A 130644-nucleotide genomic window follows, 5' to 3' on the forward strand; every position below is an offset into this window, starting at 1 on the left:
TAGAAGTAGAAGTAGAAGTAGGGCTTGCACTTATCTGACTCTTATGACATATCCTGTAGGTATGCCATAACATTCTGAGATGGGACAACCCCATCAACAGAATAATCCAGCATATTTGAAGACCAAGTGACAACTACCACTTTCCAGACTGAAAGGATGATATGGTACACCCACAGATTTCTGCTGCAAAATCTGTATGGTCTATCCGCGAGGTGAAAAATGGGTCGACTTCCCTGTGGATTCTAAGCTTTTTTTTCTTTCCCTGCCTCGTGTGGTTAAGATTTGGTAGTTTTATCTGCCCCATGTGCACATGGAGGCTATCTTTGAAATGGGCCATCAATGTATTGTTGGAGTCCAACCTGTGGGAACCCCACTAATGAGTAGAATGTGGAACCTTCAACCCAGTAACTGACATGATGACCATATCAGTCTGTTCACTAGAAGGACTTCAACTGCAGTACAGGGGACAGCCATGCACATGTGGACATATGGAGTGTTAGTGTATAGTATTTATCCTTGACATTGCTAGTGGTAGTGCACATATTATGTAAAAGTTTGAGCACATGTGAATAAGCATATAGCTGAACTTGGATGCGGTGGTCATTGTATTAGTAGTATTGGGCTTATACCTATTGACACTTATGGTAACTGAAGAAAGATCTGGCAAAAAATGTGATGTCAATAGAACTTTGAATGCTTGTAAAGTGAATCTGCACACAGAACATGACCTGCAGCAGCCTTGGCCTTAAAGTTCACAGCCAATAGCAGTGCAGTCAAGCAAAGAAGTCAAGTAGGATGCTCTGCTGTATAGCTAGAGGTATAACTAGTGGAAATAGAGTGTGATTCTGCCGTATAGAGCTCTGGTGCGACCACATTGCAACACTGTTCAGTTTTGGAGACCTCACCTACAGAAAGACATTAGTAAACTGGAACTATCAAAGACTGGCTACAAAAGTGGGGGAAAGCTTTGTTCTAGAGACCTATCAGATAAGTCTTGAATGTAAGCTGTATAGTGTGAATGAAAGAATGGAGAGGGGATGTAATCAAGACCTTTTTTGTTAACCTTTTAAGGACCACCTGCTGCAAATTAACTTTTGCAGCAAAAAACTACTAATTCTAGATGCTTTATTTTTTTTTGACAAACTCTGGATGCAGTTACTTCTCAGGCAGATATGCCAATGATTAGTTATATCACCACCGTCCCTAAAAGGGGTTGCAACCTTGCCTTCTAAAAAGGCTCAGGGGCTACTTATGTGTAGTAGACCTCCATTTCCACTTGTGTAGAGCTTGTCAACCACTAGAAGGCTCTACAAAGCAATCATAAGGCTGGTGTGTCCCTCTGGTGAAAATGAGTTTGACAGCCCTGGTCTAGCTCTTGTAGGCTGTCAAAGTTGGCATGCCACACGGTCTATTGTCAACAAACTGGGCGGTCACGGAAGCGTGACAATGTTGTGTAGCCATTCCTGTGACCCCCTTGTGTGTGCAGCCGAGCATTATCCTGCTGCCTCTTGGAAGCCACCATGAGAGGAACACACATGGCTGCAGGAGGTCCTGAACATATCGCTGAGCTGTCATTGCCCTTCATACTAGGGGTGACCGACTGTTGTAGGTGATAGCCCCCAGCGGAGGCGGGGGGGTAGTGTGCTGCTTTTGAAAAACTGGCTAATTATCGAGGACTGTCACTGTTTAATTGACTGGGCCCATGGATTTTCTTTTACGCCTGGCTTCAGTAGCGACGGCACTCAAACTAGGATTGCATCTGCTTTGTTATAAGCGATCAGTGTGTCTCTCAGCATCCGGGCCCCCAGCGATCAAAGCTTTTGATATGTCCATATGACATGTCAAAAGTTTTTTGAAAGCGCAGTTACACGGGTAACTGAAAAGCAATGTTCATAAATGCGTTTGATAGCGTTCAACGCACCCTCAGTGCAATGGGTGTTGTGGTGTGTTAAAAATAGCTGTACCTCACTAAAATAGAGCAGACAGAGGCTAACAATTGTGGTGTTAGACGAGCATTTGAGAGCAGAGTTTCTAAGTACCAAAAAACAGCACTATTGTGCGCTTTTATTTTTCCGATTTCACTTTTTTTCAAGTACATTATGTGGTACATAATAAATAGTACTTTAAAAAAATTAAGCTAGTCTTGCAGAAAACAAATGGCCAGCTGCATACGGCCGTGACGGGCTCCGCCGCGGAATTCCGCAGCGGAGCCCGTCACGACGCCCCCCCAGGGACCCCAATACTTACCTGCGGATCCGGCGTCTTCCGCCCCGCATGACGCTTCGGCGCGCATGCTCAATAGAGCGTGTGACGTGCTGGCCGCGGGCGGGGAAGTGGTTTCACGCTAGCTTCCGCTGTGCTACAGCGGAAGATAGCGTGACGGACGGCCTCCATTGACTCCAATGGAAGCCGTCCGCGCATACATCCGCGGCAAATAGAGAATGCTGCGGGTGAGGTCGGGTGATTTCACGGTGCGGAATTCCGCTATGGAATTCCGCACCGTGAGCATTGAGCTATTCGGTTCAATAGAACCTAATAGCTGCGGGCAACGCAGTGGAAATCCGTCTGTGGGAAGGAGCCCTAAAGCTATGAAGACAAAAAACTTTAAAAATGGGGATAAAAAATAAAAATTTCAAGAAGTTGCTGGTTAAAGGAATAAATGTTTGTTTGTTTATTTATAAAATGTTTCATTTTTGAAAAATGTAATAAAACTTTGTCAAGCAAAAAAAAAAAAGATAGATCAGCCAATCCTTGATCAGCGGCCTTTGCATATAACTTTGTTTCCACTCACTGACATGAAGGAGAGATCTTGGACAGAGTGGCGTCATCTACATCACTGGTCCCCATTTATCACAGGGACCGTGCCGCAGCGCTGGACATGTTGCGCCGCCGGGCCCTGCCCGAACTGCACACTTACTAGACTTTGGAGCCTTTGGCACCAATCCGACACCTTCCAGATGAGATAGTACAGTGTGCTGCTTTGTCCGGCATGCTGGAAGCTCAGTAGAGCGCATCAGGGCTCGTTCACACAAGCACATTTGCGCAGTGTACTACATGAGCTAATTCTGCATGCGTAATATGCAGTGAATAGAACCCATTGATGGGAGCACAGGCAGATGAATATAATGCCGCTGGAAGAACACATCTGGCACTCATTAGATTAAGTAAGCATTTCAGTTTTACTGTCAAATGCGCAAATAACCATGCCTGGCATACGCGTGCAAAAAAGCCTCATCCAATACGCCATATGGGGGGGGGGGGGGGCGCGGCACGTGAAACTGTGCAGACGCTCGTGTGAACGCAGCTTAGCGGTAGCACCTTTTGTAAATTAAGTATCAAAGCCCGCACGGTCCTCGCTGTCCGGTTCCGCTGCCAGAACCAAACAACGGAGAAGCCAAGTGCAGATGTGAACGGGGGCTGCGGGATGCCACCATTTTGACCGTCTGCACAGCTCTGCCTGCGGCTGGCTGACCTCCCCGCAGATAGAACCACAGCTTTAGAAAGTTCCAGAACTTTTGATGACTGGTTTATATTTATAGTAACACGGCCATTCCCCCGGAGCAGCGGTGTGTGGAGCCGCTCAGCAGCCTCCCCGCCGGGCCGGGGCTTCCGCAGTGACCTGCTGGCGGCCCTCACACTTCCGCTGGATGCCGCATACAATGTGACTTTGAGGGAGGGGGTGATGGCGCCGCAGCCTGTGAGGTGATGAGTGACCTGCGGCGCACACGGACATGGAGGACGCTTCTCCTCCGCGGCTTGTAGGGGAGCAGCCGTCATCTGTAGCCAGCCAGCTGCCGCAATGTCGCCGGGAACATGGCTGCTAGGACGAGTGTGTGAGGGCAGCCGCAGCCTCCTCCATTGCTCCACAGCGCGTTGAGGAGAGAGAAGAGCGGAGCATGAGGCCGGCGACGGACCGGCAGACCACGGCGCCGCAGCCCTCCATCACAGCACAGACGCCCCAGGTAATGTCTAGACTGCTGCCCTCACCTGTGCTGTGTGGTGGGAGTGCGGGCACTGCTCCATTACTGCCTGCTCCTACATGCATTGCTGCCTGCCCCTACTTATACTGCTGTATTGCTGCCTGCCATTATATGTACGGCTGCATTGCTGCCTGCCCTTGCACCTGCTGCTGCATTGCTGCCTGCCATTATATGTGCTGCTCCATTGCTGCCTGCCCTCACGCGCACCGCTGCGCCTCTGCCTGCCCTCACGCGCACCGCTGCGCCTCTGCCTGCCCTCACGCGCACCGCTGCGCCTCTGCCTGCCCTCACGCGCACCGCTGCGCCTCTGCCTGCCCCTACGCGCACCGCTGCGCCTCTGCCTGCCCTCACGCGCACCGCTGCGCCTCTGCCTGCCCCTACGCGCACCGCTGCGCCTCTGCCTGCCCCTACGCGCACCGCTGCGCCTCTGCCTGCCCCTACGCGCACCGCTGCGCCTCTGCCTGCCCCTACGCGCACCGCTGCGCCTCTGCCTGCCCCTACGCGCACCGCTGCGCCTCTGCCTGCCCCTACGCGCACTGCTGATCTGGATTATGATTTCTCCAGCAGGCTTTGGGGTATTTTGTCGCTTTCCGAATTGAGTGTCGTGTGCACACATCGACCAGAATCAGACACAAATGCTGGTCTAAAACCGGGAGAGAGTCTCTACCATGTGTAGAGGCTCAGGCTTTTTATTATAACACATGACAACCGCCCTTCAATGGGCGTGCAACAGATTACATCAGTAACATATAAGATTCTCATTTGTCGGATCATACAGAATCCCCCACCTCTCTGCCCACCCCCTCCAAGTGTTGAGGTGGTATGGACTTCGTCCTCTAGCTGAAGTCATCTCCGTGTAGTGATGACTCATTGTTTACCTAGCTTCAGGATGAGGAGTGGAAGGGGGCTAGACAAACACTCAGTATTAAACACAGGATATAAGGATATACACGACACTATGGCCCTTAACTCTTAGAAGCTGGTTGTGCAACTTGTGTAACTTCTATGTACTTAACTAACATTAGATCAGACATCCATTGTCTAGCAAATACTATGATTAGATTGTGTGTGTGTCCTTTAAACTCCTGAGCTAAAAGTCATTACAATAGCAAAATACATTTGGGTTATATTAAACGATAGACATTTTATAAATAATCATCATGTCTATCACAATCCCCCCTTAAAATGTCTATCCTCTAATTTTCTATCTAATTTTCACAGTTTTCTGCCCATGAGCCTATAACTGGAGCGCGTTGAAGGTTCGTTTTAGGGTCTTCAAGGGGGTGTAGGACTTGTCCACTCCTTCTGGGGATGCATCCAGCAAACTCATGGTGGGAGCGGCTTTTCCAGCATCAGTTTCACAGGTCTCTCTGACACAGGGGATAACACAGCAGACTAGAACAGAAAAGATAATCAGTTCACATACAACAGCGACGCCCGTCTGTGCCAGGATCCTTTACCACCCGCTCAGGGCTGGTCCCAAAAGTTAGCTCTTTTTAGTTAGTGCGGTCAGCTTCTTAATAGCAACTGCGTCTTTACCCGTGGGTCACGTGTCGTCTAGGATGTAGGTACAACAAGTCTCCCCTATCACCTTACAGACACTCCCCTTTTTAGCTAAAGTCATATCTAAGGTCACTCTATTTAAAAAAAAGTCATAGTCGAGGTAGGTCCTATTGGTCGACTAGTCCCTATAAGGCGTCTCTAGTATAATTTATAAACCACTGCTAATTATAATAAACATAATTAATCCAGTCAACGTTTATTTACCATAATGATCAGGAAAATGGACTCGAATCTAGTTTTAACTTGGTCTCTAATTTTTAAAACTTGTCAGGTACCCCCCTTGGCTATCCTATGACGTCAATGTACACGTGTAGATCAAAACTACCACCAGGGGTCTCTCTTCTCGCTCTAGCATAATGTTACAATACTAGTAGCGTGCACAGGTACGCACGGTGTGGGACTCCCTAATCTTCACCCACACCAATGTCCCTCCTGGAGATAGTCCTAATGGTGAACACGTCCAAGTCGCCTCACCCTTGCGTCAGGGTTTTCCCACTGCCCATAAGTCCCTACTCCTAGGAGGGGGGGGATCCCTACCTCACCTCAGAGGGAGGCCATGGATTCCCTGGGCTCATTTCCGGGCATCCATACCCTCTATCTGTACAAGTTAACACCCCACAGGGTGTGCCCTCGCCGGAACCTAAGGTCTTCTGCACTATCCCTAGGCAAATGGGAATTCCACTGACAATCCATCTTAGGAGATCGGGGCAGGCGCAGTACTAGTACATTTCTCCTTTTCTTTGGTAGCGTACGTGGTTGGCATTATCAGAACTGGCTCTTCATCTTTTTCAAACAAGGGAAACGTTAGTGTCTGACAGGATGTGGAGGAGCATAAGGGCTTTACTAAGGCACACTCCCCTGTCCAATTACCCTCCAGGCGGGTCCTCTACCTCATGTCTCCACAAAGCCAGTAAACGTCTCCTAAGGACTGGACCTGATTCTGCATCTATTCCCCTCCTATCATACTGTAGGAGGAGCAATACCCGTTGGCGAGTTCCCCAAAAATCTCCCTCCACCCTGCCTATTTGCCTGGCAGGTGTAGTTTCCAGGGTAGTCAGTAATACTCTCTCCGGTGCAAAACACTTAAGTAGTTATAGAGTATTCCTTCTTCCATTTCTCACGGACAGTGTAATTAGCGGAAATGTTCGTGAAGAGACTAATAAACCACTCTTCAGCATCTACAGGGAGATTTAGGGGGACCATCCCCGAGTGTGGTCGGGCACTACCGCACACGCAACAGTTAGACTTGTTGCTCCTGTTAGCATTGTACCTCATCAACTCCAACCAGAGATACTGGTCAGAGTAGCCAGTTGCTACTGTCAAGGTGTCCTCAAAGGTAGGGTCGGCTATGATCATCATGTTCGTCAAGGTCTTTATCTTACGGCGGAGGGGGTTAATTATGGGCACGGGACTAAGTGAAGGCTTCCATTCGGCTGCATCTACCATACCCCTTATTTTAAACTTCCCTAAGGGATCTGTCCTCCCGTACCGGTATGTCCCCAGACTATAAGTCTCCCCGTCCCCCGGGCTTGGATCTCCCATGGTTAGTGTAACAACCGCATTAAAACCAAGCAGCATACTAAGTTCAGCCTTCCAATACCTGCTGTCCTTATTATTCTCAAGGAGGGTTATACGACTAATTAGGGATTTCCCGCTCTTATTTTTCTTATTTAAGGCACTTCGCGGTTTATAGGACTAGTCTGTTCCTGCGTTCCATCCCACTAATCCCCAATAACGGCAGTCTTCTCCCCAGACGTTATCAGTGGCGCAAACATATATTGTATTCCCCGGGTATATAAGTCATATAACCAGCTGGACTGAGCTAAATCTGGCCTGCGGTGGGATCTTGCGCCTAGACACGGGACCACAGTACAATAGTCGAAGGAATATGCAGCTACTTGAGCATTGGACGAGTTATACTAGAAGGTAACCATACCCCCATATTCTTCCGACTAAGGATTCCAGTTGCCACCCTCCTCTCTCACTAGCCTTAACCAGAGTAATGTCTTTGGCACAACTAAGACTGGTCTCCCGGATCTGAAGCTTTCTTACAGTATGAAGCATGGATCCATGTAAGTCTTTCGGCTAGTTTCACAGCTGTGGCAGTAGTCAGAAGCACCTGGTAGGGGCCATCAAATCGGGGCTCAAGAGGGTGTTTCCTGAGGAACTTCTTGACGCACACCCAATCCCCAGGCTGCAAGATATGTGTCCCAGTGTCTGCCTCTGAGTCTGGAAGAGAACACCTGTGCATAGGCTTTGGTTAGTTCTTTAACAACGGAAATCACATACTCAGTCAACACATCAGATTGTAATTGTAACCACTGAGGATAGTAACGACCTAGCCTTGGGGCTAGCCCAAACAATCTCATAGGGAGATAATGTATAATCCCCCCTGGGTTCATATCTAACACTGTATAAGGCTATTAGATGACAGTCTTTCCAAAGTGGCGTCATTTTTAAGTATCTTACTTTTTAGCGTGCCACTACGTCTCTCCACCTTTCCACTACACTAAAGGTGGTACAGTATGTAAAAGGCCTGGGATACACCCAGAGCAGACATGACATGTTACATTCACCTGCGAAGTTTATACCTCTGTCTGACTCTGAATCACTTCTGGTACCCCATATTCACAGTTTACCTCGTTCATGAGCTTCTTTGCGGTTACCTACTTGTTTACCTTGGTAACAGGGTCGGCCTCCAACCTGCAAAGACATCAACAACAACAAGCACGTAGTCATACTTCCCAACAAGTGGGAGCTGAACGTAGTCAATTTGCAATCCCTGAAATGGGTAGAGTGGTCCCGGCAAGTGTGGTGTGGCAAATTTACTTCTGCCCTGACTTACCCATGGCATAGATCATGCTAAACCGGACAAATGATGCAGCAGCTACAGAGAACCCAGAAGTCGCCCAACCTCTTTCAAGCGTCGTCGTCATTACTGCTTTACTAGGTGGGTCTTTGCGTCCATCAGCTGGGCCATCATGGGATACAGGAACTGTGGTGGGCAAGTGCTGTTGACTGTTCACCACACGCTGTCCTGTTTCTGCTGCTCCCATATTAGTCCATTTATTCTTTCCTTCCTTGCTGGCTGGTAACTGTAAAAGTCTTTAGCATATCAAAGTCCAAATTTTTGTCAATGTCCAAAGTTTTTTTTACCACTGACTCATGCTGTCAGTACCTTTCTTCTTTCTTCCACGGCTTGAGGGCCGCTGCCTTTGCTGCGCTGTCAGCGAGGGTGTCGTCTCTCGCCTCTCCAGTGTAGGAATCGGTGCGAACTCTCAACTTTGTCAGGTAGAAGTAGGGCCTCCATGCGACTCTGTACCGTTGCACCATTCTCAATTGGTTGTCCTGCTAAGGTAAAAAACTGTCTGGCCTTCCATATTGGGCCGTAATCATGAGCTATGCCAAATGCATACCAGGAGTCAGTGTAAAGGATTGCCGGTCTTACCTCTCGCCACTCTACACGCCTCAGTGAGGGCCTTCCATTCCGCTTATTGTACTGTGACATGCGGAGGCAGAGCTTCTGCTTCTAGGACATCTTGTTGTGTGACCACTGCATATCCGATGTGGAGTCATCAATCCTCACCCTGGTACCATCTGCAAAAAGCTCAACATATGCATTATCAACAGGGGTTCTGGTAACTGTTTGCATACCTGCAGTTTCTTACTGAATTAGTACTAAATAATAGTGCTGATGTTCTATTTCACATGGCTCAGAATCTTGTAGCACAAAATCATTTATTTATTTTTTTCAAACCCAATAGCTGATCTACAACACCTAGATCATCTATGACCCAGATCACCTATGCCTCCCCCCTTTTGAACCGCAATACTCAATGGAAAAAGAGTCATTGCGTTCAAACTAGTAAACCAAGAGGCACAAAAACAAGCACTTTGTAGGTCAAGGTGACATTGTATGCAGCGAAGTCTGAGCGAAAATCTCCTTAAAAAAAAAAAAAAATTTTTTTATTTCAGGTCGCAGTTAGCATTTTTTAACACAAGGGGGCGCAACACAAGTAAAATTTTACGTCACCCAGTGTAATAGTATTTCAGGGTATGGCCAGCGTTTAGCTTTTACTCTCCTGTCGGAATATAATTATAGCTTCAGTGTAGACTGACACTAGAATATACAAAAGACTTAAAGAAAAAACTAAAGAATACGGATGAATTAACATCCTACTCTGGGCAATTCAGTCCCTCTTTCTTCACATAAAAAGTAAAATTACTTCAGCAAATTGCATGAAAAAGTTTGCTGGGTGACTATAGTGAAATTATTCCATCTGTAGGAGCCTTCCATAACATCATCTGTCTGAGCATCCATTGGAGAAGCGGGCAGTGGAAAACAGAGCCCCTGGGAACATGAGAGAGCGTCCCCTGTCATGTATTCCCGGCCTCTGCCCCCCATGCATCAACTCCAATCTTCCATGCACTATAAACCAGCTTAGTCATCTACTATGTCCCAAGCTGCATCTCCACAAAGGTTTGTTTCCCTGAACTTATCACACATCCAAAGTGGCCACATCTTGGAGCGTAACAAAGTCTGGTCAAACAAAACCTTTGTTCAGACAATCATGATGTTAGCACTGGATACAGTGGCATTGGGAAATATAGGCCTCCCAAATGCAGCAAAATGGCCGCCAGAGGCAGAAAGGGGCGGGGCTACAAATCTCCCAAGTGAGGCAAAATGGCTGCCGGAGGAACGGGCGGGGCCAGGGGCAGCAGCACTTCCAGGTGAGGCAAGATGGCCGCTGGAGGAGGAAGGGGCGGGGCCAGGTCCTGTCCCGGATGGGGAGGGACCGGAAGTAACATCACACACCCTGAAAGTGAGCACATGGGGGGAAGTAACTTCAGGGTGGGGGCAGGCCTTACTACATTTTCTGCAGAGTCACACTATGTTGGATTGTAAACATTGCAAGCACGGCCGCCATTACAGGGAGGGGCTGTAGTCAACACAAAGACATTACATTGTTCATAAGCAATACACATACCCCCCTACATGCTTTCTCCTCTTCAATCTCTTAACTACATTATACCTCCTCCTAGCAATCTAAAAAACACCTTTCTTTCTGCTAGGCTTCCTGCTCATCTTCTGTAAACTTTCTACAGTCTATCTTATCTGTCCATGACCTAACATTTCTTTCTGCAACTTTTCCTGGTCCTTCTCTTTGTATAACATTTCTACATGTTTAGTAAACTCTGCTGCTTTCAGCAACCAGATCACAAGCTCTATGACCTTTGTCCTTGCTCACTTTGCTCAACTCTATGCTACCTGCTTATTCTATTCTATTCAAAGTTTCTGCACACAGTACTGTTTCTCTTGTAAAATCTGCTTTCTTCAAATCCTTTCCATATAACCTCTTTCCCACTCAGAATTATAATGCACATTAATTCTACAAAACACAGGGAACGACAAAGTAAACAGAAAGGGTTAATTGGAAAAAGCTTTCAGCTCACTCTTATCAGCAGCCCTCCCCCCAACAATAAACACTGCACATTCTTTCTATAATACCAGACAGACGGGATTACTGGAGAATACCCACAACGGCTCAAGGTATATATATATCTCATCCACCTTTATATCAACCCAAGGTATATATCTCATCTACCTTTATATCAACCCAAGGTCTACTAGCAATCCCGAAGAGCACTTCCTGTACACGTCCTAGACAGGACATTTTAGCTATACACAGAGACTGACGATTATTTTCAATGACCAAAACCTCAATAATATTCTGGAGAAATCAGCCGTCACAAAGCACGACTATACTTCATACGTATATACCTTTCCACATATGAGAACATAACACACTCAATCATAAAGTTAAGTATACGTATCATAAATCTTCCTAACCTCACACTAGTTTTACCTAGGAGCACGTGTCACTGGCGTGTTCCCTCAGACTTAAACAGCCGAGTCCGCCCTCCCGACACATTAACCCTCACAGAATTTATCTCTTGGTCTTGTATACACAATTTTTAACCGTCTCAGACATAACAGACACAGCATACAAAATACCCCTTAAGCAGGTTAAAACGGTGGTCTTTTCCGAGTAAGAAAGAACTATATTACCTGCCTTTCATTGATTTATCACTCTGGATCAGGAACAGGCAGAAAAGCAGTCAGAACCCAGATCACATCGGTAGATTTACATAAAGCAATCTTACCGTGTTCTGTAGATTTTCGGGCCCCTGAGTTCTGCGTGCCATCCGCCGATCTCTGTATTTTTCCAGAATGAAAGAAATCAAAATCTCTTAACTCGGTCCACCCAGAGACGCCACTGATCTGGATTATGATTTCTCCAGCAGGCTTTGGGGTATTTTGTCGCTTTCCGAATTGAGTGTCGTGTGCACACATCGACCAGAATCAGACACAAATGCTGGTCTAAAACCGGGAGAGAGTCTCTACCATGTGTAGAGGCTCAGGCTTTTTATTATAACACATGACAACCGCCCTTCAATGGGCGTGCAACAGATTACATCAGTAACATATAAGATTCTCATTTGTCGGATCATACAGAATCCCCCACCTCTCTGCCCACCCCCTCCAAGTGTTGAGGTGGTATGGACTTCGTCCTCTAGCTGAAGTCATCTCCGTGTAGTGATGACTCATTGTTTACCTAGCTTCAGGATGAGGAGTGGAAGGGGGCTAGACAAACACTCAGTATTAAACACAGGATATAAGGATATACACGACACTATGGCCCTTAACTCTTAGAAGCTGGTTGTGCAACCTGTGTAACTTCTATGTACTTAACTAACATTAGATCAGACATCCATTGTCTAGCAAATACTATGATTAGATTGTGTGTGTGTCCTTTAAACTCCTGAGCTAAAAGTCATTACAATAGCAAAATACATTTGGGTTATATTAAACGATAGACATTTTATAAATAATCATCATGTCTATCACACTGCTGCGCCTCTGCCTGCCCCTACGCGCACCGCTGCGCCTCTGCCTGCCCTTACGCGCACCGCTGCTTCTCTGCCTGCCCTTACGCGCACCGCTGCCTACATGCACTACTGCATTGTTTCCTCATGCCCTTACATACACAGCTGCCTGCCCCCTCACATGCCCTGTTGCACAGCTGCCTGCCCCTATGTGCACTCCTGCATTATTGTCTGCCTGGCCTTACATGCATTGCTGTCTGCTCCTACACACACTGCTGCCTGCGCCTACATGCACTGCTGCATTGCTGCCTCGTGCCCTCACGCGCGCTGCTGCCTTGTAATCAGTATTTGGATTTGAATAAAAAAAGATGATCAGAAATATATATATATATATATATATATATATATATATATATATATATATACACACCCCAGAATGATGCCAATGAAAACTACAAGCCACATTGATGGAAAAATAAGAATGTTATGGGTCTCAGAATGTGGTGATTGAAAGCAATTTAAAACTAAAAAAGATTTAAAGTGTTTTTTGTTGTTTTTGTATTTGGTATTGTCACATTTGTACAGACATGCAAACTAAATTAAATGTACTTTCTGCTGTTCTATGAACGCTGTAAAAGCAATATAAAAAAAAAAACGCAGTTGTGGGTTTCTCTTCTATTTCACCCCACTTTTTAAAAATAAGTTTTTCAATGCACTACATGGTACATTAAAGGGGATATCCAGTTGTAAGCTATTGATGGCCTAGCCTTACGATAGGTCATAATTAATAGATTGTCAGGGCCCATTAGCAAGGACGCCCACTGATCAGTTGATAACTGGACTGATGTGGCCAGGCTTGGTATTACAGCACATTCCTATTCATTTCACTGTAACCTGTAATACCAAACCTGGCCACTGCAGTGGGAACAGAGCTGTCTGCTTCCTGCAGGAATCGGCTCAGTGCAGGAGTGCACTACCCCAGAGAACAGCTGATCATTAGCTTTCTCAGGTGGTAGATCCCCACCAATTTCCTATTGATGCTCTAACCTAAAATAGGTAATTAATAGTTTACAACTACAATAGGTTTCCATAGGAGTTGTAGGCACAAAATGATAAAGCTTTTTAACCCCTTCCCTCCATATGACGTAAGGGTACGTCACGCCTGCGGGGTACTTCCTGCAACTGGACGTTCCCCTACGTCATAGGGATAGCGCAAGATCATAAGAGATTTTGCCTCCCAAAAAACGCAATAAAAGTGATCAAAAAAGCCGTATGTCCCCCAAAATGGTACCAATAAAAACTACAGCTCTTCTCGCTAAATAAGCCCTCATAGAGCTCCGTCCATGAATAAATAAAAACATTTCTAGGACTTTGAATGCAGCGATTTAAAAAAAAAACCAAGATTTCCAAAAGAAGGGGTTTTATTGCAGAAAAGTGGAAAAACCTAAAAAAAATCTAAGAATTTTGGTATCGTTGTAATCGTACCGGCCTGCAGAAAAAATGTATTGTCATTTATGCTGCATAATTAACGCTTTTAACCCCTTAATGTTGCAGCCCCTTTTTTTCCCGCCCCCCCCCCCCATTTTTGTTCCCCTCCCCCTTTAAAAAAATCATAACTCCTTTATTTATCCATCGACGTCGCTGTTTGAGGGCTTGCTTTTTGCGGGACGAGTTGTATTTTTCAATGGTGCTATTTAAAGTATCATAAAAGGTACTGAAAAACGTAAAAAATTCTAAGTGGAGTAAAATAAAAACAAAAACAACATTCCGCCATCTTTCAGTGCGTCTTGTTTCTACGGCGCACAAACTGCAACAAAACCGACATGATATCTTTATTCTATGGGTCAGTGCAATTACTACCATAGCAAACTTGTAGTTTTTTTTTTTGTTTTTTTTTTTTACTGTACAACTTTTTTTTTTCAAAGACATTTCATTTTTTTCAATTATTTTCTGCCATCTTGCGCGCGCAATAACTTTTATTTTTCCGTTGACGTAGTTGTGCGAAGGCTCATTTTTTTGCGGGATGTCCTGTAGTTTACGTTCATACTAATTTAGAATACATACGACTTGATCGCTTTTTATTGCGGTTTTTTTTCTGGGAGACAGGGTGACTGAAAAAGTGTATTTCTGGCGTTCGTTTTTTTTTTAAAATTTTTTGGATGACGTTTACCGGTGTGGGGTAAATAACGTGCTACTTTGATAGATCAGACTTTTACGGATGCGGCGATACCAAATATGTATTTTTCTTTTATGATTTAGATTTTTTTTATCATAGATATGGCAAAAGGGGGGGGGGATTTAAACTTTTATTCCTTTTTTTTTTTTTTTTACAATTAATAAAACTTTATTAATTTATTAAACTTTTTTTAAGCCCCCCTGGGGGACTACAACCAGCAATGCTTTGATCGCTCCTGCAGTATGATGTAATGCTATTGCATTCTGACAGGCAGCCTATCAAGCCACCCCTCGGGGATGGCTTGATAGGCAGTCTCCCAAGGTAGCCCTGGGGCCTTTTAAAAGCTATTGCCCGCGGGTGTCAGCTGTAATAAACAGCTAACGCCGGCCCTGCATGAAGAGAGGTCAAAATGGCACAGATGAACACTACAGTTCGCAACGCAAAAACCAAGCCCTTAGACATCCGCGTCGACTAAAAAATAAAAAAGGTAGGGCTTTAGAAAAATGGAGATGAAAATCCGCCAAAAGTCGTTGTGTCCTTAAGCCCTAAATAGGCCATGTCCTTAAGGGGTTAATTAAAGGGGTTGTCCCGCGCCGAAACGGTTTGTTGTTTTTTTTTAACCCCCCCCCCCGTTCGGCGCGAGACAACCCCGATGCAGGGGTTAAAAAAACAAACCGCTCAGCGCTTACCTGAATCCCGGCGGTCCGGCGTCTTCATACTTACCTGCTGAAGATGGCCGCCGGGGTCTGCTTCCCGTGGACCGCAGCTCTTCTGTGCGGTCCATTGCCGATTCCAGCCTCCTGATTGGCTGGAATCGGCACGTGACGGGGCGGAGCTACACGGAGCCGGCATTCTGCACGAGCGGCTCCATTGAAGAGAGCAGAAGACCCGGACTGCGCAAGCGCGGCTAATTTGGCCATCGGAGGGCGAAAATTAGTCGGCTCCATGGGAACGAGGACGCTAGCAACGGAGCAGGTAAGTAAAAAACTTTTTATAACTTCTGTATGGCTCATAATTAATGCACAATGTACATTACAAAGTGCATTAATATGGCCATACAGAAGTGTATAGACCCACTTGCTGCCGCGGGACAACCCCTTTAAGACTGTTTGCCAAGTTGCTTCATTATTTTACATTATTACTATTTGATGTTCTGTCTTTAGGCACAACATATAAGAAGTTCCCTGCTCTCTCTGTACGAGGACCATACTAGCGATTAGGGTGGACAAGATACGCGGACCTCGTGACTTTTGATCCTACAAAGAGTTTGAAAATCATGTCCTGATCAGCTGATTCCCGGTGTTTGTATGACGGTACAGTGAGTGGATTATATTTGGTCCTATTAATGTTGCTATTATGTTACAGTTGCTTCATATGATAACATTATGCCGCTTGTGACATTTGACAACTGTTTCCCAGTCAGTAGGGCAGAAGCCAAGAGCAGGGCCTCCAGTGTGTGGTGTTGGGACGTTGCACTGATCCCTCTGATACACACATTGCATCTGTCTGGATGATCACGAATGTCTCATTCCAAATTTGAATAACAAAATTCTCAGGTTTATGTCTGGTAACTGCATTTTAGGATTAATGTGAATATTTTGTGTGATTGATCAAATCTAGAGGAGCTTCTAAAATATTGCTTATATCTTTAAGGCCAATGCTAACCCCCCTCCTCTTACCTTTGCTGGCAGCTCCCATAGAAGCCAATAGCAGGCACCAGCTGATCACTGCAAAAGATAGGGCAAGACCTATCTTTTCCGGCCGCGTCAAAACATCGTCTGGCGTATTCGGCCGCAATGTTTTGACATGGCTAAAAAGCTGCCATCTGAATGAATACATTGGAATCCAATGCTTCAGATTGTTGCGATTTTTGGCCTACGTTTTATTGCGGCAAAATATCCGCAATAAAACACGTGTTAATAAGGCCTTAGACTGTCCAAGTAGCATTGCTGGTGTCTTTCTTTCCCCTACCAGTCCATATAGACCAATTGTCTCCTGCTGTATGACACTACAGCTCTCAACAAAGTTACTACTGGCTGTGATAGGAGTCAGATCACACAGTACATCACGGCTTGCCATGTATGCGGCTGCATAGCTGTAGACCGGTTAGAGTGCCCCACCACCACTGTGCTGTTAAAACAAGTTCAGTTCATTGAGGACTCACCTTGCAACTTGCATAACATGAAGATAATCTGTCAGCTCCTATGAGCCCCATAAACTAAACTTATGGCATTATAGGAGCTGACATGAGGAGTCTGTGAGTATTATACTTGCTTCTCCACTGTGCACTGTTAAAGCTACAGCTGGATTTATCTGCGGACTACTTGTCAAGTGCATAGAATAAGAGGAGTAGTTCTGGTATTCTGTGCATGCACCATAAAGTCCACAAAATGCATTGCAGCTGCAGCTTTGACAGCGGGGGAATGGCAAGGAAGGAAAGCCTGTCTCCGAACCCAACATGTCTCCTCCTGAGAGCCCATAAGTTGAGTTTATTGGCCTTACAGGAGCTGACGGATTCCCTTTAAAGGATCTGCTGCTATTGTATTGATGCCAGATACTACAAGACACCTTCAGAGGTCTTGTGGAGTCCTTTCTTCCATGGTGGCACAAGGGGGATGTACACAATATTAGGCAGGTAGTTTAGATGTGTGTGTATATAGAAGCTTGGCATGTGAGGACATGGGGCTGGAATGGATTTTGAGTTAATGCCTTATGTACAAGACTGCAGTAAATCCTGAATAGGGTGACTGCACTTGGATGTACACATAGTGGCAATTTTTTTCATACAGTAGTACAAAGCAGACGCAAACTGAAAACTTGTCTGTTTTTAAAAATACCATTGAAAGCAACGGTGGAAAAATGGGTACGTTTAATGCAGAATAAGTTGGCGCTATACAAATAAAGATTATTATATTAATTCTGTCTCTCTACTCCAAAAACAGAACAGAGAGATAGAAAGACAAAATGGAGATTAAACGCTAGTATGAATTCACTCTATAATACCTGGTATATACGGGTATTTCCTTTGGGATCCCTGTTTATCATGCTAATAGGGATCCAGTTTGATCTTCTGAACCCAATGTGAATGTAGACTTAATACCAACTGCTGAAGTTAGTTGATGACTATGCTTGCGTAATCCTTCAGAATGACTAGCATTTCTATATGGGTACACGATACATTTGGCTTTTATGGGGTTTTTTTGTTCCCTCTCTTTAGGTTTACCTGGCAAGAACTCCCCAATAAAGATGGACGTTTCCCCACCAACGGAAGAAGTGTCATCTTATGAGCATTTAAACATATTGATAAATTCTCTTCAGTGCAGCATTCGTTAGGCATGTCAAAGAGGACGTATCGTAAGTGTTTACCATGGGAGACAATAGGATGAACGTTTACCTTCATTTGGCGCAGAGCTTCCACGTTACTAGTTGCCCAGTCATCATTAAGTAGAATGCTCCATGTAAGTTTAGGTAACTGCTGGGAACAGTGCTAATGAATCATCCGTTCTGCCAGATTTAGTTTTCACATCAATCCTCAGTCTTCTAAGGATGGTTCGCCTACAGATCTACGTTACTAATCTTCATAATAAAGTCGGAGAATAATGAAGAGAATCATTGTATCTCAGGCCTTGGATCGCCCGTTTCTCTGGAGGTTTTGTAACAAGTTATTTGAATAATGTTTGTGATTCTATATGTATACAGCTCGGCAATTATGGCATCCTCTCCCTCCGATGACTCCAGTACCACATTGAAGATATGTAGCTAATCTCCACAATACCATGAAGTAAGGTAATGAGTCCGATTCGTCGCATGGATATGAATTGTTTACAATGTACACCTTTCCTGTGGATCGGACTGACACATCCAGAGCTGTACATATAAGACCAAAGCTGAATTATTGGGTGTATGTCTTTATTATAGGACATTTGTGGCTTCTCACATCCACTTAGCAGTGAAGATCTTAAGTTGCACCACAATGTTAATCATTCACTGCTTTGTCACTATTATATGCTTCCTTTATTTCTGTAGCAATTCACAAATAGCAATGGTTTTGTAGGAAAATGCAAATGCTTTACATGTACAGGCAAAGGAAGTCCATAGTTTACCTCAAACTTTGTGCCAGGTAAGCCAAGCTGGTAACTGATTTGCATACGCTGCAGATATTGTGCGTATGTTTGCAATAAATGCAATAATGTTGATTTTACTTAATTCTCAGGTTTTCCACCGGTTGTTTTTTTTTAAATTAACTGGTGGGGTCTGACCCGTTACTGTTTAGAAAATCTGCTAAACAGAGCACTGATTCTGATTTAGCTTGTAGTACATTGTCTACGGTGAGAGGCAAAAACATGTTTCTACTCGCAAGGTAACTTTACTTTAGGACTATGGATTATATCACTACATGTGCTTGCTTCATCTGCTGGAAAATGTAACTTTCATCAGAATGCAGTAGCTATTGGTGTCAAATAATACGTTTGAGATGATATTATAAACCTAATGTTTTTACCATAGGATACCCTCTAAACTGGTCTGTGGGCCCATAAGACGTTGCCATCTTCTTTAATGAGATGAGATTGTTCTGATACTCCATGAAGTAAGTATAAGTTGTCTGCACATCAGAGTCCGTACAAGACTAGTCATTTTATAGTTGGCACAAATCCTTCTGCTAATCCCATGGGCGGACACTACGTTCACATTTTAACTCCTCATGCAAGCATATTTTAAAGCAGAATTCCAGTTTGTATGGTGCCTGCACATGGAGTAGATTTGCTGCAGATTTTTCAATATACCTGCAGCAAAATCCACCTATAAAGCCTGTTTTGTTGCAGATTTCACCCATTGCAATCGCAAAGGATGAAATCTGCAGTGAAACTCCAGCAAAAGTATTTACATCTGAGAAATATCTTCAGCATGTAGATGTGTAAAAATCGTATCTACTTTGCTGGCACTGCAGATGTCCCGCATGTAATACATGATGTGTGCGGGTACTCGGAATGGGAATGTAAATATTCCTAATCTTACAGTCTTCACAGAGATCCGCATTTCTCCAAACCATTATGAAATGTTCTAGTTTTGAGGCAACACTCTTGTTGTAGGTGTAAACTGTAGAAGATGCCTGTATTATTAATACTGTCTGCAATAAAGAACCAATGTCTGCAGGGACAGCTCCATATGCTTATGAACAACTATGCCAAAACATCAAAGGGGTTGTCTGCTTCAGAAAAGTAACTTTTTACATACTCCTTAGGAATTCTGAATTAATAGAGGGGTTTCTGCTGTTTTTTGGAAAGTGAAGAGCGACTTTGTAGTCTCTCTCTTTGGAGGATCCAGCATGTCTATACTCAGAAAGGCCATTCATTTTTAGGTGAACTGTGTAATACTTCTGTAGTGATGCTACAGGGAAGTTGAGCTTTTGCCACTGGATCCCCCCAAACATTACTGCTAATCTCAGGCCGCCCCACCAATGGGCACCTGGCGATAAGCTTATCAACAAGGAACCCTGCTAATACGACATTGTCCAAAACAGACAATCCCTTCGTGTATAAATATGGTTGTTAATGGCCAGAAGGATTTAATTTTTAACACCTATGAAGTTGTTACTACTCAATTCCAACCCAGAAACTATTAAGTGTCACAGTTTAAACATTTTGCACATCTTTTTTTTATTTTGCTTTGTTGTTACTGTGTTTAGTAACAAGTTGTAATGAAATAATGGGAAAAGTGCAATATTAGTGTATGTACTATATATTTTACTACTTGTGGACAAAATGATGTTACAAGTTGTCTGAGAACAACAAAATCACCAATGTCTTCCATTTTTTGATATGTGTATAGTTCCATGAAAACATTAGTGTTATGTAGCTAATTGTAGTGCCACTGTAGGGCCAGTGCATGATATGTTAATGTTTTACTATGTAACTGAAGTATAGAGGTATAAACTGCAACTATTCTTTCACAAAGATGCAGAAGTCCATTTACAGCATGATTATTGGCTTTCACTACACTAGATAAGTATTTCACATCTTCTCCCGGAGGTCTTCAGGATGATGGCACTGCCTTTCTGTAATCTGGTCCTGCATTAAATGCATCCGGGGTCTTAGTCATGACTAGTACATAATTGTATTGATTATTACATGCTTGGGAGTCTTTGCGGTTCCCCTTTAGTGTATTGCGCATGCTGTTACACTTTAGCTTGCCTTCCAGTCTGTGTGACCATCTTTTTCTTACATGCGCTGGAAAGTTTGCAGGTAGTTCTGTTTGCCATAACTGTACAATGCAGCCAGCAGGAATGATACAGAGGCACGGTAGCTGCAGAATAAAGGCGAAAATCCATCTTGCCCCTGTACTTTTCTAGTAAGATATGTGCCATCTGTTTTGCTTCAATATGTAACATGCAGAAGCACACTTTATTAATGATAAAACTTTTATTTAGTTTTTTTTCAAGTACCACACACTTCTGGGACATGTTAGGGGCCATCCACACTCACATTTGTTCATCCGTAAAAATCACCAAAGAAAAAAAAGATGAAAATGTAGCATTTCACATATCCACAGGCTAAAATGGATTAAACTATACATAATTTAACTACATTTACCCGGCACATGTTTCTGTGCTTGTTTTTTATTTAATTGTTACATCATTTTTTTATTTTTTTTTTTGTGGGATTGAAAACATAGCCTACTACACTTTTCTGTCCCACAGAAAAATATCGAAATGAAACGGATATTTTTATTTTTTATTTTTTTTAAGCAGTCAATAAAAAACGTATGGAAATTTGTGGTTCGTGTGTCCATGGGCATGGATAACTAAATATGTTTTTATGATCAAAGTGAAAAAAAAGTGGTGAGCTACAAAATTTTATTAAAGGGGTTCTGACATGAAAAAAATAAATAAATTTACTCACCTTCCCTGGCCAGGACCGATCACCAGGCATGTCCCCTCCATCCGGCATCATCTTCTTTGGCTTCTAGAAGCAGAGCAGGAGCGGTCAAAATGACCACTTCCTGCTCTGCTCTGTCTGTCAGCCACTTCCGAGGTGAATGGACGGGCGCCACGTCACAAGCAGTGCTTGCTATGGGCGGCCCGTCCGTCCTGGCTGAACGCCAAGATTCTGCACGTGCGCAGTGGAGACACGGCCTGTCCTGACTCCTGTCAGAGGGCGCCTGTGCGCAATCCCGGAGCGGCCCGTCCTTGGCTCGTCGGAGGAAGAAGACTGCCTGCTGGGAGATGACCCCCTGATGTCAACAACAACAGAACACAAGGTAAATATTATGTTTTTATGCTTTAACGGCCAACAATCGTGGGTTCCCTGTCTCCATTAGGCAGACCAGGGAATAATGGCTGTTAAAGCCTAAAAACATTATTCGTAACAGAACCCCTTTAACGAAAAGAGTTTACAATGAAAGCCTATACGTTCTTCATATTGAAAAGGATCAAAATATATACTGCATATACGAGTTTATAAAACTTAAACATGCTTAGAATGCATGCATTTTTACACTTTTTCATGTACGTTTCTCGCAAATGTCAAACGTATGGGAAAATGCTAGTGTGGATGGCCGCTTGCACTGCTTTGTAGGGGGATAGAAGGAAAGGACTTTGGTTGTGTAATGGAGGATTGTAAAAATAACATGTTCGTTTCTGGTACCTTTCTATATATTGCATTAGAGAATAGCTAGAAAGAATATATAATGCACAATCACGTATTATATAGTCAGCCGTTTAGTTTAGTAGGCCTCGCATAATGCATCTGTTTTCCTGTGGTCGCGCTGTAAGCAAATTAAATATTTGCTGCTGGATCTCCCTATAAATTTCAGCTGACAGTCTGGAGGGGTTTCAGTAACAGAATACCTTGCGGTCAGATCACTATTAGGAGTTGTTCCCAGCAGTTGCACTAATTAGTATTTTGGGAACACACTTTTTGGATAATTGCAGTTGTGTGCATTGTATACTGTTGAATTTCACTAAATATTGCATGCAAACATTTGAACGAACGTCAGAAAATTTGGGAAATTCTTGAAATATTGAGGTCAAATAGACTCTTCATACACAATGAGAAGGATGGGGGAAGATGGGACCCCCATTTTCAGAATCGATGTTAGTCTCAGTAGTAAGACCCCCCAATCATCAGACATGTATCACCTTTGTGGTAATTATTTTGGTAAAGTCCAACTTGGCAGGTTTCTCCCTGATACCTTCTGACGTGCCCATACACAGTAGATAATCGGCAGCTTCAGGCAGGCGGTGGCCAGTATCACTACAGAAATTTTCGGACAGCCTCAACGTAAATGTTTGGGTGACATGGATAACTAATGGCTGATCATCCTAAATTCAAAGCATGTATATTTAGCGATGTTACCCGTTTCCATGCCCAACCATATACTTCATGAGAACTTCTCATCTTTGGGAAAACCAGTGTGCGGTGTTGGATTCTTCCTGCACCGTCGAGCGCTTCCAGTAGTGCAGTTTATACTCTTACAATCTCTGCTGCATATCTCCTTGCATGGTTAGGGATATGTGTTAGTAATACAAACCTGCATGTCAATGATTCCTTAATGTGAATTCATAAAAATAATGGAATGCACTTAGAATAATGTCTCAGCGTTAACCAGAGGGACTAGGTTACTGCAGCATGTGAAGGAACGTAATACCTTGCAATGGAAGCTAGTAATATATATTCCAATATATACATAACACTGAGTTTATTTTTACAGCAATGTTGAAATGCATGCTTATACTGTAAGATAACTGATGTATATAATATGACGGCTTAGCGTACTGTGAGGCAGGCTTCCAGCCGTCTCCCGCTTGCTAACAGATATAAGGATGTGTAAATGTAAAACCTCAAGATGGACATGGCGTAAAGTGTATGTAGTAGTATCCTCCAGGTATTCATGTCATTTATAATCTACTCCAATGGAGGAAGCAATAAGAACTGAACTTTGCTTGCAGTAGCGTACAATATGAAATACCTCTGAAACTGAAATGCAAAATAGCACAGTATGTACCTGTTGACGCAGACAAAGCCATACAATGCGTTAGGTGTTTTGCAGCAATAACTGTCTTGCATGGTACAGTACGGGACTGCCAAATCGGTTCCCTGTAGCGGTGCGCATGTATCTTACGTTTTTTTTCTTTTTGTTTTAAATTGCTTTTTTTTTTAATGGGAATGGTTCTAACTGGACAGATGACTCAGTTTAGTTTTTCATATATGTAATTAGGTTGCTTCCTTTTTTTATGTTTTAATTGTCTTCTTTTGTGTTAATGGTCATAGAATTGAATAAAGTTGAGGTATTGCTACTATTTTCAGTCTTCTGTCAATACTTTTGTTTCACTATAATTGTATCTCGATGAAGTCTGAAGTTTATGAATTGAACATTTGTGAAGCTAGGTCTACGAGGGGAGTCATGGTAAAATAGCAGCATTACAATAAAGCAACTTCTGTTTCCCAACCTGAAACTAGGTTGTAGGCCATCCCAGTGTCAGATTGCATGTGATCTTATTTCATATAAAGAAACATTTGACATTTTTTTCTTGGTAGCGATGTTGTGGTTTTAATGCATGATCAACCAAAAATTGCTGTGTAGCTATTGCTTCATGGCTTCTGCCTTGGATTTTAAAGAAGAGTTAATTGGTAACCAGCAACCGTTTTAACACCAGTCACAATAATCCATTAGTTATGCCTGCCTTTAAAGGAGTTCTGTCATTACTACAACAACAACAACAAAAAAAATCTATAAAAACCTATTCCTCCCCAGGCAGTATTTTTACCGCATCTTAGCCTCGCCGATCATCTCCTGGCTCCTCTGGTCCCCCCGGGTCATGTCACCTCAATGCTGTCCAGATTCTTTTTCCTGTAATGTAGCGTACATTCTCGGCATTCTGCTTCCTACAGGTCAATATACGCTACGTCACTAGTGATGGAGTCTTGGTGCTGGTGTGCATTTAGTATATGAACACTCGCGGCGAGGCACATACACAATCGTGGCAATAGCCTGCACTAAAGCAGGCTGCCAAGGATTCGGCATTCTCTGCTAGGCACTGACCTGCAGGAAGCAGAATGCCAAGAATGTACGCTACATCACAGGAAGAAAAAAAATTCAGCCAGCTGGAGGTAACGTGACCCGAAGATCTGGTAAGAAGACTACCTGGGGAGGAATAGGCTAGTATAGATTTTTTTTCTTCTAATGACAGAACCTCTTTTAAAGGGGTGTTCCAGGCAAATACCATTGATGACCTATTCTCAGGATCAGTTCATCACTGGGGATCCTCCGTTTGGGATTCTCAGTGATAAACTGATTGTCCGGCCAACTGTCAGTGCAGTGGGGTTACAGTAGGAAGTCTTAGAGGGGGGCTTCACTACCACAGAAAAAGCCACCTATTACACTTCCAACTCTGCATTGGGGTTGAAGCAGAAAATCTCAAAGGTGGCTTTGCTCATTGATTTCAATTGGATTAAAGCCACGGGATGGTAGATCATCAGTAGAATTTGCTCAGAAAACCCCTTTACTGGACAAGTTGGCCTAACTGCAGCTACTAAATAACCCCAACTAGTGCTACTCAATGGATTATATAAATGCTAATAGTTCATAATAATATGAGATTAGCATCTCGTACAACAACTTGATTCTTCAAGAATTGCAAGAAACTAAAAACTAGTCTCAATTGGAACATAACGTTATACCATAGCACTATGTTATCACATACTATGGTGAGAAAACCCCTGTAGCTGGCTAGCGCACAGTGTAAGAAGGGGAGCTCCCACCTCTCTGCCTTAAGAATGGTGCTCTAGCTGAAAGATAACATCATGCAGTTATTCGTCTAAGACCAAGCACCATGCCAACTTAAAGTGGCCCTCCAGTTACAAGAGGGCATACTGTCCTGGGACACGAGGGGTTGTATATCTCCTGCAGTTTTTTTTCCTCCTGCCCGCTAGTTCTGGGCACCTTTTGTGGCCGTTTGGGATGACTCCAGCAATTTTTTAACTATGCTTCCTCGGGCTGAAACAGGGGGAAGACTTGCTGATTGGTGGGGCTTTCACCGCTGAGACTCCCACCGATCTCTAGATCAGCGCTCTGGTGCGATCAGTGCTGCATTCAGTCTCCTCACTGTGGGGGGGTGCATTAAGATTGCAGTGCACGGGGGAACATGGGACCCTTGTTCTTGTGATCAGATAACTTATGATCCTGAAACAATGCCTTTAAGCAAACTAATTTGTAATGCTTCCATGATGGCAAGCTTCAGTTTCCTAATTAACAAGGATACAATTACTTTTACATTGGACTCTCCAGTTAATGATTAACATAACTGCTACATTTTTTATAGAGAAAAAAATCCTTTTATCACAATCATTAACCATTTGTCACATCCATGATGGTAACTGCTTGAGGCACAGAAGCTGTGCCACTGATCACCTGCTGGACGGTGGCTGTGATGGACATCTGGCCTTCAGCACCAACAGTTGAAATCAACTCCCATTTCTGACTGTTTTAACCTCTTTCGCACCACAACTAATGCTGACAAAAGGCAGAGGGCTTCATTTGGCATCTCTGTGCTAGCCTGGCACTATAACTGATAGGACTGACTTTTAGGGCTCATGCTCACGGACGGAGTGGAATACACCTAATAGCTGCGTTATTCCCCTGCAGGAAAACACGTCAGATACCCGTCCGTGGGCATTAGCCCTTAGGGCTCCCACACACTTTTTATCACAATTGTCTACAAGTAATACGGGAACAGCACTCCTCCACAGAACCAATAAGGTAGGACCCACAGATACAGAGCTGCCAGCTACAGCAGGAGTCTGGATCAATAGACTCCACAAAAATGTCATCCAAATTGTAGATATGCTGTAGCAGCAATAATGATGCAGGAGTTATGCCAAAATAGTCTTTATTCCTCTGTGCAACGTTTTGATCATTCAGTGATCTTTGTCAAGCTTGACAAAGATCACTGAATGATCGAAACGTTGCACAGAGGAATAAAGACTATTTTGGCATAACTCCTGCATCATTATTGCTGCTACAGCATATCTACAATTTTATCACAATTGTCGATGGGACTTTCTAATGTTAAAAACATATCGCACAAAGATCGCAAAGCACAAACTTGCAGTGCGTTTTTAACATTAGAAAGTCCCATTGACATTCGCATTAAAAAAACGCAAGTGTGTGGGAGCCCTTATACTGTCAGCCTGGGGCTTAACAAAAGGTACTTTGCACTGTCTTTACCATCTCCTGTTATGGCATGTCTTAGGCATACCCTAAGGCCTCATGTCCACTTGCACGCACGGATTCCACTGCTGAATCCCGCAGTGAAAATCCATGTGTGCCTGCGGCCAAGGAGAGGGAAAAGACATTCTTCTTACTTCTCCGCATGATGCGGGACTCTCCAACGTGCAGGCCGGATCTTTTTTCTTCTGGCCGGCTGAGGTGCTCGGCCCGCCAGCACCATGCATAGCTTTTTTTTTTTTTTTAAACTCCTGCTCTCCCGCGTATCTGCGGCACTGCACAAAAACAGCTGCGGCTGTGCCACGGATACGGACGGCTTCCATAGGCTTCAACGGGAGCCGCCCATACGGGAGCCCCGCAGGGAAATGGAGCATGCTGCGATTTCTTCCAGTGCGTACGACGCGCACGCCGGGAAGAAATCCCATCCGCATGCTTTTAGCTGCCCTACGGATGCTAATGCATTCCTATGGGCAGCAAGACACACAGGGGCCACACGTGTGGAAGGCCACGTGCGGATTTTATGAATAAAATCCGCACGTGGACATTGGACCTAACAGATGCTTGTGCACTGTACACGCACAGGCTCTAATGTAATATTATATAAATCTATGACACTACATTTACATTAGAAAAAAAATTAAGTGAAAACGTCCCCTAAATATTCAAAAACATTTTCTCCCTATTTTAATTGTAAACAACAAACACAAATGAGATACCAGCAAACTCATAATGATATGAACAATAAAATTACAGTCTTTTATGAATTATAGTGGTGTAGAAAACAAAAATCTGCAGAATTGCATTTTTCCTGCATTCATGAGCTAAGAAAAAAAAAACAATCCTACAAGTTAATATTAACTTGTATGTAAATACTCGCTAAATGCAACATGTCCTTCAAAAATAAGGCTCTGAATAGTTATGTAGACGTAAAAATTAACTTTTTTAAATGGCTACTAGCATGTGAGGCGAAAACAAAAACAATTGCTCTAGTCCTTAGAAAATTACGGCCTGCCTTCGCACAGGTAAATATATATCGCACAAATCTAAACCTGCACATACAACTGCACTGAAAAGCATTGGCAATTGGAGTAATTGAGTTGTGAGTACAACCCCCATGCGGTTTTACCGTATCCGAGTTCATCCTAATGGTCCTTTTATGGTCAATACTCGGCTAATTGACTGCATGAGTGCTGACATCACCGCTAAGGCACTTATCTAGAGCGTTTAGACAGACAGAATTTGTCGCTAGAGCCTTGGCTTCTCACCTAGGTGAAGCGCTGAGCGGGCAGCGTTTACACAGAATGAGAAGCCAGCAATAGTTTTTATTCTCGAATGAATAGTGAGCGGTTTTTGGTATTTTTTACATTTACACTGCACGATCATTGTTAAAATTTGTTCATTTGAACGAACTCTGAGCACTAATCATTATGTGTAAATGAGCCATTAGATCAAAATTGGTTTGTTCCCTAAAGCTTTTCAGTAAACAAAAACAAACAAAAAAGCTAAACCTTGCTGCCAATTAGGATCTGTAATCCGGAGGATGGAGATTGTGGACCCGAGGCTCCCAGAAAAAGCTTTTAAGTTTGCTTCATTATGGATCTTGTAAGCCCCAGGGAGGGTTTCCTTTTTTCTGGTAAGTTCCTCCCTGCCCCTCCAGAGAGTGTGTTTTACTGTATACTGTTATTTACTCCTCATGACTCGCACTTGAGCGTCCCCTTTCATTTTTCAGTATATATTTTGGCTGTTAGCCTAATAATTTATATAATATTACATTGATGCAGAATTGAGACAACAGATCATTTACAAAATTAAGCCTTGCAAGTCAGAAAATCTGACCAGAGTTTTCCCTGGAGCCTTGGAATAGCATGTTTACTGTTTGTATTACATCCATCTATATGTAATGTTTTATTAAAACTTAAAGAAAGTGCAGAATAACAGCAAGTGACAAGCTTTCCATGCATCGTTTCATGGAGAATCCACATTAGAATGTGAAAATCCAGCGATCTGAGCAACTTCCAATGAGGCCTGGTCATTAGGGCAAGACTTCATACACTAGCACCCTTGAGGAGTATTCTTGTGCAGTTACGTCTAGAGGTATACAGAGCACAATGTGATTGAGGATAACCAGCCAGTGAAAGGGGATCGTGTGGATGAAAACAACTTGTCAACAAAAAGGGGTCAGAGGAAGATGTCAAGAATCATGCTGATGAGCAGGCAGTGCACAGCCAGGCAAATTTCATCCAAATACAATGCTTGTACATGCAGCAAATAGATTTCAGCACCAATCAAAAATAAAAGCCAATCCTTTTTGGAAAATGCATTAAAAAAAATCAAATATGCACATGAATGAAAATTAATTGCTTATGCATTTCACCCACTTGGAGCCTTACTTATAGTATACTGAAAGGGCATGGTTATTTGAATTTCTATCACACGCCGATATGGAGGATATTTTCAGCTATGCACGCCTTAAAGGGATTTTGTCATTAAAAAAAAAATTCTATACTTTCCTAATACTCCCTTCGTCAGTCTCCTTAGAACATCTTCTGGCTGAGCTTCTGCAGTTCCCTGGGGTCACTTCACCGCACACCAGCTGGCTTGTTATAAAGGCTGCACTCCTCATATTCCTTTCGGCCGGGTCAGTGAAGGTCAGGTCCCTGTTCTGTAGCGTTCACTGCCTAGGAAGGAATTCTAATCTATTGCCGAGACAGCCCGCATCAGCAATCACTGAAGCAGATAGGCAGTCCCCCTGCTGGCCTGTGACGTAACGTACATTGGTTGGCAAGAAGAAGACTGCTAGCCAATGTGCACAACCTCACAAGGAAGAGAAGAATCAGGCAGCTGAAGGTGAAGTGACCCCCCCTGGACTGCAGGAGACAGGATAAAATGGGTGAGGTGAAGATCTGGTAAGGAGACTTGACGGGGGAGGCATATGTAAGTATAGAATTTCTTTTTTAATAACAGAACCCCTTTAAGCCTCCGTGATGTGCAACCCACATATTGTAATCGACAGTCAGTGCAAACAAATAAACAATGTAACGAGTTACAATTGATAAATGACTGAATATGAAACCATGTAGCACTATTACTGAGCTGGATTATGGTTTTCTCCAGCAGGCTTCAGGGTATTATGTAGCTTCCTAATTGTGTAGAAGCAGTATGCGCACACTGACCAGGTCAAACACGAGGTATCAGTCTCATGTCCAAAATGGCTCTTCTGGGAGAAACATCCAGACAGGCCCTTTTATTAAAAGACATAACACCTGCCCTTTATGGGCGTTTAACAGATTACATCAGTAACATATATATATTCTTATTCGCTGGGTTATATAGAATTCCCCGCCTCCCCCTCTCCCCACCTCTCTCAAGTAGGAGCCTTTGTCTCAATAACATGTGGCCAAACCTGAAACTGAAAGTAGATATCTCTTTGTTGAAGAAGATTCTGTGTGGGGGATGGGGAGGGACTGAGAAAACACTCAATATTGAATACAGGTATATATATAACACTATGACCTTTAACGCTTAGAGGCTGCTTGTGCAACTTATATATACTCAGCTAACATTACATCACACATCTTTCACCATGCCATTGTCCGGCAAATACCATGATGAGATTGTGTGGCCATCAACCCCCCACAGAGCTAAAAGTCATTACAATAGCATAATACATTTGGTTTATACAAATCAATAGACATTTTATACTAACTAATTATCATGTCTACTACATTACAGGATTGAAAATCTTTGGTTTGTATAATTCTTGAACATAAATGATATCTATCTATGATAGAAATTGAAATATACGCACCCTTTCGAGTGCTGCCTGCCATTTTTTACTGCAGACATATCATTCCTTAAAGGGGTTGTCCCGCGGCAGCAAGTGGGTCTATACACTTCTGTATGGCCATATTAATGCACTTTGTAATATACATTGTGCATTAATTATGAGCCATACAGAAGTTATAAAAAGTTTTATACTTACCTGCTCCGTTGCTGGCGTCCTCGTCTCCATGGTTTCGGACTAATTTTCGGCCTCTGATGGCCAAATTAGCCGTGCTTGCGCAGTCCGGGTCTTCTGCTTTCTTCTATGGAGCCTCTCGTGCAGGATGCCGGCTCCGTGTAGCTCCGCCCCGTCACGTGCCGATTCCAGCCAATCAGGAGGCTGGAATCGGCAATGGACCGCACAGAAGAGCTGCGGTCCACGGAGGAAGAGGATCCCGGCGGCCATCTTCACCGGTAAGTATAGAAGTCACCGGAGCGCGGGGATTCAGGTAAGCGCTCCGGTAAGCTTTCTTTAGGTCCCTGCATCGGGGTTGTCTCGCGCCGAACGGGGGGGGAGTTGAAAAAAAAAAAAAACCGTTTCGGCGCGGGACAACCCCTTTAAGGTTGTTGGTATTGAGAAAGGGTCACAGCTTGTCCGCGGATGGGATTGGTTCCATAAGCTTCTGGCAAGAGAGGCTTCCTGGATTTTAAAATTAAACATGGGGTTTCCTGGAGGTTATATAGAGCGGATCTTCTATATTTCCATTGATTTATTGGATGAGGTATGATCTGATGTGTGTCTACCACTACTAGCCCATTTGCATATTTTGGGAAGTTGACTACTCTTAAGCCTACAGAGAAGTCACAGCAGCACTAACACGCTTTACCACTTCAGTGGGAGGTCACAGTGTGTTGCAGAGCTTCCAGCCTCCAATGATTCCAGTTAGTCCATGTACGCAAATTAAGGAACCAGTGAGCAGCAACGAGAGCGTTTTCAATAAAAGTGCATCCGCCTGATGTCTGTGTGCTATGGAGTAAATAAAGAGGCACTGTTTCAACCCACGCAGGGGTCTTTCTCAAGTGACTCTTTATTTACTCCATAGCACACAGACAACATTTCAACCCACGCAGGGGTCTTTCTCAAGTGACTAGTCACTTGAGAAAGACCCTTGCGTGGGTTAAAACGTCTGTGTGCTATGGAGTAAATAAAGAGGCACCAGGCGGATGCACTTTTATTGAAAACGCTGTCATTGCTGCTCACTGGTTTCTTAATTTGCGTACATACTCTTAAGCCTACGTCATATCCACCTGCCTGATAGATCAGTGTGGACAATTGATGGTTATTCCATTCTTCTGCGGACAGTGAGCTGTACCTGTTTTTTCTTTTATTGCATTACAACGCTGGTACGCCTTCTAACGTGCCCAAACGCACAATATATTGTTCCTTACTGGAGATGGGCTATAACAACAGATAATCCGTTCCAGTGTTGCTACTGTCTAAGAGAAACAGAAACGCCAATGGCCAAAAGTTAACACAAATTGCATCACAGCGCAGTGCATAAAGATCGCCTGGTCAGATGGATCCAGATTTTTGTTGCACCGTGCTGATGGGAGAGTCAGAATTTGGCACAAGCAGCATGAACTGATAAACCCTTCCTGTCAAGTGTCAACAGTTCATGCTGGTGAAAGGAGAATTAATGGTGTTGGAAATGTTTTTTGACACACACTGGATCCTCTGATACCTTTAGATGGATGCTATGATGAACTTCTGCAGTTCTGAAAGTCATAGGAGGTTGTTCATATATGAACGATTGCCTGTTTATTGTGAATGGAGGCAGAAGTGTTCTCCATCCTGCTTCGCCTCCATTCACTGAGCGATCATCGCTCCTGTGTGAAAACACAGGATAGATATTGCTGGGGCGACTGTCAGGTGTTTAAAGGATTTTTCAGGCAAAAACTATTGATGACCTATACTCAAGACAGTTCTTCAAAAGTTCATCATCGGGGGACCCTCTGCTCAGAATCCCTGGTGCTGAGCTGCTGGCCTGGCCCGCTGTCAGCGCAGCGGACCAGACGTGCATCATAAGGGACAGGAGAGGAAATGCTAGCTTCACTCACATTGCAATGAATGGAGCTGATGCAGCTGTTCTACGACCTCCTTTCTCGTTGTTGGAGGCCGAAGTGCCAAAAGTGTAATAGCTGGCTTCAGTTCTCATTGATTTCAATAGGAATGACGCTACCTAGGGCACTTCAGTTCTCATTCCCTATGATCAGGTGATCGCGGGGGAGCCCGAGTGGCAGCTTCCCAACAATTAGCTATTCTATAGTATTTGCCTTTAAACACCCGACAATTGTCCTGTGTGAAAGGACCCTATGGCAGAAAAGGCAAAAAACAAGTATACATGGGAACAGTAAGCTAGAGAATGGGTGAGTACCTTGTCAAGACAGTTAAACCAACTAATCCACACATACAGAAAAACCAGCACATTTACTGGCACATCAATGCTATCCTCACCCCCAACGCCTGCACTAGCTGGCAAGCCATATACAATTAACAGACAATGGGAAGCTACCTGTATCGACTAAAACAGTGTTACATAATCATTTCCATTAATTTTTAACTAATTAGTCAACACTTTCCTCATATTTTTGCAAGCACTGTATAAAGGAAAGTAGTGTGAGGGTATATATATATTGCCATATGTGTTTTTTATGGTTTTATACCTATATGCAAGTTTTATTCAATTCCAAATGAGAAAAAACTTTAATACTTCGCCTTACATCAGATATGCCAAGGTTTTGCAAGAGATGTCCTAGAAGTTCAGAGAAGATACCGAACCAGACGCAAGGACGCATGTACTTGGCCAATTTCCCAGAAGCGCTGGAACAAGATATCAAGATGTTCAAATGTACATGACTGTTATATGATTTTCACTGTCTCAGTCCGCAAATCCGGACTGCCCATATATGGTTATAAGCCCATCACCCCTTAGTGGTGAGAGGGCAGAGGGTATAAGATCTCATGTAATCTGTAATAAAGTGCGCAGTTTTTTCTCCCGTGTGAGGAGCTAGACCAGACTCCTGTGTGTGGTGTCTCTTCTTACGGCCGGCAACGGGGCAAGTGGGGTGGGCAGGATTGGTGCTGCACTTAGAATTTTAACCCTCATAAATGGCGCCCAACGTGGGGCGGTAAAATCGGAGCTTACAGCGCAATTCACCCGGATCCACGCTACTGAGAAACCGTCCTGCTGCAAACCGAGCCTGATCAACTCACAAGAACTCCAGGTAAGACAAACATATATTTATGTTGTGTTTTACGCTGAGAGTCTTGCAGCAGGACTGACTATCTGTGGTTTGTGACCGGACGGGTTGGGTTAAGAGTTCTACACGGTAACTCGTGTGGGCTCCGGGTTTGCCGTCATGGACCACTGACCGTGATATGCGCACCAATGGCTCACCCAGAAATTAGTCTGTAGTTTATTTGTTGTTGAAGTCCGTAGCGTTTTAGCGATAGTGGAGATTGTTAGATTGTTTGTTGTATCTGCAGAATTTTTTTCTCTTACTTTTTATTTTGTCTCATAGAAGAAGGGACCCTCGGGTTTAGTTTAGTTAGTTAATGGTTTAGCTGAGGAGGAGACGCACTCTATGAGAAGTCTCATAGAAATAGGGACTCTCGGTCGGTTTGCCTTATATATGGGGCTAGCGATTTGATTTCAGAGAGATGCATTTTTATGGGACTGGTTCCATGGAAGAAGATGTCCTCGGTTGTTTTGCCGGTATATAAGGGGCTGACAATTTGGAATTAAGAGGGATGCACTCTATGGAGCGTGTTATTTTTGTTGTTGTAATATGCGTAAAATCTTATTAAAGAAGATAGAGCCCCTCAAGGGCTGCCGCGGTGTGGATGAATCTGTAGAATGTAAGAAAACTTGTATGAAAATGTGTGACACCGACCCGCACGGTAGATTACAAAATGGTGTCTGGGAGGAGGTCTTTAGGACCCAGAGGTGCCTTGGAAGACCAAGGTTTGCTAGGAGCAGAGAGAGAGACAGTCAGAGAAAGTTACGTATGTACACATTATTTGTTTAAGAAAGTATCCGTAAGTGAAATGCTGAAAAGTACAGTAAGTGATCAACAGGGCGTCAGGAGAGTGTCTATTGAAGGTTATATTGGCAGTTAGGTAGGGGAGAGAAGTACAATGCACGTGATTTGTTGGCAAAGAAGGAAGAAAATGTGTATAATACAAGATAGATAATAGATAATATGTATAATCCATACTAGGTGGATATATGTGTATATATATATATACTGTATGTGCAAATAGTTAACAGCTTGCTTGTAGGGGAGAAGAGTCTGTTGACATATAGCTGCAAAGTCTGTGTAGCCTTCCAAGGTCTCGAAGATAACAGCGAGAGAGAAAATGTAATAACATCCTTGGTTAATATCGTTGCTTGCTTGCAATGAATTGAAATGAATTTAATTAGTTATACTGTCTTAGTAGGCAGGGAAATATAGTAATTTCTAATGTATATTCTTACTTATACAGGGGTTGAAAATGAATGTTGCAAGGTCCCAGGATATGTGTTAATTATGATTTCAAAATGTTTTTTTCAATAGTTTAAGCTAAAACTTATTTCAGTCTGTGTTTCATAGTCGCGGAGAGATAAGAGATTTGTTTTAAAAAAGGGTGGGGGCTTTCAGAATTCACTCCAAATTCAGGGTCAGAGATTCTAAAACACTTCAGCGTTTAATACAGCATATAATAGCTTCAGTAGATAAGAAATATAGAATATTTCAGTCACTCAGCAAACTTTTTCACATAATTTGTCAAAGATAGCGCTCATTCACAATCTCATCTCAATAGAATTATGTACTTTATAAAATTAAAAGCACTCACCTCAAGGTTTTTCAACTGATGTATGTATGTTTGTCAAACTTTTTTTTTTTTTTGTCTGTGCATCTGTATGTACTGGTATGCCTTCAATAGGGGGGTGACGGAGCAGACTTGAGAGCATGGATGGATGTGAGTTAGTGACCCGTGTTCGAGCTGTGGTGGAATGTGTGATGTGGATAAATGACTGGGGATAAAAGTCCTACCCCATGCATGGGACTTTGCTTGGTTGAGATGTGGACGTGTGGACGGTTAAGCTGAAATTAAGTTGAGAAGACGGACGCAATGTGCCAATATCGAAGGGGTGGAGCTAGATGATGTAATAGTACGTAATAATGTTTCATCCCTCCTGCACAAGGGAGGGGGGAGAATTTTGAGCAGCTAGTTTTCTTGTTTTGTTTTTTTTTCTCCTGTCTGAGATTTGATAAGAAATTGCAGGCAGGAACAGACTAATAATGAATTCACTTAAAGGGATATCACATTTCCAATATTAATAGATGGTTTGTAGGTTATTCTTCCCCGATGTAACTCATGTTTCTGTTATAGGTGCTAACATTTTACAGGCCTTATCTGCATCCATCAAATCTTTTTACAATGTGGTACTAACTTAAACCCGGCTACTATTGTTCCAATTGAGTACCCTGGTTTAAAGGGGGGGAGGAGAAGGCATAGGTGATCTAGGTATTGCAAGTCAGCCATTTTAGGTATTGCAAATCAGCCATTTTAAAATTTTTTTGCAAGTCATTTTTACATTTTTTATTTTTTGCAACAAGATTCTGATCTATTTGAAATAGAATATCAGCCTGATTGTCTAGCAGTGATGCAACAAGAAAATTTAAGTTTTAAAAAAGTTACTGAAAGCCCTTGTTAATAATGCATATTTTGAGTTGTTTTTTATAGATGGTACCCAGGGTGATTGACGACTCCACACTGGATATACGGTGGTTACACAACAAGATGTCCTAAAAAGCAGAATGTCTCCGCATGTCGCAGTACAAGAAGCGGAATTAAAAGCACTCACTGAGGCGTGTGGAGTGGCCACAGGTAAGACGGCAAACATTTACACTGACTCCCGGTATGCATTTGGCATAGCTCATGATTACGGCCCAACATGGAAGGCCAGACAGTTTTTTACCTCAGCAGGACAGCCAATTAAAAATGTTGCAGCGGTGCAGTCTCATGGAGACCCTACTTCTACCTGTCAAGGTGGAAAGCTCACACCAATTCCTACACCGGAGAAGCAAGAGGCAACGCCATCACAGACCACACAGCAAAAGCAGCGGCCCTCAAGCCGTGGAAGAAAGAAGAAAAGAAGAATTTGACTAAACTTGGACTTTGATAAAAATCTTGGACTTTGATAAAAATCTTGGACTTTGATAAAAATCTTGGACTTTGATATGAACTTGGACTTTGATTATAGCTTTGGACTTTGACTAAAACTACAAATGGACTAAAAAGGGACGGCGTATGGTGAACAGTCAACAGCACTTGCTTACCATAGTCCCTGTGCCTCATAATGGCCCAGCTGACGCACGGAAAGACGCACCTCTCAAAGCAACAATGATCTCGACGCTTGAACGAGGACGGGTGGCTCCTTGGTTTGCTGTAGCTGCTGCATCATTTGTCCAGTTTTGCATGATCTTTGCCGTAAAGCAACAGGGCAGAAGTAAATTTGCCACATCACACTTGCCTAGGCCACTCTACCCATTTCAGGGATTGCAAATTGGCTACACTCAGCTCCTACTTGTTGGGAAGCATGAATATGTGCTTGTTGTTGATTTCTTTTCAGGTTGGAGACCTACCCTGTTACCAAAGTAAATAAGCAGGTAACCGCACAGAAGCTCATGAATGAGGTAATCCGCAGATATGGGGTACCGGAAGTGATTGAGTCAAACAAAGGTACACACTTCACAGGTGAAATAATGCAACACATCATGTCTGTTTTGGGTATTTTCCAGGCTTTTCACACACCCTACCATCCGCGGAGTAGGGGGAAAGTAGATACAAAAGGCAATGAGGAAAATGGTAAAATCTTGAATTGAGTGTCTTTCATTAGTTTTTCTTTTTCTCCGGAGGGTACATGTCACAGTAGCAGAATTTGGGGAATGATTTTCTTGTTAATTTTGTCATAGGTCTCTCCAAGGAATTGTTAGTAATGTATTCTGTAGTCTCTGCTTTTCTCTCAGGTCCTACAGATGAGTGTCACAATCTAAAATCAGGTGACAGGGTCTATGTGAAAAAGTTTGAGAGAGAAACCCGGTTTGAATGTCCTTACCAGATGTTGTTCACCATCCCAACTGCAGTAAAGCTCGAAGGAAAGCCCACTTGGATCCACACTTCGCACTGAAAAAACTAATGATCCTGCATATCCTTTACATGCTATAATGTGGTACAATTCCTCTAACACACACCTTTGACTACTGTACACTAGCCCCCTGTTTCAGAACAAATTAATATAATCAAATGTGCAATATGAATCCTACACTGAGGGTGAGAATCCAACACCGCATCGTGCTAAGAGAGAAGTTAACGTTCAAGATGGTAACTTTGACCCACATGTATCAATAGAAGTGCCAAGGGGGGTGCGAGATTAATTTAATTCTAGACATCAGGTTAAAGCAGGTTTTGAGTCCTTATTTGCTATTGTCACTGTTAATAATAATGTAGATTGGATGAATTATATCTATTACAATCAGCAGAGGTTTGTAAACTACACCAGAGATGCTTTACAAGGGTTAGCTGACCAGTTAGGGCCCACTGCATCCATGGCCCTAGAGTGGCCGTGGATATGATTTTAGCAGAAAGAGATGGGGTATGTAATTTCCTGTTTGTGTATTATCCCTTTAATGTGACCAAAATTTCCCTTGTTTGAAAAAGATGAAGAGCCAGTTCCGATAATGGCAACCACGTATGTTACCAGAAGAATGGAAAGATGGACTAGTACTGTGTCTGCCTCAGTCTCATAAGATGGACTGTCAGTGGACTTCCCATTTGCCTAGGGAAAGTGCAGAAGACCTTAGGTTCCGGCGAGGGCACACCCTGTGGGGTGTTAACTTGTACAGATAGAGGGTATGGAGGCCCGGAAATAAGCCCAGGGAATCCATGGCCTCCTTCTGAGGTTAGGTAGGGATCCCTCCCTTTTAGGAATAGGGACTTACGGGCAGTGGAGAAACCCTGACGCAAGGGAGAGACGACCGAGGAAAAGTGCAAAGTCTGATGCTTGATCTCCATATTAAGTTTTTTAGGGGGGTTTGTGAGGGTATATATATATTGCCATATGTGTTTTTTATGGTTTTATACCTATATGCAAGTTTTATTCAATTCCAAATGAGAAAAAACTTTAATACTTCGCCTTACATCAGATATGCCAAGGTTTTGCAAGAGATGTCCTAGAAGTTCAGAGAAGATACCGAACCAGACGCAAGGACGCATGTACTTGGCCAATTTCCCAGAAGCGCTGGAACAAGATATCAAGATGTTCAAATGTACATGACTGTTATATGATTTTCACTGTCTCAGTCCGCAAATCCGGACTGCCCATATATGGTTATAAGCCCATCACCCCTTAGTGGTGAGAGGGCAGAGGGTATAAGATCTCATGTAATCTGTAATAAAGTGCGCAGTTTTTTCTCCCGTGTGAGGAGCTAGACCAGACTCCTGTGTGTGGTGTCTCTTCTTACGGCCGGCAACGGGGCAAGTGGGGTGGGCCGGATTGGTGCTGCACTTAGAATTTTAACCCTCATAGTAGGAGTTCACTAAACATATCCAATCGGCCAATACTGAGATGTTCTTTACATAACTCAGACAACCCCTCTTAGGACATGACCAGACTGAGTGGATGAATGAGCCAACTTCGGAGTGGCACCTAAAACAGAAGAGGAGGAGGCGCCAATGTGCTTCAGCATCTTGTGGAATATTCTATGTTAGAATTTTATTTGAATCAAAAGATCCTGACTAGAGATGAGCGAGCGTACTCGGATAAGCACTACTCGCTCAAGTAATTGGCTTTATCCGAGTATCGCTGTGCTCGGGTCTAAAGATTCGGGTGCCGGCACGGAGCGGGGAGCTGCAGGGGAGAGCGGGGAGGAACGGAGGGGAGATCTTTCTCTCCTTCTCTCCCGCCCGCTCTCCCCTGCTCCCCGCTGCGACTCACCTGTCAGCCGCAGCGGCACCCGAATCTTTAGACCCGAGCACAGCGATACTCGGATAAAGCCAATTACTCGAGCGAGTAGTGCTTATCCGAGTACGCTCGCTCATCTCTAATCCTGACCAATCACTATAAAGAAGAAAATGGATCTTCCACCCTCCCCCTAATTATCTTCTGAAAAATCAGCAGGGCCCGTCCTCCACTTTACACAGGACTATAAGTATTATTTATAGTACCAGTGTTTAGTGAATTACACCATCACATGTAACTCACAGAAGGACCTGTGAAGTTGGTTAAAAATATTGAAGGACCTGTGATGACGTCACCGTCATATGATCATCAGGGACGGAGCTAAGAGCCCGTGAGTGATCACATAACGGTGACATCATCAAAGGTCCTGTGCGCACAGGGCTGCTGTCAGGCTCTACTTCTTTTATGCTTTAGCACCTGCAATGATGTCACCATGATGTGATTAGGGGTGGAGCATGTAACACACATGGACTCACAGACAAGTGATCGCACTATCAGTAATCCCCATATAGTTATAGTGTGCCGCTCAGTGGTCCCCATATAGTTATAGTATGCCGCTCAGTGGTCCCCATATAGTTATAGTATGCCGCTCAGTGGTCCCCATATAGTTATAGTATGCCGCTCAGTGGTCCCCATATAGTTATCGTACGTATTAGTTATGGTACGTCTCTCAGTGGTCCCCATATAGCTACAGTACTCCCCTCAGTGGTCCCCATATAGTCATAGTACTCCCCTCAGTGGTCCCCATATAGTCATAGTATTCCCCTCAGTGGTCCCCATATAGTTATAGTACTCCCCTCAGTGGTCCCCATACGGTTATAGTACTCCCCTCAGGGGTCCCCATACCGTTATAGTACTCCCCTCAGGGGTCCCCATATAGTTATGGTATGCCCTTCAGTGGTCCCTAAACAGTTATATTACTCCCCTCATATAGTTAAAGTCCCCATATAGTTATAGTACTCCCCTCAGTGGTTCCCATATAGTTATAGTACTCCCCTCAGTGGTCCCCATATAGTTATAGTACTCCCCTCAGTGGTCCCCATATAGTTATAGTACTCCCCTCAGTGGTCCCCATATGGTTATAGTACGCCCCTCAGTGGTCCCCAAACAGTTATATTACTCCCCTCAGTGGTCCCCATAGAGTTATAGTATACCCCCCAGAGGTGCCAAAATAGTTATAGCATATAGTTATAGTACATCCCTCAGTGGTCCCTATATAGTTATAGTATGCCCTTCAGTGGTCCCCATACAGTTATATTACTCCCCTCAGTGGTCCCCATATAGTTACAGTACCCCCTTAGCGTTCCCCACACAGTTATAGTATGCCCCTCAGTGGTGCCCATATAGTTACAGTATCCCCTCAGCAGTCGCCACACAGTTATAGTACGCCCCTCAGTGGTCCCCATATAGTTATAGTACGCCCCTCAATGGTCCCCATATAGTTATAGTACGCCCCTCAGTGGTTCCAATATATTTATAGTACTCCTCTCAGTGGTCCCCATACAGTTATAGTATGCCCTTCAGTGGTGCCCATATAGTTATAGCACGCCCTTCAGTGGTTCCCCATACAGTTATAGTACTCCCCTCAGTGGTCCCCATATAGTTATAGCAAGTCCCTCAGTGATCCCAATATAGTTATAGTATGCCCCTCAGTGGTCCCCATATAGTTATATTATGCCCCTCAATGGTCCCAATACAGCTGACGTATGCCCCTCAGTGGTCCCCATTTAGTTATAGTACTCCCCTCCGTGTTCCCCATATAGCTATAGTACGCCCCTCAGTGGTCCCCATATAGTTATAGTACCTCCACAGTGGTCCCCATATAGTTATAGTACACCCTTCAGTGGTCCCCAGTTATAGTGCGCCTCTCAGTAGTCCCTATATAGTTATAGTATCCCCTGAGCAGTGCCCATATAGCTATAGTATGCCCCTCAGTGGTCCCAATACAGTTATAGTACCCCGTCAGCGGTCTCCATATAATTATAGTACTCCCCTCAGCGGTCCCTATATAGTTATAGTACTCCCCTCAGTGGCCCTCATAGTTACTGTGTGCCCTCGTATGCTTATACTGCGTCTATCAGCTGTTCATTTGCACAGACAGACAGCCAGTATTTTCGCTCACGCAGGCGTCTTCTCTGTCCCTCTAGCGGCTGCTGCTGTCTGAACCTCCGGTCTCCCTGGTTCGCATATTTATATCTTCATCAGCACTTCGGCCCTATTCACCAATCAGGTTGCTGGAATTGTGAAACAGACAACCCAAACAACCAATGAGGTTGCTGGAATTGTGAATCAGAACCTATCGGGCAGCATATTAACACTAACCGCTTAGGTTAAGCAGCGCTGCTGATTAGAGCCACCTGATTGGCTCTTCGGCACCACGTGACTACACAGCGTGCACGCGCATTGCCTTCAGCAGCCGTGCACTACACAATACAGTTAAGCAGACGTGCACTACACACTACACTTAAAGGGGTTGTCCCGCGCCGAAACGGGTTTTGTTTTTTTTCAATAGCCCCCCCCGTTCGGCGCGAGACAAACCCGATGCAGGGAAAAAAAAACAAAAACCGGGTAGTACTTACCCGAATCCCCGCGCTCCGGTGACTTCTTACTTACCTTGTGAAGATGGCCCCCGGGATCTTCACCCTCGGTGGACCGCAGGTCTTCTGTGCGGTCCATTGCCGATTCCAGCCTCCTGATTGGCTGGAATCGGCACACGTGACGGGGTGGAGCTACGAGGAGCCGCTCTCCGGCACGAGCGGCCCCATTCAGAAGGGAGAAGACCAGACTGTGCAAGCGCGTCTAATCGGGCGATTCGACGCTGAAGATTAGACGGCACCATGGAGACGAGGACGCCAGCAACGGAACAGGTAAGTGAATAACTTCTGTATGGCTCATAATTAATGCACGATGTACATTACAAAGTGCATTAATATGGCCATACAGAAGTGTATACCCCCACTTTGTTTCGCGGGACAACCCCTTTAAGCAGCACAGGGTTAGGTTTAGGGTTACGGTTTAGGATTAGGCTTTAGGGTTAGGTTTAGGGTTAGGTGTAGGGTTAGTTTGAGGGTTTAGGGTTAGGTTAAGGGTTAGGTTTAGGGTTGGGGTTTAGGTTTAGCTAACCCTAACCCTAAACCGTAACCCTAAACCTAACCCCGTGCTGCTTAAAGGGGTTGTCCCGCGCCGAAACGTTTTTTGTTTTTTTTTCAACCCCCCCCCCCCCCCCCCCCCCCCCGTTCGGCGCGAGACAACCCCGATGCAGGGGTTAAAAAAGAACACCGGACAGCGCTTACCTGAATCCCCGCGCTCCGGTGACTTCTTACTTACCCGGTGAAGATGGCCGCCGGCATCTTCTCCCTCCGTGGACCGCAGGGCTTCTGTGCGGTCCATTGCCGATTCCAGCCTCCTGATTGGCTGGAATCGGCACGTGACGGGGCGGAGCTACACGGAGCTACACGGAGCCCCATTGAGAAGATAAGAAGACCCGGACTGCGCAAGCGCGTCTAATTTGGCCATTAGACGGCGAAAATTAGACGGCAACCATGGAGACGAGGACGCCAGCAACGGAACAGGTAAGTGAATAACTTTTGATAACTTCTATATGGCTCATAATTAATGCACAATGTACATTACAAAGTGCATTAATATGGCCATACAGAAGTGTATAGACCCACTTGCTGCCGCGGGACAACCCCTTTAAGTGTAGTGTGTAGTGCACGTCTGCTTAACTGTATTGTGTAGTGCACGGCTGCTGAAGGCAATGCGCGTGCACGCTGTGTAGTCACGTGGTGCCGAAGAGCCAATCAGGTGGCTCTAATCAGCAGCGCTGCTTAACCTAAGCGGTTAGTGTTAATATGCTATCGGGCAGGCATATTAACTTATTCCACAAGACTTCTGCTCGATTCACAAACTGATTGGTTGTTTGGCTTGGCTCACCATTCCAGCAACCTGATTGGTTGTTTGGGTTGGCTGATTCGCAGTGATTGGTTGCTTGGGTTGGAACAACCAATCAGGTTGCGAATCGAGCAGGAGGCTTGTGGAATAAGTTAATATGCGAGCGGCAGCCAGCCTACACCGTGTGGAGCGGAAGTCACAACTACAGCTCCAGGCTCTGACGACTGATGTCATATAACAGAGATGGCACAAAGGAGCCAATGAAATCGCCCCATCGTGATCACGTGACCGCGCCAACCAATCATTTTTTGTTTTGATTCAAAGTCTGTTATTACCACTACGAGGCGCGCAGTTTCAAACGTTGCAGTGTGTACAGTCCGTCCTGGCAGCGGCAGTGATTATGGAGGCGCCGTCTGTGGCAGAGCTTAATACCCTGAAATATGCCGAGCTACGGAAGCTGGCAAAGGCGGCAGGACTGAAGGCTAATCAAAAGGTAAGCCGGTCACGTGATGGGACGCCGTAACTGACACACGGTACTGTGTTGTACAGCTCTGTGTGTTATCGGCGGGGTGATAGCAATGGCGCAGACACAATTACTGCCTGCTGCCCTTAGCAGCCAATTACAGCGCAGCTTTCCTGTCATATTCTGCTTTTGACGAATGAAAGCTGCGCACTGATTGGTTACTGAAGAAATGGTTCAGTTGTGCCTAAAAATCCATGGGAGATATATAAACAGAATTTGATCACCCTTAGGGCGGCTTCATGGAAGTGTAATTCGCTGTGTGCCGCGCACATGTGACAGGCAGGCAACAGTTAGGGCTCCTTCCCACGGACGGATTTCCGCCGCGTAATACGCAGGTTCTACTGAACCTAATAGCTGCGGGCAACGCAGAGAATTTCCGCTATTGAGCTATTAGCTCAATGCTCACGGTGCGGAATTCCGCACCGTGAAATCTCCCGTCCTCACCCGCGGCATGCTCTATTTCCCGCGGGTGTACGCAGTCAATGGAAGCCGTCCGTCACGCTATCTTCCGCTTCCCCGCCTACCGCCGGCGCGTCATATGACACGGCCGGCCACGTCATGTGACACTGTGGGCGTGTCATGTGACGTGGCCGGCGCATCACGCCGAAGCGTCATGCGGGACGTAGGACGCCGGATCCGCAGGTAAGTATTGGGGTCCCTGGGGGACGCCGTGACGGCGGAATTCCGCGGTGGAGCCCGTCACGTACGTGTGCAGCCGGGCTTATGCTATGACATTGCGTTATATCTCGATGTGCATAATACGTGCCAGTGTAGTGCATGCTGTTTTTTTTTTTTCCCGCATGAGTAATGCACGGACGAAAAAACCAGCATGAGCGGCCCTAGAGAAATCAGTGGGCCATTGTCCTAGCGTGTTCGCACGGAATGTACTGACAGTACGCTACATGAGAACAAACAATAGGTAGTGAGCAGCACAAACCTCGTACAGGGATCAGGTCCAGGAGAAGGATCCCAGCTCTGGATCCAAGTAGACATCAAATATGGTGCAACTTTATTACTACTCAACACAGAACAGCGACGCTTCAACCTTCTGCAAAAGGCCTTTCTGAAGCCTCCAGATTCCGCAGTAAATACCTGCCATAGCATGCAATGTAACAAATGGGTTTCCCTAGCACCGAGCGGAAATCAATTGTGATTTCCCGTGGGACAAGATGAGCAGGCTCAGGATATTTACTGATTTTCCCAGTGTATGCATGTTGAGTGTTTGGAATGGATGTGATCTTGTTATGTTTGTCAGTGAGTGTGATGCCTGGTCTGTTGTGGTAGATCGTTTATTATTATTATTGTTTATATATTGTGTTCTTAATTCTAGGCTGATCGCCTACTCAGAACTTTGAAGAAGCACTTCCATCCAGCTGTTATCGCAGAGGGCAGCAGCAGTGTAAGTCTTTCTTTGGGTAGTTTTTTTTTATTTTAATTTGTCTCATTTAAAGGGGTTGTCAGAGACTATGATAGGTCATCAGTATTACTCAGGAAGACCCCCCACGATCAGCGGTTTGCTGCGCTGCTTCACTGCATATATCGGGCACAGTGCTGTATATTGTATAGCAGCCCATTCACTTGGATTTCTGTCTTTTATTTTTGCTTGTTTTTAGTTTTTTTTATGGCACTCCCTGTACGCTATAAAATAATTGCATTTCCATTGCCTTATTCCAGGGCCCATAACCCTTTAATATTTGTGCTAATGAAGCTTTGTGAGCGTGTAAGGTCTTGGTTGTTGCGGTATGACTTGTAGTTTTCATTGGTACTATTTTGGAGTAATTGACTTTTTGATCAAATTTTTTTCGTGAGGCAAACATGAAAAATAGCATTTTATGGCATTTTCGCTTCATTTTTTTTTTTTTTTTTAGTGCCATTCACTCTGTGGGATAATGGACTTCTTCTTATAGTATGGGTTATTACCAATGTGACTATACCTAATTCTTTTAAATTGATTTATTTTTGCCCACTTAAAAGGCGGATCTGTAAGAAAAAACATGTGTGCATGGGTTTTTTTGTCTCTAAAGTGGACTTGAAAATGTGATTTATCGGTCGTTGGCAAACTTGAAAGCTCTTCTATTAGACCCAGAGAGAGCGTCTAATAGGCTGACTTGCATGGCAGACCCAGACACCTACATGGGAAGCCTTCGGAGTGTACCCACCAATTGCATCGCAGGCTGCCAACAGGTGACTGATTAGACTGCTGGAATGTTTCCCTGTTCTCGCCTGTTAGAGCGGTAGCCCGGCTGTTTTTAGACATTCATTCTGGCCTTAAAATAGGCCGCCTAGCCTAAGGCCCTTTAAAAACTCGTATAGCGGCGTCTAAGCCGTTAACCTAGCCGCCGAGTCAACAGCAGTCTCTCCTGATTCCCCCATAGGCCGGCTATCCACGGGTGATCGCTGCAGGAGCCGCCGCCCGGGAGCAGGAGCCGCCAGCGAATCTCCGCCGGTCAGGCCTATCTAATAGGCTGACCGTGGAGAATCGGGGCAATTCGCAGCGAGCGGAGAATCGCAATGATTCTCTGCTCGTGGAAGGTGCCGGCGCTTTCCATAGCAATGCTATGGGAAGCGTTGGCCAGCGTGATTCGCCAACGGCTTACCGCCGGCGAATACACTACCGTGGACAGGGGGCCTTATGCATGCATGCATGCTTGGTTGACTAAACATGCATGAGTTGTGAATTGGGGACAAGAGAAATACCGCTGCCAAACCCATCTTATGGTGGGAGACAGTTGGTATGCCCCCCACACACGTTAGATGTTTGGCTGATATACATCTTATATGTGTGGCCAGCTTTATGCCTATAACAGACCACATAGTGAAGCAATGTAAGGTAATACTCTGTCATTCTTCTATTTTCTGATTCCAGGATTCAGATGGTAACTCGACCCTAACTGATGACTCACAAGTCAGACCAGAGGAAGAAGAGCAGATTTCTTTATGCCATGTTACTCACAGACGTGGTCGGGGAAAAAAGCCAATCCAAGCCGATTTTAGTCCAGAGAAGGAAATCGTAATAAAACCCATTCAGGTACTGAGTACTGTGAGATTTATTAAGAATGGATATTCATACGGCAGACTTAATCTGAACTGCTTTGGGATGAAATGCCTCTTAGTAAATGTGGCACATATTGGGCTATCCCAGAGGGAGCTTTCGGTTACATGAGCACTTATAGAAGCATTCTAGGACTTAAGTTAGGCCATCAATATTTCATTGGTTTCAGCAGAATGAAGGGATGGCAGGAGCTCTTGGACTCCTTCATTTTGCTAATCGATGGCAATCAGACCCTCAAAATAGGGTATTACTATTAACCCCCTAGAAAACCTCTATAACTTGGTAGCCTAATGCTAGGTATTTACACATTTTCAGCCTTTGGGTATGAACAAATGCTACCATTCACTCACTGCATGCAGTGATGGTGACAAATTTGGCACCACAAAGATGCCATTAATTTTATCTATACAAGAATCAGCGTCTCTCTCGATGTGCGGTAAAGTCTTCTACAGGGGTCCAGTATCACTATCTGTAGAACTACTTCCATATTGCAGTTCAACTGTTGGCCGTGGTGTCTCTTGACCAATGGTTTTTGCCTCTACTCTTAGGAGAACTTGGCACAATTGTGTATTACGCCAGTTTCACAACTGCGTCAGAACTTCTGCCTGCAGATTCCATCACGATGCTGGCACAAAATACCAGATGAAAAAGTGCTGTTGCATCCAAAAACTTGGTGGAAAGCAGACGGACCCCATTATAGTCAGGGGGTTCCATCCAGTGCTGTTCACTTCCATCCAGAGACAGAACCGTTTGGCTGCGGGGATTCCCCTTTTCTGCTCCCTGAATGGAGCAGGAAAGCGGAACCCCGAGCGTAGAAGTGAAGCCTCCCTTATATGTTTTCCCATTGACTTCAATGTACTACAGTGGCACTGTGTGGTAAAGCTCTGCCTCAGAAACGGTGCTTGTCCTGGTGTGCATGTAGGAGGGCTGCAGATGCTATGTGCAGAATAAAAGGCTCTGTTCCTGAGACGACCTGTCACTACCTGCTTATACTATAAAGCTTCTAATGTTTTGTTATAAAGGTACTTGCCAAGACAAATCTTTATTAATCTCTAGGGAGACGCTACTGAGAATACTGCAGAGGAAACTTCTATTCCTGTTTCTACAAGTAGTGTGCTGCAGAGCCAAGTGATCGCTGAAAATGAGACTCCTGAGAATACAGTAGAGACTGTGGAGAAAACTACAAGGAGACGAAGTACGTAGCTATAAAATAACATTTACTATTTATGGGTGCATTTACAGTCTTTCATGCAGATTCTGTACTTCACCTCCCATTGTTTGCAATAGGAGTCTGCTGTAGTTCATACAACATGGATTTTTCATCTGTGGATTTGGAAAAAAATCCACATTGGATAGCTGTACGCAGATAATCCTCATAAAATGGGGTTAACCCCTTAACGACCAGCCCATAGTGTTTTTACGTCCTCCCGAAGTGGGCTTTATTCTCTGAGGACGTAAAAACGTGTCCTGCAGAGAATAAAGCCCCTCGGGCTGTGGACGTGACAGCTCCATGCTGTCGGTGTCCGCAGATAGCCGACAGCATGGAGCTGTCATCCCGGGCTGTTCGGACCCCCCCCCCCCCCCCCCCCCCCCGGCATTGCGATTAGCGCCGATTGCAAAAAAAGTAAATAAAACTGCAAAAAAAGTAACATATTCAGCTGCCCTGATGGATCGGATCCATCAGAGCAGCTGAAATTACTTACCGAGGTCCGCCGCACTTCTCCCCGCTGTCCTGATGCTCCAGGCCCCGTAGCCGTCCTTCTGCGGATGCGCGCCAGGCGGCATTACGTCAGCCGCATGCGCAGAAGGCCCGGCGGCACGGGAAATTTAAAATCTCCTGGCTCCCGACTCCTGTAGGTAGCCGGGAGGCAGGAGATGTCAGCGGGGACCGCGGATAATGACAATGGATAATGGCGATCGCGAAAAAGTTTTAAAAAAGTAAATGTTTCAGCTGCCCTCATGGATCGGATCCATGAGGGCAGCTGAAAATACTCACCTCCATCCTCCACGATGTCTCCGGTGATCTGGAGCCGCCACGGGCTTCTGCACATGCGCGCCATGGGGAAAATGGCGGCGCCGAAGCGCTGCAAAATTTCAAAGTCCCGTCTCCCGGCTACCTTCAGTAGCCGGGAGACAGGAGATGTCACCATGGTGTGCGGTTCCCGGGCACGCGATCGCCGGTATCCAACAGATACCGGCGATCAAAAAAAAGTTTAAAAAAGTTGTAGTTTCATCTCCCCTCATGGATCCGATCCATGGGGGTAGATGAAAATGCTCCCCCAAGGTCCCCAAAAGCCCCCCCAAAACACAGGGCATTACCCTCTACTGCGCATGCGCCAAACAAAATGGTGGTGCATGCGCAGTAGAGCCTAAGGCAAAAGTTGCCTTAGGCATAGTAACTTGCAGGGACCAAAGTAATTGGTCCCTGCTGACATAGGTGGCTGTGATAAACCTATCACAGCCACCCATGTCATTTGTTTAATAAATATGGCACACGATGAGACCTCGTATCTCTCCCCTGTCACTCAGAGCGATTTTGTGACAGGAGAGAGATAGCTGAGAAAAATCGTGTGCCATATAGCGAGTTAAAAAAAGAAAAAAAAACCCGTTATTACCCGCCTTCACCTTCCCTTATACCCCAATTACCCTATTTTATCCCTGTCCACTTTTTGAGGGGCAATTTTTTTTTTATTTTTTTTTATTTTTTATTTTTTACCCCCATTAAAAATTTTTTTTAATAAAATGGAGCGTAGGCGCTACACCGCCGAGCAAGTGTATGCGCTGCTCTTTGCGTCAAGCTCCGGTAGCGATGCTACCAGCGAGTCGGAGGAGGTTTTTTTTGAGAGTGACGACTCTGCCTCCAGCGCTATGGAGGTAGAGGAAGTCGTTGGGGCAGTCGTTTTTAGCGGCTCCAGGCGTTAATCTGGATGTCACAAATTTCACCCCATTTAATTTTTTTCATTTATTCATTACCGACGATGTGCTGCAGTTAATTGTCCAGCAGACAAATATATACGCTGGACAATACGTGAGCACGCACCCCACGTCGGTTTATTCCGTGATGTGGACCGCCGTAGATGTCCCTGAGCTAAAAAAAATTTTGGGGACTTATTTTACTAATGGGACTCGTAAAAAAGTCATCAATACGGTCCTATTGGTCCACGAGCACCATTCACGCGATGCCCATATTTGCGTTGATAATGGCCCGACGCAGATCCGAAAACATTCTGCGTTTTCTTCATTTTGCGAATAATACGCAAATCCCCCCCGAGAAGTGACCCAGCGTACGATAGACTGGGCAAATTAAGGCCCTTTACATCGTTATTAAGGGACGCCTTTAAAAACATTTATACCCCCCCCAAAAAAATCTGGCGGTGGATGAATCGCTGATGAGTTTCAAGGGGCGTTTATCTTTCCGCCAGTTTATTCCCTCAAAGCGCGCAAGATACGGCGTAAAGCTGTACAAAATCTGTGAGAGCGCCACAGGTTATACTTGCGACTTTTTTATTTATGAGGGCAGGGATCGCCAATTAAACACCCCCCCCCCCCCCCCCCAACTGTCCTGAAGACATTGGCGTCAACGGGAAAATTGTGTGGGAGCTCGTGGGCCCTTTTTTAAATAAGGGGTACCACATATATACTGACAACTATTATACGAGTGTCCCCCTTTTTAAAGCGTTACACGCCGCAGGTACAGGGGCCTGCGGAACTATCCGTAAAAATAGGGTAGGATTCCCACAACCCCTTGTTTCCAGGCGTGTCGACAAAGGCGCGTCTTACGCACTGGCCTATGACCCCTTGCTGGCAGTTAAATGGCGTGACAGAAGGGACGTCTTTATGTTGTCCACTGTGCACGCAGACACCTCCGTTAGTTAGGGAGAGGGGGGCTGCAGCGGAGAAAATTAAACCGGTCTGCGTCACAGAATATAATAAATTCATGGGGGGGCGTCGATCTGTCAGACCAGGCGCTACAGCCATATCTCGTAAAACGCAAAACGAGAGCTTGGTACAAGAAGGTAGCCATCTACCTTATACCGTTTCAGGAGGCGCTTGTAGAAAATCTTTTATTTGGGACCACCGCACCACAAGACGCATTGCAATCGGAGGAGGTGTGGAGGCTAACGGAGCGTCATTTTATGAATCCCATCCCTGAGACTGCGAGCAAAAAATACCCCCCAAAAAAGTGTCGCGCATGCACTAAACAAGGGAGGAGGAGAGATACGCGTTTTTATTGTCCCACGTGCCCATCCCACCCTGGCCTTTGTAATTACCCCTGCTTTGAAATTTACCATACAGTTTTACGTTATTAATTTTATTTCACATATAAAAAACGCCAAAAGGGGGTGGGGTCTTTTTAGGGAATCAATTTTACTTTTATTAGTCCGTCTCCCCAGTTTTTCCTGCTTGAAACAAAAAAAAAACTTTCCTAAAAGTGTCAAATTTGGGGAAGAAAATGAAATCACATTTATATTTCACTCACATTATAATTATTTTAAAAAATGTAGCGTCAGAATGCCCAGTACACCCCTAGATAAATTAGCTAAGGGGTCTTAATGTCAAAATTGGGTCACTTGTGAGGGGCATTTTATTATTTTGGCAGTTTATTATCTCTACTAGTGTGCAATGCGGCCTGTAAATTATTTAGTTGCGCCGTAAAATCAAACGGGTGCTCCATACACTATAGGCCTAGCCATGCGCCCTCTAAGAAGATTGGGGCTACAACGGGGGTATTGCTGAAGACAGAAAAACTAGTGCTATAATATTTGGGGTGCATCTCCCCAGTTTTTCCTGCTTGAAACCAAAAAAATGGCCCTAAAAGTGTCAAATTTGGTGAAAAAAATTAAATCACATTTATATTTCACTCACATTATAATTATTTAAAAAAAAAAAAATGTAGTGTTAGAATGCCCAGTACACCCCTAGATAAATTAGCTAAGGGGTCTTGATGTCAAAATTGGGTCACTTGTGAGGGGCATTTTATTATTTTGGCAGTTTATTATCTCTACTAGTGTGCAATGGGGCCTGTAAATTATTCAGTTCGCCCTAAAATCAAACGGGTGCTCCATACACTATAGGCCTAGCCATGCGCCCTCTAAGAAGATTGGGGCTACAATGGGTATGTTTCTGAGCAAAGGACAAACAGGGGTATCCATTTTGGGGTGCAGGTCTTTATTCATATATGTGCTGTACAAAAAAACGCTTTTAAAATGACAGAATTACCAAAAAAATGAAAATCGAAATTTTTTCCTTCTGCTTGGCTTAGATTCATTCAAAAACCGTGAAGTCAAAAAGACATTGTACCCCTAGATAAATTCGTTAAGGGGTCTAGTTTTCAAAATGGGGTCACTTGTGGGGGTTCTAAATCGTTTTGGTCACTCAAGGGCTCTACAAGTGTACAATAGGGCCCAAGTCTCCTTAAAGGGGTTGTCCTGCGGCAGCAAGTGGGGTTATGCACTTCTGTATGGCCATATTAATGCACTTTGTAATATACATCGTGCATTAAATATGAGCCATGTCACTTGCTGCCGCGGGACAACCCCTTTAAAGCAAAATTTCTGTTCCAAAAGTCACCGGTTGCTCTTTTCATTTTGGGCTCCATTGTGCATTCAGACATATGATTAGGGCCACAATGGGTATGTTTCTAAGCACGGGACAAACAGGGGTATCCATTCTGGGGTGCAAATCCTCATTTTCATGTGTATTATAGAAAAAAGTCCTGTCTTTAAAATGACATATTTGCAAAAATATGAAATTTTAGTTTTGCTCTTCTAAATTGCATTGACTCCTGAAAAAAACTGTGGGGTTAAAATACTCATGGCACCCCTCAGTGAATACGTTAAGGGGTGTAGTTTTTAAAATGGGGTCACTTGTGGGGGTATCTATCATTTTGACTCCTATGAGCCTTTCCAATCTTGGATTGGTGTAGGAAAACAAAGTGTTCCTCAAAATGCTGAAAAGTAATGTTACATTTGTACGTCTCCTAAATGGTTAAAAAAAACGAAAGTTTTTCTAATGTGCGCCCAAAATAAAGTAAACGGGTGGAAATATATATCTTAGCCAAAATTTCTATATTATGTTTGCACATTTTTGAGATATTGCAGTTGGAAATGTAAAAAAATGACGCTTTTTTTCAAAATTTTCCCAATTTTGGCGCTTTTAATAAACACAAATTCTATCGGTCATTTTTTTCTGCCTAAATGAAGTACAACATGTGGCGAAAAAATAATGTCAGAATCGCTTGGATATGCAAAACTTTTCTGGTGTTTTTCCATGTTAAAGTGACACGTCAGATTTGCAAAATTTGGCCTGGTCATTAAGGCGCAAACAGGCTTGGTCACTAAGGGGTTAATCCACAGCAGTGCAAACTGCTTATCTGCGACAGAAATCCAGGGATTACACTGCAAATATATGTCCACATATCTTTTTTTTTTTTTTTTTTTTTTTGTTATAACAATTTTTATTCAAAGTTTTCACTTTTACAGAGAACAATAACAATATCAGAATAAAAGTCATAGCTGGACCCTGGACATAATCGGGCCTTACATAGGACACCTTTTAAGTACTAATAAAGCTTTAGCGTATAATCATAATGACTGCGCATCTTTAATTCTAGTGTCCTCGAATTCACTTGGGTCCTACTATATGTAATAGTCTAACGCACGGCTATCCTGTACACAAAATATCTGAAACATATACCAAAAGATATAACATTGGAGGTGGGGTAGGGTAGGGTAAGGTGGGGAAGGGTCTGGGGGGGGGGGGGGGGGATGTTATAGCGGGTATATATATTGCTCTTCCGAATTTACCTGTCTCTTGAATGGAAGGGGGCGCTTGCCAAAACCGCCTTCCCTCTAGTGTCTCCCTGGTCATCCGCCTCAGGCTTCCATTGTGAGGGCTTCCAGTGGAAAGCCCTTTGCTAAGATCTCCCTCAACGTCCGGGGCGTCCTCCCAACAAGGTTGGGCAACCGCAGCTTGAATGTAGAGGTTCGTTATGTGGGGGAGTGAGATGAAGCCGCCTCGTCCCCGGTAAGTCCGAGGGAGGACGTTTCTCCTCCCTTCTTTATATATTAATGTGTGACACGGGGCTTAGCTTATACGTTTCCACAACTCCCACTCCTTGATAAATTTGTCGTGAGTGTTCCTCTTCCAACTAATGAGTTCTTCAATATTATAGATCAGGTCAACCCTTTCTCTCCATTGTGTCCCAGTGGGGGTTAACTTTTGGAGCCACCATACCGGTATAAGCGCTTTTGCCGCATCAATTAGCAGAGCGATTAGTTTGTCCTTCGTGGGGTGAAACTCAGGGGACGGCTTCCACAGGAAAATTATCTCTGGGGTCAGTGCAAAGTTGGGCCTAACTGTTCTTATGGAGCGTTCAATCTCTTTCCAGTATGGGATGATAGCTGGACAATCCCACCATATGTGGCGGTATGAGCCGCCGTCGGCGTCACAACGCCAGCACCTGTCATGCGAGGCCAAGTTGTGCGTGTGTAGCCACTGCGGTGTTCTGTACCATCTGACGAGGGTTTTGTAATGTGATTCCTGCAGTGCCACACACGGGGACAGGCCAAAGGCTAGCTTTAAGGTTAGTTTTGTGTCCTCTGCTGTGAGGTGAATACCGAGTTCTTTTTCCCAGGAAGTGAGAAATGCGGGCTTGTATCCTATGGTGGGATCAATAAATTTATTTTGTACTCTCGCTATCTGTTTTTGTTTGGGCGCTCCATCCGAGAAGAATTTCTCGAAGGGGGTGTGGGGTCTGGTGGATCTATGTTTTCTGAGAAATTCTTCTGTCGTTTTGCTAATATGTGCTCTGTGTAGGAAAGAGATTTGTAGATTAGCAGTCAAAGCCTGTCCAGCCTCGCCCGATTCTTGGCTAGCTAGTGCCTGCACCTCTCTTATTTGAGCGCCTGCAAGACATTGCCATATATTTCTCATGTTCCGGTCCATGTCAATACCCACCAGATCACCCATGATACTCAATGGGGCTATTGGGGAAGGGTCAGGTGCGATGTTGGGCCTATATGTGTCCCAGGTCTCACAGGGGGCCCTTAATAAGGGATTGAATTTTTTGGAAGTATATCGCTGTCTCCCGGGCAACCACAGGTCTTTGACTATGTCTTCCCCGTGTGCGCATTCCGCAAATTTTTGGAGAAGGAGATCTCTGCTTGGGTGGGTAAGGTCCAGCCAGTACGTAAGCTGTATGGCTCTGTATATGTTTGAGATGTTGGGTAAATCCATCCCTCCCTCTTCTCTTCTTTTAGACAATAAGCTAAGTGCAATTCTTGGTTTCTTCCGGTTCCATACGTACGAAGTTAGCAAAGAGTTCAGGTCCCGGAAGAACGGTTTAGGGATGTGAATCGGGATCATGCGCATTTTATAGGTGATGATAGGGGTCACATAGGATTTGACAATATTCTTTCTCCCGAACCACGAGAGGTATGGCAAATCATATGTACCCAACAGGTTTTTAATCTGTGTCAGAAGGGGTTGAAAATTGTATGTGTATAGGTTCTCTACCTTCTTCGTGATTTTAATCCCTAAGTACTCGATATAGTCCTCTTTCCATATTAGGGGTGATTCGGACCTCAGAATACTTCTAAATTTTGGAGACACCGAGACATTCAGGATCTTAGACTTAGCGTAGTTTATTTTAAAATCTGTAATGGAACCGAACGTGTCCAAAGTTTTAATTAATGTGGGGATCCCTTTCCGCGGGTTCGACACTACGAACATAATGTCGTCGGCATAAGCCGCCAAAGAAAGCATCTGACGTCCTACTGATAGCCCTTCAATCTCTGGGTGGTCCCTGATCTCTTGTAGCAGGGGCTCTAGCGCTAGGACAAAGAGGGTAGGGGAGAGCGGACACCCCTGTCTTGTCCCATTACGTATCTCAAATGCCTGTGAAAGAGAATCGTTGACTTTCAACCTTGCGTATGGGTTATTATATAAAGAAAATATTGCCGTGACCCAGGGACTTGGGAAGTTGTAATTAAGCAACACTCTCTCTAGGTACGTCCAATTGATACGATCGAACGCTTTTTCAGCGTCAGTGCTGATCAATACTGTGGGAATTTTGCGTGCTTGGGCTACCTTTATCGCATGCAGCAATCTATATGCGTTGTCCTTCCCCTCCCTGCCCTTGATAAACCCCGCCTGCTCTTTGTTTATTAACTTGGGGATATAGTCCTCCATCCTTCTAACGAGGAATTTGGCCCACAATTTCGCGTCAACGTTAATAAGCGAGATTGGCCTGTAGTTTGCACAGTTTGTAGGGTCTTTATCCCCCTTTTGAATGAGGGCTATATGGGCTTCTAATGCTTGTTTAGGGAAAGCCTCGCCTTGTAATAGAGAATTAAAAAGATTCTTTATATGGGGGATAAGTATTGCTTTAAAAGTTTTGAAATATGTGGCCGAGAAGCCGTCCGGCCCTGGGCTTTTGCCTGTGGGGGTGGCTGTGATTATATCTTCTATTTCTTTATCTGTGGCTGGTAACAGGAGGGCTTGCGCATCTGCCTTATTTAGTCTGGGGAGTGTTAATGACTCTAGAAAGGTGTTTATTTTATTAATATGTAGGGTTTGTTCCGTCGGGGATGGGCGTTCTCTTAGATTGTACAATTTCGTATAGAATTCCTGAAATACCTTGGCTATTTCCTGCGTTGACGTTCTTATCCTGCCCGCCCCATCTTTTATTGAGTTAATAAGGTTCCTGGATTTGGCTTTTTTAAGAAGACCCGTCATAAACTTACTCCCTTTATTTCCCTGAATATATATTGTCTGTTTAAGAAATAAATGCCTTCTATTAAATCTGGATTGCAATAGGCGACCCAGTGTCCTTCGTTTTTCTATTAGCTCATCCATATTGTTCATAACAGATGACAGTTTAGAGGCGTATTCCAGCTTAGCAATTTGGGATAGTAATATGTCAATCTCTCTATTTCGTTGTTTCTTGTGTTTAGTCCCTAACGCGATGAGTATCCCCCTCATGTAGGCCTTGTGTGCCTCCCAAACCACCGGGGGTTTAGGGCCCTTCTCTCCGTTTAAACGGAAATATTCCTCCAAGAGTTCCGATAATTTGGCCCTATCCTCCTCTCTGTCTAATAGGGTGTCGTTTATTCGCCATATCCATTCTCTGGGACTATCGTTTGCTATAGTTATGTCTAAGTGAATGGGGGCGTGGTCCGATATTGAAATCACGTCTATGACTGCACTGGTAACCTTTGGTAGGAGGGTTGTGGATGTAAATAAATAATCCAATCTTTGATAAGACCCATGTTGTTGTGAGAAGTGGGTGTAATCCTTGGTTGAAGGGTGTTGTGTGCGCCAGACATCTACTAGTCCAAGGTCGCCGACAGCTTTAAGGAATTTACTAATGCGACCCTGTGAGACCTGGGATCTACCCTTAGATGAATCCAGATAGGGGTTCAGGGTAAGGTTCCAGTCACCTCCCATCAGGATTTCTCCACTGGCGAATTCTTTGAGAATTTTGACTTGTTTAAGTAACCATTCAATCTGGTGGGTATTGGGAGCGTAAAGGTTTGCTATAGTAAGTCTGACTCCATTGATCGAGCCCTTGACAAACAGCGCTCTACCTTCCTGATCCGAATACTCCGCAGAGGGAATAAAGTTAACCGACCTGTGAAAGAGGATAGAAACCCCTTTAGAAGCTGAAAGGGGGTGAGAGTTGTGGAAAGATTGCACAAACTGTTTCCCTGGTAAGGGGAAATGTTTGCCCCCCTTAAAATGTGTCTCCTGAAGGAGTAATATTTTTGATTTGTGTTTTTTGACTAATTGGGATATCCCATACCTCTTTTGCGGCGTGTTGAGGCCCCGGACGTTGAAGGATGTGCATCTCAGTACCTCCATGAGTAGAATCCGACCAGGGAGATCACTGTGTCACTAAAGAAAAAGTAGAAAGATTAAGAGTCTGCGGGTTTCGAGATGATTTATCCCCCCAGGACTGTGGGTCAACAGATGTTGTGCAAGGCCCAGTGTTTCGCTCACCCGGACACGTCAGGCAGGGCAAGCCCGTGCCGTCTTACTTGCTCTGCTCCTAGTTGCAGTCCAAGTTGAGGAAGTGGGATTAGACGTCGAAGATCCGGAAGAATCTATAGTAAAGGGTAGGCTGGAAGGAGAAAACGGGGTGGGGGGGGGTGGGGAACACACGTAGGACTGAGGGAATAGGTATCACAAGACAATACAACAGTTAGGCGATGAGACAATAAAACAAACAGTTAACTCTCTTAACTTTCTCTCACTTTACTAGTGAGAGACGAACGTGGTCTTCCAAAGACCTGGTTACGTTCGTGAATGTGAGGCAGAATTAAACTACAGTTTAAACCTTTATAAACTTTAAACTATCCGTGCCTGATCCGGATGAGGCGGTCAGACATCCCTTTGCCATAGGGGTTCTTTTTAGACGCAGTCATTTGAGGACCGAAAAGTCTGCAGTACTCCAGGGGGGAGGGGGGGGGGGGGCAAAAGAAAACCAAAAAGAGGAGAAAGCAGGAACGGGACGGGGCTATCCATTAAATCCGTGGCGCCCGGAGCTCCGGAAATCCCCGAGTGAGCCGTGAAAGCCCCAAAGTTCTCTTACCCAGAAGGTTTGTAGAACTGCCCTGGGTATGGCTTTCAGGTGTCAGTCTCTGTAAGCTCCTCTCTTTGTTTCTTCTTGTTCTTACTCCTTGGTGATTTCGTGTTGGTTACCGTATCCCAATTTTCTGCGTTTGGCAGGGTAGGTAAAGAAGGGAAGTCCGGTATGGGGAGCCAATTGGGGATCTCCATGGGCTCGAGGTCCAACAGGTGCCAGCTGTTGCGCAGGTCATCAGGCGTTCTAATATTTATTCTTTTGCCTCTGTGGGTCACCCCCAGGCCAAAAGGGAACAGCCAGGCGTACCTTATGCTTTTTGCCTTCAGTGCTTCCAGCAAGGGTCTTAAAAGCCTGCGTTTGGCCAGCGTGGTGGGAGAGAGGTCCTGGTAGAATTGAATTAACGCTCCTTCATACTGTAGGCCCCTCTGAGTTCTAGCCGCTTCAAGAATAGATACTGCATCCGGATATGAGAGCAGCTTACAGATTAAGTCCCTTGGGGGCTCTTCTACAGAGGGTAACGGGCGCAATGCTCTATGAACTCGCTCTATCACTATGCTCGCTGCTTTGTCTGCACCCAGCAATGTAGCAAATATCTCTCGGATCACCTTAGGGAGGGCCTCCGACGCCCAGGACTCGGGGACCCCTTTAATGCGCACATTACTGCGCCGGCTGCGATTCTCTAAGTCTTCCTGTTGCAGAAGAACTTTGTTAAGGTGTTGGTGTTGTGATTGCAGAGCCTGTGCGAGTTCTAGCGAGTGTGACGTTATAGCTGCAGAAGTTCCCTCCAGGTCCTCCACTCTCCTGCCCATGTGCCTGACTTCTTCTTTAATTACCGTTAGGTCCGCTAGGACTGGGCTCATAGCCCTAGCGATGAGATCCCTCATGAAAGCCCTGGAGACTCCCTGCTCCTCTTCTCCCTCAGACGAGGACTCACCCCCTCCTGCACTGTGAGGTCTCGGCTCCGCTGCCGGCGCCATCTTGATAGGAGCGCGGGGGGAGCGTGCTGCTCTCTCTCGGAGGTATTTTTGCAGGTCAGCTTGTCCCCGTGCCGGTTTTGGAGTCCCTGAAGCCTCTCCGCTCCTTTCTTTTGTCAGTTTTCCCATCTTGGGGTCTAATAGCTGTAGCGGGATGTCTGTTGTACAGCCTCAACGACGGAGCCGCTCTAGCAAGCGGCCATCTCTCTCCGCGGTCAGGCTCCGCCCCCCTATGTCCACATATCTTACTGTACCAGCAGTGTGGATGAGATGTCAAGAAATACTATCCACGTGCTGTGGGGGAAAAAAATCTGCAGCATATATTGACTTTCAGTAAGGATCGTACATTTGTAGCATATCAATTTATACTGCAGATTTTTTGCACTGTAAACCAGGGGGTGAAATCTATGTTAAAATTGTGTTGCATCGGACTTTGACATGGACCTGTAGCAAAATTTACTACATATGGACATAGCCTTAGTATGTGTTTTATATCAATGTAATGCAAAGGGTGTGTTCACACAGCAGAGAATCCGCCTATAAAACCACCTCAGAAATCTGTGGCTATTCTGCCGCAGTTTTTTTGTGCAATGGGCAAGATTCACCTGTAGAATTTCTGATACCTTTTTGTGGACAGAAGCAACATGTCACTTATCACACAGATCCATGCGAAAATGATTCCATTGATTGCGATTCAATATGTGCTATATGCAGAGTATGCTGCAAATTATTTTTGCACAAACTAAATGCACATGTGAATGAACCCATTGAAATCACTAGGCTCTAATTACTGCGTATTGCGTGAGCATTATGCTGCCTAAATACGTTTGTGTGAATAAGCCCTAAAGCTAATGATGTTATTGCAAGCATTAGAAATTTAAGATTTAATCTACATGGAAACAACTGAAAGGTTATAAATGTTATTCGAAAGGCCTTTTAGGGCTCCTGTCCACGGATGATCTTACATTGCGTTACTCACGGCGATAGTCCGGCTGCGAGTAACGCAGTGCACGCTTTCCATAGCGTTGCTATGGAAAGCGCTGCCCCCTGTCCATGAGCGGAGAATCAGTGATTCTCCTCTCGCGGGACTCAAATCGCAGCATGCTGCAATTCTCCACAGTGAGCTTATGTGTCAGATAGACTTACCACAGAGAACTGTCAGTTCTCTCCCCAGTGGCAGAATATCGCTAGCGATATTCCGCCTCGCCTGTGGACAGGGGTCCTTACTTTGTAAACCATTTCCGTTTTCCATGTTTTCTCGTCCTCGCCTTCAATGGCATTTAAGGTGTACTAAAAATTATGGTTCAAAAAAAAAAAAAAGGTGTACTAAAAATTGCACGGTAACTGTTTTATCGCTCAGTATGAATAGTATGTTACCAAATTTTATTTTTTTTAAAAATGTTTTTCGTTGCAGCGTTTTAAAAATCATAACTAAATTTTGCTATTCTGTACATGGGGCTGTGAAGGCTTATTTTTTTTGTAGGATGATATATATTTGGTGTAGTTTTGAGGGTGCATGCTACTTTTTTGATAAATTTATTGGTTTCTTTTTTTCTTACGTTTCTCGTCCGTATCATTGAGGGACACAGCTGAAGGTATAGCTACTGCCTACGGGAAGCAGAAAACGTGTTAGCTCCTCCTACTGGTTATACCCCTCCTACAGACACCACGCTAGCCAGTTTTAGTGGAGTGTCCATAAGAGGCAGACCTCTTCATTGCTGTCCCCAGGATCCCCTTGGACTCTGGGAATACAGAGCGACAGGACTCTCCCTGTTACCCCACCGAGGAGGGCGAACTGAGATAACCGTTCCGTTGTCTGTCCCTACTCCTAGAAGAAAAGGAGGCATGTTCAATTCCACTTGATCGTGACCCGCCAGCTAATAGGGTTCCCCATTCCTGGAGCACCCCCACCTTTTCTAAGGAATGTCGAGTAGGTGGGGTTTACTGCTGGACAATGCGAGTCCACATATTTTTTTGGGAGTACTGCTGATTTAAAAAAAAAACAAAAAACTAGCCTGCTCCATACATACAGTTTCACCCAACTTCCACCGTATATGTGTGGTGGATACAGCTGAAGCATGATTGCATTTATTTGTCTGTAGTAAGGAAATACAAAGAGGAGAGAATTTGTATTCAATTTATTTTTCTAGGTAAACGTAACCGCTCTTCTGGTAAGAAGCCTGGAAGAAAAATTCCAAGGAACTCTTTAACTAAGGCTGGATCAAAACCCTCAACTCCCAGTAAGTAAAACACCCAACATGAAAGGTTATTTTTTTTCCCCTTTGCTTTATGTGACTTATATTAAATCTCATATTTTTTTGTATTTAACTTAGATTTCAAGAAGATGCATGAGGCCCATTTCAAAAAAATGGAATCGATAGACAAATATTTGGAGAGGAAGCAGAAGCGCTTAGATGCAATAAGCAGCTCCATCCAAGATGTGAAGGTATGTACAGCAGTCTCCTTCTTAAGAAAAGCTTTAGAGTAGTCCTCTTTTCCAATCAAAAACCACAAATGCAAAAACTTTCAGGTTATGTCGAAAACCTCTTACAAAATACTTAAACAGTACAGTCATGTTTCCAAACGATTGATTGTTAAATTCCTTTCTATAAACATGCAGTATTAAACATTTAATCTGTTTAGGAAAAAAAACTACGGGAGAGATTTTATGGCAAATACAAAAATCCTCTATTCTCATACCACGCTTTCCCCTCAGCCACATTCTTTCCCATCCTTTGATAGAAGGGTTAAAGAAAAGTCTTGTCCTTCACATTCGAACGATGCCGCTAAGTAATTAACCTTCCCGATGTGTGCTGTAAATGTATGACGCACAGTGAGTGTTGGCTGTCATTGAGAAATCCAACTGCGATTTGTTAACGTTTTAAATGCCATTGTCAATTCTGGCAGTGGCATTTAAATGTTTCGATTAGGATGAGTATGTCCCGAATGGCTCCCCCATGTTGAGGTCGTGGGGTGTCTTCTTGGTGAATATGCCATGAATGATTGACCATTAAGATGTGTCTGTGGCATGTCCTAATAGAATGCTGGTCAAATTTCAGTATAATGCAACATTAAACTATTGCATTATACTGTATATGTGATAAAACTTTTGTAAGTCCCTTATGGGATCTAAAAAAAATAAAATAAAGATATTTAAGGCCGTTTTCACACAGCCGAGAAAATTGCGCAAGATCTTTGCTTCGCGAGATGCATGAATATGAGCCCCATTCTTTTGGGGTCATACTCAGGAGTAATTTTTCTCCTTCTAATCAAAGTGGAAATCTCTTCCAGTTCTTGCGACATGTATATGTGTAATACAGAGAGTATCTCAATGTTTTAGTGGGATTTTTGCATTTAACAATACTTTAACCATTTCAGTCCATAGCAGGCACATCACTGTACATTTTATAGTGGCTGTGCTTGGTATAGCAGTTTGATCCTATTCATGTGCATGGGACAGAGCAACTTATGACATAGGCCTCTTCAATCAGCTGATCCGCAGGGATCCTCAGCAGCGGACCCTGCAGATCAACGTTTAATGACCTGTTCTTAGGACAGGTCATCAATACTTTAGTCCAAGAAAACCCTTTTAACACAATTAGAAATCTAATGCGCCAGTATTTTTTTTCCTCTGCCATGCAGATGTTTCCCAAGAGTTCTGATCGGCTGTCACAGAAGAAAACGCCAGGCAGCAATAATAAGGTAAAATGATGAGCACAATTATGTCTAACTTTCTATATTGTGAAAAATAAGGGTATTCCTCCTATATTAAAGGGGTTTTCCCACTATAAAAGTGAGGTGATCATTGCAGCCAATAAAAGGCCAAGCATCAGTGTCCCGAACTGCTGGCAGCATCGCACCCAACATGTGAGCGCTGATGCCAAAAGTTTTGACGGTATGCTGCAGCCTCTAATTGGCTGTAGCAGTCTCCTGATTTCCGCCGGATATAGACGCCATTGCCACTCGACTGTTTCTCAGAGGGCTAAAGACAGGTGGGTGTTCTTGTTGTTCTCTTTAATGCCATGCCCAGGTGTTAATTTTTTTATTTTTTTTTTCACATTGGAAAAACCCATTTTTAATGTAAGAAGTAGTTGATATACCATCTTGTAGAAGACTGAGAAAGGGTTACCAAATTCTAAGCTTTTGTTGCTATGTGATGCTGAGTATAAAGTCAAAATTGTTTGTTGCCTGTGCATATAGGTCACAGCAGTTACAGGGCGTTTTCAGGCAAAATACTATTAATGACCTGTTCTCAGGATAGATCATCAATACTTGATGATCTGCAAACCCCAGTCCATCAACTATTGATTAACTATCCTGAGGATAGTTCACCAATAGTACTTTGTCTAGAAAAACCCTTTTAATGTTTGATTTGTTAATTGTATTGACAATGTGATTTATATTCCCTATACTCACACTTTTACTCCTTTTAATGCTCATGTGGGCACTATAGTTCACATATGAGAATTGTGGCACAGCTTTGAAATAAGGGCTGGTACAGGAAAAGGACAGCGTGTACATATAACCCTACCTTGCATATTGGTGAGTTGTGCAAACGAGGGATATTCATATTATTTATTTTATTTTTTTAAAGATGTTTTTACATTTTTGCCAAATAAGTGAGAGCACTGTGAAGTATGACGGCTTCAGGCTGGGACCTAATTGTTTTTTGTTTTTTTTATTAACCCATTTAAAAAAACCCTGATTATTATTGGGCAACCCTCCAATGTACAGTAAAAAAAAGTCCTTTACATGCAGACTGTTTAGTTAATATAACTGGGGCCCTCTTATTCAAGATTGCGGCTGCGGTTCGTCCCATTATCAGTCCTTTCCATGTATGTAAAATCACTGGCAGATTCTGACAACCCTATGCACAGGGGCTGGGTCTCAAACGAACAAAGCATGCTGTGTACAGGATAGTTTGAGAATCCGGTAGGCATTTTACATACTTGCAGAGGACTTGGGAATAGGATGAACCGCAGCAGCAATATTGAAAAGGAGGGCCCAGGTATGTTTACTAAAAATCCTGTATGTATTATTACATTTTTATTACAAACCAGATGGTTGCATTAATAAGCATTCCGACTGCACATTTGCCATAATCTATCCAGCTTCCCATCTGTCTACATAGGATTATTGTATAAATTCATCAATGTACATCATGTAACGACACCCTAGACTAGATGATTATTGCACGCACATGTCAAAGTCTACTTGGTCTAGAATCCTTTCCTTTTTCCCTTTTCAGCATGGAAACGTGTCTATTAATTCAGAAAGTAAAAACCTGTTTACGTCAGCTTCTCAACCATCTGAATGTTATTGCCTTTTTCATTTTAGAAATCCTCGCAGAATAGATTCTCTCTACTAAGTCCAACACCACAGACTGGTTACCTATTTTCAACAAAAACTCCAACAAACCGCAGATCTGCAGGGAAAAGGAGTATTCTGGTTGACAGATCTGGTGCTAAACCAGCTACATTTTCATCAACCTCTAAAATGAATGTGAGGTAAAGGAAACCTTCATAGCTTGAAGCTTTTGATGTGGGTCTATACATCTGAATGTGTTGTATTTTGTTTCTCTACTTTTAATCATAAATGAATAGTCAGGGGTGGCACAGGAATTTGGCGCACGCAAGACTCTTTGTGGCATGCACCGCCACATCCGAGGCCATACACAAGACATAGCTTATAGATGCTTTCCCTGCAGCTCTAATCTGAAGATGTACATCCCAGCCGATAATGCCCATGCTGTTGGGGTGTACATCTACAGTCTTACTGTATTGGCAGCTTACTCTTTATAACTCCTCTAAAGATTCTCCTGAGTTAGGTTTTATAGGCAGCTAAACATTCAGGTATTTTACAAGAATCAAATCCCTTCCTTTAGCACTGGGTACTAAACGCAGGAAGTGTCCTTCCTGCACTTAAGCTACTGCCATGGAACACAGAGATTGTGGGGACACCACAGGCCTTCAACTGTCACATGGGTGTAAGGAGGATATTGCAGAAGACATGATCTTTGTCTTCCCAGTATTACTGCATATGCAGATCACTGCTAATTGTAATCTAATGGTCAGGGCAATAGGAAAGTATTAAAACCCTGTACACTACAGCTGCATACTTACTAATCCCATCTGAGGTGTTCTAGGAAGTGTCAGAGAATTATATTGTGCAGTATAAAGTGTTTTGATTAGCCCCTTAATAATCAGCGGGGGTTTTTTTTTGTTTTTTTTCCAATATCCCTGCCTTCCGAGCGCCATAACTTGTATTTTTCCATGACGTAGCCACATAAGGGCTCAATTTTAGTGTAACAAGTTGTTTGTTTTAATCGTAGCATTTAACGTGCCGTATAATGTAGTTAGAAACTTTAAAAAAAATTAAGTGGAGTGAAATGGGGGAAACAATGCAATTGTGCCATTCTTGGAGAGGTTTAGTTTTTATGATCTGGTAGAAATGACATGTTAACTTTATTCTGTGGGTCAGTAAATCTTTATCGTTTTTATGTTGTACCAATTTAAAAAAAATTCACATAAATTGCTTTTTGTAGCCATATTCTGAGCCCCATAATATTTATTTCTCCTTCGTTTTATTGGGGAATGAGGGAACAAAGTTAGCTCCTCCTATGCATACTATTCCTAGTCTACAGGCACTAAGCTAATCAGTTTTAGCTCTGTGTCAGTAGTAGGCATTTTCTCCAAATCCGTTTTTCCTCAGTGTTTAGCTTAGTTAGAGGACTCTTTGTCTTATCTACTGCACGATAAGGCAACGGTATTGAAAAAGTCATACTGTCTCCCCTTGCTCGCCAATTGCCAGACCAAAGATGCCTAGCTGCAGTGCACATAGATGGTCCACGCCACTTTGCCCCTGCCTGCCAGCCTACCAGAGTTTTGCACATCACAGATAAGGCTGAAAGCCACACGTGCAAGAGAAGGTCCTATCTGGGCTTTAGGACAGGTTTGTTCTCTCCTGTCCTGGCCCAGGTTCTCCCTGTCCTTTTCCCTCACAGGGTGGCTTTTACAGGTCCTTGCTCAGCCCAGGGGTTCCTTCTTCCTCTTTTCTTCTTCCTGGTTTGTGGTTGCTTACAGTAGTATTCCCCTTTATCTTAGCAGCGCATGGCCTATGCCTGTGGCCTCTTCTTGCCGTGGCTTTTCCCCCTATCTGGGGGGGCCGCTAGGTAAGCCCCCGGCTTTGCAGCCTACATCTAGCATTTAGGCCAGGCACTTTCTCAGCCTCCTGCCTTGGTGATTTCTTCCGGCACCTAGTCCTGGTGACCTTCCTGCAGCTCCGTGCAGCTTGCCTCCAGGCCTTCATTGCTGTGGTTTTCTTTCTGCTGTGTGTTCCTGGCCTAGGTGTCCACCAGATCAGTTACCAGCTTTGCGGCCTTCCTCTGGATGCCAGTCCTGGAGCCTTTTTTCCTAGCTCCTTGTGGCCTCCCTCAGGGATATCTTGGCTGCTGCTGTTGCTCTTCCACCATGTGAGCTAATGGCCAAGGGCACGCTAGGCAAATCCCTGGCTCTGCAGCCTACATTCAGGGCTTGGTCCGGATGCTGTCTCAATCCCAACTCATGGCCTTCCTCTTCAGCTGCATTCTCAAGGCCTAGTGGCGCTATCTGCCACATGTGTCCCCCAGCTAGGGGACCCGCCAGGCGAGTCCCCAGCCTTTTATTTTTTTTTTCCTTCAATCACTTACCTTCAGACGCTGGGTGAAATTTAGGCCATAGCTTGCGACCTTTTGCTATCCTTGTGCTGTTTCTACATCCCCACTTCATAAACAAAGCTGTTTTTAATTTCAGCTCTACTGAGCCACATTTTGTCCTCCCTAGATGACATTGGGAACAATAAAAATATATATATATAATGTATATGTGTATTAATCGAGTGGCACGTCCTAGGCAATGCCTGTAGTCTGGCATGGGAACCCGTCCAGGGCCTTGCCCTCTGTCATAATAATAATAATAATAATCTTTATTTGTATAGCGCCAACTTATTCCGCAGCGCTGTCTTCCCCTCTCACCTGTGTGGTGTATGTCCAGTTCACATTGAGTTTATTCCCAGCATGTTTTCCTACCGCCGGCCACGCAATCTAAAGCAATGCAGTACCTTGAAGGTGAGCGAAATGTCATTCCATACAGGGGCTCAGGCTTTATTACATCCAGTCTCCTGCTTTCAAGAGTACGATGATGGTTTGCTGACCTCCAGAGAGACAGCCCCACCCAACCCCAATATTCAAACCTGTTGAGGTGTCCATCAAAACTTCTCAGCCATTATTGTGACTATGGGCACCTCTTTTTATTTCTCTCCCAGCCTTAGCTATCCATTCACTTACCTGAGTGAGTCCGAGCAGTCAGGAGAGTGCTGAGTGGCGGTCCCAGAGTGTACCATACCTTCCCACTTGCCATTGCTTCCTGTTCTCCTGGCTAAATGTTTCACACAGGGAGCTGGTGGAAAAGCTTTCCCTCTATTTATTCCATGCAGTTGCAGGTCTTTAAAGACTAACAAATACTTCTGGCTTGTGGCCCACCTACCAGTGTCAGTCAGAACAGCCACGTAATAAAGGTTATATCGTAGAGAATGTAAGGGTCCTAGGAGCCACAGGGACCTGAACATTCCTCAGGCTCCCTCACTGACCACCTTCCCCTATCTCTCCATATGATTCTACCTTCTCCAATGAGGTATTTTTCTCTCTCTGGTTCTGTTTACATCTGAATGACAGGAGCCACAACAGATGGCCTTCTCCTAATCGCTCGGAGATGCTCTCTAAATCATGGCCTCAGAACGTGGATCCTTATTGAAAGTATTTTTTCCTGATATGCTATGGCTAGCTTTCCAAGGTGTCTGGAGCGCTATCCAGGGAGGAAAAGCACCCTAGACATCAAGGCCTAGGACATCGGCTACAATTTCCCTTACCATTTGAGTAGGTGACATTAGCGTTACGTTATGCTGTTGTGTTAACCCTTGACTCGGGTTGATGGGAGCAAAGGTTGGTCTTGTACTTCAGTCAATCATGCACAACGGCCTTCCGCAAACCTAGGCACAAGCCTGTTGAGTCTTTCACCACACCTACTTTTCAGGTGGCTAATTTCTGTTCTCCATTTCCTTTTTATTTTTTTTTGAGTGTTTGCTGTATTTTAGTGGTCACCTGCCGTATATGGAGCAGGTTCGGTTCCTGAGCTGGGTCCATACTAACACCACACAATTGTTAATTAATGATGGATTGTGCAAAAGGGTTGAAGTCCTATTATGAAACTAGGAAATAAGAATATTTGACATAGGACTGGGCAATTAATCGAATTAATTCAATTTAATTGTCATTTTTCTGAGCCATGAGTCTGACTTTCATCACAATCTTAAAATTAATTTTGGCCTCGCCACACTGGGCAGGAGTAATATTGGGTCCAGGGAAAGTGGGGGTGGTGGGCAGTTTACCAGTCTACTGGACGCTGATGGGTCGGAATGAGTGCAGGAATTGAGCATGGTGCTGAGAATTGTCCAAGTCTACTGGCTCTTTAGTGTTCCTTATGGAACAGCACTGCAGAGGAAAAGCTCATGTGACTAAGTATGGAAGAAGGTACATGGGGGGGGGGGGGCTGTGATGACTAAAGAGGAGGAAAGACCGCATATGGGGGATGGCAGTGTTTAGTGGCTGTGATTGGGATAGGGGAGGGTAGAATCCCTTCCATCATGTGTATGTAACTAAAGGTTGTACTCTATTCTTTTACATGAGGAAATCACATGCACAGCAATGCCTTGATAAGTACAGATTATCAGAATTGTCACGTTCAATTCCGATGATCAGTATATATTAAATTGCTGTACTTGTAATTCCCCTATGTGTTTAAAAAAAAAAAATTGAAATTGAAAATCGAGGAGAGACTGAAACAAAAACAAAAAAAAAAACGAGATTTTAATTTTAGCCTGCATACAAAACTCGGGTTGTTGATTTGTTAGATCTGAAAATAGTTGTTACAATGACTTCTTCCTCTTCATTTAGGTTTTCTGGAGCAACCAAAGACAATGAACACAAGTACTCTCTGGTGAAGACTCCTGCCAGGAAATCTTCTAATTTTATGCCCAGTATAAGCAACAGCGAACCAAGGAAAAGTTTACCATCGAGTAGCATAAAAGCCACACAGCGTATTCAAGAAACAAACATTCCCACAGGTATGTGCCACTATTATTGGTTTGTTTGTTTTTTCAAACATGAAATGTCCCATTTGTCAATTTTATGCTGAGAGTTTCACTGCTGATTTCACCGCTTCAAAAGAGATGGTTAAATTCATGGGAAATCCAAATGTAACACGTGTGGATTTGGCTGTGTGCACACGTGGATTTGGCTGTGTGCACGTATGCTCTGGTATCCATTGGGGGCTTTTTACTGAGTATACTTTTACACTGAGGTCTCAAAAGTATAAAACTAAATGCACACAAAATAAATACCAACAGCAAAACAATTTCAGTCCCTTTCTGACTAATTCATTTACTTTTCCTCTTGACGTTCCTCATGTTTTTCCTTTCTATGCAGCTACTACACCTTTCAAATTTACTGCTGAAAATATGGCAACTCCAAGTACTAACCAAAAAATGAAATTCGACCTCAAGGCAAGCTTGTCCCGTCCACTTGGGTATCAGCCACACAAAGGTGAGTGTATTATAATTGCTTATGCATCCATAACTTCCAAAACGGCTGTCAAGTGGTTGATGTTTTTTTTTTTTTTACATTTTATTGGCACTGTGTATAGCTTTTGACTATTTGAGCAAGCAGGATGATAATGCTCCTCTTCAGTGGCGGGCAGTTACCCCATCAAGACAAGCAAGTGCGCCCATATGATCAAAAACAGGGCAATGACTGCAATATGCAGCACAACCACACACTAACTGCAGAGATTAAATCAATACTGATCATGGCATTTAAAGGCAGAAACTGGAGGGGGGGGGGGGGGGAATCCAATATGACCAGACATTCCTCAGTCCATTGAAGGACCCAGAACTGTCTTGCCATATTTCCTGTTGTCAGGGCATACTATTCGTACGCAGTCAAATGTGTTGGCATATCGATATATTGCAGTATATTTTAGTTACATTTCGACTTTTAAAAACCACTCCTGCATCTTTTCACAATTGATAGACTTGAGTTAAATATGCACATATTTGGTATCATCATGACATAACCTGTGCAATTAAATTATAGCGTCCTTTATGATTGGTGTACGCTACTATTAAAAGAACTGCTGCAGGCAAAAAAAACTATATAAATATGTACTAAAAATTTGGTAACTACTTAAAGTACTCGGCTAATTCAAAAGTGACAGGAAGAATAACCATATTATCGAATTTTCAAAAATTTGTCCTGCAACAGAACTGAAAATTGACGCTATCCCTGAAGGTGCACCATAATTGCTACACTTTGAGTGCTACTCTATTGAATTTCTAGTGTAAAGCTAATTTTAAACTTTGAATTTAAGTTTTCTTTTATGTGGATCTGTGCCCATGCTATGTTTTGCCTTGTTTAAAGGAGTATTTCAGGACTTGTAGTATTTTCGCTATTGATGACCAACAATCAGATGATTCCCGGGACCACTATCACTGCGGTCAGCGCAGAAAGCAGCAGCCTGGGTTGGTATTACAGGCACAGCTTCCACTGAATTCAACAGTAGCTGTGCTGTAGTACCAACTCAGGCCACTGCGCTGTGGTCAGTGCTGACCTCTGTGATGGCAGCCCTGGAAATCAGCTGATCGCTGAGGTGGCTGGTCCATACGATCATCTATTGATGACCTGTCGGTCCTAAATAGAAACAGTTTACAAAATAAAACCATCCCGGAATACCAGACAACAATCCTGATCTTCAAAAGTCTTTGTTTCCATTGAGACGCCATGTCAAATCATTTGCATTTGGCTGCATTTACACTAATCCCACTATGTATAGTCATCGTAGTGGCTTCAAATAATTTACACAGTATGTGTTCAGCTTTCTTCTGCCAAAACACACAATGCAATCTAACGAAATGTATCCACTTGATAGTTTGCCCATTAATTTTAAAGGGATCGTTCTGGACTTTTACTATTGATGACTTCTTCTCAGGATTTGCCAGGGCCGTGGTCAGTGCGTACAGTCCTATAAGCAGATAGCGCTGCAAATATTGCACCGGTCTGAATTGAATTCAGTGAACTTTGTGCCTGCAGTACCAAAGCCGGCTGCAATGTGACAATGCTGCCCCCACTGACAGCAGGCCTGGCAGTATTCCCAGCGGCAGACCCCTGAGGATCGGCTGTTGACTTATCCTGCTGATGGATCATCAATAGTAGAAATCCCAGACAGGAAATTGTGTCTCCTCATTTGCAAAATACTGTAAAGAAAATTTCTCGTCTGTTATCATTGGGGGACACAGCAAAGACCTTGGGTATAGCTTCTGCCACTAGGAGGCGACACTAAGCACAAAAGTGTTAACTCCTCCCACTAGCTATACCCCTCCTGCAAGCAGCATGCTAGCCCAGTTTTTTGCTTAGTGTCTAGGAGGCAGGACTGTCTCTCCTGCTGAGACTATTTTTTCTTTCTTTTGCATTTTTTCCATTTTTTTCCCGGAAGGCCAGGGCATAACGGGGAGGCAGGACTCTCCCCGTTAACCCACCGAGGGCGGCGAACAGAGGTGATATGTAACCCTCTGTTGTCTGCCGGGCCCCCTCTGAAGAAAAGGAGGCACACTCGGCCACCAAACTGAGTGTGACCCGCCAGCCATAGAGCCCCCCTTATTTATGGTCCGGCATCCACTGCCCCACCAAAGGCAGGCGATGATGGGGAGAAGCTCTGCTGGAGCCCGGGAGCCACCCTACATCACGAAGGGAGGTAAGTATGTGGGTTTATTTTGTTATTGCACCCGATGTGCGTTGCGCTGCTTGCTATGCCGCCTGCTGCGCTACTTTGTTCCCCGTTGCGCTGCTTGCTATGTCGCCGGCTGCGCTACTTTGTTCCCCGTTGCGCTGCTTGCTATGTCGCCGGCTGCGCTACTTTGTTCCCCGTTGCGCTGCTAGTTATGCCGCCTGCTGCGCTGTTACAGGGCGGCTGCGGCTTATGCCCCGCAGCGCCGATGTTTAGCTGCGCCCGCGGCTGTTTGGGGGGCGCCCGCGGCTTAGCTGCCGCGGCGGTAGGGTGGGCCGCCCTTTTAAACTTGGCGCAGCGTGACCGCGACTGATGTGCTGTCGGCGGCCGCCCGCTTCCAGGGCGGCTGCGGCTTAGGCACTACCTACCGGCCGCGGCCATTTTGTTGGGTCCGCGGCGGCTGTGTTGGGCAGCCCGGCTGATGTGCCACTGGGCCGCCCGTACTGTCTGCTGTGCTGCCGGCCGCCCACGTCTACTTGTTGGGCGGCCGTAGCTGATAGGACAGCTGGTGGATATCGGCTGATGGCGGCCCCCCGCGGCTGATGTGCCACCGGCCGCCGCGAGGTCTCCCCCCGCGGTTGCTGGAGCGGCCGGTGTGCTGCTGGCCGCCCGCGGCTGATGTGACGCCGGTCGCCTGTGGGTGACGGCCGCGGTTGATGCGCGGCTGTTGGCGGCCCCCCACGGCTGATGTGCCTCCGGCCGCCCGCGCCTGTTGATGACGGCTGCTGCTTGCGCTGCCGGCCGCCCGCCCGCGGCTGGCTTTGCCGCGGTCCCGGCGCGTGCCGGCTGCTCGTTTCGTGCAGGGGCTCCTCGCACCGTCGGCCGGGCATGCAGACGCCAACGGACGTTTGAATTTTCCCGCCAACGGACGTTTGAATTTTCCAGCCAAGCGGGCGTTTGAATTTTCCAGCCAAGCGGGCGTTTGAATTTTCCAGCCAAGCGGGCGTTTGAATTTTCCCGCCAAGCGGGCGTTTGAATTTTCCCGCCAAGCGGGCGTTTGAATTTTCCCGCCAAGCGGGCGTTTGAATTTTCCCGCCAAGCGGGCGTTTGAATTTTCCCGCCAAGCGGGCGTTTGATTTTTTTTTTTTTCCCTCGCCAAGCGGGCGTATGTATTTTTTCCCCGCCAAGCGGGCGTATGTATTTTTTCCCCGCCAAGCGGGCGTATGTATTTTTTCCCCGCCAAGCGGGCGTATGTATTTTTTCCCCGCCAAGCGGGCGTATGTATTTTTTCCCCGCCAAGCGGGCGTATGTATTTTTTCCCCGCCAAGCGGGCGTATGTATTTTTTCCCCGCCAAGCGGGCGTATGTATTTTTTCCCCGCCAAGCGGGCGTATGTATTTTTCCCCGCCTAGCGGGCGACTACCCTGTGGAGCCCCGCGTCCCTCTTTCTGTAGCGCCGCACAGCCGGTTTGCCGGCCCCACTCTCCGTGTCGGCGCAGGGACATTTTAGAATCACCTCCAAGCGGCCACGCTCTCGGCGCCACGCGCAGCAGAACAGGCCACGCGATTTTTAGAGGTTGTGCACCAGCATCGCCCCCACAGCAGCGTTGGTCACATGTTGCCGCCGGTCAGGACAGCTGGTGGATAACCGTATCGCACGGCCACCATTGCCTTGCTGCTGAACAGATTGCGTAGCTCGCGACGTTCGGGCGTTCGATTGCCATAGGCTGGCGTATAATGCTACTGTGCGACCCGCTTTGCCCGCAGGCAGCAGCTGACCACTCCTTACGCAATCCTCTCTGTGAAACTGAGGTCGCTGGGACCCCTTCCGTACTACACACAGACTATCGGTGGCTCCCTGGTCGCTGATAGCGCCCCTATTACCCCTTCCATACAGAAGGAATACCGCACAGCTACCCATATCTACTCCGGACCGGGTTGAGCGTTGCCTGACGGAAGCTCCCCCATTGCCCCCCTGCAGTTCCCTGCAGCCAGCAGTACCGCGGTGTCTAAGTCCAGATGACACGCGGACAGGGCGGCCAGAGCCACATGCCAGGTGCGCTCTCGCTACAGCTCTATATAGACTGACAACAGTGTGCGAACTCTTGTCAGCATTACTCGGGGCTCGCTGACTGGATTCATCATTCCCCATGTCGGCTCCGCACCGGGTTGAGCCTTACATGTCGGCAGCTCCCTTGTGGTTCCCCCCGCGGTCACATGTACCATAGTGTCCGCGTCCAGGAGGAAATGCTGGCGGGGCGGCCAGTGCCACACACCAAGTGCGCCCGCGCTGTAGTTCGAGATTAAGCAGAGAGAATCTCCTCTTACAGATAACAGTATGCGATCTCTTGCCAGTACTCGCACAGGGAGTCTCTGGACTCATTTTTCCTCATGTCTGTGCCGAATCCGGTTGAACTCCTCTACAGACAATCGCATCACAGTGTCCGTGTCCAGGAGGACACGATGACAGCGGCCGGCAAGGGTCACATACTATGTGCGCACTCGTTAAGGAACGAGACTACATCCAGCTGGAGAATATCTTGCCCTACGTACAACAGGGTTCAAGGTGCTTGTCGGCAATACCCCAGGCGGCTGAGACCGGGGGTACTTCCATGCCCGAAGCAGCGCATACACTGGTTTGAGCAGGGGTCAGCTTCGTCCCCTCAGTAGTCTCCTGCACCCTGAGTCGCAGTTCGGGACAGAGCCGCATATCAAGTGCGCTCTCTGCTGCCGTACTGGTCTACAAGCTGATTAGCAGCGGTACCCCGGCCTTGATGTTAGGCCTGACCGGGTTGCCCTGGCTTTACAGCTAGCCCCCCGCTTTTTCCTGCAGGCAACCAGACCGCTATGCCCGATGCCGGGATAGCACGCGGACAGGGTCCGGCTAGTACCACATCAGTATGGGGTCTCGCTATTGTACGAGAGTTGCACAACATGTCTTGGGCCTTGTGTGGAGCAAGGTGTTAAGGCAGCAGTATGCAGGCCAAAACTCTTAAGGAAGTCAAACAGCCGTTGGGCTTCCTTCGGTCTGGCTAAGTCTTGTGGTACCCTTCTGAGGAATATACTATTCTCAGGAATTCTGTGAACACGTCGTATTCACCTCCACCCCACAGAAGCTTACGCTCCAGATGTTTTTCATAACGGCTAGCCTCCCTGGAGGGACCACCTGCAGCTTCCTACAGGCAACTTAGGGCGATCTACGATGACAGAAGAGCTGCATACTTTTTAGGCCCCCACCACAGACAGAAGTGACGCGGGACGCCCCTCCGGCGGCACTTTATAATGCCGAGTTCGTTTCTTTCGGGCGTTCTCTGAACCACAAGGCATGTGTACTCTCTAGGAATCATGGACTGCTAGTTCTACAGCCGTGTCAGTAGGACGTGGCTAGCTCTCTGCAGGAGACGGCTCCTGCGGACCCTGGTGGGGTGCAGAACAGGCCACGTTCCTCCCATTGGGGATGGGGAGACTAACCGTAGGAGTGCTCGGTGTTCTAAACGGTCGCTAGTGTCGGTTCAAGTGTAGAGCGCTGATCCTCAGCAAACTAGGCCCGCCTAGTCGCTTGCGAGACTGATTGCGCATAGGAAGCTAAAACGTCCAATGGGGATTAAGGCCTCCTTCCCACGAACGGATTTCCGCCGCGTAATTCGCGGCGAAAATCCGCTGCGTTGCCCGCAGCTATTAGGTTCTATTGAACCTAATAGCACAATGCTCACGATGCGTAATTCCAGCGCGGAATTACGCACCGCGATTTCTCCCGTCCTCACCCGCAGCATGCTCTATTTTCTGTGGGTGAGGACGGGCTGTACGCACTGACGGCTTCCATTGCAGTCAATGGAAGCCGTCCGTTCACGCTATCTCCCGCTGTAACCAGCGGGAGATAGCGTGAAAAAACGCTTTCCCGCCCACCGCCGCGTGTCATCTGACGCCAAATGACGCGGCCGGCCGCGTCACGTGACACGCTCGGTGACGCGGCGGTGGTGGGCGGTGACGCGGCGGTGGTGGGCGGGGAAGCGATTTCACGCTATCTCCCGCAGGTAAGTATAGGGGCTCTGGGGGGCGCCGTGACGGGCTTCACTGCGTAATATTACGCGGCGGACCCCGTCACGCTCGTGGGAAGGAGGCCTAAGGCGGACAGATCCAGCGACTCGCTGCAACTCTCCTGCATTGTTCTCCCTGCATTATGACTTGCAGGACAGCGTAAGACAGTCCATACTTGTACTGTCTGCAATTTTAGGGTTCCTCCATCCCTACTGTGGAGGTTTCCTCAAAGGGATCAGTGAGTCTCGGACCAGTGTACCTTTGCTGCCTTGTGCGGTCAATTTTTCTGTACTCAGTGGAGTCACACGGTTACATTGCATCCCAGCACGGGGCCAGCCCTAGTTGCTCACGAATGGGCAGAAGTCCTCGCTAGCCCATGGGGCCATGCAGAGGCGGACGCCGTGGGCATTGTTGCAGAATCATGGAACCAAACTTTTTTCTCTCACGACCCCTTTTTCAAGTTACAGCTAATCAGACAGCCGACGCCATGGACGGAGGCTTTCAGCATATACAGCATCAAGGTCATACGGCAGGCCGTCCAACCGTGGTCAACACAGGAGTCCAGCATAAGACGGTTGCATATCTCAACAGGTCGTTCCTCCACTGGCGTCTGGAGTCGAATGTCCCTTCATCACGGAGGGACGGTGTAGGTGAGATTGAATACCTGGAGGTATACGGGACCTGACTTACAACTAAGTCGCCTGGTAGAAGGTCCACAACCCTGATGTTTCGGCGCCTATGGCTCCACAGTTTCATCTTCGGATGCCTATTGGGTACGGATGGTACAGGAAACGGTCGTTATCTACCCGCTGTATGGCCTACTGCCGGTATCAGGATCCACTTCGGTGAGGTATCGGTGGGCACCTTCTCGGTAGTTACAGGGAACGCTCCAGGGCAGGTTTCTCGGTTGACTACGCCGGAGTTCCTCGTGCAGGTAGCATGCTTCAGTCACGCTGGCGCGCTGCCGGTAATTCCGGCAACTCCGACTGGATCCCTGCTTTTCCAGAGTGGACTCCTTACAATGACTCTGCCTTGCAGAAATTCAGCAAGGTCATATTCTCAGGCCGTATTATTCGGAAGGCGTGTGCCTCGTCCGAAGCTCCTTGTCTGGGTTTTGTTTTTTTCTTCCCTCAGAGGGTGGATGGGGCTGTTATTTAGGCCCTTTAGGCTCTGTCTGAGCATGCGGGATACCTAGCCATCCATTAACGCTGGTCGCAGTTGAAGGACAGATTGCGTCCTTACACATGCGACGCCTTATATTTTCCCGCCCCCTTGGGTACTGCTCTAGAACGTCCCAAGGTCTTTGCTGTGTCCCCCAATGATAACAGACGAGAAAACAAGATTTTGTAAGAACTTACCGTAAAATCTCTTCTCGTCTTGTTCATTGGGGGACACAGCACCCACCCAGTCTGGTATCGGAACTGTGACGTATACTCCCTAGGGGAGGGTCCGCGGTACAGTCGCACACGGTGTTGGAATGAGTTACAGTTCGTGAGTATGGTTATTTATTATCTATTATTGTCATATCCTACTGGCTGCTCCTACTGCTTGCACACAAACTGAGCTAGCATGCTGCTTGCAGGAGGGGTATAGCTAGTGGGAGGAGTTAACACTTTTGTGCTTAGTGTCGCCTCCTAGTGGCAGAAGCTATACCCAAGGTCTTTGCTGTGTCCCCCAATGAACAAGACGAGAAAGAGATTTTACGGTAAGTTCTTACAAAATCTTGTTTTTGAAATGCCATGTGCCAAATCTTAGTATTGTTTAAAGAGACTGTTTCACCCTCAGGCAAATGCCTACCCTCAGATCATCGGGGCCTGATGGATTGTGAAATAACTCTTTACAATACTATTCTCAATTGAAGGACATTTCGAAAATTAATCACACGACTACAGCATAGGTGATAAGCATTTGATCCCAGAGACCCTGACAATGTGCTAAAAGAGGGGTCCACAGTGCACCTATTCCTCTGCAGGCACACCTGTAAGGAGACGTTCTAATGGAGTGTTGATGAAGGGCTACCAATTTCTAATTAGCCTATGCACTGCGATGATCATGTGAGCAGCACTGGCCAATCACAGAGCAGGTATAGTGCATTGGTAGTCCAAGACTGAGTTATCAGCTGGTCAAAAGGTGGCAACAGGGTCAGGAGAAGATCGAGTGCAGGTAATATAACCACTCCGGTCCTGGGACACAATTTTGGGTTGCTTTAAGATTTAATACTTGTGAGACGAGACTACTGACCTATTTCCAAATGAATGGTATTCATTATTTTTAAGCAACAGAGGCTGGGCTTATACAGCAATTCCAGAAAAATGTGATCCACTTCTACAAATTAGATATAATTATAATAAAGATTTCAATTTTTTTTTGTTACTGTATCTAACTTCTTTTTATCTGTTTGTCTTTTTTTTTAATATATCCTATTTTAAAGGCAAACTGAAGCCTTGGGGAGATACTAAAGAAAACAGCACCACAGAACAGAGCAAGTCTTTCTTGCTGAAAAATACATACAAACAACCTCCCCTTTCAACCAGGTATTTAAAGGAAGTTATAACCTAGAGGGGGGTGGGGGTTAGTGTGCCTGATGTTCTCTACAGTGAAAGCAGTGAGGAAGGGCTCCTGTTGCAGTTATTTGCCTTACTGCTCGATGTGATAAGGAAGGAGGAAAGTGATGATCACCAGGCATGCACATAAAAGTTTGCTAGTTGTACATTTTCCCAAATAAATGGCTGCCCATGTTGGGCTCTGTTCACATCTGCAGCAGATCTCTGAGGCAAAATGATGGACAAGATAACATCACATGCTGCACTTTTTTGTCCAGTAAAATGCCAGGCACTGTTCATGTCAGTTAACTATAACTTTTGGTTTTTGGCTCCTATGATGGAGCCAAACAATGAAAGTGCCTAGTGCATGTGTGAAAAGAGCCTAAAGGTCCATTTACACGCAAAGATGATCGCTCAAAATTCGTCAGAAGCTGACCGGTTTTGAGCGATCATTTTGTATTAGGTACTAATCGGCTAATCAGCAGATTAGTAGCTAACTTGCTTCATTTGCATGTATTTAGAGAACAATGGGTGGTCTGTTCTCTAAATATATTGCTTTTGGTTTGCCTCAGCCTGCATACAATGCTATCAGCGCTCCCTGCGGAGAACACAGCAGGCTGTCCCTCTTATCAGGGCTGGCAGATTTTATGCTGAAGTGAGATGGAAAAAGAGTGCACGATGGGCACACATTTACACGCAACTGCTATCGCTCAAAAGCCATCATTTAGACGAATTTTGAGCGATATTTGTTTCATGTAAATCGGCCTTAATATATATGACAATACAAGTACCTAATAAGAGCATCCCAGTACAATAGACTGCCAGTCTTTCTCTAGCAGCCCTTTTAATCTTTTTTCATATCTATTTAAAATGCATGAAATTGTGTAGCTTTAAAATATAGAGTGCCACTTGTAAGCGATATGATTTGACATTATTTGTGCAAATCCATGTATAGCTTATTCTTTGATAGTAGGGTAGTATCCTGGATTATCCACCTTTTAGTAGGTATGTACTGTAGGTAGTTTATAAAAAGGCATCAGCTCAAAGTCCCTACATTCTTCACTATAGGGAAATCTCATCAGGGGACTGGGGCAGTGCATGAGGCAGCAACCATTGGGACATGCCCAGTATTTATAGCCGATCCAACATTAACCAGCCGCAGCATTAACTCAGCCAGAGGTGTCATTATTATGCAGTAAAAATGGCTCACATGATCTGATCTCTCTGCCATTATTAGTCGCATGGTAATTAAATCTCTGGTTAAGGCTATAGTATGACATTGGTTGTTTTAGCAGTTATTCACTCTTATATGTGAGACAATGTTCCTAAATTGACGTGCTGCTGTATCGTATAATTGATGATGTTATTGAGTTCAGATCATGTGATTGGCTATTGTTGTATTGCAGTGCTACCTCTGAGTCACTGCTGTGTACAGCAGCAGGTTGAAGTTTTAAGCATAAGCTATAAATACTGGGCCTGCTACCTCTTACGCACTGTACCAAATGCCTGATGAGGTACGTCCATTCAGTGGTAGTCCGAATTATTCATCACATGACTGTGACTACATCAAAGGTCCTTCATCCCCAGTGAGCGAGTTGCATGCTCCACCCCTGGTCACCTGACTGACATCACAGGTTCTGTACGCACAAAGCAGCTGTCCGGCTAGGCGGTCGTTAGTATTCCATAGCAACTGAGGCCACAGGGGGTGTGTAGTCTGCCTGTAATCTGCACAAGGATGCAGGACATTGAAGAAACCTGGTATATGCAGATCTTCTTCCCCCTCTTCCCGCATAGCTGGTTGCTAGCATGCTGTGTAGCAAGAAGGCACATAGGGCAAGCATGCTCTCTTCAGTTTTTGGGTGCCTCTTGGCTGTGTTGGCGTGCGCAAAGGATTGACAGACTATTTAAACTACAAGTGAAAAAGTTAATCCTCACTGTTGTGAATGTACCGGTACATGATAGAGAGCTGCACGTAGGAAATCTAGTTATCAGTTGGCACCCAGCAGTCAAGGAGGTTGAAGTGCTGGACTGCCAATATTCCTGTGAGTGTGACCGAGCAGTAGTACTCCTGACTGAAGAAATGCTAACTCTTAGGCTGGGTTCTCACAGGGCGGATTCTCTGCGAAAATCCCGCGGTTTGGCCGCAGCGAAAAACCGCGAGATTTCCGCCGGGAGAACCACTGCTGCAAAACCCACGGCGGCTTTGAAGCGGCCCGGCCGCACGCTCTTCTGCTGCGGCTGGCGCTCCCATCGGGGAGAGCGTGGCCGCAGCGGGGGAAAAAAATGGACATGCTGCGGTCGACAAATCCGCGCCGCAGCAGATTTGCCGTCCAGTGTGGATGAGATTTCTGAGAAATCTCGTCCACAGGGCTGGCTAATTCAGGGATTAGCGGCCGCGTGCGGATTTGCCGCGGCGAAGTTCCGCGCGCGTGAACCCAGCCTTAGGTTAGTGCATACAGCTAGTATGTATTTTCAATATATGGGACTTGGATGTAATGATGACTAACCCCTTTGGTTAGTTGTGAAATTTACTTTTACATTCTTTCATACATTAATTTTTCTGTGCCTTTAGCAGAGTGCAGCGGCGTAAACAGCAGGAGGAGGACCGAAAGATCAAGAGAGACAAAATATATGGATCACGGAGAAAAGTTGCCGTCCCTTAGAAAATCACATGGATAATGAAACTTTCTAGTGACTTATTCTGTACGTTGTCACTTTTTGTAAATTGAGGGTAATTTTGTGTCTTTTATGTTCTTGCTTAAATGTACTTACAAGGTTAGAGATGATAAATCTTCAATTTTCTGCTTTTTATGATAGTTAATAATTCATGAGGCAGCTAATATTAGAATGATTTAACATTTTACAGATTTACCTGCTTTTAAAGAAAGGGCTTTCTTTAGAAGAAAAAAAACTATGTTTTTAGAATAGAATTGCATCACACAGAGCAGCAGCTAAACAGGCATTCACAAGTACAGACAGCTTTATTCTAAATAAATCCATTCCATGCATAGACCATATTATAACTTACTACAACTTCATCCAACTGCCCAATAATAATTACAGGAGCCTCAGTGGCAATAACTCCATCAAAATGTTCTGTGGCCAGACAATCATTCTAAGAATGTCCCTTGAAAAAAGGAAGTTGTCTCGGATGGCAGCAATGTCGGCACAGTTACTTTCTCATAGCATAGGGTAATACATATCTGACTTGACTGAGGGTAAAGAGGCCTTTTGGTCTTTCAATGATTCTTTTGGGATATATAGCAATTTCCTTGATAAGTTGCTGCAGGATGAAGTGATTTTTGGGAGTCTGACAATTCCTAGAACGGCTTTTTACTGTTCCAAATCTCCATTTCAACATAATGGCTCCAGCATTGCAGTCTCAGCAACTTAGAAATTGGGTTATTAGTCTTTGCATACTTGATAACAGAAGGTAACGTGTAGAAATTCTTGTTCTATTTTGTTTGTTCCATAGATAAAGGTTGCAATATCCATATTTTTCTAAGGCTCTGTTTCAAGTTAATGTATACAATATGTGCAAAAGCACGCAAAGACTTTATTAAACCCTCCCAGACTTGCCTAATTTTAGCCAACACAGCTCTTGAATTTTTTTAAATTTTTTTTTTCATCTCTTCCTTTCCAAGTCTACATTGCTATGTGATAACTTCTCCATTGTAAATGTGTAGTACAGGTACGGTTATAAGGATACCACACCTATGTTATTTATTATAATGGTAACGCGCTTAATAAATTCCATTTTGCTACTAAGTCGGTTTGTTTTTTGTGAAATCTTTGTGTCTTTTCACCGTAGGTAGTTTAAGCTTTGACTTGTCTATCGCATTCACATCCAAGTCTTGAATAAGAAATTTAAATTCACAATGAAAGTCTTTTCTTTCCACGGGAATAGAAAACAATTGAATCTGTTGTTAAAAGGTTGTCTCACTTCTACCCACTTTTCTGCAGGGGCGTGGTACTGCAGGCTGAGTCCCATTCACTTTAATAAGACTTCAATGGCCTGGGTTGGTACTGCACAGTGTACAGAGCTGTCTGCTTCCTAGAAAGGGGACAATCCCTTCAGGCACCCCATAAATCACTTATAGAGGTGGTGATTTGTATAGTTCATAAGCAAACTCTTCAGTGTGTGCTTCATCTCTACATAACCCAATGAAATCAATTTCAAGTTGAAATGGTCCATCTGCTCTGTCTCCAAGTGTAAATCCAAGAGTGGTAATCTTTTAAAAAAAAACAAAAACACAAGTTACTCTGTCCGTGATGGCGAACCTATGACACACGTCTGCTGTTGGCCGTTCACCCAGTTCGTGCATACTAGCAGGGGCCGCAGCTCCCCTGCTGGTATTGACTAACCAGCGCTACCACCGGTAGCAGCACTGATCCCGGTGCACACTGATGTCAGTGTGCAGCCGGGATCCTCCTCCGTCATCTCTTACCACTTGCTTCCACGAGAGCGTCTGGGGGAGGAGGCATCCCGCAGCCCACTGACGTTAGTGTGTGCCGGAGATATCTCTGCTAGCGGCGCGGAGGAGCAGAGCTTCCAGGACGTGGATGGGGTAAGTGGGTATTGGGGGGACTCATTACTAAGATAAGTGAGGGGGAGGCTGGGAGAGGTGAAGGCCTGTGCTGTGGGTGTTTTGGGTTTACTAAATACAGTTATATATTACAATTATACATTTGTTATTTAAACTATTAGCCTGGGTTCACACAGGGCGGATTTGCTGCGGGTTTGCCTCGGATTGCCGTTGCATATCCACACTTCGGCAAAACCGCTGCATTTGCAGTGCAATGCAGCACAAATGAGTCTTGCAAAAAAGCTGTTCTCACTGGGCGGATTTTTTCCGCACAGCCGTAGTGCGGAAATGCAACTGCAGCGTGGTTTTCAAAGATGCAGCATGTTCATTCTTCTGTCTTTTCCGCAGCGTTTTTTGTCCATAGACCTCTATGGACGCAGCAAAAAGTAAAAACGCTGCGGGGAAAAAACGCTTGTGGATTTTTCCACAGGAAAATCCGCAAGCCAAAATTAACCTCTGAAGCTGCTTTGCCGCAGAAGCATTTCTTCTGCGGCAAAACCGCAACGGAAAAGCCGCAGCAAATCCGCCCTGTGTGAACCCAGCCTTAATATCGCGGATTTGTGGATTTTTTTTCTCAAAGTATCACACCCCCCCAAGTTATTCTCAGTTTTTTGGTGAATTTTGGCACACTGAGCTTAAAAGGTTGCCCATCACTGCTCTATGTTGTAGCGGCTCCCATTCTGCCAATTCAAGCACTACAGATTTGCATGGCATGCGTATTATATGCCCACCCAACAGAAGTGCCTTCAGCTATATGTGGATCCTTGGCAAAAAGGGTAACATCAAGCTGTTTTCCGACTGCTAGATATTGGCTAACAAAGGACCTTTAGCGTGTACTCGGGTGCGGACCCCAGCAATGCCCCACCTGCAGACACAATAAACCCTACTTACACACCTTATCGGGCCACAGTGGGTATTGGCCATCTTGAATTCTTCCTCTGCTTGTCATAAAAAACTTGGACAAGGGAATCTGAAATAGATTAAAAAAACAAAAGGGATAAAGCAGATCTGCCATTTAAATATGGTGTCCTAGGGAAGGGCAGTATATTATAGGGATAGATCCCTTATACTGTTAGGCTAAAGCTACCCAGTTCGTACCTAACACACTGTACAACTATTAGTCTGAGCATGCTGTAATCATAAGGGGATTGCTTTGCTTCCATCTGACAATGTGAGGGAAATACTCCCCTGAATATAGTGGACTTGTAATGGGGGCTATATTCTGTGTTGGTGCCTACTCTAAACAGGGGCCTATTAGCACAGAACTGTCCCTATAATATGCTGCCAATACAGTGACTGTCACCATCTTTTTTGCACCATAAGGTAAGCGAGTCACACTGATGTTTACTGAAAGTATCTGCAGTACTTTTGGAGTACCTTACATTTTATCATTAGTAGTACATGCGTAGAGGACTACTTAGAGTAGTCCTGGATGTTCATGGGCTGCAGGCTGGCTACATCCACCCCTTTTAGCCAATGAGTTACAGCTCTCTGCTTCTTACTGTGTATAGAGAGCGCTGCCACTCATTGGCTAGAAGGCAGGGTAGGCCTGGCCAGCCTGCAGCTTATGAATATGTAGGACTACTTCTGTGTCTGGCTACTACCAATAAAATGCAAGTTTCTTAAACTACTGCACAGATACATAAATATCCATGTGACAAACACTACATTATGATGTTCTCTGTGAGGGCTGTTTAACCCCTTGAGTGGCAGGTTTCCTACCACCCTGTCATGCCCACCAGGGCAGGTTTTTTAAAATGGTCTAATCATTGAATTTCAACTAGTTTTGCAGTTGCGTCTCAAGAGCCATAACTTTTTCATTTTTCCATTGACACGGCCATATAAGGGCTTGTTTTTTGCGGGACAAGTTGTGATTTTTTTAAACAGGGGGAGGAAAAAAAGAAATGGGGCCATGTCATTAAGGGGTTAATGTATTAACTTCCTTCTCTGGGTCATTACGACGCACATGGATACCACATGTGTGATTGTATTTTTGATTTTTTACAAAGTAAAGGGAGACAAGTGTTTTGTTTTTTTTAATTTAAAAATTTCTTATATTTTTTTGTCCCTTTAGGGGACTTCCACAGGGACCCATCAGGACCCCTGATCACATTCCAGGGGTCCGATGGTGACAGCCCTTTACATGCTGCAGTGACAACCCTTTACATGCTGCAGTCACATAGACTGCAGCATGTAAAGGGTTAACACAGCAGAGATCGGAGGTTTTCTCTGATCTCTGCTGTAAGAGCTGGTACATAGCTCTCCTCTGACAGCTAACAACCAGCTCTCCCTGCCACAGAGACCATCGGCTTGCTTCTGACAAGCCGATGGTCTCTATGGCAACCTGTAAACAAAGCAGGACATTGCCGACATGTCGGCAATATCTCCTGCTGGTTTTTCAAAGCCCTTGCTTTGTTCTCTGTGGGACTGTGCAGGCAGAGCACACTGTCACAGCTTGTGGCATTGTGCTCTGCAGCTCCCATAGTGATACATAGCCCGGAAATCTTCCGGGCTATGTCACTATGAGCAGTGGAGCTCGTCCCCGGAACTTTTCCGGGCGTGCCACTCAAGGGGTTAATGGCAAAACACATTTAGTAAAGCTAAAAAAAAATAATTATGTACATACTAATTGACACTTGATTTGAAAAAGTTAAGTGTGTCAGTCAGTCAGTCTCTTCCCATCAGAAGAATTTGTTAGGATTTCCCACCATTAGTTACGGCCTAGACATACATTCGCCACTGCCTTCTATTCTTGGTAAGCTTACTTTACTCGATCCCTCCAGGTAGGAAAGTGCAAAAACAAACTATGCTTTCTAGAGAGTTAAAAAAGAACTTATACAGACATTAACCGACTTAGCATATACCAAAAGGAGATGCACAAAAAGTAGAAGGCTACAGCAGGTCCTACTTTTACGTGAGTGCAAAACGGTCTTATAAGAACAAACCAATTGAAATCAAGCTGTCACTACAAACAACATTCAAGTAAAAAATAGATCTTTAAGAAAAACACTGGGGCACATTTATCAACCCTCTTCCCACCCACTGCTCTAAGGCTGGGTTCACACAGGGCGGCCGCTAATCTCGGGATTAGCCAGCCATGTGGACGAGATTTCTCAGAAACCTCGTCCACACGGGAAGGCCAATCCGCTGCGGTAAGTCCGGCTGAAACCGCAGCAGCCGCGGTTTCAGAAGATGCAGCATGTCTATTTACCTTTCCTTTTTTGTTTATTTTCGTCGCGGCCAAACCGCGAGCTTTCCGACGGGAATCCGCCCTGTGTGAACCCAGCCTAATAGTACGGTCTGGTACAGTGTTAGCCAGTAGAGCAAAATGTGATTGTTCTCAGAGAAACCAAATAATCTTGCAGATATAATACTTTTTTATGGCTAATAAAAATACATGATGTTACAGCGAGCCTTTGGACCTGCTCAGGCATAATGAAACAGATTTGGATGGGACATATACAAAATGTTCACACACGAAAAGGCACAGAAATCGGAAACTAATTTGTACTTAAAACAATACCAGAGAGCTGAGCAGAGAAGCAAATACATAATCAGTCCACTGGCAAGGAATGTGACAGGCCTGTGTGTTATCTCAAGTCTTTAGAACAATGATCGGGAAAGGCACCCCTTCTGGGTGTCTCTCCTCTCCCACCCCAGCCCAGGACAAATCTGGGGAGCTTAATTATGTAATTTCATCACCCCTCACCGATACGATCTGTAAGGGAAGGTAAAACTATTTTTTTTTTAATACACTCATTTTCCATGACCAGTGTTAAGGTCCATTTACACGGAACGAATGTCATCCCTGTGTGTCCTGCACAGGAGCTAGTAGTGCTGGCTCGCTCACAGAGCGGCCAGCAGGGCGGCTGCAGGAGATTTCTCTCCTACCGTGTTTCTCCGATAGTAAGACACCCCCGATTGTAAGACGTATTGGGGGTGTCAGGGGGGGGGGGTCGGCCAATGTAAGCCGTACCCCGAAAGTAAGACATACCGTAGGAAAAAAAAAAATCATTACTCACCTCCCCCGGCGTTCTGTCGCGCTCCGGCAGGATGTCGCTCGCTCCTCGTCCCCGGCGCAGCATTGCTTTCTGAATGCGGGGGCTTGAAATCCCCACCTCCAGAAAGCTAATACACACGCCGTCAGCCAGTTACAGAATGGCTGTGATTGGCTGAAGGCGCACGTGGCTTCAGCCAATCACACCCATTCAATGATGTCATTGAATAGTGTGATTGGCTGAAGCCACGTGCGCCTTCAGCTAATCACAGCCATTCAATGCTGTCATTGAATGGCTGTAACTGGCTGACGGCGTGTGTATTAGCTTTCTGGAGGCGGGGATTTCAAGCCCCGCATTCAGAAAGCAATGCTGCGCCGGGGACGAGGAGCGAGCGACATCCTGCCGGAGCGCGACAGAACGCCGGGGGAGGTGAGTAATGATTTTTTTTTTTATTATAAGACATACGCCGAAAGTAAGACATAGTCTGGCTTTTGGGGATAAAAAGAAAGTAAGACACTGTCTTACTTTCGGGGAAACACGGTAGCACTCTGCATTGACTTAACATTGCTGATCGTTCAGTACTGAACAGCGGCTATCAGTTCATCGTCCATTGTTTATGCTGCAATGGACGATGAGCTAAACGAGGATCATTTAGTGTAAATAGCGGCCGTTGAGTACTGAATGTCAATGGAGAGAGGGGCGCCGGCGAAATCTTCTGCAGCCTCCCCACTAAAAGAGCTAACGATACCAGCTCCCGTGCAGGTGCACGAGAGCTAATATGTGCAGGGACAACTGTCAGGCATCATTTGCCCGACATTCGTTCCATCTAAAAGGGCCTTTACCCGATGGATAACAGTGATCATGTGATCAGGAACCACATACAGAGGTGCCCGGTGACATCTCCTTGGACTCAGCTATCTTTGACAGCCGGGTGCAGGGGAATTTTAAATTTGCCGGGCTCTCTGGCCTTCTGCGCATGCGCGCCACATCGGTGATGCGCAGAAGCCCGAGAAAGGTTCTGATAACCGGGGGACATCACGGAGGACTGGGGTGAGTATTTTCACCTACCTTCATGGATCTGATGCATGAGGGGAGATGAAACTTTACCTTTTTTTTTTCTTTCTACTTTTCTGTGATCACCGTAATCCATTGGATAATGTCGACCACGGTCCCCAGTGACATCTCCTACTTCTCGGCTACCTTCAAGAGCCAAGAGATTTCAAATTTGCCGGGATTTCCGGCCTTCTGCACATGGTCGGAGGAGGCCAGCTTCAGGTCCTGGAGGGCCGGGGTGAGTAATCTCAGCTTCCCCCACAGATCCGATCCATGAGGGCAGCTGAATCTTTGACTTCTTGAAAAAATTTTTGCACTTTAATGCGATCGCCGCTATCCATTGGATAGTGCTGTTCGCATTGCCGGGGGGTGGGGTGGCTGCTCCATGTTGTCGGCTACCTCTGGGCACCAACAGCTTGGAGCTGTCAGGTCCACAGCCCACGTGGTTTTAATCCCCGCAGGATTTATGTTTTTACGTCCTCAGGGATTAAAGCCCATTTAGCTAAGACGTAAAAACACTATGGGTTGGTCACTAAGGGGTTAAGGGCAACATCTGGATGAAGGTTTTATCTTCTCTTTGTGTTTATTCTTCTTGTTCGCCTTCACTAGAGGTGAAAGAACAAGTGTGGCAGCTCAATTGTCAGCACTGCTGCCGTGCAGCGCTGGAGTTCTAGGTTCAAATCTGATTAAGGGCAACATCTAAATGGACTTTTTAAAAGTTCATGCAGATGTTACTCTTGATGGGATTTGAACGACCACCAACTAGTGAACCCGATTTTTACTCCCATTAACTTTCAGGGAGTCTGAATTGGCTGTCTTGATTTAGAATTGCTTTTTTGAAAATCATAGAAACCTAATATATTCCAATATTTATCACTTTATACTAATCAGAAGAGTGCATATTCAAGTCCCTACTGGGACATAGGGGAAAAACATTCACAAGTTTAGTTTTTTTTCAATACTTAAAGGGGTTGTCTCGTGAAATCAAGTGGGGTTCAGCACTTCTGTATGGCCATATTAATGCACTTTGTAATATACATCGTGCATTAATTATGAGCCATACAGAAGTTATTCACTTACCTGCTCCGTTGCTAGCATCCCCGTCGCCATGGATCCGTCTAAATTCGCTGTCTTCTGGCGTTTTTAGACGCGCTTGCGCAGTCCGGTCTTTTCCCTGGTGAATGGGGCCGCTCGTGCCAGAGAGCTGGTCCTCGTAGCTCCGCTCCATCACGTGTGCCGATTCCAGCCAATCAGGAGGCTGGAATCGGCAATGCACCGCACAGAGCCCACGGTGCACCATGGGAGAAGACCCGCGGTGCATCGTGGGTGAAGATCCTGGCGGCCATCTTGGTAAAGGAAGAAAGAAGTCGCCGCAGCGCAGGGATTCGGGTAAGTAATAAACCTTTTTTTTTTTTTTTTTTTTTTTTAACCCATCCCTTGGGTTTGTCTTGTGCCGAACGGGGGGCCTATTGAATAAAAAAAAAACGTTTCGGCATGAGACAACCCCTTTAATAATGTGCATTGGGGTGGGGGCGTGGCTTAGCTGCCAACAGGAGCAGATATACTCCATTCCACTACACTAATCTTTCCCTGCAATCCCGCCAACTCCTGATGCTGGAAGACCAGCTCCCTATACTGTCCCCTCTTACACTTGGGAAACCTTGTGACACCTGAATTTTCTCTCTTGCCGACGACACTAGTCTGTGGCCAACTGAGGCCTGGGCAGCCTCAGACTTGATTTCTGCCTGTGGCTAGCAGGAGGGGTCTCAAGGGAGACTCCTATACTCCCCGAGGCCACAGCTGCTCCATCAGTCTCCTCTGCCCTGGCGGTGAGCGGCTTCTGCCTGCCAACTCACAGTCACCCGCCCTGGAAGCAGAGAGGCAGGAGGACATTATCCCACACATGGCTGCAGAAGAGAGCAAGATGAGAGGAGGAAGAAAAGAACTGAAAAAAAAGGATTACAGCATAGTAGGAGAGTGGGAAGTAAATGAGATCAAGAGGGCAAAAGGAGACAAAAGGTGAAGAAAGGGGCTAGCCATTGCAGCCTCTTGTCCTAATCAGGAGCTGTGAAGGAAGCCAGTCCCCACCTCACATGTCTGCTAAGCGCCCTACAAAGCCCATCTGTACTACAGCTCCCATCGGACACTGTTGAGGTGTTTGTCTCTGTTATCAAACCATCAATAAACTTAACTGAAGGTCACTAATACCATTCATCACCTGACCTTAATTCGCAGGCACTGTCTCCACTGTATTTCTGGAAGAAGTAGAGGAACAGCCTATACAATAATCACTGCGCTATGCTAGTACCGTTCAATTTACTATTACAAGTTACATTGAATAAACCCAATTTAAGTTCATTATTTTATTGCACATGATCCTTCATATCAGGGTCACCCATGCCGTAGTGATTACGTAACCCTCCCCAATTTCTTGAATTCTTACCTTAACATCCTGCCAGTAAGGACCGCCGCGAGTGTATAGAAAATAATTGTATAAGTCATCCCAATTTGCAGAAAAATACATTTCAGACTGGATATTCACCATCCAAGGCCGTCCGTCTCCCCGAACCCTCAAATGCAGAGTATTAAATTTAGACCAGTCGTAAGGCAACACCCGATTGAACGAGCCCTGTAATAAACAATTTTATTGGTGAATGAATAAGCTGTACAGTACACTTCACATTTCCCTTCTGCTATTATTATCATCCTCTTTTACTACTTATGACTTGAAGTGACTAATAAACAATGGCCAGCTGCTTTCCATAAAATGCACTTCCCTGTCTGAAAGACTCACATGAACCTACAAATAACTATATGTTGCCTTCTTCCTGTCACTGCTGAAAATTCCTGACCGTTTCTCAGAAATCCCTCAGTGTGTAATGTGACCGCCTCACAGCAGGCTTGGGAAGGAGCTGAGGAGCTATTTTGCTCACATCAGTCCTCCAGCCTGCAGGGCTTTGGAAAACAATACAAGCATAGAAACCAAACAATCAGAAATTTCAATGAAAACAAATTACAAATTTCCAAAAATGCATTATATATATTAGTTCTCCCACATAAAAGGATGAAGGGCCTAAAATTTACATCATGATGGGGCGTGTCCTGGCTGATGGCGGAGTGAGTCGCATCCAGAGCGAGCTCCCGCGCCCACTACCCGGTCGACAGCTTTGAGGCACCGAGCAGCGACCAGAAAGTACCCACGGACGCAGGAGAATGCAGAGGAGGCAGCCGCGAACCTCCGGACCCGCGACGAGCAGCAAAAAAGGCGCCCTGGAGCGTTTTCTCAGCGCTCCGGCAGAAGCGCCGGAAAGATCCAAGATGGCACCCGCTTTCGCGAGAGCGCCGAAGCCTGAGACCGCAGCGGCGGCCCCTGCAGGAGACAAGCAGCAGCGGTACAGCAAGCCCTCGCCAGGGGGAAATAACAGAAGCAAGCCGCCGGGAGGCAGAGAGAAGGAGTAGGAAGGCCACAGGAGTGAATCAGAGTCAGAGGGGGAAGCTCCACCGACCACCCCCCCAGGCAGGGGACGCGTGAGTAGTGCGGGCAGCAGCCCAAGCATCCCACATAGCGCACTCTCTCCCCTAGCCCCAGCCCACATGGAGGGGTAGAACCATAATCCAAAAACATGGTCCCAAGCCCTGCAGACCCCTGAATCTCACACTACAGGCACCACTCCAAAAAAGGGGTGCGAACCCCCCCCCAGCAGCAGAGGGAGAGGAGGTGTGGAAAAAGCCGCATTATGGCAATACTCACACGGTCAGAATTGGACTGTCTTTTTCAGAGGCTGGAAGCCTCCAATAAACAAGTCATGGAACAAATGCATGCAGACATGCAGCACCTGGGCCATAGAATCTTGCAGGTTGAGGAGACACAAAAAAGCACGGCAGCCATTTTAGAAACACATAAACAAGCTATACAGGCACAAGCCGACCAGATAACAAGCATTATTATGCATATTGACGACCTGGAAAACAGGAACCGCAGGAATAACTTAAGAATACGCGGCCTGCCAGAAGAAATAGAAGGGCAACACCTAGAAGCATGGGCGCTATCATTTTTCCAGCAGTTAATAGACTACCCAGCAGAGCACCATATCGAAATCAACCTCATTCATAGAGCCCTGGGCCCCAAGCCAACGGACCCCAATAGACCGAGAGACATTATTTGCAGGATCCACTTTTTCAAAATAAAGGATATTATTCTCCGTAAAGCCAGAGAAAAGGGGGACTTGAACTACACAGGCAAACCGATCATGCTTCTGCAGGACCTGGCTAGACATACCCTACGCTTAAGAGGGGCCTTAAGACCGATCCTAACAGCCCTGAAAAACCAAGGAATCCCATATAGATGGGCTTTCCCCTTTTCTCTAACGGCCAGGAAAGACGGGAAGACGGCCACGTTCCGTTCCCTAAGGGATTACCAAACTTCCTAGGCACACTGAACCTGCCAATGATAGCGTTACCAGAGTGGCCGGAAACACCGACAGTAGTAGCGCCCACCGCCAAGGAACAGTGGCAAACCATCCCAACAAGATCACGTCGAGAGAGGCGTACACCAGCAGATGACACCACCTGACTTAAGATCTTTAGACCTCATTGAAACCACCCCCACCACGGGAGTCACAAGAAGTGGCTGCTTCCTAGTTGACTAACTTTCCACACATGCTATGGTTCAGCATTTACAGTAGCAAAGTTCTTCTCCCTTTTGTTTCATTTTGTGCCACTCTTTAAGTAGTGGCCCAGGGGGAGGAGGGGACACGATGGGGCCGCTGGTGGGGAAGAAGGAAGAACGAACAACGGACAGTTTTAACAATTTTAACGAGAACTGTTTAGTTCTCGTTAAAATGTTGTTGCAGTTAGAGATGATGTTAACATTAACATTGGTGCCTCAAGACTTAGCAAACAAGGCCCGGAGCAGAGGCCTATTGCATATTAAAAACTACCACGCTTGGGGTGGGACGCGGGAGAGTGCAGCTCACACAGCCGCCCCTTCACGGCTCACATCCTAGGTGACCAAATGCACACAGTGCACATACTGGCAAATGTTAGGCCAGTAGCTCACCTACTCTATACGTGCAGTGGCCTAATGCTGCACAGGGGCCACCTCGTGGCCCCCCTCTTTTCCCTATACCCCCATCTTTTACTTTCTCCTCTCTCTGTCGTCTCTCCTTACACTACCTCCAAACACCCATCTAACTCTCCAGACCAACTTGTAAGAAACGCCACTCAAACCGAAACTAGATGGCGGACCTAAAATTTTGTTCGTATAACACGAGGGGCCTGAATAAACCGGCCAAGAGAGGGCAAATCCTTGACCACTTGCATAAGGAAAAAACAATGATAGCCGTCCTACAGAAAACTCACTTTCAGGATACAAAAATCCCCAAATGCAAGCACCGACACTATACCACATGGTTCCACAGCCCACACCCAACTAAAAAAGCGGGCGGTACCTCAATCGCTATCCATAAAAGTCTACCTCACAAACTAATATCTTCAAAGGTGGACGAAACCGGGAGATTTGTATTCTTAAAGATACTGGTTCATAATGAAGTCTTAACTGTGGCAAATGCTTACTTTCCTAACCAGGGTCAGCAGCAGTTCGGCATCCGGATGTTGGGGGCATTGGCGAAATTCGCAGACGGATCCAATACCATCCTGGGAGGCAATTTTAATCTCAGCATAGACCCAGTACGAGATTCATCTGGGGGTAAGTCGGGGACTTCCCCAACATCCACACACAAACTCAGAACAAAAATAACAAACCTCAGACTGATAGATATGTGGAGGACACTACATCCAGGGGAGAAAAATTATAGCTACCGGTCAGGTGCACACAATAGCTATCACAGATTAGATTATCTGTACATATCGCACGGGTTACTAGACAGATCCCCCTCCTCAACAATGGGTTCATTCATATGGTCGGACCATGCTCCAGTCTGGGGTTCCCTAGGGACAGGCAGAAGGAACAGTGCGTCATTCAGTTGGCGTCTGAACAACAACCTACTGGATGACGCAGCCTGTCAACAGGAAGTACAACAAACCATAGACGAATTTAGATCTAATCATGAAACAGACCCCACTCCAACCCCTATTAAATGGGAGGCCCTCAAGTGCGTTTTACGGGGAATATTCATATCACTTGGGGCAAGACTTAAGAAAATTAGAACGGCCAAGCTCGAGGAACTAATGGCGGACCTCAATAAACTAGAGACCACTAACAAGTCACTACCGACAGATAACATTGCCTCAGAAATATCCTCTAAGCGGATGGAAATACTCCGCATACTAGACCAAGCATCTCTCTGTCAGCGAGACAAATCAAAAGGGTGGTTCTACGAATTTGGGAATAAGTGCGGAAAGGGATTAGCAAGAGTCCTGAACCCTAGGACACAGCAGTCGTACGTATTCGCAATTAACAAACCAGGAGAGGGGTTGGTTCACCATAATACCGGCATACTAGAAAGTTTCCAAACGTTGTATCAGGATCTATATAGCCTAGAAGAGACAGGGAGAACAGGGGCAGGAACTAGTAACAGAGAGGAACACATACATAGCAAAGCATACTGCTAATCAGATTCAGGATCCCGACAAACAGGCCCTTGAAGGCGACTTTACGCCACAGGAATTGAAGGAGGCAGTAAGATCACTAAAGATAGGTAAGAGCCCAGGCCCAGATGGCTTCACACCCCGCTTCTTTAAAGTATTTTACGACCAACTGGCCCCCATGATGTTAGAAGCCTTTAATGCCATCTCCAGGGACTGCCCCTTCCCGAAACAGGCCCTACAGGCAGTAATCACGGTCCTGCCCAAGCCCGGGAAAGACCCTGCCCAATGTGGAAGCTATAGGCCGATTTCGTTGTTGAACGTCGACACAAAATTATTCTCTAAGATGCTCGCGGGCCGCCTCCAGCCCCATATCCCCAACCTGATACATGGGGACCAGGTGGGATTCGTCCCCGGCAGGGAAGCTACAGATAATACAATAAGAACACTATCACTCCTGTCCAGGGCTAGGAACACAGGAGAACCATTATGCCTCTTAACGGTCGACGCAGAGAAAGCGTTTGACAGGGTGGGGTGGGGGTTCCTGGAGGTGGCCCTCGAGCAAATCGGGTTGGGCCCACGGTTCTTGGGATGGGTAATGGCACTATATGCCGGTCCCTCGGCCCGGATTAGAGTAAATGGAAGGCTATCACAACAACTACAGATTAAAAACGGCACACGTCAGGGGTGTCCACTGTCCCCTTATCTATACATCATTGTTATGGAGACCCTGGCAAGTGCCCTGCAGGCAAATGAGAGCATTAAGGGAGTACAGCTGAACAATGATGAGCAGAAAACAGCCTTATATGCCGATGATCTGTTAATCTACATAACCAATCCTAGAATTGCCCTCCCAAACATATTAAAGGAATTCCAACTATTCGGCCGACTCTCAAATTTTAAGGTGGATCTGAGCAAGTCCGAGATCCTTAATGTAAGCATCCCAGAAGATGAAACAGAGGCAATAGGGTCCGCTTTCCCATTTACATGGAATAAAGACAGCATTAAGTATCTAGGAATTACAATCACACCCGATATAGCTGACCTGTTTCGGAAAAATTATAAGCCACTACTAACTAAACTAGAGGAGGACTTGGACAAATGGCGGACGGTACCTCTCACCTGGTTCGGCAAAATAAGTACAATAAAAATGAACATACTACCTAGAATACTATACACCCTCCAAACCGTCCCGATTCAACTACCGGGAGCATATCTAAACCGAATTAGGAAGGTGATGATGCAGTTTATATGGGGGGGGGGAAGCAGACAACCTTGATGCAATTGGAGGGCACTTACTGGCCCGCGGGATCGCGGAGGGATGGGAATCCCAAACATAGCACTATACTACAAGGCCACCTTATCTCGCTGCATCCTAGAACTAACACACAAGAACCCTCAAAAGCGTTGGGTGAGAATGGAGCAGAATGCGGTACCATATAAAGGACAGGGCCTGATATGGATACCGGGATATAAGGGTTTGAGAAACCTGGGACTGTCGCCCTTTGTGGAAAATATCATGGTGACTTGGATAGGCCCAGCCACAAAAATAAAACTAATAGCGAGACCGGGCCCCCTGACACCCCTGGTAGGTAATGCAGGTATCCCACTATTTTTCAAAGGCTCATCTCTTACAAAGATAATGACTGACATACGGCCAACTGAGATTCCTAGGGTGGGGGACATGCTGGGGATGGGGGGACTTAGGCCCCTGAAGGAGGTAATTGGAGATCGGGGACCCCCGGCTGGAGCGTGGTACCAGTACCTCCAATTAAGCCATTACATAAGATCCCTAGGGAAGCCCAAAGAGTTAAACATACCCTTGACACCATTCGAGAAGCAGTTTATCCATAACCGGAAAAAAAAAAAAAATCTCAGAACTATATAAATGCTTGTTAGAAGAGGATATACGGGATAGAAGAAAGGACTTAGAGAGGGCGTGGGAGTGAGAGCTGGGAGTCACATACACAGAGGAGTCATGGAAGAAGGCCTACATACTGACTTTCAAAATAAACATCTCGAGTAAATTGCAAGAGCTAAATTATAAGGTCATCACGAGATGGTACAGGACCCCGGAGAGACTGGCCAGATTTTGCCCCCAATGTCCGGATGTCTGCTGGAGATGCCTATCTGAGAAAGGTACCTTTACTCACATATGGTGGACATGCGCGTTGATAGGTCCTCTATGGCGAGAGGTGGGGGCTCTCCATGCGTGGGTCAGTGGCAACCAAACACACTTAACTCCAGAATTAGCACTATTATCCATGTTTCCCGGGTCGCTGACTCAGGCCAAAAGCTCACTATTGAGATTCTTCATACTAGCAGCGCGACAGGTGATTCCTAGAAAATGGAAATCCACAGATCTGCCTTCTCGGACAATGTGGCTAGAAGCATTAGATAATATCAGGCATCTAGAGGAGCTATATGCTAGAGATGAGATGAAATATAACAAATACCTGGCTGTTTGGCACACCTGGACTCAGCTCCGAGACTCACAGGAAGTGGCCACATGGGTGGTAAATGGAACTACTCCACTTCCCCGACCACGTCTACAACTGGTTGCCGCGGGCCCTCAGGATTGAGAGAGCTACCACCTAAACCATTTAAACTAACAGAAGCGGAACAGGTCGGTCTCCCCGCCCCCTCCCTCCCTCGTCCTAATCTTCTCTCATCTTCATCTCCTTCCCCCTCTTTCTTTTTCCTTTTCTTTTCTTTCTAAAATCTACCTCACACTCCTCTCCCCCCTTTCCTCTATTCCATTAAACTATATTTTGAGCGGGATATTACTGACGGAGATTAGAGTGAAACCGTTGGTTACGCAGACATGCTTTCGTTATCTGTTTTATAGGTTAATAGTTTTGGAAAATTGTAACATGTAATTAACAGCAATAATATCAACCCCGGTGGCCAAAAAGGGGCCCATCGAGGGAATACGGATGCTGGAAGAGATTTAAAGTATATATATAGCTCAACAACAATTTCATTGTAACAAATGTGATTTATTTTGATAAGAAAAGAAAGTTTTTACATATAATGCAAAAATCAATAAAGACATTTTGAACCATAAAACTGACATCATAAGTAGACCTCAACTATGAGAGACAACATGAGAAAACACATCCAGAAAATCACATTGTCTGATTTTTAACAAATTTATTTGCAAATCATGGTGGAAAATAAGTATTTGGTCACCTACAAACAAGCAAGATTTCTGGGTCTCACAGACCTGTAACAACTTCTTTAAGAGGCTCCTCTGTCCTCCACTCATTACCTGTAGTAATGGCACCTGTTTGAACTTGTTATCAGTATAAAAGACACCTGTCCACAACCTCAAGCAGTCACACTCCAAACTCCACTATGGTGAAGACCAAAGAGCTGTCAAAGGACACCAGAAACAAAATTGTAGCCCTGCACCAGACTGGGAAGACTGAATCTGCAATAGGCAAGCAGCTTGGTGTGAAGAAATCAACTGTGGGAGCAATAATTAGAAAATGGAAGAGATACAGGACCACTGATGATCTCCTTCGATCTGGGGCTCCATGCAAGATCTCACCCCGTGGGGTCAAAATGATCACAAGAATGGTGAGCAAAAATCCCAGAACCACACAGGGGAACCTAGTGAATGACCTATAGAGAACTGGAACCAACGTAACAAAGGCTACCATCAGTAACACACTACACCGCCAGGGACTTAGATCCTGCAGTGCCAGACGTGTCCCCCTGCTTAAGCCAGTACATGTCAGGGGCCGACTGAAGTTTGCTAGAGAGCATTTGGATGATCCAAAAGAGTATTGGGAGAATGTCATATGGTCAGATGAAACCAAAGTAGAACTGTTTGGCGGAACACAACTCACCGTGCTTGGAGTAGAAAGAATGCTGAGTTGCATCCCAAAAACGCCATACCTACTGTGAAGCATGGGGTTGGCAACATCATGCTTTGGGGCTGTTTCTCTGCAAAGGGACAGGACGACTGATTCATATGCTTGAAAGAATGAATGGGGCCATGTATCGTGAGATTTTGAGGGCAAATTTACTTCCATCAGCAAGGGTACTGAAGATGAAACATGGCTGGGTCTTTCAGCAGGACAATGATCCGAAGCACACCGCCAGGGCAACGAAGGAGTGGCTTCGTAAGAAGCATTTCAAGGTCCTGGGGTGGCCTAGCCAGTCTCCAGATCTCAACCCTATAGAAAACCTTTGGAGGGAGTTGAAAGTCCGTGTTGCCCAGCGACAGCCCCAAAACATCACTGCTCTTGAGGAGATCTGCATGGAGGAATGGGCCAACATACCAGCAACAGTGTGTGCCAACCTTGTGAGGACTTACAGAAAACGTTTGACCTCTGTCATTGCCAATAAAGGATATATAACAAAGAATTGAGATGAACTTTTGTTAGTGACCAAATACCATATATACTCGAGTATAAGCCTAGTTTTTCAGCACATTTTTTAATGCTAAAAAAGTCCCCCTCGGCTTATACTCGAGTGAGGTAAAAAAAACAACAAAAAAACCCCGCAATACTCACCTCCCAGCCGGCATCCGTGTCCATGCCCCTACGATGGTCTTCCCGGCGGTGCGGCAAGCTGCTTAACCCCTTAGTGACCAAGCCTGTTTGCGCCTTAATGACCAGGCCAAATTTTGCAAATCTGACGTGTCACTTTAACATGGAAAAACACCAGAAAGGTTTTGCATATCCAAGCGATTCTGACATTGTTTTTTTCGCCACATGTTGTACTTCATTTAGGCGGAAAAAAAAGACCGATAGAATTTGTGTTTATTTATTAAAAGCGCCAAAATTGGGATCGTCATTTTTTCACATTTCCAACTGCAATATCTCAAATATGTGCAAACATAATATAGAAATTTTTGCTAAGATATATATTTCCATCCGTTTACTTTATTTTGGGCGCATATTGGAAAAACTTTCGGTTTTTTTTTTAACCATTTAGGAGACGTACAAATTTAACATTACTTTGTTTTCCTACACCAAGCCAAGATTGGAAAGGCTCATAGGAGTCAAAATGATAGATACCCCCACAAGTGACCCCATTTTAAAAACTACACCCCTTAACGTATTCACTGAGGGGTGTCATGAGTGTTTTAACCCCACAGTTATTTTTTCAGGAGTCAATGCAATTTAGAAGAGAAAAACTAAAGCTTCATATTTTTGCAAATATGTCATTTTAAAGACAGGACTTTTTTCTATAATACACATGAAAATGAGTATTTGCACCCCAGAATGGATATCCCCGTTTGTCCCGTGCTCAGAAACATACCCATTGTGGCCCTAGTATTACGTCTGTATGCACAATTGGGCCCAAAATGAAAGGAGCAACCGGTGGCTTTCGGAACAGAAATTTTGCTTGAAGGAGATTTAGGCCCTATTGCACACTTGTAGAGCCATTGAGTGACCAAAACGATGGAGAACCCCCACAAGTGACCTGATTTTGAAAAGTAGACCCCTTAACAAATTTATCTAGGGGTACAATGAGTTTTTTGACTTCACAGTTTTTGAATGAATCTAAGTCAAGCAGAAGGAAAAAAATTACGATTTTCATTTTTTTGGTAATTCTGTCATTTTAAAAGCTGTTTTTTTTGTACGGTGTACATAGGAATGAAGACTTTCACCCCAAAATGGATACCCCCGTTTGTCCCGTGTTCATAAACATACCCATTGTGACCTTAATCTACTTACAGGACACATGGCTAGGCCCATAATGGAGGGAATGCCCACTGGATTTCAGGGTACAACTGAATAAATTCCAGGCCCCATTGCCCACTTATACGGAAAAAAAAAATTGACTTCCTAAAAATAACTTCCTGTAATCCAATGCATGTGATTGATCCGTGGATTACCACTGATCAAGCGCATGCAAAACCCATAATTCCTCTCCGGTCATGCATGACCGGCCTAATGTTATATAGCTAATTTATCACGTGACCGGGGACCGCTCAACGAGGCCTCCAGTCACTGCTCCAAGCACTCAGCGACCGTTGGTCGCTGGGAGCAAGGAGATTTAAAATTTCCTGGGCTCCCCGGCTCCTGCGAATGTGTCCGGCATTTTGCCGGCGGGCGCATGCGCAGCAGCCGGAAGGGTCCATGGAGGATAATCGCATCTGGATTCAAATGCGGAAGCCTCCGAGAAGATGTTTCATCTCCCCCCACCGATCGCATCGGTGAGGGGAGATGAAACTTCCACTTTTTTAAGAACTTTTACGTGATCGCCATTATGCATTGGATAACGGTGATCACGTGACCAGTAACCGCATACCGCGGCTCCCCGTGACATCTCCAGGCTCTTGGCTACCTTTGGTAGCCAGCAGCAGGGAGATTTTAAATTTCTTGGGCAATCTTTCACTTTTGCGCATGCGTCCACCATCATGCTGACGGGCGCATGCGCCAAAGCTGGGGTGAGGTCCACGGATCAACATCGCATCAGGGAACAAATCCGGGACCTTGGGTACGTAATTTCATCCCCCCTTACGGATACGATCCGTAAGGGGAGATGAAACTTTTTTTAACTTTTAACTACTTTTTTTTTTTTACTTTTTAACTTTATATGATCACCGTTATCCGATGTATAACGGTGATTATATGACTGGTAACCGCATACAGCGGTCCCCAGTCATATCTCCCTGCACTCGGCTATCTGTGAGATTTTTAATTTGCCGGCCTTCTGCGCATGCGCGCCACATCGGCGCATGCGCAGAAGCCAGCGGATGGTCCCGACACCGGCCGGTGGACACGGAGGAAGGGGGGTGAGCATTTTCACCTTCCCTCATGGATCTGATTTTTCTCCACTTTTCCGCGATCGCCGTTATCCATTGGATAACGGCGATCGCGGTACCGGGGGCCGCTCACCGTGGTCCCCGCTGACATCTCCTGCCTCCCGGCTACCTACAGGAGCCGGGAGCCAGGAGATTTTAAAATTCCCGGGCCGCCAAGCCTTCTGCTCATGCGGCTGACGTAATGCTGCCTGGCGCGCATGCGCAGAACGCCGGCTTCGGGACCCGGAGGACCAGGAGAGCGGGGAGCAGTGCGGCGGACCTCGGTGAGTAATTTCAGCTGCCCTCGGATGACAGCTCCATGCTGTCGGCTACCTGCGGACACCGATAGCATGGAGCTGTCACGTCCAGAGCCCGAGGGGCTTTATTCTCTGCAGGACACATGTTTTTACATCTCCTCAGAGAATAAAGCCCACTTCGGGAGGACGTAAAAAGACCATGGGCTGGTCGTTAAGGGGTTAAGAATTCTCCCCGCTGTCATCTCCATTCTCAGCTTTGAATTCCCCGCCGTCAGCGCTGTGTAAGTAAGCGCTGTGATTGGACTGAGCGACAGCCAGTCACAGCCGGCGCTCGATCATTTACAGCCATTCAGTGGATAACATCACTGAATGGCTGTAATTGGTTTATCGAGTCCCAGCTGTGATTGGCTGTCACTCGATCCACTCACAGCGCTTACTTACACAGCGCTGACGGCAAGGGAACTCAAAGCTGAGCAGGGAGATGATAGCAGGGAGAATACTCAAGCAGCTTGCCAGGGACACGAACGCCGGCTAGGAAGTGAGTATTGCATTTTTTCTTTACCTAGTATATACTCGAGTCAATAAGTTTTACCAGTTTTTTGTGGTTATACTTGTGTCGGCTAATACTCGAGTATATACAGTACTTATTTTCCACCATAATTTGCAAATAAATTAGTTAAAAAAAAATCAGACAATGTGATTTTCTGGATGTGTTTTCTCATGTTGTCTCTCATAGTTGAGGTCTACCTATGATGTCAATTACAGGCCTCTCATCTTTGTAAGTGGGCGAACTTGTACGATTGGTATCTGACTAATATATATATATATATATATATATAAATAAAAATAAAAGGAGTGCAAAGGTGTATATGGCTTTCAAAGGAGGTGGTCACCTCCAAACAGCACCATAATCTAAGTATGATGGCGTTTTGTGAAGCCACAGAAAACTAGGGATGTTTTTTAATACTCACCTGCACCCACATTCCCACCAGTGAAGTCTGTGCACGGTGTGAAGATCTGACTCTTTTCAGATTGCATGCAGTCTGCATCAGTGGACACCGTAGGGACGGGCGAGTCATTAAGTATGAAAAATGCATCAGTCTATAGTGTCAGACTATAATACTATGATTATGGAATACTATACAAGGCCAGGAAAATCTAGGCTGGGCGATTTGGCCTAAAATTTAAATCTTGATTTTTTTTTCAATTTTCTTGATTCTAATCTTGATTTTTTTGTTTATTTGCTAAACAAGATATGAAAAAAATAAGTTTTTCACATAAGGGCAAGTAACGTCCATATACAGAGATCCACCACTAGTAATCAAATTATACAAACCTTTCGAGCCTTTGATCTTAAGGTACAATATCCGCTGTGTTTTGTTTCCCCATCGCGAGGCACTTCACTATTAAGCACTCCGTAGAAGAGAGCTGTCTGGTTGTTGTTGCCCAGCTTCAGGAAGGCCTGGCTCTTACCACCTATCTCCGCATCTGATGACACCACCCAGTTCTGCAAGTCTTCAGGGCGTCTGAATTCCCACACCACATCGGTCTGTTCCAAGAGGTAGTTCCTTAATGGTTTACCTTCCGGACCCTTAAGGTGATCCGCTGCTTCCTTCATCATCAGACCTAAATGTTTCTTGAGATTTTTTAATCCATTTGTGAAACTAAAGTCAATTTTCTTCCATAAAGCTGTATTGTCGGGAGGAACACCGGGTCTCCTGTAACTACTGCCGTACAACACCGGGTGGTGAAGGGCATTATGGATTGCAGGCCAATGACCTTTAATCCAGTGATAGTTCTTGCACTGGCTGAGCCCTCTGTTCATTTGAAGTGTTAACGCCATTGTGTCACAACGTACTGCCGCTCGGCATTACCATCACTCCGCAACTATTTCTCCGCTGGATCCAGATGCTTTTCTGCAACAAGAAGAAAACTAAATGAGTCTTAAGAAAAACATGGACGGAACTTATCACCTTCCATTGGAGGTGTAAGCTCACAATGTATATATATCTGATCGTATCCTCTGACAGGTGCCATGTAGCGGTACGGATCTCCTATAGGGTTTCAGGTGGTCGAGGTTTGCATATGAAATAGGAGTCACTTACACTTCCACATACAATATTTAAAAAAGGGTATACCGACGTTTACCAGCCCGACAGAGGCCAAAAACATACTTTTTGGTCTATGTGGGTGAACGGAGCCCTATGAATAAGTTTAAAGTACAATGTGCTCTGGGCCTATGGCTGGCTTCACATGGGGGAGATTTGTGCATTGCTAGACACAAAAATCTTACGCGAATATGAACCCTATTCTCTTGAAGGAGTCATACATATAAGCGATGCAATGCAGGAAACAAATCGCGGCACGTCCCATCTCTGGGAATGCCTTCGCATCGCCCATTGTTTTCAACGGGGCTGGCGGCAGCATCGCTCCGCGCGCTAGGTGCACGCGGTGCGGTGCGAGGTCTCCCCATTGAAAAAATGAGAGAAGCTCCGCAATCCTCTGCTGTGTCTGTCGCTACTTCCACAAAGTGATGCAAGACGGTTTAGATATAAAAATGCCTCGCATCTGCAGGGGAAAATTGCATGTTGGCAAGCCTGATATTGGGCCGTGATTCATGGCCCGATATCACAATCACCCGTGTGAAGTTAGCGTAAGGCCTTATTCACACGACTCTATATATGCAGCTAATTTAGCAGTGTTGAAAAAAAAAAAATCACGACCATCTGAAGCATTTGGGTTGAGGGTGGTACAGGAGGTGCAAGGGGTGGGGAACACAGGCAATAGGAAATTTCATGTGCAGATCAATTATTAGAAGGCAAACGGGGAGGGCCACCATGGGGGGGGGCTTGGGACTAGGTCAGAAGATTTGGTATGCTTTCCTGAAGAGGTGTGTTTTTAAGGCACGTCTGAAGTTTCGTGCATCAGGAATGGTCCGGATGCCTCAGGGTAGAGCGTTCCAGAGGATGGGTGCTGCTCTGGTGATGTCCTGTAGGCGAGCATTTAGATGAGCGACTTTTAGCCGCATAAAAGCACTGTGCCGGGAATAATAGAACATCAGCAACTCATTTAATACGGTGCTTGAAAAGATAGCTCTTGCCGTATCTTATGCCGAAATAAGGTGGAAGTTCCCATAGACTCCTATGGGAGCTTAAAATAAAAGGGGGGGGGGGGGGGGGAGTTACCCCGCATCCAACGCTGGGAGAAGCAACGGCTGCTGGCCCAATTCTCACTTGGCTGACAGTTTGGTCTCATGCCGCATGTGGGAGCCTGCAGCAGAATCTGACCCTGCCCGCAGTTGAGGACCCTGCATACCTGTCCAGGTAATCACTGCGGAGGAGTGCGGAAGCGCCGGGTAGCGTGCCGCTGCACATGCACAGTAGAGGGTTTTGTTTTTTTTAACTCCTGCTTTCCCACGGAATTCCCGTGGATTTGATGGCTTCCATTTGAACATGCTGCAATGTGATTTCCGCATCCAAAGATCCGGAAATCAAATTTTCATGCTTTAATTCAGCTGTGGACGCCCATGTTTCCCTATGGGCGGCTTTAACTGTTTAACTGCGGACACCTGCATGGATTCCGCAATTCATATCCGCCCGTGGACATTGGTCCTTATCAGTCCTGCCACCTTTTATACACATGTATGCAATGGGGAGAGGGGTGTAGGTTACTACCAGGACTTAAACACACGGGCGCATGCACAAATACGCTCACTATTACAGAATGTCTTTGCGCATGTGAAAAGTTGGGGTTTTTTACCGTTTAAATTGCATGTTTAAAAAAAATAAATAAATAAAATAGCACAGATGTAAGGTCCTGCTTGATCTTTTCCCAAACGTAGTGATATTGAGTGAGAAACACGTCAGTCAAAGCGCAACCGTTAGAATCAATGGTTTTGGTTCAGCCCGTTTTGTGGACGTGATTTCCACACCAGCAAAACGGGACAAAGTCCCAGTTATGCGTTTAAGCCCCTACACCCCGCTGGCAGCTGCCTATTTTCCTTCTCCCATATTAATAAAAAAATAAAAACATACTTGGTATCGCTGCGCCCATAAAAGTCAGCTCAAAATAAGACATTATTTACCCCACATCGTCAGGGAAAGAAAAAAAAAACAAAACACCAGAAATGCACATTTTTGGTCACCCTATCTAAAAAAAAAAATAATATGTAAAAAGTGATCAAAAAGTCACACGAACTCAAAAATGATAGCAGTAGGAGACTACAGAACGTCTCACAAAAATAGAGCCCTCACACAACTATATCAACGAAAAAACAATAAACGGCAGAAGAGAGAACGTTTTATTTTTTTCCAAAGAAAAAATATAAGAACCTGTATAATTTGGTATCGCAGTAATCGTACGGACACACAGAATAAAAAGTTATTAGGTCATTTTTATTGCAGTGGGTACGCCGCAGAAACAATATTAATAATAATAATCTTTATTTGTATAGCGCCAACTTATTCCGCAGCACTTAATATTAAATATTACTATTGAAAAATACAACTTGTCTCACAAAAAACAAGCCTGGGGTAGACGGAAAAATTAAAGTTATGACTTTTTGAAAGTAAGTAGGAAAAGCCAAAAATAACATTTAAAAGAACCACTTCCTTTTAAGGGGTTAATATGCCCTTGAAGAGCAGCACATGGATAGTAAAAACACAGCAGTGGTCGGAGCAAAGCAAATAACCTCTATTACGCCATATGGGTAACATAGAGAATGAATGGCGCCAGTAAAGCTGACTATTACGCTTGCACACCGCATCATACAGTCACTACAGAAGGATAAACTCAAGACATACCGGAGGCGGCTCTCATAGAAGGTGCTGGCATGCCCTTACTGTCCTACTACCGCAGGGCGCGCCAGTGACGTCATCGCTCTAAGACGGGGTCAATTCAACCAGCTTTATTCAAAGCAGTGGAGAGTACAGGCAAACAAAACGTGGTTTTAGCTTTCATTCGTTGTATTGTTACGTATTTGGCATTAGTTGTAGGTGTGAGGTGCTACAAGAGTAACCTTATAATATTACTGTCTGCCTTCCAAACGGATATCTAGTAGTAGAAATCCACCGAGTCTTTTAGGTCATAATTTTATGTATATAGGTCTTTCTTTCTGTACGCACACGCACACGCACACGCACACGCACACGCACACACACCTTAGCATTAATGAGGTAATTTTCCCATGCGAGTTCCATGCAACTGCCATATACATAGAACTTGCACTGGTAAAGAACCCATTATTTTCAATGGTTTTATACACGTGTTCGATTTGCTCAGCATGCCCTTTGGGCAAGAATTAGCCATTTCCTATGGTAGCATAAAAAATCCGTATCCCACCCACATGACGTGATTTGCACACAAGAGCGATGCACTTATACACTATTGAAACCACTTGCGATTTGTTTCCTATGCATGAAAAATGTAAGGCCTCATTCCAGGCAACTGCGATATCTTCTGCATCTTCTCCGGGTCCTCTCTTTTCTGTACTGCAGATGCATATGGGCATGACAGCCAACGTGCATGCACAGTACAATTTTTTTTCAACCCCTTTTCCGTGGAATCCGCGACTCATCCGCAATTGAATTGCGGATCGGACGGCTTCCAAAAAGTCCACAAAACAAATCCACATACTTATTTCCAGTGCGAATGCCCGTGCTTCCCTATTGGCGGCTTGAACTGCGGATCATGCACGCAGGTTCCCTTCCGCGGATTCCGCAATTCAATTCCGCCCCTGGAAATTGGGCCTAAGTCTGATGAATAGATTCATCAAGTTTGAAAAGTCGCAGCATGTCCCATGTTTGTGCGAGTCTTGCGCTATAATGGGACATGTATGTGAAGTGCATCGCGCAGCACATGAACAGAGTGTCTGTGTGCTGTTCAATGAGAGTTGCGTCCATGTAAATACAGCCTAAGGCTACTTTCACACGGGCAACTGCGATATCAGGCCATTAAACCTATGCTATGCGATGGTTTTGCTGGCTCCATTGAAAACAATGGGTGAGGCATCTAAAGATAGGACATGCCGCCATTTTTTCCCTCACAGCGATGCGCTATGGGGAAAAAAATCACTCATGTATATGACCCCATTCATAAGAATGGGATTCATTTTTATGCGGGATTTGTACGTCTCGCAACGCACTAATCTCACGTCATTTTCTCAGCTGTATGAAAGTGGCCTTATGGCTCATGCCCACGTCCGTGATGGGCTCCGCAAGCAGAATACCGCAGAGGAGTCCATCACAGCGCCCCCATCCCCCCCCCAAAGACCTCATACTTACCTCCGGATCCGCTGTGCAGCTCCTGCATGATGCGCCAGTGCACATGTGCAGTATAGCACATAACGCGCCGGCAGTGTCATATGACATGGCCGGCGGTGGGCGGGGCGCGTATTCACGCTATACTATACTATAGCATGACGGCCGGGTTCCATTGGCCACAATGGAAGCCGGCCACGTGTATTTCCGTGGAGAACAGGACATGCTGCGGGTTATTTCACGCTGCGGAAATCCACAGTGGAATTCCGCAGCGTGAACGTTCAGCTATTACGTTAAATAGAACCTAATAGCTGCGGTGAAACACCGCGGATTTACGCCACGTGAATCCGGCCGTGCGCATTAGCCTTAAGGGTGCTTTCACATGGCATAATTTTTCAGCATGAAGAACAAAAACACATGGGCACATGTGCTAATACGCTCACCACTACAGACTTCCTGCCTTATCTTTCTCACACGTAGTATTAAGTATTATGGCAAGTCCTATCTTTTCTTGCGCATAGTAATAACATGCGAGAGTCCTGATAGTGGAACCGAAACCATTGAAACCAATGGTTTTGTTTCATCGTGTTATGCAGCCGTGATTTTCGCGGCCTCATCCTAGGATTAAAACACGCCCATTTTTTCAAGGCCAAACATTGCGTAATTTGACGTTGCAGGATTTCGCAACAAAATCTACACGGGTAAATGTGGACTTTGATGCAGAATTGCATGCAAAATTTAGTCATTTTCATTCCACATTAAAATCCGCATAATAGCAGTATGTATTTTGGTGCTAAATATTCCACGAGAACACAAAATCCGCAATATTCTGGCAGAATAATTCCGCTCGTGTGAAAGTACCGTAAAGACCCATTTACATGGGACGATTATTGTTCAGAATCATTCAAATTCCCACACTCCCGCGGAAATTTAAACGATAATCATCCCGTATAACTTCATGTAGCGACTCAACAAGAATTGTGCAGTCGTTCAGTGTCTGCATGCAGAAAACTGAACGACGCGGCATTCAGTGTAAACAGCAGTTGTTCACTTCTGAATGACTGCCTGCTTACAGTGAATAGAGGCGGTGGGCGGAGAACGCTCCCCTCCATACTGGCAGCACTGTAAGCAATGCGAGCAATACTCACTGCTGTGTCACAGCACGGGAGTGTGCGTTACTAAGATGAGTAGACAGCTCGTCCCGTGTAAATGGGGCATAAGGGCCTGTTCACATCTCATTATTCGTTCCATCCAGGGTACCCATTAGCGTGTACGTTTAAAATCCTGTAAACGGAACACCCCAGTCAGAATCTACTTCAGACATTAGAACGTGTTAGTGTAGTGTCCCAGAGTAGGGTCCCTCCATCATTTGTAAGTCTGTTTGTCTTTAAGTAAGTTTGTTTGTCTCCCTGTCCCATCAGTGTGTTGTGATTGGTGGTTGAGGAAAATGGGGAGGAGTTTGTGAGTGCGAGTGGTAGTAGTGTGTTTTGTGTGGTCGGATGAAGAAGGTGCGCACAGGAGAGACGGGCTGATGTTCCTGCCAGGGCTAGGCTGCAGCTACGTCTCTGTTGTTAGAAGGCTTGTCCCCTCCGGGGATAAAAACCCAGGAGATGCTGCTTAAGAGTTGGTTTGGGAATGTAAGAGTCATACGCTTCCCTGCTGAACTGCATCTAGGGGGGAAGCGCAGAAGCCTGTTACAGCCAACAGCTAAAGTGAGAGTAATTTGAGAGACCGTGTAACACAAGAAAGTGTCCTTCAGATAACAGCGACTGAGGATGTGTGTGCGTGTTGGGAAAAGAACCTTCTATTGTCAAATGTGTTCAGAAAGGTAGAGCTCAGAAATCTGTTCCGAAGCCTGTAACGTCATTGAGAAGTACTAGTAATTTGCCTGTATTGGAAAATCAAAGTTGGATCATGAGTAAAAAGAAACCGTCTGTCCCTGGTTTTGAAAAGCATTTTTTTTTGTCTGTGAACTCATTTATTTATCGTGAGTAACTTATGACTCATCTAGGGACACTGGCGTCACGACAATAATCTGGGACTGAACTGCGGTTATCAAGTCTGCTGAAATCTTATCTCCCTTGCTAGTGACCAAGCTTGGTTATGCTGCTCCTTGATGAAAGGAGATGATAGAGCCACTGTCAACCGCTGCCATCTTGTACCCCGCTGTCTCCTTGGCTGAAGGCCTGGTTCTCGGTCACTGCAATAGACTTTGCTTTTCTTTTCAACACAATGCCTGAGATAAGTTCCATCCAATCTCCATCCAGGGGTTCCGTTTTCATGAGTTTAAATGTACAGACTGACACGACCCCTGGGCAGAGCCAATAACGAGATGCGAACATGTTCACATCTTGTTTTTGTTGTCTACTCCCTTTTTTGTAGCGTGTATGTTAAGCAGATAGCCATCAGTTTGTATCTGTTTTTTCTATGAAAAAACAATATGGTTTTAAAGTAAGTGAACACTAGTCAATAAAGTTATTTTAAAAACAAGAAATAGGTGCCAAATACAGTCTTGCCCTATCTTTTGGCTGTGATCAGCCGACAGCTCCAATAGAAGCCTATGGGAGCTGCCAGCAAGTGGAGGGAGTTTAGCAGCTGCTAGCCCTGCTAAGCTATGTCAGCTGGTTCTATTGAGCCAGATGAAGAATTTCTCCCTGGCTGAATTGGCGAGAAAATGCGATATTTAGCTGCGATAAATTCATGAATGGGTGAGTGAGAGCTGCCTCTGATTGGTGAGGGCTGTGACCAATCAGAGGCAGCTCATTCAGCAGGCGGGGATTTTAAATCCCCGGCTGCTAAATACTACACAGAACAGTTCAGGAGAACTGCCGGCCAGACGCGGTTGAACTCCAGCTGCTGGGAAAAGGAGAGTATACATTTTTTTTTACACATTTTAGGATGATTTTCAGGGAAGGGCTTATATTTTTAAGCCCTTCCTGAAAATTCATCCTGCGCTCACCGGCAGCCCATTGCTTTCAATGGAGCCGGCTGTATTGCCGGCTCCATTGAATTCAATGGGCGAACATCATTCTCCTCTGCCACAGCTGTACCACAGCTGTGGCAGAGGATAGCGGGCAGTGTGGGGCGGTTTCACTGAAAACGCTGCTAGGTGCAGCTTTTTCAGCGAATCGTCGGCCCTGGTCACGCAATTTGCGGATGCGCATCCGTTATGCAATCTGCAAATCGCGGGAAAAAACGCCCGTGTGACCGAGGCCTAAGGGAGGCTTTATATATACATACACACACACATATATATATATATATATATATATATATATATATATATATATATATATATATAAATATATAAAATTTTTGCTGTGAACAAAAAGCTCTCAGTCTTTAGCTATACAGATGATCTCCTACTTGCAAAAAGGTTCCGTTCCAGGAACTTGTTCGCAAGTACATTTGTTCGCAAGTCCGAACAAATGTTTGTATGGAGCAGGATCGCGGGTGGATCCCGCTCCATACAACGTCAGGTGCCGGCTGTTCTTACAGCGGACACCCGGTGGCAGCAGTTCCGACGAGCCGCGCCGCTCGTCGGAACTGTTAACACTTTAAATACCGCTGTCAGAATAGACAGTGGTATTTAAAGTGTTAACAGTTCCGACGAGCGGTGCGGCTCATTGGAACTGCTGCCGCCAGGTACCGGCTGTAAGAAACAGCCGGCACCCGACGTTCAGGGGGCCGTCCAGTGTCCCGCGATCTTATCGCGAGACGCTGTACGATTGCTAGGTAGCTGAGGGCCTTCTGAAGGGCCCCAGGGTGCCTAGCAACCGCACAGTGTCTCGCGATCTGACCGGACAGGCTTCTATTAGGCTTGATAGAAGCCTGTCCGATGCCTGCACAGTATGATGTAATGCCATAGCATTACATCATACTGTGCAGGACAGATTGTTCGTAACTTGCAAAGTTCGTAAATCGAACGTTCGCAAGTCGGGGACTATCTGTATATCAGAGTCTTGTGTGGTGCAGATTGTTAAGGCAGCAGAAATGCAGTCCTAAGCATTTATTTATTTATTAAACACCCACCAATCTACTGCCCTCGGAAGGATGAGTCAACCTTCAGCCGGGTACCTGAACCACATGGGGACTGAACTACTGTGCAGGACAGATTGTTCATAACTTGTAAAGTTACCGAGGGCAGTAGAGTGGTGGGGTTTAATAAATAAATTACCTGAAAGCACTGCAGAATAAATTGGCGCTATAAAAATAATTTATCAATATAAAAGGAATCCATCTTTTTTCTTTTGGTAGGCTAGCTTTTCTGGCCTCCAAAAATAATGGGAAAAAAAGGAAAGCATGACAAATGGAATTGATTTTGAACAAATTGTGTCCATTGTACTCAATGAGCCTGCTACAGTGTATGTTTCATTAGCTATTTTCACTACTGAAACACATAACGGTAGACGGACAGCAAAAGCAAATTCTGATTAGGCCTACAGCCAAGGCTCAGAGCCAGATGAACAGCAAGACAACTGTTATATCCAAAGGAAAACCCTGGGCCTAGCCAGGAATCTAACCAGAGGTCAAAGCCAGGGAAGCGTACATACAGAGCTAATGAGAAATCCAATGGATGGAGCAAATGGAAAATCAGGAATACCAAGACCAGGTCAATAGAACAAGCCGACAGAACATGCAGTAGTAAGCAGGGTAAAAATAACCTCCAAGAGGACAACTGATACTTCGGTCAGGAGGCCCTTGGCAGGATTAAATAGGCTGTTGGGAGAAATTAGCATGCAGTTGCTGCGGCACAGGAAAGCTGAAAATTTGCTCCAAAAGAAAAAGTTTTGCCATAATTGGAACTGTTGAAATGTTGGTCTATCAAATAGGAATGAACAAGATGCACAAACATTCTTGCTGATAAGTATACTTTGTTTCCCTGAAAATAATACCTACTACAAAAATAAGCCCTAGCATGATTTTTCAGGATTTTTGAGGATGCTTGAACTAATAAACCCTACTCTAAAATTAAGCCCTAGTTACAGTTAATTAAAAAAAGTCAATTTAAATAGTGTCCAGGCAGCTATACATGTAAAAAAGTTAAATCTTTTGGAGTACCAATTAATATAAGACCCTGTCTTATTTTTTGATAAACAGGGTAGTTTACTGAGTGATCTATGCAAAAAATTGATCACACAGCTGGTATAATGCAAAGTGATAACATGATTTGAGAACACAGACTAATAGGTGATTTACACGGGGCGGTTATCATTTAAAATTTGTTCAAATAAACAAATTTGAGCAATAATCCTGAGCTGCAAAAGAAAAAAATTGCTCACTATACGCAAGTCGTTACCACTTACTTTTAGCCTGCATAAAAACTATTGCTGGATTGCTGGCTTCTCGTTTTGTGTAAATGCTCCGCACTTCACATAGAAGCGCTGAGCGAGAACCCAGCTGTTCAGCGGTGAAATCTGCCTGTATAAACGCTCTGCACAAATACTAATGACCTTAGCGATGGTAATTCCCAAGCAATTGCGGTAATGCAAATCAAATACATTGCCTTACAGTGTTTTGCTCACATTTGCATATAAGCATTTGGTAATACACTACCGCAAAAAGAACACAGCAGGCTCTATTTTACGTATTACATGCAAGAGAGACCATTGTTTTCCATAGGCACATTATCAACACCGCCCATATGCAATTACAATGTGTGAAAAACTTGGTGTGATATCTCGGTCAAACCTGGTTTTACCCAAGGATGCAAGGCGGTTTTCAGGCAAAATCGCTTTGCATCCTTTTTATGAAATCCCGATATTCTTGTGCAAGTTTTGCGCACAATAGCAAATTAGGTATTTCTAATTAATTTAAATGGGAACTTTGCCTTGCATGCACATCACACAGCGTGCGAGTGTCATGCGATGTATTTAGCCCCTTAATGCTATAAAACGTACAGTTATGCTTGCAGCATCAGGGTATTTATGAAAAGAGATTTTGCGGCGATCTACATCAATACAACATCGGTGCCGGCTGTTTCTTACAGCCGACACCCTGCAGCAACAGCTCCGATAAGCTGTGCTGCTCATCGGAGCTGTCAACCCTTTAAATGCCCCGAATGATGTTCAGGGTCCCATCCAACCCCACCCCCCAACCCCCCGCAATTAGATCATAGGGGGACGTGCGGTTGTCATGGCAGCCGGGGGCCTTCTGAAAAACACCAGGGCTGTCATGGCAGAATGCCTTTCAAGCCATGCCTGTGGGGTGACTTGATAGACTGCCTGCCCGATAGCAGTATGATGTAATGCTATGGTATTACATCATACTGCAGAAGCTATCAAAGCATCGCAAGTAAGCATCAAAAGTAAAATAAAATCAATAAAGTTTTACTAATTGTTAAAAAAAAGTAATAAAAGTTAAAAAAAACAACTTTTGTCATATTTGAAAGTCGTCAGGAAATCGCAATCGATTTTTGCTCGTGGACAGGAAATCGCGTTTTTATATTGCATGCTATGGTGCTGGATTTGCTGCGGAGTCTGGAGGCGGAATCCCACTCCGTACTCCGCAATGCAAATCCATCCGTGGACAGGAGTCCTATGAGAGAATGGAGTCCATATTTGGGCAAGTTTTATGAGTCTGGCAACGTACACAACTTACATGTGATTCTCGGCAGTGCAAAACCGGCAAAGAGTGGCTGTTGCTCTATAGAAAATATGGCTGGTTTCACACGTAGCCTTTTTAGCATAAATTCTGTGTTGGTTTTTTTTTTTTTGCTGTCCTTTTGCTGGTGTTTTTGGGGTGTTTGCAACAAAAATGCTTCCTGGCGTTAGCTGTGGGCCAATACGGGATTATGAAACATACTACACTATCCACACTTTTGGCGTGCTTTTTTAGAGCATAATTTACATACAGCGCTGTGAGATATGTTAACGCTAGATAAGCAAACGCAAATAAAGAAGCACCCTTCCTCCTTCTAGTGATCTATGTGATCCCAGCTCAGAGATACATGTACATTAAAACATATATTAAGACATGAGGTGCGCTAATTAACTAGTTAGCAATGTCTTAGATACACCCAGTTTCAGTTTCACTGCAGACTATGCAAAATGTGGTTTATGTACCGTTGAGCATGAGGTGATGATACTAAAGCAGGTTCTCGTAGAAGCAAAACCACAAACCTTCTAGGATTGTCACACTGAAATACAGCTGTTATTGATGAGAAGTCGACATAGGATAGATAAAACGCGCACAGGCAGATGCAAGGCCTTTTTTCAATGGGAAACCTCACGTCGCACTCGCGTGCACCTCACATGCCGTGCGATACTTAGCCGGCCCCATTGAAAATAATAGGCGATGAGATGCGTCAGGGGGAACGCCCAAAGATAGGACATGCTACGATTTTTCCCCCCGCTGAGATGCAATGCGAAAAAAAATTGCTCATATGTATGACCCCATTCAAAATAATGGGGTTTATATTTGTGTGAGATTTGTGTGTCTCGCCACGCACAAACCTTGCACGATTTTCTCAGCCATGTCAAAGCAGCCTTAATTATTCTCCAGTGTTTTTATTTTCCTGATTTGACATCAGTGGGTTCTCTATATTGCGTGTGTGAATTTTACATGCACAAATACGCCCATGTGAAGGAGTTCTTAAAGGGATTATGTCATTAAAAACAAAAATATTCTATACTCACCTATTCCTGCACAGGCAGTCTTCTTATGGGCATCTTCTCCTCGCTGAGCTTCTCCAGTGCCCCAGGTCACATCACCTCCAGCCGCAGGCTTGTTATGAAGCCGGCATTCCTTACATTCCTTCCGGCAGGTCATTGAAGGTTGGGTCCCTGTGATGTAGCCTTCACTTGCTATGAAGGAATGCTGATCTATTGCAGAGACAGTGGGCATGAGCAGTCTCTGCAATAGCTCAGCACTCCCCCTGCTGGCCTGTGAACTGTGATGTAATGTACATTGGCTGGCAGGAAGAAGACTGACGGCAATGTACGTAACCTCAAAGAAAGAGGAGGAATCAGCGAGCTGGAGGTGAGGTGACACAAGGAGGACGTCTGCGTGTGCTATATGCAGAGAATAAAACCCATTGATTTCAATGCATTTGTACACTTTCTATACTTTGCATTTGCAAACAGAAAATGCAGCACACTTTACTTTTGTGCGCATTTTCGCACTAAGGGCCCCCATAGGAGTCTATGGGAGTGCGCAAATGTGCCCAAAATATGCAAGGAGATGCGCAATTCCGCTGGAAAAAGAACACATCTGGAACTCATTAGACTAAATAGCCATCTAAATTAGGGAATTGGTCTGCCACGTGCAAATGAACATGCCTTGGGGGCAGAAAAAGTAAAGTACAATACGTTGACATGCATCCAAAAAAAGCAATTGCGCACACGCCTGTGTGAAGCCGGCCTTATTCTTGGGTCTGAGGAAGGAGCAAGGTGCCAGGTGCAACATTGCAAGAATTGTCCTAGGGCACCAGTAAAAAGAACACTGAGAAACCCGGCCCGTTATCATGATTTACCCATGGACACATGGCATTTTTGATGCAAAAAACCTTGTATCACTTGTCTGAAGTTCCCATCCTCGAGCACTTGTTTCACGCTCATCAGTGGATTGCTCATTAATTTCAACGGGAAACATCACATCGCACTTGCGTGCACATCATACGGCAGGCGATTTGTTTAGACTGGCCCATTGAAAACAATGGAAGATATGTTCCAATACATATACAGGCAGCGTTTTACGCATACGGCCGTGTGAATGAGCCCTTAGTGCTCACACGGTGGAATCTGCATTGGATTTTTCTACACAGATTCCGCCTCTAAAACCACAGCAGAAATTCGCAGCTAAAGGGCTTAAACAGACAAATGTGTTGGCGCACATTTTTGCGCGTGTGTAAAACTCTTTTCTGTGAGCACAGTTTGTGATAGACATGATAATTAGTCAGTGTAAAATGTCTATTGATTTGTACTAAACTAGATGTATTACGCAGCTGTAGTGACTTTAACTCTTTAAGAGGCTAATGACTGCATAATTTCATTATAGTAATTGCTGGACAATGGCATGGTAAAAAGATTTGTGTGTGGTATAATGTTAGCCTAGTGTATATATATATATATATATATATATATATATACTATGTTGCACAAGCAGCCGCTAAGAGTTAAAGGTCATAGTATTACATGTGTACCTGTATGCAATACTGAGTGTTTTCCTAGCCCTTTCCCACCCCCCACACAGACACTACTTAAACAATGACTTGTCACGTACACAGAAATTCCTATGTCTAAACTGCATGCTAAAGAGGACAAAGTCCAAACTACACTGGACTTGGGGAAGGGTGGACAGGGAGGCAGAGGACTCTATATAACCTAGCGAATAAGAATATATATATGTTACTGATGTAATCTGTTAAACGCCCATAAAGGGCAGGTATTATGTTTACAATAAAAGGGGCTGTCTGGACGTCTCTGCCAAAGAGCCATTTTAGACATGAGACTGATACCTTACGTCTGATCTGGTCGATGATGTGTGCACACTATACAATTTGGAAGCTACAGAATACCCTGAAGCCTGCTGGAGGAAAATATGATCTAGCTCAATTGGCGTCCCATCTGGGTGGGCCGAGTAGAGATTTTGATTTCTTTCATTCTGGAAAAATACAGAGATCGGCAGACAGCACGTAGAACTCAGGGGCCCGAAAATCTACAGAACACGGTAATATTGCTTTATCTACCTGTGTCAAGCTGATTTCTAACTGCTAATCTGCCTGTTTCTGACCCAGAGTGATAAATAAATGAAAGGCAGGTAATATAGTTCTTTCTACTCGGAAAAAAAACCCACCGTTTTAACCTGCCTAAGGGGTATTCTGTATGCTGGGTATGTTATGTCTGAGATGGTTAAAGATTGTGTATACAAGACCAAGAGATAAATTCTGTGAGGGTTAATGTGTCAGAAGGGCGGACTTGGCTGTTTAAGTCTGAGGGAGCACGCCAGAGAGAGACACTTACTCCTAGGTAACTAGTGTGAGGTTAGGAAAATTTATGATACGCTTATGCACCTGTATGATTGAGCGTGTTATGTTCTCATATGTGGAAAGGTATATACGCGGGAATTATAGCCGTGGTGTGACGGCTGAAGTCTCCGGATATTGTTGAGGTCTTGGTCATTAAAAATAATCGTCAGTCTCTGTGTATAGCTAAATGTCCTGTCCAGACTGTGTGCAGGGAGTGCTGTTGGGGATTACTAGTAGAGGGTGGGTTGTTGCAAAGGTAGGTGAGATATATACCTTGAGCCGTTGTGGGTATTCTCCAGTAATCCTGTCTGTTCGGTATTATAGAATTAATGTGCAGTGTTTATTATTGGGGGAGGGTTACTGATAAGAGAGTGGACTGAAGTTAAGCCACTGAAAACATTTCCCAGTTAACACGTTTGTTCCCTTTGCCTATAGTGTTAATGTGCATTGTGATTTACGAGGGATATAAGAAGAGATGGGTGGAATTTGGTAAAGGAGTTTTACTGTGTTCAGAAATTTCAAATAGGATAGAATAAGCAGGCAGAATAGAATACTGGATCAGTGCAGGATGTTTTGGAATATGCAAAACATGTAGAAATGTTTTACAAGAAAAGGATCAGGAAAGTTGCTGAAAGAAAGAAATGTCGGGTTATAGACAGATAAGCAGGAGGCCCAGCAGAAAGAAAGGTGTTTTAGATTGCTAGGAGGTGGTATAATGTAGGAAAGAGATTCAAGATGAGAAAGTGTAGTGGGGGATGTGTATTGCCTGTATTGTGCCTTTGTGTTGACTACAGCACCTCCCTATAATGGCGGCCGCACTTGCAATGTTTAAAACGCCACCCTGAAATTACTCCCCTCCATGTGCTCACTTTCAGGGTGTGTGATGTTACTTCCGGCTATTCCAATCCGGGATAGGAGTAAGCCCTGCCCCTTCCTCCTCCAGCAGCCATCTTGCCTCACCTGGGAGATTTGTAGCCCCGCCCCTTTCTGCCTCTGGTGGCCATTTTGCTGCACTTGGGAGGCCTACATTCCCCAATGCCACTGTATCCAGTGCTAACATCATGATTGTCTGAAGTAAGGTTTTGTTTTGGAGTTGATGCATGGGGACAGAGGCCAGGAATCCATGACAGGGGACGCCCTCTCATGGTGTGTTCCCAGGGGCTCTGTTTTCCACTGCCCACTTCTCCAATGGATGCTCAGACAAATGATGTTACGGAAGGCTCCTACAGATGGAATAATTTCCCTATAGTCACCCAGCAAACTTTTTCATGCAATTTGATGAAGTAATTTTACTTTTTATGTGAGAAAGAGGGACTGAATTGCCCAGAGTAGGATGTTAATTCATCCGTATTCTTTAGTTTTTTCCTTAAGTCTTTTGTATATTCTAGTGTCAGTCTACACTGAAGCTATAATTATATTCCGACAGGAGAGTGAAAGTTAAACGCTGGACGTTCCCTGAAATACTATTACACTGGGTGATGTAAATTTTACTTGTGTTGCGCCCCCTTGTGTTAAAAAATGCTAACTGCGACCTGAAGGGAAAAAAGGAAAAAAAAAAAATCTAAAGGAGATTTTCGCTCAGACTTCGCTGCATACAATGTCACCTTGACCTACAAAGTGCTTGTTTTTGTGCCTCTTGGTTTCCTTTTTCAACGTTGTACTAGTTTGAACGCGATTACTCTTTTTCCATTGAGTATTCTGGTTCAAAAGGGGGGAGGCATAGGTGATCTGGGTCATAGATGATCTAGGTGTTGTAAATCAGCTATTGGGTTTTAAAAAAAAAAATGAAATAAGATAAAAAGGAAATAAATGATTTTGTGCTACAAGATTCCGAGCCATGTGAAATAGAACATCAACACGATTATTTAGTACTAATACAGTAAGAAACTGCAGGTATGCAAACAGTTACTGGAACCTCTGTTGATAATGTATATGTTGAGCTTTTTGCAGATGGTACCAGGGTGAGGATTGATGACTCCACATCGGATATGCAGTGGTCACACAACAAGATGTCCTAGAAGCAGAAGCTCGGCCTCTGCATGTCTCAGCACAAGAAGCGGAACTGAAGGCCCTCACTGAGGCGAGTAGAGTGGCGAGAGGTAAGACGGCAACCCTTTACACTGACTACTGGTATGCATTTGGCATAGCTCATGATTACGGCCCAATATGGAAGGCCAGACAGTTTTTACCTTAGCAGGACAACCAATTGAGAATGGTGCAGTGGTGCAGAGTCTCATGGAGGCCCTACTTCTACCTGACAAAGTTGACAGTTCGCACCGATTCCTACACTGGAGAAGCGAGAGACGACACCCTTGCCAACAGCACAGCAAAGGCAGCGGCCCTCAAGCCGTGGAAGAAAGAAGAAAAGATACTGACAGCATGAGTCAGTGGCAAAAACTTTGGACATTGACAAAAATTTGGACTTTGATATGCTAAAGACTTTTACAGTTACAAGCCAGCAAGGAAGGAAAGAATAAATGGACTGATATGGGAGCAGCAGAAATAGGACCGTGTATGGTGAACAGTCAACAGCACTTGCCTACCACAGTTCCTGTATCCCATGATGGCCCAGCTGATGGACGGAAAGACCCACCTAGTAAAGTGGCAATGACGACGACGCTTGAAAGAGGATGGGTGACTCCTGGGTTCTCTGTAGCTGCTGCATCATTTGTCCAGTTTAGCATGATCTATGCCATAGGTGAGTCAGGGCAGAAGTAAATTTGCCACATCACACTTGCCGGGACCACTCTACCCATTTCAGGGATTGCAAATTGACTACGTTCAGCTCCCACTTGTTGGGAAGTATGAATACGTGCTTGTTGTTGATGTCTTTGCAGGTTGGAGGCCAACTCCCTGTTACCAAGGTAAACAAGTAGGTAACCGCAAAGAAGCTCATGAATGAGGTAAACTGTGAATATGGGGTACCAGAAGTGATTCAGAGTTAGACAGAGGTACAAACTTCGCAGGTGAATATAACATGTCATGTCTACTCTGGGTGTATCCCAGGCCTTTTACATACTCTACCACCTTTAGAGTAGTGGAAAGGTGGAGAGACGTAGTGGCACGCTAAAAAGTAAGATTCTTAAAAATGACGCCACTTTGAAAAGACTGTCATTCAATAGCCCTATTCAGTGTTAGATATGAACCCAGGGGGGGGATCATGCATTATCTCCCTCCGAGATTGTTTGGGCTAGCCCCAAGGCTAGGTCGTTACTATCCTCAGTAGTTACAATTACAATCTGATGTGTTGACTAAGTATGTGATTTCCGTTGTTAAAGCACTAATCAAAGCCTATGCACAGGTGTTCTCTTCCAGACTCAGAGGCAGACACTGGGACACATATCTTGCAGCCTGGGGATTGGGTGTGCGTCAAGGATTTCCTCAGGAAGCACCCTCTTGAGCCCCGATTTGATGGTCCCTACCAGGTGCTTCTGACTACTGCCACAGCTGTGAAACTAGCCGAAAGACTTACATGGATCCACGCTTCATACTGTAAGAAAGCCTCAGATCCGGGAGACCAGTCTTAGTTGTGCCGATGACATTACTCTGGTCAGGGCTAGTGAGAGAGGAGGGTGGCAACTGGAATCCTTAGTCGGAAGAATATGAGGGTATGGTTACCTTCTGGTATAACTCGTCCAATACTCAAGTAGCCGCATATTCCTTCGACTATTGTACTGTGGTCCCGTGTCTAGGCGCAAGATCCCACCGCAGGCCAGATTTAGCTCAGTCCAGCTGGTTATATGACTTATATACCCGGGGAATACAATATGTTTGCACCACTGATAATGTCTGGGGAGAAGACTGCCGTTATTGGGGATTAGTGGAACGGGACGCAGGAACAGACGGGTCCTATAAACCACGAAGTGCCTTAAATAAGAAAGATAAGAGCGGGAAGTCCCTAATTAGTCGTATAACCCTCCTTGAGAATAATAAGGACAGCAGGTATTGGAAGGCTGAACTTAGTATGTTGCTTGGTTTTAATGCGGTTTTTACACTAACCATGGGAGATCCAAGCCCGGGGGACGGGGGGACTTACAGTTTGGAGACATACCGGTACGGGAGGACAGATCCCTTAGGGAAGTTTAAAATAAGGGATATGGTAGACGCACCCGAATGGAAGCTTTCACTTAGTCCCGTGCCCATAATTAACCCCCTGCGCCGTAAGATAAAGACCTTGACGAACATGATGATCATAGCCGACCCTACCTTTGTGGACACCTTGACAGTAGCGACTGGCTACTCTGACCAGAATCTCTGGTTGGAGTTGATGAGGTACAATGCTAACAGGAGCAACAAGTCTAACTGTTGCGTGTGCGGTAGTGCCCGACTACACTCGGGGATGGTCCCCCTAAATCTCCCGGTAGATGCTGAAGAGTGGTTTCTTAGTCTCTTCACGAGCATTTCCGCTAATTACACTGTCCGTGAGAAGTGGAAGAAGGAATACTCTATAACTACTTAAGTGTTTTGCACCGGAGAGAGTATTATTGACTACCCTGGAAACTACACCTGCCAGGCAAATGGGCAGGGTGGAGGGAGATTTTTGGGGAACTCACTAACGGGTATTGCTCCTCCTACGGTACCATAGGAGGGGAATGGATGCAGAATAAGGTCCAGTCCTTAGGAGACGTTTACTGGCTTTGTGGAGACATGAGATAGAGGACCCGCCTGGAGGGTAATTGGACAGGGGAGTGTGCCTTAGTAAAGCCCTTATGCTCCTCCACATCCTGTCAGACAGCATTGAGGATAATGAGGTTACCTCCAATAGTTACTTTATCTCGATCCAACTCAGTCTGTGTTTTGGGGTTATCCTGTCATGTTGGTCTATCCTTGTTTTCCACATAGGTACGGCGGTTCCTTCCAGTCTTGTCACTAGGTAGTGTAGGGTCAGTGTCGGCGGCCTGGACGTGTCCACCTTCAGGGCTATCTCCAGGAGGGACATTGGTGTGGGTGAAGATTAGGGAGTCCCACGCCGTGCGTACCTGTGCACACTACTAGTATTGTAACATTATACTAGAGCGAGAAGAGAGACTCCTGGTGGTAGTTTTGATCTACACGTGTACATTGACGTTATAGGATAGCCAAGGGGGGTACCTGACGAGTTTTAAAAATTAGAGACCAAGTTAAAACTAGAGTCGAGTCCATTTTTCTGATCATTATGGTAAATAAAACGTTGACTGGATTAAGTATGTTTATTATAACTAGCAGCGGTTTATAAATTATACTAGAGATGCCTTATAGGGACTAGTCGACCAATAGGACCTACCTCGGCTATGACTTTTCAAAATAGAATGGCCTTAGATATGATTTTAGCTAAAAAGGGGAGTGTCTGTAAGATGATAGGGGAGACTTGTTGTATCTACATCCCAGACGACACGTGACCCGCGGGTAAAGACGCAGTTGCCATTAAGAAGCTGACCGCACTAACTAAAAAGAGCTAACCTTTGGGACCAGTACTCGCCATGGATGAGCGGGTGGTAAAGGATCCTGGCACAGACGGCGTCGCTGTTGTATGTGAACTGATTATCTTTTCCGTTCTAGTCTGCTGTGTTATCCCCTGTGTCAGAGAGAGACCTGTGAAACTGATGCTGGAAAAGCCGCTCCCACAATGAGCTTGCTGGATGCATCCCCAGAAGGGGTGGACAAGTCCTACACCCCCTTGAAGACCCTAAATCGAACCTTCAACGCGCTCCGATTATAGGCTCACGCGCAGAGAACTGTGAAAATTAGATGGAGAGTTAGAGGATGGACATTTTAAGGGGGGATTGTGATAGACATGATAATTAGTCAGTGTAAAATGTCTATTGATTTGTACTAAACTAGATGTATTACACAGCTGTAGTGACTTTAACTCTTTAAGAGGCTAATGACTGCATAATTTCATTATAGTAATTGCTGGACAATGGCATGGTGAAAAGATTTGTGTGTGGTATAATGTTAGCCTAGTGTATATATATACTATGTTGCACAAGCAGCCGCTAAGAGTTAAAGGTCATAGTATTACATGTGTACCTGTATGCAATACTGAGTGTTTTCCTAGCCCTTTTCCACCCCCCACACAGACACTACTTAAACAATGACTTGTCACGTACACAGAAATTCCTATGTCTAAACTGCATGCTAAAGAGGACAAAGTCCAAACTACACTGGACTTGGGGAAGGGTGGGCAGGGAGGCAGAGGACTCTATATAACCTAGCGAATAAGAATATATATATGTTACTGATGTAATCTGTTAAACGCCCATAAAGGGCAGGTATTATGTTTACAATAAAAGGGGCTGTCTGGATGTCTCTGCCAGAGAGCCATTTTAGACATGAGACTGATACCTTACGTCTGATCTGGTCGATGATGTGTGCACACTATACAATTTGGAAGCTACAGAATACCCTGAAGCCTGCTGGAGGAAAATATGATCTAGCTCAAGCTCACTTGTGGAATTTTTGACGCAGATCTGCCTTAAGAAGTGACACATAACAGCCTTCTATTGTGAAAACAGCAATACTGTGTGATATTGTAAACGGATTTGGGTGCACATTCCATGCCAAAATAAATCCCAAAATCCACTGTGTGAAGATACCTGCTCTCAGGCATCTGTTGAAACGCCACACTAAATGCTGTAAAAACCACCTGTGTGAGAGCACCTGTGGATATGCTACGGGTTTTCACTGGATATCTATTGGAAGAAAAACTCTACAAACCGCCTGAGATACGTCACACCTAGATCATGCGGTGTGTGGATGAAACCACTAGTATGCCAAAAAAAAAGCAAGACGAGAAGAAAAACACTACAGAAAAAACACTGTATTGTGTATAATATTAATATCTGGCTGCTTCATTTTCCACTTTGCAAGGTTAAGGGGGTTGTCAGGGCCCCTTTTAGAAGTCTGTATCCGTCAATTTGGGGTTTCTCCCCAATTTCTGAAATGGGTATCACTAATTTATAAATTCTGAATCGCCCACATTATAGTTAATGATTAGAGATGAGCGAGCATACTCGTCCGAGCTTGATGCTCGTTCGAGTATTAGGGTGCTCGAGATGCTTGTTACTCGAGACGAGCACCACGCAGTACTCATCTCGATTAAACGAGCACTGACCATTGAATTCAATGGAGCAAGCAATACAGCCGACTCCATTGAAAGCAATGGGTTGCCGGCGAGCGCGGGATGAATTTTCGGGAAGGGCTTAAAAATATAAGCCCTTACCTGAAAATCATCCTAAAATGTGTAACAATAAAAAAAAAATTTATACTCACCTTTCCGCTGCAGCCGGAGTTCAGCCGCGTCTGGCCAGCAGTTTTCCTGAACTGCTTTCTGTAGTATTCAGCAGGTGGGGATTTAAAATCCCCGCCTGCTGAATGGGCTGCCTCTGATTGGTCACAGCTCTCACCAATCAGAGGCAGCTCTCACTCACCCATTCATGAATTCATGAATGGGTGAGTGAGAGCTGCCTCTGATTGGCTGAGCACAGGGACCAATCAGGGGCAGCTCTCAGCTGTCATTCAGCTGAACTGTGCTGTGTCTGTTGCCTTAAATCAACCCATCAACCCGTTTTCAGTTCTCATTGATGACTGATGTTGACAAATGGCCACTCCCCTGCTTATCTTAAAGTTTTGGTTTCTTCTCCTTGATACTTCTTCACCCAATGCTTCACATTGCTAATGTCCATTACAGCGTCCCCATCAACATTCTTCAGCCGATTATGGATTTCCTTAGGTGCACACCCCTCTTTTGTCAGAAATTCAGTGGCGGCTCTTTGTATTAGCCTCAGATCCATAAATCACTCAGTCTGAAAAAGAAAAGCATACATTAGTAGAGTAAAGACACTGATATAACATCGTTCATGACCACTTACGGTCACTCGGACAGATGAAAAGCTAGACATAGAGGCATTCATGTTTGATTTGCAAACTGTCACCTAGTTCGGGGCGAGGTTCTCCCCTGTCCTCCGGAGGAGTGTATTGGACCAGTTGATTGGCTGGGGGCACCTCCAGGAGAGGCCCAGCTCCTGTCACCATAATTTCACGGCCCATATAGGTGACTGGTAACATCAGCAGGGCTTCATGGCTGTGTTCTGGCCATACTAGCTCAGTAGTATGCCTTGCTTTATAGTAGCCCCATGGGATGGCAGAAGGCCACAGGCATTGGGTGAAACTCTGGTACTCTCCAGCCTTCATAAGTAATACAGAAAAACTTTAACTATAATAAATGCCTATTGAGCTGAAATGTAACAACAAAACAGTCCTCTTCCGATCTATGGGTACTGTTTAATAATAGCGACCCGTTTTCCGCATTACTAAAGTCCAGGTGTAGATCAGATCGTATCTAGCCCAATGCGCTTACCCATTGTCCTGATCTCTTACAATTGTCTCTTACAAAATCAGAAGCTGGAAGGAGCAAGACAGCGGCTGGTGGCAGCCAACAGTACAAAGAATGCATATAGGTTCCGCAATTTCACCCCTGTGCAAGAGAAGAGACAAAAGTGTTCCATTGCATCAACAGTTGAGTGTGGAGGGAGAGTGCCGGCCACATGGGGGTACCTTCAACCCTCATGTGGTGAAGAATGGAAGAGGAAGAGAGGTACCCTGATGACCTAGTCCCAGGACCCCTATCCTAGGAGAGAGAGAGAGAGAGAGAGAGAGAGAGAGAGAGAGAGACCGCCGTGCAGTGTTCAGAAACCTGTCCAAAAGTGAATGTCAATGGAGTGATTTGTCCTCCTCCGGTGTGTGTATTCAGGAGGGAGTCATACAGATAACTTGGACTGTAGGCCCGGTGTCACCCTGTGTTGTTTCTCCCTAAACTCCGTAATTTGTCCTTCAGCACTGGTGTAAGAATAATTATGCAAGTAAAGTCCAGTCACTGACCGTCCCCAGTGACTGAAGTTGTCAAGTTATTTGTGTGTGGACTCTCTTACTTTTCCCATTGGACATCCTGCAGAGTAAGGAACGGTTGCGTCACCTGTGACATTTCTTCAAATCCACTACACCACCTATTCAGGTAACCATTGCCTCAGCGTTGCCTGGAAGACGCCTGGCGGTGCCTTGGCCAAGTTTGCACGTGTCCCTCAGGGGAGGAGTTGGTAGTGCCACCGTAACATCCCTAACAACTACCCCCGCCATCTCCTCAGTGGTGTGCCTTGTGTCTCAGTCATTGCAGTTACATCTCAGGAAGATATACAAATGATTAGAGTTGTGGTGTGATTAGATGAACGGTCTTTTCATCTGAGGTCCTACAAGAGGTTCCACCCTTGGCCTGTAAGAAAGCTCTCAGAGGCTCCTTGTGTGTAGTGATCTCTTTTTCGCTTGTGTAGAGTTTGTTGACCACTACGATATAATCAAAGAGATTTTGCCCAGTAAACAGGAGGTGTCGGGACCAGTGGATGTGTGAGGGCACACAAGGCGACATGGCTCAGGATGCCATTGACAGACTACCAGCAGAGAGGACCATCTGATCATCCGACTAGCACTAGCTGCTCCAAAACTGTTTTGTTGTCTGCCGTCCAGAGACAGGTGGCACCATTGTTACAGGCCCTTGTGTCTGTCAGAACCATTTCAGGGTGCTTGGCTGAAGGACATTTGGTCTCACAGTGCCCATTACATGTACGGTCCTTGACACCCACCCACTGTCACCTTCATTTGCAGTAGTGTTGCGCATGACAAATCTGGACAGCTACAGAGTGGAACCGGGTTGTATTCAGCGATTTATCCAGGTTTAGTTTGAGTACTGCCGAGGTCTGTGTTGATATCTGGAGACCACTGGGTGAGCGCCTCAATCCTGCCTTTGCTGTGGAGCAGCACACTGCCCCCTGCTGGTGTGATAGTCTGGGGGGCCATCACATAGGACAGCCGGTCACCCCTAGTGGTGGTACAAGGGACAATGACTGCTCAGTGATATGTTCAGGACATCTTGCAGCCACATGTGTTTCTCTCATGGCGGCTTCCAAAAGGCATTTTCCAGCAGGATAATGCTCAGCCGCACACACAAAGGGGTCACAGGAATGTCCCTACAACATTGTCACACTTTCGTGGCTGCCCGGTCGTTAGATTTATCACCAATAGAACAGGTATGTGACCATCTAGGACATCAAATTCAACAGCCTATGAGTCTAGAGGCTCGGTTACATCAAATGTGGATTGATATGCTGCAGGATAGCATACGGAACTTGTATGCCTCTATTCCCAAACATATCACATCTTACATCCAAGCTAGAGGCGGCCCAAGAGGGTACTGGAGCCTCCATGCCCCGCGAATCACATCTTGTATCTAAGCTAGAGGTGGCCCAACAGGGTACTAGAATCTCCATGCCTGCCCATATCATATCTTGTATCCAAGCTAGAGGCAGCCCAACAGTGTATTAGAGCCTCCAAGCTCCCCTCCCCTCAATATCACATTTTGTATCCAAGCTAGAGGTGGCCCAACAGGGTACTAGAGCCTCCATGCCACCTATATCACATCTTGTATCCAAGCTAGAGGCGGAACAACAGGGTACTAGAGCCTACATACACCCCATATCACATCTTGTATCCAAGCTCGAGGTGGCACAACAGGGTACTAGAGTCTCCATGCCCCCGGTATCACATTGGTATCCAAGCTCAAGGCGGCCCAACAAGGTACTAGAGTCTTCATGCTCACCCCCCCCCCCCCCTCCCCGTATCACATCTTGTATCCAAGCTAGAGGCGGCACAACAGGGTACTAGAGCCTCCCTATTCAACCATATCACATCTTGTATCCGAACCAGAGGCGGTACAACAGGGTACTAGAACCTCCCTATTCGCCCGTATCACATGTTGTATCCAACCTAGAGGTGGCCCAACAGGGTACTAGAGCCTCCATGTCCCCGGTATCACATTGGTATCCAAGCTCAAGGCGGCCCAACAAGGTACTAGAGTCTTCATGCTCACACCCCCCCCCCCCTTCCCCGTATCACATCTTGTATCCAAGCTAGAGGTGGCACAACAGGGTACTAGAGCCTCCCTATTCAACCATATCACGTCTTGTATCCAAGCTAGGGGTGGGCCAACAGGGTACTAGAGCCTCCATGCCAGCATCACATTGGTATCGAAGCTCGAGGCGGCCCAACAAGGTACTAAAGTCTCCATGCCCCCCCTTCCGTATCACATCTTATATCCAAGCTAGAGGCAGCACAACAGGGTACTACAGCCTTCCTATTCACCCATATCACGTCTTGTATCCAAGCTAGGGGTGGGCCAACAGGGTAGTAGAGCCTCCATGTCCCCAGTATTACATCTTGTATCCAAGCTAGAGGCGGTACAACAGGGTACTAGAGCCTCCATGTCCTCCGTATCACATCTTGTATCCAACCTAGAGGCAATATAGCAGAGTACTAAAGCCTCCCTATCCGCCCATATTAGAGCCTCAATGCCTGTCCATATCACATCTTGCATCCAAGATAGAGGCAGCCCAACAGGGTACTAGAGCCTCCATGCCCCCTTATCACATTTTGTATCCAAGCTAGAGGAGGTACAACAGGGTACTAGAGCCTCCATGCCCACCCGTATCACATCTTGTATCCAGGCAAGAGGCAGTACAACAGAGTACTAGAGTCTCCATGCCCCCTTCATATCACATCTTTATCCAAGCGAGAGACGGCCCAAAAGTGTACTAGAGCCTCCATGTCCCCGGTATCACATCTTGTATCCAAGCTAGAGGTGGTACAACAAGGTACTACATCCTCCATGCCTGTATCACATTTGCTATCCAAGCTAGAGGCGCTACAATAGGGTACTAGAGCCTCCTTCCCGTATGACATCTTGTAGCCAAGCTAGAGGTGGTACAGCAGGGTACTAGAGCCTCCATGCCCACCCGTATCACATCTTGTATCCAAGCAGGAGGCAGTACAACAGAGTACTAGAGTCTCCATGCCCCCATGTCTCCACATATCACATCTTGTATCCAAGCGAGAGACGGCCCAAAATGGTACTAGAGCCACCATGTCCCCGGTATCACATCTTGTATCCAAGCTAGAGGTGGTACAACAAGGTACTACATCCTCCATGCCTGTATCACATTTGCTATCCAAGCTAGAGGCGGTACAATAGGGTACTAGAGCCTTCTTCCCGTATGACATCTTGTAGCCAAGCTAGAGGTGGTACAACAGGGTACTAGAGCCTCCA

The 130644-nt window shown here is 45.2% G+C and overlaps 2 protein-coding genes and 1 long non-coding RNA gene across 5 annotated transcripts; 2 read left to right on the forward strand and 1 right to left on the reverse strand.

Annotated features, from left to right (window-relative positions):
- The first annotated feature begins 3626 nt into the window (after positions 1-3626).
- On the forward strand, positions 3627-23905 carry LOC136633075 (uncharacterized). Of its 2 annotated transcripts, none has more exons than XR_010793221.1 (3): positions 3627-3962; positions 15771-15925; positions 17825-23905. It is a non-coding gene; the product is annotated as an uncharacterized lncRNA (long non-coding RNA). The 2 variants fall into 2 exon arrangements; XR_010793220.1 differs by having other exon boundaries at positions 3630-3962; positions 15771-15920.
- A 19938-nt stretch (positions 23906-43843) lies between these two features.
- On the forward strand, positions 43844-82852 carry NUSAP1 (nucleolar and spindle associated protein 1). Of its 2 annotated transcripts, none has more exons than XM_066608533.1 (12): positions 43844-44049; positions 45410-45478; positions 46946-47107; positions 48188-48326; positions 61843-61932; positions 62026-62138; positions 63335-63394; positions 65030-65199; positions 69681-69850; positions 70212-70328; positions 78973-79075; positions 81660-82852. In XM_066608533.1, the coding sequence occupies exons 1-12, from the start codon at positions 43957-43959 to the stop codon at positions 81745-81747; spliced, it is 1374 nt and encodes a 457-aa protein (XP_066464630.1). In that variant the 5' UTR covers positions 43844-43956; the 3' UTR covers positions 81748-82852. The 2 variants fall into 2 exon arrangements, with proteins under 2 accessions (XP_066464630.1, XP_066464629.1); XM_066608532.1 differs by having other exon boundaries at positions 43851-44049; positions 81657-82852.
- On the reverse strand, positions 82047-107149 carry NDUFAF1 (NADH:ubiquinone oxidoreductase complex assembly factor 1). Its single transcript, XM_066608534.1, has 5 exons — positions 107093-107149; positions 103627-104206; positions 91165-91350; positions 84566-84640; positions 82047-83316 (listed from the first exon to the last, which is right to left on the reverse strand). Exons 2-5 carry the CDS (start codon positions 104131-104133, stop codon positions 83179-83181), a joined length of 906 nt encoding a protein of 301 aa, XP_066464631.1. The 5' UTR covers positions 104134-104206; positions 107093-107149; the 3' UTR covers positions 82047-83178.
- Between the last annotated feature and the right edge of the window lie 23495 nt (positions 107150-130644).

This window comes from Eleutherodactylus coqui, chromosome 6, assembly GCF_035609145.1.
Source record: "Eleutherodactylus coqui strain aEleCoq1 chromosome 6, aEleCoq1.hap1, whole genome shotgun sequence".
Taxonomy (NCBI): domain Eukaryota; kingdom Metazoa; phylum Chordata; class Amphibia; order Anura; family Eleutherodactylidae; genus Eleutherodactylus; species Eleutherodactylus coqui.

Bases quoted from the DNA above. Each gene is read 5' to 3' on its own strand.
- NUSAP1 (XM_066608532.1), top strand. From the start codon at position 43,957: ATGGAGGCGCCGTCTGTGGCAGAGCTTAATACCCTGAAATATGCCGAG. The intron at 70,329-78,972 runs GTGAGTGTATTA...CCTATTTTAAAG, and splicing joins TGGGTATCAGCCACACAAAG to GCAAACTGAAGCCTTGGGGA. The intron at 79,076-81,656 runs GTATTTAAAGGA...CTGTGCCTTTAG, and splicing joins CAACCTCCCCTTTCAACCAG to CAGAGTGCAGCGGCGTAAAC.
- NDUFAF1 (XM_066608534.1), bottom strand. From the start codon at position 104,133: ATGGCGTTAACACTTCAAATGAACAGAGGGCTCAGCCAGTGCAAGAAC. The intron at 84,641-91,164 runs GTAAGAATTCAA...AATCTATTTCAG, and splicing joins CTTACTGGCAGGATGTTAAG to ATTCCCTTGTCCAAGTTTTT. The intron at 83,317-84,565 runs GTGTGTAAGTAG...TTTTTTTAAAAG, and splicing joins ACCCACTGTGGCCCGATAAG to ATTACCACTCTTGGATTTAC.